Genomic DNA, 144,179 nt, shown 5'->3' on the forward strand with positions numbered 1-144,179 from the left:
CCCCTTCTGAAAAATGGGTAGACTCGGCCTTGCCTCCCAGGGTTGATAGACCCAAATAAAAAATATATATAAATATATATTATATAAAATATTAATATATAAATATTAACATATAAATATTTAGATTTTGATATAAATCTAAAGTGGCTAATTGGGTGCAGAGCTGAGAGTGCTGAATGTAAGCTCCATTTAGACATGAATTTTTAAATATTTTGTTTACTGCTTTGTACCTCAGTGCCGAGTAGGTGCTCCATATTTATAAACTGAATCTACAGATATTGAGTGCCTGTAATGTACTAGGCACCGTTTTTGTTCTAAATTGTTGGGGAAAGAGCGGTGAACAAGACAGTCTCTACCTTAGTTGAGGTTCTGTGCCTCGTCAAATCGTATGGGTGACTGTGCAAATAACACTTTCTTGTGTCTCTTGTTCTCATCTGTAATATGGGAAGAACCGTAGTTGAAGGATTCACTGAGGTTAGACAGTTAAAGCACTTAGAATAGGACAGGGCCTTGCACACATTAAATGTTAGATATTATTAAATAAATACAAAAGATCATTTTTGACAATGTAACTGTAATAGAGGAAAAGAATGAGCTAAAGAGTGCCTGGAGGTTGGGGACAGGCCACTTTTGTTAGTGTGGTCACTAAAAACTTAACTTTTTTTGGATAAAATTTCAAATTTACATATAAATTACAAGAATAGTAAAGAATCTCATATTTTTAACCATAATAATAATTTGTTATATTTTACTACATTTGCATTATCATATTCTCTTGTGTATTTGTTTGTGTATGTATTATATATAATATGTATTTGTACTTTCTTTTCCCCCAAAACCACTTTAGAGTAAATTTCAGACATCATTCCCCTTTAATCCCTAAATATTTCTGTGTGTTCTTCCTAAGAACATGGATATTCTCTTGCACAATCTCAGTACAATTATCAAAATCAAGAATTTTGACAATAATACAGTTCTTTAATATGTCTTCCATATTTAAATTTTGCTAATTGTCCCAATAATATAGCTATTCCCTATGATCCAATCAGGATCACTTTGCATTTAGTTTTCATGCCTCCAGATTTTCCTTTACTCTAGAAAGGCAGTTAATTACTCAGCTTTTCTGTGTCTTTTATGACCTTAACATTTTTGAAGAGTATTGGTGAGTTATTTTGTAGATGTCCCTAAGTTTAGGTTTGTCTGATATTTTCTCATGATTAGAATTAGGTTATGCATTTTTGGTAGGAATGGCACTGAAAGGAGTTGTGTCCTCAGTGTACCACATCAGGAGGCACATGGCATTTTTTTATTCCAATGCTGATGATGTTCACTTTGATCATTTGGTTAAGGTGGTGTCTGCCAAGGTACTCCACTGAAAAGTTACAATTTTTCCCTTTGTAATTATTAAGTGTCTTGTGGGAAGATATATTTGAGACTATCCTGTTCTTCATCAGACTCTCACCCACTGTTTTTAGCATTCATTTATGGTTCTTGCCTGAGTCAATTACTCCCATGGTTACAAAATGCTGATTGGAAGGCCTCTGTATTAGTTTGCTAGGGCTGCCATAACAAAATACCACTGACTGGATGGCTTAACAGGAATTTATTTTCTCACAGTTGTGGAGGCTAGAAGTCCAAGATCAAAGTGTTGGCAGGTTTGGTTTCTCCTGAGACCTCTGTCCTTAGTTTGCAGATGGCTGCCTTCTGGCTGTGTCCTCATAAGACATTTTCTCTGTGGGGATATCTTTTCCTCTTCTTATAAGGACACAGTCCTATTGGATTAGGGCCTACCCTAACTGGCTCATTTAACTTAATCACCCCTTTAAAGACTTTATACCCAAATGTATTAATGATACATTCTAAGGTACTGGGGGTTGTGAATTCCACATATGATTTTGGCAAGGGTGGGGAGGGGGGAATTAAGTCTATACCAGTCTATAACAATTAAATCTATAACAGTGACACGAGCTGAGACCTCAAGCCAGCCATGCTAAAACTAGTGGAAAGGCATTTCAGGCAGAGGGAGTAAGTACAGAAGCTGTGAGGAACATGATTGATGTCAAATTTAAGCCAATGGGTGAGAATGTGAAATGGTACAACCACTTTGGAAAAAAAAGGTTCGGCAGTTTCTTATAAAGTTAAATATATATCTACCCTATAGCCCAGTAATTGCATGCCTAGGTATTTACCCAAGATAAATGAAAACTTGTGTTCACGAATACACTTGCATAAGAATGTTTATAGTGGCTTTTTCTATAAGTCTCAAACTGGAAAACACTCCAGTGTTCATCAATAAATGAAGGGATAACCAAATCGTGGTATTTTTGTACCAAGAAATGCTGTTCAGTGGGGGGAAAAAAAAAAGGAATGAAGTATTGATACAACATGGATGAATCAAAATAATTATGCTAAGTGAAAGAAGTCAAGAACAAAAGGGTATATACTGGATTATTCTATATACAATTCTTGAAAATGCAAACTAATTTATGGTGACAGAAAGCAGATTAGTAGTTGGGGTGGGGAAGAGGGGATGGAATACGAAGGGACTTGAGAAACTTTTTGAGGGGATGGATATGTTTGTTATCTTGAAATTACCTTGTGATACTTTCAAGGGGGGAATGTGTTCAAAATACTTCAAATTGTACACTGTACAGTTTAAATAAGTGCAGTTTTTGTACGTCAGTTTTACAGCTTTACCTCAATAAAGTTGTAAAAAAAAAATGGGGAAAAAGAGTACATACTATTTGATTCCATTAATGTAAGGTCAAGCTACACTGATCTATGGTGGCAGAAATCTTATCAGTGGTCATCTTTGGGTGGGAATTACTGCTAAGGGGCAGTAATGCATACCAACTAGAAGAACATTCCATGTCAGGGGGAAGAGCAGGTGCAAAGGCCCTGAGATGTAGCACCCAAAGAGGCCAGTGTGACTGGAGCGCAAGGAATAGGGAAGAGTAGTGGGAAGCAGAATGGTGATGCTTCCTTCCCATCCCCGCTACTTCAGGGGGTGAGAACACCCAGGGGCAGCTGGCCCTGTGGTGGCGGGGAGGGGTTCTCTGGGAAAGCAGTAGGCTCTGGGCTGGGAAGGAAAGGTTGGGTGAGTGGAGGAGTGTGGAAGGGATGGAAGCTGGGAGAAGTCTGAGACTGCTCCAGTGGGCTGTGTCAGAGGGTAGTGGGAATGAGGAGGGGGCTTGGGAGTTGAGGGTTGGGGGCTGGAGGTGGCACAGGGCCATGGCAGAGAATCGTCTGAAATGGCGGTTGTAGCAAGGGAGCTGAGGATGGGAAGGGGTTAAGGGGAGAGAAGCTGATATGGGATATGGGAGGGGCTGTGGATGTTCTGAAGGACAGAAGCTTGAGGTGGGTGCCTCAGTGGAGGGTGTACTCTTGAGTGGGGGACGCTGGGGAGGGCTGTGGGGAGGCTATGCCATTGGCTTGAACTCCCCTCGCATGATGGAACTGGATTTCAGAGGCTCCAGGAGGGCTGTCTCCAAGAAAAACTGGAGCCTGTCATGCTTCCTAACAGCCTAAAGCTCACAACAATTACAGGGAGATACGGTTGACCCCATTTTATGAATGGGAAGATTGAACCTTGGAAGCTGTCACATTACAAGCAAGTGGAGTAGCTGGAATCTGATCCCCAGCAGCCTTGGGTTTTGGTGCCCAAACTCTTAACTTTGACACAAACCGGGGTTCTCCAGCTGAAGTGCACCTCAGCGTCACCTAGATTGCTGGATCCCACCCCAGAGCGGCTAACCAGTTAAGTCCTGGGTAGGGCTTGATTATTTTCATGTCTCACTAGGTCCCAGGTGATGCTGATGCTAATGTTGTTGGTCAGGGAAGCACACTTTGAGAACCACTGCATTACACTAAACTGCCCCTGGACTGAGCACAAAGCTGAGGCAATTATAGAGGATTGGAGTTCTGGCAAAGAGTTTGAGGATGGATTGGAGCTACTCACAGAAAACTAAGCAAGTAAGCCAAGGTGATTATTAAAGCCAAGAAAACAAAGACAATTTATAAGAAGAACATTGTAATCATCATAAACTACAACACTCAGCTGGAAATAATATTACATTGTCATTATAACGTAAGAACAGTACATTGATTTAACCAGAAATTATGATATAATTATTTTGGGAAAATTGGAGAGGGAAGGTATGTGTGTGTGTGTGTGTGTGTGTGTGTGTGTGTGTGTGTGTGTGTGTGAAAGAGAGAGAGAGAGAGAGAGAGAGAAACTAAATATTTATTCTCCATAGCTGTAAGTTAATAGAAAAGGTCTAAAATTTTAAAATCTTGAAGTGACACCATAGTCAGGTATAAAGAAGTAACCATAGAATGAGTTACTGCTTCATGGGATGGGACTTAGTGGTGAGAAAGGGGATTTTTGTTATAAGCCTTGTAATAGTATCTAACTCGTAGTAGTAATTAACTCTTAAACATTATGTATATTTATTACTTGGATTGAAATTGAAATTAAAAATAAGAGTGGGTGTGGGCTTTGGCCACCACTGAAACAGCCTGTCAGCTTGGTGGCGCTGTTCAGCTTCTGGCCATGAGGTGCTCCTCTTGTCCTTGAATCACCTAGAAGCATCTGGAGGGCTACAAGTAGTACGTACCGAAATCACACCCTGGGGACACCACACTAGAGACATTGCACCCAGTGAGACTCAACAGAGAGGGCCTCTTGTTTATTTAACAGGGGTCTGAGTCACAGAAAACAAAGATGGAAGCAGATACAGCCACCCTGTTTCCCAAACTTAATGGATTGTTCTCATTTCACATGTTCTTCCCATCAGCCACTTCAGGGCTCCGAAATTCCAACCTTTCCTCCTCTCCCTTCTGGGAATGTCATAGAAATTCTTTGTCAGGCTATCATCTGAGTATTTGCTGCAGAAGATTGGTTGCTAAGTTCTTAAGAGTTGTTTATGGTTTTTAGAAAGATAAAGGAATACAGTGAGCTAGCAGGGCAAAGTCCTTGATTCTATAACTACTGGGACATTCAAAATAAACTATTGGGGAATCTGCTTGAAATGTACACAACCATAAGGCACCAAAGTACACTCATTGATCAAAGTATGAAGCATACAGCCTTTTAGGAAGGCAATTTGAAAATTTATTGTCTATTAATATATTTAAAAATCCATACACTTTGAACCAGCAATCTCATTTCTACGATTTATCCTATAGAAATACTTACCCATTAGTGGAACAATATATGTGCTGCAAGAATTTTTATTGTGGTCATTTGTAATAATAAAATATTAGAAATACTCAAGTGCCAGAGACGGGATTAGTTACATACAGCCACATATTTGAATATAATGTAGCCATCAAAAAGGAGTTAGCTCTGTATATGCTACAGAACAAGTATTCACAACATATTGTATATGTTGTGAACAAGTATTCACAACATATTGTTATATAAAAAGGAAATGTAAACTAGGATCTATAGTATAAACTCAAATTTTGTTTAAATATGTATAAATAGTTGCTAGCCTTCATTGAGTTGTTTCTCTGTATTGGGAGCTGTCCTAAGTGCTCTGTACATATTAATTTATTTATTACAATACACTGTAGGGTAAGTTTCATTATTATCTCCATTTTCCATAGAAACTGAGACACAGAGAGGTTATGTGACTTTTTCAAGGCCATAGCACTAAGAAGTGATGGAGCTTGGTTTCAAACCAAGGCATACCTGATTCCAAAGCTCATGGTACTTACATGTTACATGTACTTACATGTTAGTTTCTACATACATAAAGGAAACATTTGGATAAATAATACTCTAGATGCCAAGAAGAATTCTCTCTAGGTGATTCTTTCAACACTTCTGTATTATTTGAACCTTTTATGTACATATTTTTGGTATTAGTTTTTAAGTACTTTTTTGTAGATATGAAAAAACAATAAAATTCAGTTTAAAAAGAATGTGCAATAATGTAGACTGCATCTCATCACTCATTTGCTCAGTGAGTACTGATTAAGTTCCTACTGTTTGCTGGATTAGGGACTGAAATGAATGAAACCCAGTTCCTGTGATGGAGGAACATAGAGTCTTGTGAGGACCAGAAAGAAGCAGCCAGTGCTCAGTCTTTTCTGGGTCTATTGCACTGTGACTTTCCTTTAGATTTTGGTTGGCCAGAGAGAAATGAGCCTGCACCATAGGTATCAACACTCAAAATTTCCTCTTTCAACTAATGGAACCAGGTGCTATGCAGGGCCTGAACATTATACACTGTCTTTCTTCCTCTATAGAACTTACTATTGGTTCAACCAACATTTAGTGGGCATTAGGCCCTGTGTGTGAGTTGGGGATCCAGAGATGAATAAGACAAGTTCTCTGCTGGTAAAATCTGGTGTTGTGAGGAAAACTGCTATGTTTCTAAATAGTTATAGTTTTCCATTGGTGAAAATAATGATTCCAACAAACATTTAAGAAGTACTTACTAGACACTGATTCATACACTTCTTACATATACTAATTTACTGAATTCTTAACCCTCTGAGATACTATTGATATTATTATCTCTGTATTACAGATGAGGAAACTGAGGCACAGAGAGTTTAGGCAACTTGCCCAAGATCACACAGGTAGGATGTGGATGATCAGGAAATTCCAATCCAGGTAAATGCTTAGAACAGCACAACCAAACAGCCCAGCTTGTGGGAGAGCAATCATGATAAAAATAGTATTAACAACTGTAACAGTACCTGTCACAAACCACACAGAGCTTTGTGGGTTTTAAGTGTTTGTACATACATGTCTCAATGTTAGGTGATCCCCAATATAAAGTGATCCTCCCATATTTCACAATGAGAAGGTTGCAAAAAAGGAAATATTTGGGGGGCCATCTTGAATATATAAATTCTTAAGGCTGTAGATGAAATAATCAAATGTCTATGTATAATATTTAATTTATTATTTTAGGTATGCACATGTTTTCAAGATTATTAATATATTATTTAAATAATGTTATTTAAATATATTATATATTAATAACTAATATATTAATTTAGAAATATTGGGTTTTTTTCCTAATCTGACACTTTACAAAACAGCTTTACTTCATCTTGTCCTGTGAATCTTTGATCTCATATCTTTATTATCACTAGGGATAGTTTCTGAATCACCCAACGCACTTTCTAGATCACATACATTTCACTCCTAATTTGTTTGTGATCCAGGACTTTCTGAGCCTTTATATAATGCTGTCATTGAAATATTTTATCCTTAAAGTCCCAGTTCACTCAATCTTAGGACAGTATTGTTTTTCTGTTTGCCCTATTGGTTTATATTTGTGATCACAACATCCTAACATTTAATGGATTACTTTTAAAGTCCTCTTTATAAGGCTTGCATCTTTACAAGGGGTATGAGATCAGCCCCTAGTATAATGACTACATCTGTGTCAAAAACTGTTTTTTTTAAACCCCTTCCTTCAGGTGACTTCTATAAATTGGTCTTTTGCAAACAATACTTTGTTGTTGAAAGTTATTGAGAGAGTCTAGGGAATATGAAAGACTGTGAGGCTTGGTAAGAACTTAAATATTAGGCAACTCCCAATTTCTTCTGAGGGATAATTTTTGGGGAAAACCATCCTGCCTTATATCCAGGTGTAGACGACACATTAACCTTATCTGTTAAACTTGGCAAACTTGCCTGTACAAATCTGTATAGTGGGCACTATCCTCACTTAACACATGAGTAACCTGAAACTCAGAGGTGAGGTGACTTGCCCGAGGCACCCCACAAGTGGCAGAACTTGAACCCGAGTCTGTCTGATCCTCTTACCCAACCTCTCCCATTAAAGCACCGGGCAAGTTTCTAAACCACTTTCCTAATTTAGATTGCTGGCCCTGATAAGAATGTGGGGCTGTGTTGACAGAATACTAACACTGATTAATTTAATGTTCTTTTATTGCCTTATGCTTGTATAGCTGTGTGCAGTATTTCATAAAGAGAATGGCAAAGCAATTTGCAAATATAAAACCCAGATGCTTAATTTTAATTTCTGGGTTTCTGTTTCAAATTTATTGTAAAACAAGGCAGGTTGTTTATACCGTAAATAAATGCCCCAGTGTCTATAAAGATCCCTGGAAGCTGCTCTTAGGTCCTGAAGTGGCATATTTGCTTACATTTGTTTTGTTCTTGAAAAACAACCCCTTCAGGTATGAGGTGGGAAGAGTCAATGGTACCTTGTTTGGGGGTGCAAGTTCCCCTACAAGGCTGTGCTGGAGCTGCTTCCTCTAGGCTCCTGAGAGCTGTTCGTGCACATCTGTCCCCAGCTCTGCTCAGTGACATCACAGCAGCAGCTGGAAATCAGCCAGGTAGGGAGTATTTACACCATGGAAACTGGCAAACCTTACAAATCAAGGTTCCTTCCATTCCCCCTCGGCCCCTCCCCCAAATAATTTAACCTCCTTGTACCTTGTGAATAGCAAAAGTACTTCCCTTCTAGGTTTTCTGAAGATTTAGTGAGATAAAGCATGTAAAGCACATGGCACTGCTTCTATGTTTACTTATTTAGATAAGTAATGCATATGCCGGGTTGAAAAAAATCAAACAAACAAAATGTTTACAGTGAAAAGTAAGTTTCCTTCTCAACCTGGACTTCCATTCCAATTCCTATCCTGAAAGGCAGACTGTTTCTCAGAATCTTTTCAAAGATGTGCTCTGCATATATAACTATGTATACATGTATACAAATGTGTATATATATATTTAATAGGTATATTTGTTTTTCGTTTTTAATTAATTAATTAATTAATCTTGGCTGTGCTGGCTCTTAGTTGTGGCGTGCGGGACCTTTAGTTGGGGCACGCATGTGGGATCTAGTTCCTTGACCAGGGATCGAACCCAGGCCCCCTGCATTGGGAGTGTGGAGTAGTCTTACCCACTGGACCACCAGGGAAGTCCCACAAATGTGTATATATATAAATATATATATATTTATTTATATATATATACACACACGCATTTTTATTTTGGCTGCGTTGGGTCTTTGTTGCTGTGTGTGGGCTTTCTCTAGTGGCAGTGAGCGGGGCGACTCTTCGTTGCGGTGCATGGGTTTATTGAGGTGGCTTCTCTTGTTGCAGAGCATGGGCTCTAGGCACATGGGCTTCAGTAGTTGTGGCACACGGGCTCAGTAGTTGTGGCTCGTGGGCTCTAGAGCGCAGGCTCAGTAGTTGTGGCACACGGGCTTAGTTGCTCCGCGGCATGTGTGATATTCCCGGACCAGGGCTCGAACCCGTGTCCCCTGCATTGGCAGGCAGATTCTTAACCACTGTGCCACCAGGGAAGTCCTATATATTTTTTTAAATGGCAACATTTTACAACAGTGTTCTGCCCCTTGACATGTGCACACACACATGCACACGCACAAGACATATATACTTCTCTATCTCTATCTATCTATGATTATTATAAACTGGCTTACATAGATCTAACTTGTTATTTTTAAGGGCTGCCCATTACTCCATTTTTGGATGCACCGTGGTTTATTTAACCAGCCCTCTGTGGGTGACATTCAGGTTTTTCCCCATCCCTTGCCAGCACAATGGGCATTGAATAATCTGTCTTTTGCACACAAACACGAGTGTATCTGTAGACTCAATTCCTGGAAATGGAACCATTGGGTCAAAGCATACAGGCATTTAGAGTTCTGGTTTGATTGTCACATTGCCTTTCAGGAGTTGTACCAATTTTCTCTCCAACCCATTGTGTAGGTGAGTCCATGAATCCCCACAGCCTTGGGACATGGTCCGACTTCTCAATCTGTGCCATCTGGCACCCTGGATAGGTAAATGGTCCTCATTATTATCATTGATGGAAAAACTCAGGTGTGGGAGTGGCCCTTGGGCACTGGAGTTCCGTGAACTCTGCTTTGCAGGCTCTTTATCATATCCGTTTTTCTTGAGTGAAATTTCTCAGGAACATTAAGGATCAAGAGGGTGAGAAGCTCTAGTGCTCTGGGAAGCTCTAGTACAGCTTGTTCCCTGTCGTCGTAACAGAATCAGCTTTTTGAAATACAGGCCTTGTCATCTTGCTCTCCTCTCTGAAACTTTCTGTGGCTCCACATTTATCAAAGTTCTTGGACTAGCAGTGCCAGCATCCCCTCGAACTGGTTAGGAATGTACATTTTCAGGCTCCTCTGCAGACCTAGTAAATCAGACACTCTGCAGGCGGGGCTAAGCTTCAACAAGCCCTCGGGTGACGCTGTTGTGCGCTCAGGTTTGAAACCACTGCCTTACCGAATGAAGTGGCCCCTTTCCACCATGTGGGTCCAACCCACCTTTCCTACTATATTTCCTTCTCTGTCCCACAACTTCTAAACACACCTAGCTACTGGCTTCTCAAACCTCCCTCCACTTTCTCACCAAACCTCTAGTTGTCCCCCAATTTCTTATAGAGCAATAGAAGCTCGTATTTTATTCTTTTTTTTTTTTTTTTTTTCTTTTTGGTTGTGCCACGCGGCATGTGGGATCTTAGTTCCCTGACCAGGGGTCAAACCCATGCCCCCTGCAGTGGAAGCGTGGAGTCTTAACCACTGGACCAGCAGGGAAGTCCCAAAGCTCGCATTTCCCAGCCTCCCTTGAAACTATGTTCTGGCAAATGGTTTGTGAAGTGTGCAACTTCCGAATTGTACCCTCTGAAGGAAGGAGCATGCCCAGCCTTCTGCTTGCCTATTTCCACTGGCTGGAAGGCAGATGTGATGGTTCTGAACCACGAAAACAGGTGAGGGCTGGGCCTCAGGTATGGTGGAGCATCAGGAGGGATGGGTCTGGGACCCTGACACTGTGGGGTAACCACAGAAGCCAGAAGACCACTTAGCCTAGACTGTGATAACAGAAAAAGATAAACTTCCATTTTATTTAGCTCATTGTTACCTGAGGTTTGCATGATCGCAATTGACTATCTTCCCTAATATGATGCCTTCAGGTGTTCTGTTCCTCCACTTGCCTGGCAACAGTCTTCTCTTTCCTTTCAAGAGACGCTTTTAGGGAGTCCGTATTATTTTAATAAGAATACTGACATTATTTGCCTCTTTTACTCTCAATTTTCCACATATGTACAGTGGAATTTTCCATAAGCTGCATGACATGTGATATCACAACATATTAATGTAGAATCAGATATGAGAATTCAATTGTCTATGAAGTCAGACATTAAAGAGATTTGTAAATTTGTAAAACATGGTTATTCTTCTATTTTTTGAAAATATACTTATTTTTCATGGGAATGTTTTGTTTATATTAACACATTTTTATTTATGTTTATTATTGTCTTAAAGATAAGTCAATAAATAAACACTGTTAAAATGTCTCCATTTTAATTTCAAATATAGTAAATACCAGTTGATATAGCCTACATAAATGAAAATCTCTTTGTGGCCCTCAGTTCTTTATTTAAACTTTTCATTTTGAGATCACTGTAGGTTCACGTGCAATTATAAGAAATGATATGGAGAGATCTGTGTACCCTTCACCCAGTCTCCCCCGGTGGTAACATCGTGCGTAACTTTAGTACAATATCACAAAGAGGAAATTGGCAGTGATACAATCCACCCATCTTATCCAGATATCACCAGTTTTACATGTATGTGTGTGTGTGTTTAATTCTGTGCATCTCTGTCGCACGTGTAGATTTGCGCGACCGCTACCAGAGTCAAGATACAGAACAGTAGTCCCCTTGCAAGGATCCCTCGTGCTGCCTTCCTTTAGCCACAGCCACCTCCTTCCCTCTCCCCTCCCTAACCCCTATTCTCCCGCTCTATAATTTTGTCAGTTCGAGAATATTATATAAATGGAATAATTCACCATGTAACCTTTTGAGGTTGGCCCTCTCACTCAGCATAGTTCCCTCGCCCTCCATCCATGTTGTTGCATGTATCACTAGTGTGTTCCCTGTGTTCCAGGCATGGATGCACCGCCGTTTGTTTAATTGTTCTCCTGTGGAAGGACATTAGGATTGTTTCTGATTTCTGGCTATTATGAATAAAGTTGTTATGAACTTTCATGGACAGGTTTTTGTATGAATGTAAGTTTTCACTTCTCTGGGATAAATGCCCCAAAGTACAATTGCTGGGTAGTATGGTAAGCACATGCTTAATTTTGTAAGAAGTCACTGTACCTTTTCCAGAGTGGCTGAACCATTTTACATTCCTACCAGCACTTTATGAGTTTCTGGTTTCTCTGCGTCCTCACCAGCATTTGGTGTTATCAGTATTTATTCTTTTACCCATTCCGATAGTTGTGTAGTGATACCTCATTGTGATTTTAATTTGCATTTCCTGATGGTAATGATGTTGAAATATTTTCATATGCTTGTTTGCCAGCTGTATATCCTTTTCAGTGCAATGTCTGTTCATGTCTTTTGCCCATTTTCTGATTGGATTGTTTGTTTTCACTCTTGAGTTTTGAGAGTTCTTTATGTATTCTAGATACCAGGCCGTTGTCAGTTATGTGGTCTGCAAACATTTTCTCCCAGTGTTTTTGTCCTCTTCACAGGCTCTTTCTCAGAACAAAAGGTTTTCATTTTAAAATGATCCAATTTATCTTTTTTTTTTTCCTTTACGGATCATGCTTTTGGTATTAAGTCTAAGAATGCTTCACCTAGCCCTAGGTCCTAAAGATTTTCTCCTATTTTTTTTTCTCTATAAGTTTTGTAGTGTAACATTTTACATCCAATCTTTAATCCATTTTGATTAATTTTTTTGTTAAGCTGTGAGGTTTAGGTCAAGGTTCGTTTGCCTATGAATGTCAATAATTTCTAATGGATCCTGGGACCAAAGATTTGAGAACTACAATAGGTGTATGAGGTACTCCAAGACAGGTATGTGCAAAGTGCTATGGAAAGGTTAACTTTGAGCAAGGTAGTTCTGGAAGACTTCCCAGAAGATGTGACGTTTGAGTTCTGCTTTGGAGAATGGATAGGATTTTACCAAGCAGAGGAGAAGTCTTGTTGCTTTCCTCTGTCTTCCATAGCCAGAGATATTCTCAGTGATGGGGTGATTTTTAAAAGAGGGAAGTATGGAAAATAAAGAGAAGGACCTAAGAAATCAGGCAGACCTTGATTGAAATCCTCCTTAACTATCTAAGTTACCTTCCCTAAGCCTCAGTTTTCTTATCTGTAAAATGGGGGAATAATTCTTTCTTTTCAAGGAAACTGAGGATTAAATGAGATGTATGTAAACTGGCAAGCAAGGTACCTGACACATGGTCATCAGTCCATGAATTACCTCCTCCCACTCTTTCATGATTCCGTTTACCTTTTCTCCATGTGATGGAGTTAGATCCTTTCTTTGATGTTCAGCCTATGCTTAATTTCATTCTTTCCCCCCCATATTGCTCTAGATGAGTGATTCTCAAATTTTAACTATATATCAACCGTCACAAAACTGATACTCAACATTTAGTTACCGAGAGCCTTTTAAAACACAGATTGCAGAATTTCTGATTTAGTAGGTCTAGGGTAGGACCTGAGAATTTGCATTTCTAACAAATTTCCAAGTGATGCTGATGCTGCTGGTCTGAAGACCACACTTTGAGAACCACAGCTTTAGATATTCCCTTTAATTGTCTCAATAAACTGTATAGAAGGAACCAAAATATCCACATTCTATATGTAAATAGATTTTCAAGGAAATGCTTGCTGTGTTTGTTTTTCAAAATTCGCAGAAAACTCAGTGGGGAGACTTCTGGTTTTAAGATGGCTGACTTTTGTTTTGTTTTTAATTTCGGCAAAAAAACACATAACATTAAATTTAGCATCTTCACCGTTCTTAAGTGTGCAGTTCAGTACTACTAATCATATTCAAGGGTGGCTGAGTCTTGTTTCTATCCTGTTCTCTTCTTATAAAAGCCACACCAGACACAAGGAGAACATGCAGACACCCTCTCTATCTTTGATGAAACCAGGAGACAGTTCCAACCCTGAGACAATAAATGGAGACAGGAACTGGGTTGGGGAGTGGCAAGTGATTTGGCAAAATGGAGGAGGGTCAAACCATCCATCCTAAGGAGCGGCATATATCAAGGAAGAGCCCGTTCACCCCGGAATCCCGGAAGGCTCAGGAGCTGGGAGAACCAGGTAGTGCAGGAGGTGGAGATGAAGCAGGAGAATTGACTCAAAGTCTCTGTCGTGGGGTATCTTGACCCCTTGCTGTCAGGCACTCACCCCTCAGAGGATACCTGGGATCGAAACTCTAGAGAAATTGAACCCGAGTGGTCCCAGGTTTAGTGGCCACAGTATAGGGAAAAGGTGGGGGCATGGTGGGGGCTGGACTAGACTTAGGGGTTGACTGAAAAGCTGCCCCCTGAATGATGACACCCCCAGTCTGTTCCCAGCCGAGCTCCAGAATATTTACACCTAGCTGATTAAGCAACAAGCCCTGCGCACCCCACCCCCCTGCAGTAAGCAGGGGATTTGAGCTTCACTTTATAAAGAAACCCAACTGCCCCAGAGAAAAGACTGGCTATTGTGATATTTGAGTCTTCTCAGAAAAATCTGGCTGGCCACTTACTTACCCTACAGTGAATCACATCAGTTTCATGCCCTCTTCATGCTTGCCAAGCTTTCAGTCAGCTTTCACCTGCTTCACTTTAAAATAAAGATCATTAGTCACTAGAGGTAAGTTTCCAGTCTGAACAAGAGAGACCAAAGAAAATATTGCCTGAGAGGCAGTGCTTTGCTGTGACTGCCACTTTGACATTCTCTTGGCCTGTTCAGGCATCTGTGAATGAAGGATTGACTTACGTAAAGGGTCTTAACTGGGATCCCTGGACAGCGGGTGTCAGTGTGTGCATATGGGCTCAAGTCTGGGGTAGAACCCACCAGATCCCCTGGGGATCTGAGATGCACTAAGAAGTGATGAGCCACTTATTGATTGGATTTCTAAGCTCTCTCACGGTGCTCATTCCTTGAGTATATTTTGCCCTCTCACACCTCGGGAACTCTGCCCACACAGGTACTTTGACTGGATCAACTTTTCCTTTATAGTGGAGTTAATTCCTACTCTTCCTTCTAGACTCATCAGAAACATTGGGTTTTCTAGGAAGTCTTCCCTGACCCCAACTTCCCATGTGGGTTGGGTGATCCCTTGGTGCTTCCTCAGACCTCTGTACAACTTCCTCATCTCCTTTAGAGGGATGTGTCTGCTGCCTCTGGATGCAAAAGCCCCTCTTCTCCCAACAGCCTAGCTGGAGAGCTGAGTAATAATATCCCGGCAGCACCTGCTTGCCCAGTCCCAGGATAGAGCACTTGTTAATTGGGCTGAGAGCTGGACTGGATGAGTGCTCAGGAGTAGATCAACTGAGGTCTTTGAGTTACACTTTAAAGCTCAGCAGAAGGCAGAGTGAGCTGGCTGGAAAAAGAAACAGGGGAAGATAGGGCAATTATTAAAACTCTTTTTGCCTCTGTCCTTAGGTTACCTACTAAGGCTCGGCTTACTGAGGCTGTTTTGAATACTGTGAACATGAACTTAAACTTGGTAAAGGGAAATCAAGGTCAAGGCAACACCTCCACCCTCTGATTCAGCACCAGATGCTAGCATCTGTCAGGAGAAGGGTGTGAAGTGTCTGAGTCAGTCCAGTCCTAAACCACATGATATGTGGAATAGACATTTTATTTTTATTTGGGGGCCACCCTGAATCTGAATCCTTTCGCTATATTTGGAGAATTTCTCATGTTTTGAGTCTTCATGGAAGGCAGAGACCACTTCATTTGTGTTACAGAGGTTTTAATCTCTACATTTCTTTTTCATTATTTCTTAGAATTTCCATCTCTCTGCTTACATTGCCCATCTGTTCTTGCATGTGGTCTACTTTTTCCATTAGAGCCCTTAGCATATTGATCAAAGTTATTTTATATTCCCAGTCTGGCCATTCCAGCATCCCTGCTCTTTCTGAGTCTGGTTCTGACATTTTGTCTGTCTCATCAAACTGTGTTTTTGCCTTTTAGTATGCCTTGTAATTTTTTTGTTGAAAGTCAGGCTGGATAAAAGGAACTCTGGTAAACAGGTTTTTAGTGAAGTGGTGGTAACGTGGTAAGAGCGGAAGCATTCTATAGTCCTACAATTATGTCTCAGTCTTCTAGTGAGCCCGTGTCTCTGGGCTGTGAGCTTCATAAGCACGTCTCAGTTTTTCCCTCCCTCCCTTAGATGGGGCAGAATGTGTAGAGAGGGCTGGAGTTGGGTATTTCCCTTCCCCCAGGTCAAGTAGGCTCTGATAAAACCCCAATAGGTTAGGCTCTGGTAAAATACTTTCTCTTGAAGGCTGGTCTTCTGTTAAGAAGAACAGAATGCTCTGGCATATTTTAAAATACAGTATATTTCCTCTCCCCCTGCCAGAATCATGAAGGGATTTCTATCCCATATTCACTGAAATTCCAATATTCACTGTGAGAACCTGGTTGAGTTCCCAGCAGTGAAACTCATAAAGTGTGGGGGCTCCTCCCCTAGAGTTTGTATCTCTCAGTCTTATGCATGCTGAGCTTCCAGCAATCTGTCAATTATGGTTCAGGTTTTCCTACCCTGGCACTGGTTCTGTGGAGGTTTCTGCTCTAGTAAGTTTGACTCTCTGTATCTACCTGTCTCTCCAACTTTGGGGGCTGAAATTTGCCCTGTGACCTCATTTCTCTTACAGACCTAAGAGTTGTTGATTTTTCAGCTTTTTACTTCCTGTTAGGACAGAGTGACAGCTTCTGAGTTCCTTACGTGCTGGACTGGAAACTGGAAGTCAGTGATTTTTTTTTTTTCATTGTGGTAAAATATACATAACATAGAATTTATCATTTGAACCATCCTTAAGTGTCCAATTCAGAGGCATTAAGTACATTCACATTGTTGTGCAACCATTACCACCATCCATCTTCAGAACTTTCTCATCATCCCAAACTGAAACTCTGTTTTCACTAAGCAATAACTCCCCATTACGTAAGCGCTAACTTTTATATTATTCTTGATGCTGTAGTGAATTACTATGTGTTATTACTATGTAGTGTAGTACTATGTAGTGATGCTGTTGTTATTACTATGTAGTGAACAACAGCAGTTGTTCTATTAGGATGTTAGGCATCATTCTGAAGAACATTTGGGGTGGGGCATCATAACATACTTTATGAAGGGAGCTGATAGGATCAACATGTGTGTTTTAGGAAGAAAGGGTCAGTGATTGGGAAAAATTGGGGACTGAGTGTGATGTTGACACTCCTTCAAGTCAGAGCTGAGCAAGCTGCCCTGAAAGTCTGTCCTAAATGGGAACATTTATCAGTGTAAATGTCCTGGGTCCACATTAACTTCATTTCACCACTTTTGTTTTATTGTTTCATCTGCCCAGGAATGGAACCTTGAAACTCCAGAGAGATGAGTGGGAAGATTCCATGTGCTAATCTCATTTCTAAATGTAATTGGCACCTGGACTATGAAGCTCTCTGCTTCCAAACGCAATGTTAACAGAGCCATCCATCCTCCTTCCCATCTAGTGGGCCAGCATGCCACTGTAATGCACGTTCATTGCTCCAGCAATGGAGACATAGTGGAGTTGGTACAACCTTTCTGGAGGGCAATTTGGCAATATGGATCAAAAAATTTTAATTTGTGGAAACTTCAGCCCAGTCATTTCATATCAAGGGTTTAATTTATCTCAAAGAAGTAACTGGACAAATGTGTAAGGATGCTTGTACAAAGATGTTCAATGCAGTTTTGTTTATAATTGTGAAAAATTGGAAACATTCTAAATGTCCAACGATAGAGAACAGTTTACATCCATTATGGCATACACAATGACATGTCTACTATGTAACTGTTGCCAAAAATGAAGTAGAGTTGTATGTAAGGGAAAACCTCCATAGTATTAAGGCATATCCTGCAGAATGTTTCCCTGGTTAATGTTTTCCCAGTAGAATGACTCTACATTTATAAAACACAAACTTGATAGTGTATATGTGTCTCAATAGCAACTTTTTTTGGGCAAATGTTTGTATAGGAAGGCATTTATATTTACATCCCTAAAACTCAATAGAACATTTTAAACCAAATTACTTGGGAGAAAAATGTCTCACATTTTATCCCAAATAAAATCGATAGCTCAGAATTACATGTAGAAGTATTGAAAAATCAAGCAAGTGACCCAGACCCTCTAGTACCGAGGAATTCTGGCTGATAAGTGCAGTAGAAGTCACTGGGTGAGACCCCCAGGAAGGCTTTTGTAGGGGAACAGACCCCACTTTCTTGACCTGTTTGGCCTTTTTGCCCCTTGTCCATTCTTCCTGTCTGGAACATTGACGTGTTGCCTGGAGGTACAGCAAACGTCAAACAATTCTGAGGCAACAAAGCTGAAGATGAAAGTCTTTGCACTGTGACAGAGAGGAAAGAAGGAAAGAGGAGGCATACCTAGGGATCCTTGCTACATGAGACATATAAGCCTTTCAGTTGTTCATGCCTCTTTTCTCATATTTTCTGCCATATGCTTCCGAACACAATCCCTATACAATTGTTTTCATTTCTCTCTTTCTAAAAGCAAATGATAAAAATTATGTACCAATGAAGCAAATGATAAAAATTATGTACCAGTAGATGAATCAAATAAAAGAAGATACAATAAAAAAATCAACTGAGTGATAACAAGGTGTTTGTGCACCTTGGCTGTTGGTAGCAGAGGGAAAGGCCATGTCACTATACCCTAAGCAAATGTTTAGCAACTAATTTAATTGGTTGGATGATCTGGAAGTAATGCTAAGCATCTTACAGCCTAACATATATAGTTTTAAAAAACGTGTGTGTGGGGCTTCCCTGGTGGCGCAGTGGTTGAGAATCTGCCTGCCAATGCAGGGAACACAGGTTCGAGCCCTGGTCTGGGAAGATCCCACATGCCGCGGAGCAGCTAGGCCCGTGAGCCACAATTACTGAGCCTGCGCGTCTGGAGCCTGTGCTCCGCAACAAGAGAGGCCGCGATAGTGAGAGGCCCGCGCACCGCGATGAAGAGTGGCCCCCGCTTGCCACAACTAGAGAAAGCCCTCGCACAGAAACGAAGACCCAACACAGCCATAAATAAATAAATAAATAAACCCAAAAGTTTAAAAAAAAAAAAAAAAGACTCTTGAGGTTGTTGATGGAGAGCAATTAAAAAAAAAAAGTGTGTGTGTGTGTGTGTGTGTGGTATGTATACATTTTCCTGAGTTTTACTAACATTTCAGGAAATTGGTTGAGGGTTTTGAGCTAATGTGTGTATAATTTTTCCTATTTAATGTAATGGGAATAGGTTTCCTTTTGGCATTTTCATAAAGAATATCTGTTTTTTAGGACCCAATTACTGATATTAAGTGGGATATGCCAGGACTGGGAGGGGACCCTGCTGCCCTGAAGCCAATTCCTATCTTCATGGGCTCTCTGGTCCTCAGTTCCAGTTTCACCCTTTCCCTCCCCCAGGGCCCTGGATTTGCCCACCTGCTGACCCTTGCAGGGGCTCTCTAGACCCTGACCTCATCTGGCACAACCACTGGACCCCTTGCTCCTGCAGCTGAGCTGGGCCTTCCCCCTTTTAGGATCTCCCCCTTCTGGCCCCCAGAACCCCCAATCTGGGGAGAGTAGCTAATTTCCAGATTCCCAGCTGGAGCCCGCAACTGCCTGACCAGTTCTTAATCCTCCCTTCTAATGGATGATCCCCAGAATGGGGGGCTGGGAACAAATTAGCAAGAAATGCAAAACTGCAATAAAAGTTTTTTAAAAATCTAAGTTAAAAAGCAGGTTATAAACAGTTTTATACTGTACTAGTCAGGAAGCTTTTGGCTGTATGTAACTCAAAATGGTGGAAACATTAATGAAATCTTATTATCTCACTCAGGAAGTTGACAAGTAGAGTATTTCCCAAGTTGGCTGATTCAGCAGCATGATGACATCATCAAGAACTCAAGTCCTTTCCATAGTCCTGCTCTGCTATCTCCAGGTCATTGGCTCATCCTCTTAGTCTCATTCCCCTCATGGTCCCAAGATGACAGCCATTGTTCCAGGAAAGGCACTCTGCTGTCAATGTAGAGGCAGAAAAGGCCTTATGTATGTCCTTCTCTGAGACTGAGGAAAACTCTCCCAGAACCTCCATCAAATTTCCCCTCATTGCTCATGACAAGAACTGGGCCATGTGCCCCATTCTTAAGCCAGTCAGTGGCAAGGGGAATGGGAGCATCACCAAGAGTTGAGCCCAGTAGATCTCAGCCCCCGCTGCATGTTAGCAATACCTGCAAAGTCTTGATGCCTGAGCTCACAACAGACCAGTTGTGAGTAGTATCTCTGGGGGTGGGACCTGGGGCTTAGTATATATTTTTGATTCCCTAGGTATTTTTAAAAATATTTAATTAATTTGTTTGTTTACTCATTCATTCATTCCTTTGGTTGCACCAGGTCCCAGCTGTGGCAGGCAGGCTCCCTAGCTGCAGCTCGCGGGCTCCCTAGTTGCGGCTCGCCGGCTCCTTAGTTGTGGCATGTGAACTCTTAGCTGCAGCATGCATGTGGAATCTAGTTCCCTCACCAGGGATCGAACTTGGGTCCCCTGCATTGGGAGCACAGAATCTTAACTACTGCGCCACCAGGGAGTCCCCCCTAGGTATTTTTGATGGGCAGCAGAGGTCAGAACCACTATTTTACACTAATCATAGTTCATCTTCTGGGGCTAGGGAAGGGGCTATTTTCCCTGAAGTATCTGGTCACTAGACACCTGAAGAATATTAAGGTTGTTAGCAGAGAAAATGATGGAAAGTGTTTGTTGTGTAGGCAAATGATAGTGTTTGACATATATGGTGTGGTCTTGTTTTAGGTTAAAAATTATGTAAATATATAATACAACATATATGCCAAGAAAAAATTGTGGAAGACCATGAATCAAACTTTTAATAGTTACTATCATGGTGTGGTGAGGGGGAGAATTAGTTATAGCTGATTTCCACTTATTAATTGAAATTTTACCATGAACATTAATCACATAATCAGAAAAACAATGAAGATACATGCATTTTGAGAAAAAAGATATATATTTTTTAAAGAATAAAAGCAGTTGTAAGGGATGAAATGCTGCTTTATCCCTGTGGGGTAACCTCTGTGGGGCAAGCCCAGTTCCTTGTTCAGGAACTCACTGCTATGAGCGTAGAATTTATTACTGACCCAGCAAGAGTTTCCTCTCTTTCCCACCTGACCAGGAGAAAAGTAAACACTCATCTGGACAGTTCCATTTTCCTCACCAGTGATTGGGTTAAGCCAGGACATGTGATGCAATTGTGGCCAATAAGAGGCTTCTGCTGGGGGTGTGGTGTGTGTTTCTGGGAAATGTTTCTTTACTTTTCAAAGAGACTCAGGAGAAGAGGGTCTCCTCTTCCCCCAGACATATTCTTGACTATGTGTGTTGCCTGGATATTGCAGCCATTATTTTATGATTATATGGGGAAAATGTCCACATGCTGAGGATGACAGGGTTAAAATCCTTGATAACATGTTTTTAAACCTAAAGTATAATTTCCATACAATAAAGTATGAAAATCTTAAGTGTACAGCATGGCTAAATTTTATGTATGTACACACTCATGTAACCACTACCAGATCAAGATACAGAACATTTCCAGCACTCTAGAGGGCTCTCTCCTGCCCCTTCCCAGTCAACAGCCAATACCCACTCTTCTGATTCCTATCTCCATAAATTATTTAACTGCCCTTGAACTTCACATGAATGGATTCATACAGTACATACTGTTCTGTGTTGGGCTTCTTTGTCCAACATGTTTTCTTTGAGATTCATTCGTGTTTTTATGTATATCAATAGTTTATCAAACCAATGTATAGTGTTCCATTGGTACCACAATTTATTTATCCATTTCCTGTTGATAGACATTTGAGTTATTTCCAGTTTTTGGCTGTTATAAAAAGAAAAGGTACTATGAACATTCTATGTACCTATCTTTGGGTGGTTATATGTCCTCATTTCTCCTGTGCATATACCTAGTAGTGAAATCACTGACATAGGGTGAATAGCTATTTATTTAGCTTTAGTCAGATACTGCCAAACAGCTTACCAAAGTGGTTTAACCAATTTACACTCCCACCAGAAGTGTGATATATTTTTTTTAATTTTTATTTATTTATTTACTTTTTATTTATTTATGACTGTGTTGGGTCTTCATTTCTGTGCGAGGGCCTTCTCCAGCTGTGGCAAGTGGGGACCACTCTTCATCGCGGTGCGCAGGCCTCCCACCATCGCAGCCTCTCCCGTTGTGGAGCACAGGCTCCAGACGCACAGGCTCAGCAATTGTGGCTCACGGGCCTAGTTGCTCCGTGGCATGTGGGATCTTCCCAGACCAGGGCTCGAACCCGTGTCCCCTGCATTGGCAGGCAGATTCTCAACCACTGCGCCACCAGGGAAGCCCAAGTGTGATATTTTTGATTGTTCTATATTCTCACCAACACTTGGTATTGTCAGCCTTTAATTCTGGTGGGTTAGTAGTGGTATCTGATTGTAGTTTTAGTTTGCATTTCTCTGATGACCTTTTCAAGTGCTTTTTGGTCATTTCCTCTTCTAAGAGGAGTCTGTTTAAGTCTTTTTCCGTTTCTTAAAAGTGGGTTGTTTTGTCTTCTGTTATTGATTTGTAGGAGTTTGTTTACGTTTTGGATATAAGTCCTTGGTCAGATATACGAAATGCAAGTATCTCCTCTCAGTCTGTAGATTACTTCTTCACTTGCTTAATAACGTGTTTTTTTTTAAATTTTATTTATCTATCTATCTATCTATCTATCTATCTATCTATCTATCTATTTATTTATGGCTGTGTTGGGTCTTCATTTCTGTGCGAGGGCTTTCTCTAGTTGCGGCAAGTGGGGGCCACTCTTCATCGCGGTGCGCGGGCCTCTCACTATCGCGGTCTTTCTTGTTGCGGAGCACAGGCTTCAGACGCGCAGGCTCAGTAGTTGTGGCTCACGGGCCTAGTCGCTCCGTGGCATGTGGGATCTTCCCAGACCAGGGCTCGAACCCGTGTCTGCTGCATTGGCAGGCAGATTCTCAACCACTGCGCCACCAGGGAAGCCCAATAACGTGTTCTGATGAGCATATTATATTTAATGATGTTCAAGTTATCAACGTGTTCAGTATGGTGTTTTTTGTGCTCTGTTTCGGAGATATTTGCTTACCCTCAAGATCATGGGGATATTTTCCTATCTTTTCCTTTACAAGCCTGATTCTTCTTAACATTTACATATAGGTCTGTCATCCATACCACATTAATTTTTTTTTTTTTAATAAATTCATTTATTTATTTATTTTATTTATCTTTGGCTTCATTGGGTCTTCGTTGCTGCGCATGGGCTTTCCCTAGTTGCGGCGAGCGGGGGCTACTCTTCATTGCAGTGCGTGGGCTTCTCATTGCGGTGGCCTCTTATTGCGTAGCAGGGGCTCCAGGCGCACAGGCCTCAGTAGTTGTGCCATGCAGGCTCAGTAGTTGTGGCTCGCAGGCTCTAGAGCGCAGGCTCAGTAGCTGTGGCACCCGGGCTTAGTTGCTCCACGGCATGTGGGATCTTCCCGGACCAGGGCTTGAACCCGTGTCCCCTGCACTGGCAGGCCGGTTCCCGACCACTGCACCACCAGGGAAGCCCCAACACGTTAATTTTTATGCATAGTGTTGGGTAAAGATTTTTTCCCATACAGATTATTTTCTGTATGGATATCCAGTTTTTCCAGCACCACTGAATTGCAGTGGCACCCTTGTTGTAAATCAAGTGAACATACATGTTTCAGTTCATTTCTGGATTCCCAGTTCTGCTTCATTGGTCTATTTGTCTATCCTTGTATCAATACCACCCTGGCTTAATTACTATAGCTTGATGTTAAGCATTGATATCTGGTGGTGTATGTTCTTCTTCAAGATTGTCTAGGCTGCTCTAGGTCCATTGTATTTCCATATAAATTTTAGAATTGACTTGAAAATTTCAATACATAAACTTAGGAATTTGATTGTGATTGTATTAAATCTATAAGTCAATGTAGAGAGGATTGACTTAGCAATATCCTCTTCCAATCCACTTATTTAGATCTTCTTGATGGCTTGGTTGAACATCTGATTTTATTTAATCAACCATGGAGTTACCTTACATTTGTCTTATTTTATAAACAAGTTTATATAAATGTATTACATATTTTCCTTACTGCTTAAGGCATTTTTTTCTGGTTACTTTCAGCTAAAAACATCTCAACTGATATAACAAACTTGCCCTGTAGGGTGATGGATTAAGCAGAAGGCTTGAATCTATGCTACTCCCTGTGTGGCCATGGTAAGTCACCCAGCTTCTCTGGGCCTATTTCCTTATCCATGGAAACCTCATAGGTTGGAAAGTTCTTCTCTTTTTCATAAACTAGTGAACACTGACTCACTTTTTTTGTCTCAATTGAAGTATCATTCTCTTTGGGACGTCTCCTCTGATTCTTCCAGTAAAACCTAGATATTCTTTTTCTATTCATGCCTTTGAAAGCAATCAGTGCACTGTAATGTCGTTGTTTGCATGTTTGTCTCCATCAGTGCCTTACTAATCAGGGAACAGAGGGTGCACTTAAAGGGCTTAATTGAAGAGAGTTTAATGAAGAGACAATTACAGAGGAATAGACAGGATTAAGGGATGATGAGGTACCCCAGGGACTAGCCATGGAGGCAAGCCATTACCATTCTTGGGTCTGAAGGATAGAGATGAAGGAGGTGTTACTGGAACACAGTGAGACCTGTAGCTGTGGAGGAGGGGTTGTCCAACAGATACTATGGGCTATCGGGGAACATAGCCATCGGGAGAACCATGGGCAGGTAGGGAGGGGAGAATAAATACCCTACCCTCTTTCTTACCCTCTGATTTCCTTCAGCTCCCATTGGATCAACCCAACCAGAAGACAGAAGGCAAAGGATTCCAGGTGATACAGTCTGTAGAGGTCAGCCTCCTGGGGAACAAAGTAGGTCAGCAAGAGGCAGCAAATGGACATAGGAGAAGAAATAGGTAATGGTCAGTATGCTCACCTTCAGTGCAAGCTTCTTGAGAATGGACACTAAGTCTTTGAAAAACAATGTTGCCATAGTTTTTTTACACACCTGTTACAAAAATTTAAATGTTATAGAAAATAAAAGACCCTCTATTATCCCCGGAAATAATGATAGCTTTTTGTTATATATCACTTCAGATTTTACATACATGTACACCAAATATGTGGGTCTGTGGAAGACTGTATTTCCAAAAATGACCACAGCAATATTTCTGGTCTTCTATGGTCTTTCTGATATTGGCACTTCCCATCACTAGGTAAATCTATATCCTCTCCCTTTGAACCTGGGGAGGGCCTTGTGACTGCCTTGACAGATAGGATGTGGCAGAAGTGATGCTGCGTGGCTTCCAAGGCCAGGTCATAAAAGGCAAAATGGATTCTCCTGGAAATCTCTTTCTTTTGGGGTGCTTACCATGGGAACCCAGCCACCACATTGTGAGGAACCCCAGCGCACATGAAGAGACACATGCAAGTGTTCTGGCTGGTTGCCAGCTGAGGTCCCAGCTGACAGTCAGCATTAATTGCCGGATAGGGGAAAGAATGAGCCTCCAGACGATCCCAGCTTCCGGGCTTCGAGCCACCTCAGCTGACGCTGCATGGAGCCGAGGCACGTATCCCCCCAGGCCCTGCCCAAATGGAGGGTTCATGAGCACAGTAATGTTGTGTTTGCTTTTTGAGCCACTGAGATTTTGAGTGCTTTGTTACATAGTCATAATAACTAGAACAGAGGCAGTATTAGAGGGTTATGATCTCAGGCTGTGGGACCAGACTTCTTGGTTTCAGTGTGATCTCTGTCACTTATTCCCTGTGTAATATTTGTCAAGTTGCTCAAATTCAAATCCTCAATTTCTTCATCTGTAAAATGGGAATAATATTAAAAATCTCAGAGTAGGATTGGTCTATAAAACAATCAGCTTGGTTCTCAGCACATATTAAATTATTATAATTATTGATCGCTGATTCCCTCAAAGACCACCAGAAAAAACTTGATGATCAAACAAAACGAAGTATATTAAATTTACTGCAGAAAGGGAGAATAACACCTTGAAAAAGTCTTAGTAGTACCTCCAAGTGAAGACATTAAGGAAGGATACTTACAGGGTTTTAAAGGCTGCACTGGATGGTTTTAAGATGGGTCACATAAAGCAGGTAGCTGGTTGGAATTGGGCAGAATTTATAAGAACTTTGGATTAGTGAACGCAGAGGGGCAAGGGCATTGAAGTGAGTCTAGATGAGCAAGTTTTCTGTTTTGATAAGTACGGTGTTTAGTTTTTATCTGTCTTATCTTCAAAGAGTGGGTACTTCCTGGAGCAAACCCCTAAACTATTACTTGGTCCCAGTATTATTTAACACAGGAACAGAAAAGTGTGTTGTTTTCAGTTCTCATTAATATAAATTTCTTTTCATGGAAAAGGGCTCATAGCCTACCCCACCTATTATATTGAAACTTTCCTTTTCATTGAACAACATATCTTGGATAGCTTTCCTTATAGAACATATCAATTAATTTAATTCTTTTTAACATCTGCTTGATATTCACTGGTATAGCTGCAAAGTGACTTGTCTGCCCTTTCACATATCAACAGACACCTGGTGTGTATACGTAGTCAGGTGGGGGGCCCAGACCCTCAGAACAGTGTCTGACACAGAGTAGGCACTCAGAAAGGGTTTGCTATTGAAAGGAGAGTGTACCTGAAGTCTGTAAAATGCCATATACATGTAAGGTAAGGATGGATGGTTGGGCTTCCTCATTACCGCATCTTATCCCATCCCACTTTTGTCATCTATGTTAGGAATCACCTCAGGATGCACGCGTCATGAAAGAGGTCCAGAAGTCCTTATGTGCTCACAGTGAGGAACAGAAGAGATGGCTGAGATGCAGGAAAAACAGTGAGTGTGAGGAGCGGTAGGGTGGCCAGCCAAGGCGGGGCTGGGTGGAGGATGCAGCTGAGATTCAGAGGTGCTCAAGTGCCCAGGAGAGAGGGGGTGGCATTGAGTCAATGCCAGTGAGAACGGATCACGAGTTTCAGTGGCTGTGGACTTTAGCAACTTGTGCCATCAGGCCCCCACTGAGCAGGCAGGGCAAGGGGTACCTCATGAAACCAGCAAGGACTCAAAACACAACAGGAGGGCCACCTCTCCCCATTGCCACGAGGACATTTCCCCTACATCCAGATATCATCTTCAGGAGAAGGAAGCCAAAGAGGAAACATTTGAAGAAGAAATGGCAGCCCCAGAGGGGTTTTAAATTGAAAATCAGACACAACATTTATGAAAATGAAGCTGATACAAAATGAAAATATAGGTTTTCAACTAGGGGTGGTAGCACACCAATAGGAGTCATTCAGAAATAGGTGGGGCATTTCCCCCCACTTTTTTATCATGAAAATTTTCAAACAGAAACGTAAAAAAAAAAATTGAACAAATACACATACATCATCACTTAGATCTTTCAATTGTCATGGGGAATTTTTTGGCCATAATTGTTTTATCTATTTTTTCTGAAGTAGTTTAAAGTAAATTACAAACAGTCTGACATTTCACCCCAAATGCATCTCTGAAAAATAAGAACATTTTTCTGCATAATGCGGGGGTGTTCTTTGTTGGCAGTGGGGAGTGCTCCTGGCAGGTACGTAGGCGAGGGGCAATGCAGGGCTCACTTCAGCTCAGGGAAGAATCGTCTGGCCCAAACTCTGACAGCATCAGAGCATCAGAAGTGAAATTGTGCCTGTTTGTGGGCCAAGACCTTAAGAGACTGGAAGCTCTATATTCTGTCTTTTGCACTTGCTCTTAGAAGGCAGCTGCCATGCTGTGAGGAAGCCCAAGCAGCCCTGTGGAGAGGTCCATGTAGAGATAATGTAGGCCACTGGTCTACAGCCCCAGTTGAACTCCTAGCTATCAGTTAGCACCAACCTGCTACCCATGGGAGTGGGCCATCTTGGAAGTGAATCCTCCAGCTCTACTCTAACCTCCCCAGCTCATGCATCATGGAGCAGAGATAAGCCAACTCTGTTAATCCCTGCCCAAATCACAGATTTGTGAGCAAAGTAATTGACTATTGTTATTTTAAGTCACTACATTTTGGAATGGTTTATTATGCAGTATTAGATAACCAGAATACCACTGTTTTCTGAGCTGATCTAATAAGCCGAATTATATGTGGACCCTTTCACACATGCTGTGTCCTTTAGTCCTCATATTTCCCTCTAAGGTAAGAAAAACAATAGCTAACATTTACTGAGTGCTTGCTATATGCCTACTGCAGTTCAAAATCCTTTTCCAATTCACTTAATTTAATTGTTCCAGGAGCCCTGTTTCATAGGTACTCTTATCCTCCTTTTACAGATTTGGAAAACAGGCACAGAGAAATTGGAGAACTTGCCCCAAACCATGCAGGAGGAGGCAGAACCAAGGACTCAGTTGTCTGATTTGAAAGCCAGCAATCCTAAACACTATAATTTTCTGCCTCTCAGACAGAGGGTTGATGAGAAGGGTCTCAGAGAGGTGAAGTGACTTCCCCAATGTTGCACAGCTAATGGGTGACTTTAGACCACTTATCCTCTGGGTTCCTCCATTGACGCTGCCATGGCCCTGACAGCACTGCCTGCCTTTTGGGTTTATTTCTGTGTGAGCCATGGCTGGCTCTCAATCTGCAATGGTATTCCCTAGCTTGATCTGCTTCCTTACTCTGCAGCTGTGGTACCCAGTGACCTTTGGCTGTTCCCACACTTTCAATTCCATCCTCAAAGCACAGGATTTTTCCAATCAAGAAAGTTCTTTAGAAGAATGTGCCTCAGGCTCAGAAGGACTTTCCAACAGAAATTTCCAACATTCCAAGGATAGTTTGTGCTTTGAGCATTGCCTGGCTACAGACCTCTCGCCCTTCCTGCTGGTCTCTGCCCTCTCCTACACCTTCCTCTGTCTGCTTTGCAAATGAGGGGTAGGGATGAGCTGGGCAGGATGTCAGGGATAAGAGAAAGTGAACATGAGCTCTACTGTCACACAGACCTGTGACCTAGGGCAACTGTTAAACCTCTCTGAACCCCTACTTACTTACCTGTAAAATGGGATTTTGAATAACCTCTTCCTCGTAGGGTTGTTGTGAGGATTAAATGAGGCAGTATATGTGTTTCCCAGAGCTCCTTTCAATGTAGGCCTTGTTGCCTGTAGCTCCACGATTGACTGTAATTCCCACACTTATGAAAGAATATCTAGAGGCTGCTGCAGGACCCCATGTGGCCGTCACTGGAGCCCATGTGTCTGTCCACTAGTGCAGAGGAGCACAATGGGCCTTCTGCTTCTCTTCTGCTTCCCAGATCTGATGTGAGTGCCTTTCATTGGCAGATCCCACGTGCAAACCTGTTGGCAAGGGATTCCTGGGAATGTCCCTTCCATGATTCCAGTCCCTGCTACGGGGGAGAGTGTAGACAGGGAGGAATGGTGCTGAGTTGCCAACAAGAAATCTAGCATATTTTCATTTCTAAAGAACCAATGGGCAAGGGCAATGCTTAACCCAGACAGGGACCAACAGTCCTCATCAGATGAAGGTGCAAGAGGCATGTTGATGTGTGGAAGAGAGTGAAGGGGAGTGGGGCTTACCTTGTGAGAAGCAGAGAAAGCCGCAAAGGTTGGTGTCTGGGTCTCAGGCTCTTTGGAGCTGGGTTTGAACATGTGACCTGGCTCAGCCAATAAGATGTGTCCTATGCTTCAAATCAGAGGCTGGGAAAACAGAGATGAGGGAGGGGTGGAGAACTTGTGGCAGAGGCAGCAATGACTACAGTACCCCATTTCCGGGGAGCAGTGGTACATTCCAAGCCTTCAGGGTGTCCAGTGAGCAGTTCTGGCGGGGCGGTGGTGTGCAGGACCGGGGCCTGGAACCACATGGAAGCAGTGTTCTCATTAGACTAGCTCTGTGGCACAGTTCAGGCTGTGTTTTTGGTTGCAGAGTTTCCAAGCCTAGTTCTCTAGGCTTCCCCTTCCCAGTGATTCACTGGGTTAACTAATAGCTTTTCAGTGAGCTCATTTTCTGCTTAAATTAGTCAAGGTTGGATCTGTTGCTTGCCACCAAGTAAATGACTATAGTGAACTCAGAAAGCCATTGTGAAGATTAAATGTAAAGAACTTAGCACAGGTCCTGGTACATCACAAGCACCCAGTATTAGTCAGGTTCTGCTGCAGATAACCAGACCAGGTTAAACTGAAAGAGACTTAATACAGGGGATCAGGTGCTTGCAGGATTGTTGGATGTGCTGGACAAGCAGGTTCTGGATAGAACTTCCAGGAATGTCTCCCAGAATATATCAACAAGATCGGTGCACCAAGGGAGCTTCTAAATCCTCTGTGGTTGGGAGGATGGAGCTTCAGGAAGTCCCTGTCCCAATTGCTGGCTCCAGGACCATGTTCCCTCAGCTGAGAGGTACAGATCAGGAAACGGTGCTACTACTGTTGGTTCTAGGACCACGCTGCCTCTGCCTTGATTGATGGCAAGAGAACAGATGTCCATAACCTTCCTCTCAGTAATACAGAGCAAGGCACCCATCGCTGGACCTCTGCTATCACTGCTGCAGGAAAAAACAAATGCTCCCAGCATATGCTTACCAGTGCAGAGAGTGGAAATACATTCTCCACCTCACTTCTGGCTTCCAAACAGTGCATCCATTTTTGGAAGATAGGTGTCTCAAGGACCCAATCTGTAGACTTGAGTTTGCCAACTTTTGATCTGCAATAAAGCATGCACAAATGGAGCTGAGTGAGCCAACCCATGATGTCAGAAACACACCCCAAATATAAGAATCACTTTTCCTGCTTAGTGCATTGCTTGCACTTACCTGCTCTCGCTTTTGGTGCCCTGCTTTGCTGGTACCCTAAGCACATGCTCAGTCTGCCCCTGCTGGACTAAGAACCCAATGAGGAAAAGGTGAGCAGCCACAGCTTGTCTCTTCCAAGGCAGAGAGACAGAAAGTGGGAAGAATGTCCATTTCTTCTGTGCTCAGATAAACTAGTTTGATAGAACAAAGAGCCTTGCCATGTCGCTTGTCTCTTCAAGCCTTGAGGCCTAGACTCAAAATTAATTCCCCCAAGGAGGTGCTCAAGAGGTGATGCTTCATGATGCCTCTGGGACATGTGTGGGCCGAAGAAACCAAAGCCTGGGGCAGGTGGAAAAAGACTTCTCCCACCCATCTGAGCTATCTTGGTGGGACACCAATTAAGAAGGCAGAGGTGAAGTAGAAGACCTGCCAGTTCCTGGCAGCAGCTTCTCCCACAGCAAATCTGGGTCATGTCCGAGGGAGGATGCTGATTGAGGCATCTGGCACCCAAGCTCTGAAATAAGCACAACTGGGCAGCGTGTCAGAATCAGCCCTTGGCAGCGCAGGGCAGCGTAGAGGTTAAGAGCAAGGGCCCTGGAGTCAGACAGACACAGTGCTTATGTGCTCAGGGAGTGGACGAAGTGACTTAAGCCCTCTGAGCCTTTGTTTCCTCTTCTGTATAAGGAGGTTAATACCTGTATCGTGGGTGTGGGTAGCACTGAGTGTAGTGTCTGACACTGAGTAAGTCCTCCATATGGTGAAGCAATTATTAAAATGAAAAAAGGGAAGGGAATGGACGCATACTGAGGGCCTGCTGCGTGTCAGGCACTTGCTTTATACCACCTCCTTTCATCTTCATAGCAGCTCAGGACCTCCAAGTTACCAATAGTAACCCCTGGAGTGTGCAGTTCAGCAGCACAGAGGCAGCCCTGTGAGGTGGAAATTCTCCTTCCCATGTTGTAGAGAAAGAAACGTCGGCATAGCAGACACTTTCGGGGCCTCACCTGTATCCTTTTGCCCTCACCACCTCAGCAAATTCCGATGGCTGACACCTGCATTTCTTTGCCCAAGGATTTCCTGTTGCTGTCAGGCTGTCAGGCTGGGAGGACTGGGACATTAACAATCCCCTTCCCAGCAGCTTTCAACCACTGACGACTGATGGGCATTTGTGCAGAAATACCCTGTCTGCCTTGACCCAGGGGGATAACCCTGAGGTGTCAGTGCTGCACTGTCTCTCAAAAATCCCCAATGGGATTAAGCTTCCTATCTCATAAGACATATTTATCCTTGTTACAAGGGAAGAAGTTCTCACCCTTTCCCCAAAGTGAGGAGAAGCATGATCCCCATGGTCATGGTATCCATTGCTAGTTTGTTTTTTTTAAACTTTATATTGGAGTATAGTTGACTAAAAATGTTGTGTTAGTTTCAGGTGTACAGCAAAGTAATTCAGTTATACATATACATGTATCAATTCTTTTCCCATTTAGGTTATTACAGAATATTGAGCAGAGTTCCCTGTGTCCATTGCTAGTTATATTAATTGTTCTTCACAATCCCACGGAAAAGTCTGTTACCTAAATACCGAATTGTAAAATGAAGGTTAAAATTTTACATAAGACAAAAATAAGAAGAATAAAGTAGCATATAAAAATAAGCACAGGGACTTCCCTGGTGGCACAGTGGTTAAGAATCCGCCTGCCAATGCAGGGGACATGGATTCGACCCCTGGTCCGGGAAGATCCCACATGCCATGGAGCAGCTAAGCCCATGAACCACAACTACTGAGCCTGCACTCTAGAGCCCATGAGCCACAACTACTGAGCCTGCATGACACAACTACTGAAGCCCGTGCGCCTAGAGCTTGTGCTCCGCAACAAGGGAAGCCACCACAATGAGAAGCCCACACACCACAACGAAGAATAGTCCCCGCTGGCCGCAACTAGAGAAAACCTGTGTGCAACAACAAAGACCCAAAACAGCCAAAAATAAATGAAAGAATAAATAAATAAATAAATAAAATAAATTTTAAAAATAAAAAAAGCACATATATATAACAAGCAAAGAGAATATATGCAGAGTTCCATATATTACAGTCTTTGACTGTAATTGGTCGTGAGCTCACAGTTGATGTCTATGGCTTCCTTCTTTGCTACATATTCTTCATTTTCCTTGCTCTCAGACAGAACCTGAGCTAATTAAAATTCTTCATTTGATGGAGGGACCTAAACCATCCTTCTCAAAGGGTCTGAGTCCCCGATTATTCTACGTTTTGTTTGTTCATTTGCTATAGTTTTACTTTAACATTGATGAGCTAGAAAATCCACTGCATTCTAGACATAGTTCTTCTTGTCCCCATTTTTTAGGAGCAATCCAATTTCCTCTTGGTTATCAAGATCAATCATTCCATCCTGTAAATAACCCCCTTTCTGCTGATTGCTTCAGTGGCATAAGGAGCTCAAAACTGCCAGGTTAACAGTATCATCTTCCAATTCAATGGAACTGTTCTTGTGTCCTCTGGTTGAAGTATTCCCACCCTGGAGACTAAGACCTCCAAACCACCAGAGTTCAAGGTTCCTGAGTTGCGAAGTAGGTTATTGGGTATAATAGTGAGAGGAGACACTTCTACTTCTATCTCTTTATTATTTATGGTTCTTCATAACCAAGATCAGTGGTCTCTGATTCAAAGCACATACAGTATCCTGTAAGACAGAACCCATTCCTTTCAGGATGTCGACTCACAACTGGTGCAGTAACTGAGTCTTCGGCAAGCTATTCCACCTTCCAATTAGTCCAGCCACTTCCATGTGATAGGGTGTGTGGCAAGAGCAATTAATTCCATGGGCATGATTCCATTTCTGCACTTTCTTTGCTATGAAATGAGTTCCTTGATCAGAATTAACACTACAGGGAATGCCAAGATGATAGCTAAAGCATTCAGTGAGTCCACAGATGATGATTCTGGCGGATGCATTATGGTCAGAGAAGGCAAATCGATATCCAGAACATGTACCTTTTCCCAGGAGGATGGATCTCAGCTCCTTCCAAGATGGAAGAGATCCAATGTAGTCAACCTGCTACCAGGTGTTTGGCTAGTTTCCCCAAGGAATGGTGTCTATTGGGAACTCAGTTTGATCTCTTCTCTTGATAGATTAGGCGCTCAGCAGTAGCTTTAGCCAAGTTGACCTTATGGGGAAATTCATGTTGTTGATCCTATGCATAGCTTCCACTTCTGTCTCCATGGCAACTTTGTTAATGGACTCATTAAGCATGCACTGGGTTGGCTTGGGAAAAGGAATGACTGACATTCACTGAATGCATCATTTGGTCTACCTGATTATTAAGAACCTCCTCTGCAGTGGATACCCTTTGTGGAGGCATTCATATGGGCACAAATATCCTCATGGTGTGCACCCATTCTGAGGGGGTCCATTCATATGCTTCTTCCCCAGACTTCTTTTTCACCAATCTTCCAATTACGTTTCTTCTAAGTTCATGACCATATGGCCAAAATATATGGTCTGTCCATGGATTAATATAGATCCTTCTGGCCTTCTCTCACTCTAGACATAGTAGACAGCCAGATGTATTACTTGAAATTTTGCCCATTGGGAGGATTTTCCTTTATTATTGCCCTTCAGGATCACCCATGAATAGGGCTGTTGTGCAGCGGTTGTCCACATTGAGGTGGCACCAGAATTTTTTGCATACTCATCTGTAAAAGAGATTTGAGTTTTCTCTTACTTAGTCAACTGGTTATAAAAAAACACCGCAGGAAGCCAAAGGCATTGATTAAGAGAGGGGAGGTGATGCAATAGAAGTTGATGTCAAAGGAGTCTGAGCCATCTGCTTGTGCAACCTACTTGTAGCTTCTGGACCTGTGCAAGCTTGGCTTCTTATACACTGTTTCCATTTTATGACAGATTTACATTGCATATGTGCAAGCTTATGTTTAGATGGGTCAGGCAACACCCAGTTCATGATGAGAAGCTCAGGCCATATGTCCTGTGATTAGGTGTTCAGTCTCTACTAAGGCCCAGTGGCAAGTCAGAAGCTGTTTCTAAAAAGGAGAATAGAACAGAACAGATGTGAAAGAGGTCATAGATTTGCTCCAAAATCCTAGGGGTCTGTGCTGTGATTCTCCTATTGGTACTTTTCAGAGGCTCCACAGAGCATCCCTATTTGCCAGAAGCACTTCAAATATCATTAGATATGCTAGATCATAAGGCCAAACTGGTAGAGTGGCTTCTATTGCAGCCCAAACTTGCTGTAGAGCCTTCTCTTGCTCTGGTTTTCACTTGAAACTGACTTACAGATAACTCTTAGATGGGTCCAATCTCACACTTAAATGTGATATATATATCATCTCCAAAGTCCAAAAAAGGCCTACTAAGTATTGTATCTATTTTCATTGTAAGTGGTGCAAGGTGGAGTAACCTATTTTTCACCTTAGAGGAGATAATCTTGACATACTTCAGACCATTGAATCCCTAACACTTTATCTCTCACCCTTTGTTCATATATGTCCTTCTAAGGTGTCTAAAATACTTGTTACTTTCTGTTCATCAGATCCAGCGAGCAAAATGTCATCAATGCAGTGGCCCAGTGTGATGCTTTGCAGACTCTCAAGACAATCAAGATCTCTGTGGATTATGTTATGGCAGAGAACAGGAGAATTGATGTATTCTTGAGGCATGGCTGGGAAGGTAGACTGTTGTCCCTGATAGGTAAAAGCAAGCTGCTTCTGATTGTCCTTATACATTGGTATGGGGTGCAGGGAGGCATTAGGCAATTTAATAGCTGCTTACTAAGTGCCGGGGCCGTGTTGATTGTTCCAGTAAAGATACTACACCTGAAACAGCAACTTTGGTGGGAATCACCACCTGATGAAGTTTATAATAGTTAGGATCTCATTTTTCAAGATCCATCTGACTTCTGCATAGGAGAAACTGGAAAGCTAAATGGGAGATATAATAAGTAACAGTATTCCTACTTTTTTCAAGATTTCAAAGGCATTAATCTTTGCAATTTCCCCAGTGATGTGGTATTGCTTCAGGTTCACCACAGCAGTAAGAGGGGAAGTTCCAAGTGTTTCTACTTAGTCTTTCCTACCATAATGATCCTCATCCCATTGCTCAGAGAGCCAATATGGGGATTCTGCAAGTTGTCAAGTGTGTCTATTTAAATGACAAATTTAGAGACTGAGAACATAACCCACAGAGTAGATTTGTGGACAGACTGGGTCTACCATGAGTCTGACTTGAGCTGAAATGCTATCACTTGACACTACAACCCCCATTTTGGGCCACAGTAGCATTTTGGGTCCCCAGGAATTAGCATCAGTTCAGAGCCCGTGGATAGTAATCTCTGAAAATTTCTTTTTCCTCCTAACACAGTCACTCTAGCAAATGGCTGCAGGTCCTTTGGGGGAATGCTTAGAGGAAGATTCACTGTGTGTACCTGAGACAATAGTGCAGAGCCATTCTTCAGTAATACCCCACATCCCCTACAATAGAAGGGTTCTTTGCGTGTGAATTGACTTAGGTTTCAAAACTAAGTGAGAGCCATGACTCTTCACAGTCGAGACTGCCGGATTTTTGGCTACCAGATCTAGAATGTTTCCTGTTACAGAAGTCAAACAGTTCTCTAGTAGGGTGCCCATCTATTTCATTCCTAGGACTCCATGATCAATTAAACATTATCAAAGACCTCTGTGGACCAAGACATTCTAATTACTGGGACATTCCCTACTGCCCTTTAAGATAGATGTGCCCACCTGGTCTTAGTTAAGTGCTGCCATTTGTCTTCTGCTACTTCAGGATCCCATCATTTTCATTGGAATCAGGGAGCCTGTATCAATGGTGACATTCCCTGTGGTTGAATCTGTCATTCAAAGAGATCAACCACAGAGCTTTCAGGGACACATATACTCCCCTCTTGAGGCCTTAGTCAAGGCAGTGTCTCCTGGGCCTTCTCATGGAACGCAGTTGGTGGGCGGGTGTGCAGGCTGCACATGATAAATCCAGTCAAAACTTCTCATGTCCCTACGCCTTTGAATTTCCTACTCCATATAATTCAGGTATATAAAATCCAGGCTCTGGCATCCCAGTCTCATTAGATGACACTCACTGTTGGTTCAAGTTTTAGTCAGTCACCAAGTAAGCAGTTAGAGACATCTCCAGGGGCATGAGATGACACATTAGATCTGGAGTCTCTATTAAGATCAACAGTGTCAATGAATTTGCTCACTATGGTGCTCTTGGTCTCCTTATTCATGAACAGGGGCTGGTTGTCCTTCTGCAGCCATCACTCAGGACCCTGTTCAAACCTTAGGTGTGTCTTTTAAAAAACAGTAATTAGGGACTTCCCTGGTGGTCCAGTGGTAAAGAATCTGCCTTCCAACGCAGGGGACGTGGGTTCAATCCCTGGTCGGGGAACTAAGATCCCACATGCCGTGGGGCAACTAAGCCTGTGTGCCCCAACTACTGAGCTCACATGCCTCAAAGAGAGAGCCTGCATGCCACAAACTACAGAGCTCACACGCCCTGGAGCCCGCGCTCCGCAACTGGAGAGAGAAAACCCGCACGCCACAAATGGAGAGAAACACGAGCAGACAGCACGCCGTAACGATAAAATCCCGCATGCCTAAGATCCCGTGTGTCGTAACTAAAACCCGACGCAGCCAAAAAAAAAAAAAAAAAAAAGAAAGAAGGAAAGAAAATGTTTTTATTGAGGTATAACTGACATACAACATTATATTGTGTACAACATAATCATTCGCTATTTGTATGTATTGCGAAATGATCACCATTTCGATTCCACATATAAGTGAGATCATGTGTGAATTTCTGTTCCACTGGGTCCCCAATGATGCCTCTGCCCACTCACCTGACTGTCCCTGTCTCCTTCCCCGTATGAATCTATGAGGCCATAAAATGTTCTAACTGGCAGGAATTGTAGGTATACATTTGGAAGTTGTCTGTGTATACTTATGGCTCATATAAATGATACAAAGAGAGCAACGAGAATGATCCTGTAAGATGCCACCCTTCTGCTGCCTCCGCTTCTAACTAGCTCTTGAATATGCCCACTTCTCTATCCTCACTTCCACACGCCAGCCCAGGCACCTTCATCTCTTTTCTCTTACCTGTAAAGGCGTTCTAATTGTCCTCCAGCATAATCTATTCTCTCTCTGTAGCAAATGCGTTGTTTTTAAAAGTTTTTATTCATAAACAATAAAATTCACTGAACACTATATAGTGTTCAGTTCTGTGAATTTTGACAAACACACACAGTCAGGTAACCACCACTATAATCAAGATATAAAACAATTCTGTCACGCTAAAATATTCCCCCATGACCCTTTGCAGTCAACCCCACTAACTCCCCTTACCCCCTGGCAGCCACTGATCTGTTTTCTATCCACGTAGTTATAGCTTTTCTGAAGTATCCTATAAATAAGATAATATAGTGGGTACTCTTTTGAGTCTGTTTCACTCAGCAACATTCTTACGAGATTCATCCATGTTGTTACGTGTATCAGTGACGTGTTTCTTTTTGCTGCTGAGGAGCATTGAAGGGATGTACATGGTTTATTTATCCCCTGACCAGTCAATGGGCATCTGGATTGTTTCATGATTATATATAAAACCACTGCAAACGCTCATCTCCATTATTTTTTTGGTGTGTGTGAACATGTGTTTAATTTCACATGGGTAAGTACCTAGAGGGATTGCTGGGCTGCATAGTAAGAGTATTTTTAACTTCATAACAAAGCTGCCAAACTGCTTTTCTTATTTGTTCGTTTGTTTATTTATTTATATTGAGGCACAATTGACATCCACCATTATATTAGTTTCAGGTGTACAACATAATGATTTTCAAAATAGTTGTAACCATTTGCACAGAGCTGTATGAGAGTTCCTGTTGCTCCACATCCTTACCAGCACTTGGTATGGTCTATTTTTTTGTTTTTTTTAGTAAGAGGGTTCTTTTAAACATTCAGATTTGATCACTTCACACTCCTCCTTCACACTCCTGCTGATCCTTTATTGCTTCTTATTGCTCAGAATTCTCAAGGTGGCCTTAAAGATTCTGTACTTTTGCTACAGTTTTGCCCACTAAGTTCAGACCTGCTCTCAGACCAGGTCCTCACTTGCCCTTAACCCCACACATCAGACTGGGTCCCTCTTATGTCATCATGTATCCATAACAGTTGTAATAAGGTAATTAACTTTGTAACTAGACATGGAATATCTGTCTCCCGCTTTAAAGTATTAACTACATGAGGGCAGGTCATGGTCTTGGTCATCACTGTATCTGCAGAGCCAGAACAGAGCCTGCACATAGTAGGTGCTTAATATGAATCTCTTGGGCAAGAGATCTCATTTAGTTGTCTCAACAACCTTGAATGGGGAAGATGATGACTTTCATTTTACAGAAAGGCTCAGAGAGGGGCGGTAAACTGCCCATGTCACTTGGCTGGAGCCCAGATTTGAGTCCTGGTCATTCTGCAGCTATTCCTCTCCTCTTAGTCATCTGGTCTGGAGGCTCTCTGCTCCCAGGTTTACAAATGGCTGGGAGGAACTGGAGCCTAGAGAGGAGGAAGCCACCTGCCGGGAGTCACCCAGAGCCTCGCCTATCTGTTGGTTTTCTCTTTACTGTAAATATATGTATGTTTCCAAAGCCAGTGAACTAAACTGTTAAATCAGCAGGGGACTGCCTTATGTCCCAGGGATATTTTCCTTAGGTCTTCCAGGAAGACAAAACAGGTAGGATGGGCCATAAGGTCTTGTCATTTCCCTAATTTCATGTGCTCTGCACGACAACCCTGTATTTTCACCCATTTCATCCATTTTACAATGGGGAAAAGTGAGGCTCAAGCAAAGGGAAAGACCTGCCCAAGTCATAGCCACTCCGCCATGTTTATCCATCTTAGAGGAGTTACCATGAGGGGTGTTTTAGGAGGAAGGAGGGATGCTTATGGTTCTCAGATTTCATCATGCATCAATGTCACCAGAGTGTTTGTAAAGCCCAGATCCATGGCCTCCACCCCCAGAGAGTCTGATTAGTGGGTCAGTGTGGGGCCTGAGAATCTGCATTTCTAACAAGTTGCTGGTAAAGCTGGGATGGGAGCACACTTTGAGGATCACAGCCTTATGGCATACTTGTTTCTTTAGGCTAGTGGGGCCTCTGATGGCCCCTGGAACCCTAATAATAATAATATCCAACATTTGGTTGAGCAATTACTACATGCTCAACACTGTTCTTATGACCTCACACACAATGACTCACTTAAACCCACAATATCCACATTTTCCACATGGGGAAACTGAGGCACAACCATGTTAGGTAACTTGCTCAAGTTTGTATCACCTGTAAGAACTGGAGCGGGGTTTTGAACGCAGGCAGTCCGGCTCCAAAGCCCACACCCATGAGCACCACACTCTTGTCCCACACTCATGAGTACCTGCCCATCCACTAAGACTGAGGGGCTAGTCCTACTCAAGTACTCTTCAGGGCACAAGCCAGAGGCCATGTTCACCATTTGGTTTACAGCTAACCTCCCTGCCCCCAATTTAGTTCCTGGACTACATTTAAATGGAATGCAAACTTTCCTCAGTTCTCAAGGAAGTGACAGTTGACACCTCTGTGGGCATTTGGGGAGCCAATTTCCGGTCTAATGCTACTTGCTGACAACTCCTCAGCTAGATGCAGTCAGCAATTATACACTGTCAGAGGCTTATAAATAGCTTCCCCCTTGGAGTTAGTGGCTCTGGAAGGCAAAGGTGTCTTAAAGAGGATTCTGTAGAGACAAACTGGCGATGACACCAGAGGGTCAGGAGAACAAAGCTTTATGTTGAATAGTGGCCAAAAACAACACTTTTATACTGGGAGGAAGAGCCATTGGCACTCCATGATAGTGCAAAAAAAAAAAAAAAATGCAGATGTCAACTTTCTTGAGGCTGTCATGAATGGCTAAAAGTGGCACATTTAGCTACATAATCCCAGAGAACATCAGAGGGAAGAATAATGTCAGAACCGGAGAGAGCCCTAAGAATCTGAGTAGCCCCTTCCTCTCCTGTAAGGAATATGAGGCCCAGTGAGGTCAGGTCCTGCTTAAGGTCACACAACAAATCAGTTGTCTTGGCTTCGCATCCAGTAAATGGGCTCAGGGACATGGGAGGTAAGATGCAGGTCTAGGCAAAGGCAGGCACACAGAAAAGGTGGACTTACAGAAGAGACCGGTTTTGTCTTACTCTGTCCAACTTGCATAGTCATCAGAGGGGATATTTCTTTCTTTTTTTTTTCTTTTAATTAATTTATTTTATTTATTTTTGCCTGTGTTGGGTCTTCATTGCTGCGCACGGGCTTTCTCTAGTTGCGGCGAGCAGGGTCTACTCTTCGTTGCAGTACGCGGGCTTCTCATTGCAGTGGCTTCTCTTGTTGTGGAGCATGGGCTCTAGGCGTGCAAGCTCAGTAGTTGTGGTGCATGGGCTCTAGAGCGCAGGCTCAGTAGTTGTGGCCCACGGGCTTAGTTGCTCCACGGCATGTGGGATCTTCCTGGACCAGGGGTTGAACCCGTGTTCCCTGCATTGGCAGACGGATTCTTAACCACTGTGCCACCAGGCAAGTCCCAGAGGGGATATTTCTAATACACACATTTTTCAGGTTGTTTCCCTGTTTAAAAGCTTTCAGTGCCTTCCTATTGGACAGGATGAAGTCCAAACCCTTGTGGAATGGATAAAGTTCAAGCTCACACAGGGCAGTGCAGGGCATGAACTTTGGAGTCAGAGAGACCTAGGTTCAAGTCTTGACTTTGCCACTTATTAGCTGTATAACCCTCAGTAAGTTACTAAATCACATGCTCAGCTTTCTCAGCTGCAAATCAGGATAACTATAGCAACTAGTTTCACATATTGGAGAGGATGAGATAAGAGAATACAAGTAAAAGTACTTAGCAGAGAGCTTGACTCATAGCATTCATTGCTACTAATATTACCATTAATTATTCTATCTATGGCATTCAAGACCCTCCATGATTTGGTCCTAGCCTACCTTTCCAGTCTTATGTTTTTTCCTGCTTCCCTCTCACGTTGTAGGAAGGGCTGTTACACCTCTTCAGCGTTAGGCTCTCTGTGCTTTCCATCTCGAAAGCCCTTTATTCTTCTGGCCTTTAAGACTCAGCTCAGGTGTGTCCTCCCCTGGGAAATATTTCCTGACTCCTAGTTGGTGTTATGAGCTTTTTTTGTGAAGAAAAAGTCAATCACAGAACTGACCCCAGAGGTTAAGAACAGGAGCTTGGAGTTTTCAGCAGCCTGAATCTGAGTCTCGATTCTGCCAGTTACTTGCTCTGTGCCTTGCAGCAGGCCTCTCTAAGCTCTGGTTCCTTATGGGTATAATTACAATGATCTCAGGACTTTTGTGAGATGATCTCTGTAAAGGGCCTAGCACAGGCTCTGGTGCATAGTAAGTACTGAACTATAGTACTTACCAGCTATCATTAAGTAGCTGTTATTTTAACAAAGAGTGAGCTGTTAAGTAACTAACTGTACTTGGTTGCACTTCACCCTGGGCTACTGCTTAACCTATAGGTTATATCTCATGAACTTTTAAGTATAAAGCAAGTCTGTGCCTCTGTCCATTTATCTGCCATCCATCCATCTCCTCACCATCCATTCATCTTTCAACTATCCAACTATTCATTCACCTACCATTCTTCCAGCCCCCATCTACCCATCCATTCACTCTACATCTATCTAGCCACCATCGGTCCTTTCATCTACCTACCGTCCCTCCATCTCTCCTCTACTTTCCATTCATGCACCACCCATCCATCTCTCCACAATCTACCCACCATACACCATCTACCCACCCTTCCATCCTCTCCACCAGTATAGGATGAGCAGCTATTATGCTTCAGAACTTGTGAAGAGGTAGAGAGAAATCAATGAAGACAGTGGGATGTCATAGAAACATTAGGAGCTTTGGCATCAGGTAGACCTGAATTCTACACCAGGCCAACTCCATGACCTCTAACATTATTTTCCTGTGAGAGTGTAGCAGGACACTTCTCAAAACACATTTGTCTGTAACAAACGTCCTTATGTTCACCTGAGCATCTCCTTGGGCTTGATTCTAGGCTGATTCCCAGCCAGAGCTGAATTAGTTTCCATTCTTGCTCTGTGGAGCTCACTCCAATGCCTGTACTGTGTGTATGAGCATCAGTGCTACCTTGAAACATATTTTATAGGGGACTCCTTTTTAATTGTTTGCATTATTGTTTCGCTTCCCACTGCACTTTTCCCTCTCTCCCCCAATCTAGTGGTGGGATCCTTGAGAGCAGGGACAATTTTCTTGGCCCTTTGAATCTACCTCCATATCTAACACCACATGCATCTCTCCCTGATTGCTTGTCTACCTCTGTCACCCCGAACAGTCGGTAATTACAATAATAATGATAGCTGTCATTTACTGAGGCCTTACTATGTACCAGGTTTTCCTCTTGCATTCATTATTTCATTTGAGCTTTACCACAATGTTATTAAGCAGGTACTTTTTCACTCCATTTTATTGATGAGGGAACTGAGGCTCAAAGAAGCAGAGTCACTGGCCCAAGATTACAAAGCTGCTAACTGGCAGAGGCAAGAGTGAATGCAGGCAGTCTGATGCCAGAGCCCATGCTTTTTCCCGTGACATTGCACCACCCCCTCTGCTATCAGAGGAACGGATATGACTATATTTATCCCACTTGCGTCAAAGGATGGTCTGAACACAATAAAATGAAATAGCTGGAGAGTGCTTTAAAAAAAAAAAGAAGAAGTTAGGAGTTCAAAGGAAAACATTGCCATTAAACCTTGGGAATTTTCAGAAGTTATTTAATAGTGCAGGTTCCCTGACATTATCATCCGGTACCATCTCCCCTCTATTAATACCTCCCAGGGGAATGGTGTTGACGAGAAACTAGTGGTAATTGGGAGGAAATTACCTTCAAGATCTTCTGGAGAGAACCTTAAATCTCTGCCTTGCAGATAAAGCCAGTTTCTGAGAAGTTCAGTTCTGATGCCTCATTTGATGAAATGACAGAGAAGTGAAAAACATCGATCTTTTGGGGATCTGGGATTCTGGAGACCTGGATCTGCAGCTTGTCAGTCTCCCCTTCTAGACCCAAGGGTCTCCTGGGGCCAGGGCTGGGCTCTGTCCACTTCTGTAATTCTGGTTCATTGTAGGTATTCCAGATCGTGGTGGCAAAGGTTTCCCAGGAAGCACCCTGTGTAAGATGATGCTTATCCTTAAAGTAACCACTGTTGCTTGGAGGAAAGAGCTTTATCTGAACCTGGGTGGGTGGCTACCCCAGTGGCAATGGGGGAAGCAGAGTTAACCCAACTCAAACCACATTGAATGGGTTCCCAGATGAAAAGGGCTTTCTATTAATCGAGGGAGGTGAGGGAAGGGGCTCTACAATTACAGGTGTCCACCAGTCAGGCACCCAAATTCAACAGTTGGAGCAAGACCTCCTTCTGCTCCACCACACAGCAGACAGCACAAACTGTGCCCACCTTATCTTGTGCTAACAGGAAAATAGCAGCACTCATTAGCTGGATGATGACTTTCCTGTCAAATCAAGAGAAACTTAAGACAATGGAATTATGTATCCATTAAAGAGAACAAGGCAGATGATAATGACAGTTAACATTTACTATGTCAGCAACTCTGATACGCACTTTGCAGGCATCATCTCATTTAATTCAACAGGCTCATGAGGTAGGTTCTATTATTATCACCATTTGACAGAGAAGGTGCTTGGAAAAGTTGAGTCACCTTCCCAAATGGATTGTGTAGATCAGACTCCAGAGCCAACTCCCTTAAGAACCAGCTTTTTATTTTGAAAAATTTCAAGGCTACTGAAGACTGGCAAGAAAAGTACAATGAACCCCCATACGTCCTTTACCCAGTTTCACCAATTGCTAACATTTTGCCATATTTGCACTACATTCAGGAAATTCGACATTAATACATTCATTAATACATTCTATACATTATATATTCAAATTTACATTCTATATTCAAATTTCTCCAACTGTCCCCCAAAGTTCCTTTTTAGCTAGTGTCTTTCCAATCTAGAATTCCCCTACATTTAGTTGTCAAATCTCTTTAGTTGCCTTCAATCTAGAACAGTTCATTTCCCCCCTCCCATAATATTGATCCTTTTGAAGAGTCTAGGAGACTATCTCACATTATGGATTTGTCTGTTTCCTTCTGGTTAGATTCAAGATGTATGTTTTTAGTGGGAATGACTTGGAAGTAATGTTGCGTCCTTGTTAGTGCATCACATAAAAAGACGTGGTATCAGAATGGCCCTCATTCATGATGTCAAATTTGACCTTTTGGTTAAAGCAATGTTCATCAGATTAATCATTGTACAGGAACCCCCTCCCTCTGTAAATAACTAACCTGTGCAGTGATACTTGGAGACTCTGTGACTAACCTACTCTTCATATACATGAAAACTTCATATATAAGTCTATTGCACATAAAGACTTATGTGTACAGACATGGGCTGTGTCCATAATACATTATTAGATTAAGAAAGCAAGTGGCAGAACAGTGTGGGTAATTACAACCTTCCCTCCTTTGTAAGTGATTATACGTGTAAATAATGCATAGGAGAAAGGTGTTGATTGGGAAGGGCCTGATTGGTTGGGCTGTTTACTTGTGAGACGCCTCAGCTGTGAGTACCTGTGGGCCTTTTCTCTTGGGTTCCTCATTTTTCCCAGAGTAGAAACCTTCCAGTTGCCTGCCTGGTGGAGTAAAATCCTGACTCTCAGAGTAGAGAGGAGAATGAGGCCTCGGCCTTCAGATTATACCTCTTTCTTAACTCAGCCTCTTCCTGATTTCTGGATGGAACCCCCCAAGGCCAGAGTCTCTTGCTTCAAGCCTGAAAGATACCCTCTAATCTGCCTGACTAGGGGTCCTCACCAAGAGGTCTAATCACTTCTTTTACAGACTTTTTACAAACTTGCCATTTCCTGCCCTATCTGTACCCTATTTTAAGAGGCCCATGACGCCTCCAATTCCTGAGCCTTTGGGGGAATCCAGAGCATAAATTTGATGGCTTTTCTGCTTCTCCACTGCCTTGCACAGGGTTCAGCTTTCTTAGGTTGGCTGAGTCAGTCACCATTTGCCCATTTGTTGCATAACGTCTATGTTTTATTGCTGTTCTCTTCTCCCTCATTCTCTCCACCCTGTGGGCTGCCTCTTTTATCTCTTTACCTTAATTGTAGTGGGAATTTGGAAGGGTGCAGAGGAAGCGCATGTGCTTCATTGTTTATGCTTAACCCCAAGTCTATACCTTATATAGTTCTGTATGGTTTCAATTTTTTATTTTTTTCTTTTGCTTTTTTTTGTTTCAATTTTTTAAAATGAGACTTTATTTTGTAAAACAAACTAAAATGTTATATACATAATATTAACATTTAGTGTGTATGTGTGTGTGTGTATATATATATATATATATATATATATATATATATACACTTTTTTTTAAAAGACACATACGAGAGGCATAATAGTCAGAAGACTTGTGATTTCAAGTGAGAGAAATTCAACTCTAATCATTTTAAGTAAAAGGGAGGATTTATTGGCTAACATAACTGAAATCTCCAAGGTGAGGGCCTGGGAACTCTACAAGCACTGATGATGTTGTCAGGAAGCTTTCTTTCCATCTTTGAATTTCTCTTCTGTCTTTGATTTCTTGTTACAGCCTTTCTCCACTGCTCTCCATCTGCATATTTTTCCACCTGCAAAACGGGGCTGTCAGGAAACATGAGTGATGGAAAGGGCTGCAAATTAATGCATTCAGCAAACATAGAAGGTTTCTGAAATCCTAACCAGTAATAAGCATAATTGCTTTTCAGAAATCTACACAAAGCCCCCGCCCCCAAGAACAGTCACACAATAAGGCAGTGGAGAATTTTCAGCTCTGCATCAGGAACTGCCTGCCCTGAGAAAATGGGAAGGATCTGGGTGGATGAGTCAGTCGTCAGCCTTGGTACAGGCTGATCCCTGCCCAGGCCCCAGGGAGCTGTGCCCCACTTGAGGGCTGCTCCAGGCTCCTTGTTCTCAAGGCTGGGCGTTGGGAGTGCTGGAGGAACCGGTCTCAAGGTCACGTTTTCCTACCTTTCATGCTGACGTGGCTGTGTGTCTGTGCCGGAACTCTCCAGCTTTTACAGGCTGAGTGCTGTTCTGCAGGTTGAAGGATGGGATAGGGTCTATTTGTGCAGCAGATACTGGGAGAATGGGAGAATGTGGTACCGTCAGTGAGAAGCACAGGGAGCAGCAGGAGGGAAGGCACTGGAGCAGGAAGACGTGCTGCAAGTTCAGGGTCAGTAGGTAGTTCGTGTTGCCGTGGCAGCATCTTTTAGAGTTTCTGAGAGGGTGTGAGGGTAGGACAGCAAACAAATTATTGTATTTCTTTTAGCCTCGGTTTTCTCACCTATAAAATGAGGCAGCATTAGCCCCTGTCCTTATAGATGTTAAAAGCCTGGAAGAATATTTTTCTTTTCATTTTTTCTCCTGTTTTTTGTATGGAAATAAATACTTCGATAAGTCTGTGGAGGATGACAGACACATACTTGCCCTTATCAAGGCATGTTTAAACCACCTAAGGAGGTTCCTATATGCTGCTGTACAGACAGGGAGAGGAATGTATTCTGCTCCTGAGAGGGACAGAGAAAACAAGAACCCATGAGGTTGCCCAGAAGGTGCGCAGTAAGCCTCTTGCCTGCTTCCTGCGGCTCCCAAGTCTTTATTCATGTTGACAAAACTTAAAAGTGCCCTGTGTGAGTAAAGCTCTTGGACAAACAAGTGAAGAAGCAGAGTAGATAAGGGGATGAAACAAAGACTTTCCTGCAGGGGCTTCCCTGGTGGCGCTGTGGTTAAGAATTTGCCCGCCAATGCAAGGGACATGGGTTCCAGCCCTGGTCCCGGAAGATCCCATATGCCGCGGAGCAACTAAACCCGTGCACCATAGACCCTAATGGATGTGGTTATATACAATGTCTGAGGAGGCTAGACATGATGGTCACTGGAGAGTGTTGGGCACAAGGCTTGATCCTAGTAAATGCTCTATGACAGAAGCTGTGATTATTTCAATTATCATTACAATCAGTGGTCTTGTTACTCCCCACTGCCTCTCAGGGATTGGGGGGCTCTGACTCTGATAGGCATTTTGCTTCTCTACCAGGAAATGCAATTTATACAGGAGGAATTGAAATTCATTGAGCCTCACTAGCAATAAAAGAAATGCACATACACACTAATATGTGTAAAATGGATAACTAATAAGAACCTGCTGTATAAAAAAATAAATAAAATAAAATTCAAAAATTCAAAAAAAATAAAATAAATGCAAATTAAAACCACAAAATACCATTTTGTCTGTTTGGCAAAGATTTTGTTGCTAAGGTGTTAGTACCCAGCAGGGGTATGGGTGGGTGGGGGGGTGGAAATCAGCAATCTTAAATCTTGTAGGTGGGAGTATAAGTTGTTACAACATTTCGTGAAGACAATTTGATGAAAAAGCATCAGGAGCATTAAAAACATGCATGTCCTTTGACAGCAATTCCTCATCTAGAAATAATATTTAGTGGATGTTTGCAAAGATTTAGTTAAAAGGCATATTGTGTTGATTGTTGCAGTGAAAAATTGGAAATATCTAAATGTTCAACAACAGGGAACTTAATTAAATAATGGTGCATCCACTCATAGGGCTACAAAGCAATCATTCTAAATGATGTTATTGGAAGCACATTCATAGGCCTGAATATAAAGTGAATCAGAAAAAAAGCAGGGAACAAAACTGCATATGGGTTATAATGCCTGTGGTGGACACGAGCTTTTTGTCTCCCCAGGATATTCTTAGGCAGGACACTCATTAGAGGGTGCCCTGGGCTCATGACTCAAGCTGGGCCAAGGAAGGTCATCCCCAGGATGATGATAAATCTCTCAGGAGAGAAGCAACTCTCTTTCTACAGACATAAAGACTGAGGACCATTCACGCCAACAGCTATAGCGTTGCTTTTGCCACCATGTGGGAGAATCAAGAAGAACCTGAGAAGTAACCAACTAAGAGAAAGTATAACCAAGAGGTGTAGTAAAACTGATCCTGGTTACACTCATCAAGCCTCTGGAACCACCTTCTCCTGAAGTTAGCTCTATGGGATTTTCAACTCTATAAGCCATACATTCCTTTTATTGCTTACATGTGTTTAAAGTGGATTTCTCTCACTTTTAAAGAAAAGAGTCTTGACTTAAAACTAATCCAGGACTTCCCTGGTGGCACAGTAGTTAAGAATCCGCCTGCCAATGCAGGGACACAGGTTCGAGCCCTTTTCCGGGAAGATCCCACATGCCGCGGAGCAACTAAGCCCGTGTGCCACAACTACTGAGCCTGCGCTCTAGAGCCCACAAGCCACAACTACTGAGCCTGCGTGCCACAACTACTGAAGCCCATGCCCCTAGAACCCATGCTCCACAACAAAAGAAGCCACCGCAATGAGAAGCCCGAGCACCACAAGGAAAAGTAGCCCCTGCTCGCCGCAGCTAGAGAAAGCCTGTGCATAGCAATGAAGACCCAGTGCAGCCAAATAAATAAATAAAATAAAATTATTTTAAAAAAAACGAATCCAGTGTTATAAAATCAATTAAAAAAAAATATCCGCAAAGGTAACCACCAAGATGTTGATTGTGATCTTCTCTGGGTGAGCAGGGTTGTGTTTTTGCTTATTGTCTTCTTTTTACTTGAATATTGTGGTAGTTTTTAGATATGCCTGCAAATTCTTTGATACCCTTGCCAGCAAAAGACGGGGTCTGTGTCCGCTCCCATTGAATCCGGAGTGACCCTAGTGACTGAATGCCCATTGGAGTGTGGTGGAAGTGATGCTATGTGACTTCCAATGCTGGGTCAGAAAAGGCCATAAAGTTTTGGTCTAGTTTTTTAGGACACAAGCCTTGGTGCCTTGAGCTTCCATGTAAAAATTCTGAGGCAGCCATGCTATGAGGAAGCCCAGGCCGCGTGGACAGTCCATATATATGTGTTCCAGCCCCAGCTGAGGTTCCAGCTTACAGCCAGCATCAAAGGCCAGACATGTAAGTCCAGTTGCCTCTAGATAATTCTGCCCCAGCAATCAAGTCAATCCCAACATTTGGTCTTCCCAGTTGAGGGTCCATGGTGGAGCAAATACATGCCATCCCCACTGTGCCTTTTCCAAATTCTTGACCCACAGAATGTGGGAGCTTAATAAAATTGTTATTTTAAGCTACTAAATTTTGGAATGGTTCATTACACAGCAATAGATAGTTGAAATATAGATATTTTCTGATTTTCTGTAATGATCAAGGGTTGTTTTATGTTAAAAAAAAGATGGAAAAGGTTACCCTTAAAATTTGCAGGCATAGAAAAAAATTCACAGCACCATCTGGGAACAGAAATTTGTCTTTCATCTACCTGTTCCTCCAGGTTAAGGGTGACAGACATCACTTGACTCCATATTCTACTGCTCGCTATGGTGGTGGAAGGGGTGGCAATATGACTGAATCAATCCTGGAGTCTTCGTGACCCCTGATACCCTGAATTATTGAATTCTTAGGAGCAGCTGTCTTATCTAATAAGTTAAAAACAATTTCAGCCTAGTTGCAAATGTTGACAACTCTTTGAAAAACAGTTTGGATGCAGTGTAGTACATGAGTTAAGATGCTTTTAAAAGTAAGCTTGAAAATAAAAACAAACAACAAAAAGTCCAATTTAAAGTGGCTTAGACAAAAAAGGGAATTTATTGACTTACATAGCTCAAAACCTGAGTGGTAAGTTTCAGGTGAGGCTTAATCCAGCAGCAATGTGACCACCTCAGTTCCTTTTTCTGAATTTCTAAAATTCAGTGGATCTGAGTCTGGTTGGTCTTGATGGGCCTGGCTTTCATCACGTGATCATCCCTGAATCCATCACTGTGTGTGGCAGTTGGTGGGTGGAGGCAGTAGGTTATCCTGATTGGATTAAACTAGAGATTTACTCAAGGGATTGAGGGTTGGGTCAATCCCATCTAAACTCTATGAGTGACACATTCTGGGTCTTATTAGGAAGGGGGAAGAGAAAAGTGTGAAGTGAGACACATATGCCTATAACAAGAGACACATGACTCTTTATGCCCCTGTTCCAGTAGCCCTACTTCTAGGGAAATATTCTAAAACACAAGAAAAGGCATATTTATAGAGATGTTCACTGTTATTTTTAAGAGTAGAAAGCCAGAAGCATCCTCAATGTTCGGTCACTCATTTCTGCCACAGGTACTATAGCTCTTTTACAATGGGTAGGCCTTTGTACTAGACTCGAGAGACACATGCCTATAATAAGACACAATATGGATGTAACACTCAAGGTTCAGAGAGGAAGAGATAGTAAATGCGCAACTTCACCAAGGTAATAAGTGTGAATACTGTAGACACAAAGTGTGCTGTGGGAGTTCAGAGGAGATGCACCCAACTAAGAGTTATGGAATGACAGCAGGAAGTCTTCCTGGAGGAAGTGAGACTGAAAAGACCAGTGAGAGTTAACCACTCAAGGGGAGTGGAAATGGTTATGGGTAGTGGCAGGGGTGGAGGTGGGGTGGGGATTAAGAAAAATACCAATGCCTGGGTCCTACCCCCACAGGTTTGGTTTCTGTTGGACTGGGGAGGGACCTGGAGAGCCCTGTCATTGTGGAAAAGAATAAGCTGGGACTTCCCTGGTGGCACAGTGGTTAAGAATCCTCTTGCCAATGCAGGGGACATGGGTTCGAGCCCTGGTCCAGGAAGATCCCACATGCCGCGGAGCAACTAAGCCCATGCACCACAACTGCTGAGCCTGTGCTCTAGAGCCTGCGAGCCACAACTACTGAGCCCATGTGCCACAACTACTGAAGCCCGCGTGTCTAGAGCCCGTGTTCCACAACAAGAGAAGCCACCGCAATGAGAAGCTCGCGCACCACAAAGAAGAGTAGTCCCCACTCGCTGCAAGTAGAGAAAAGCCTGCACGCAGCAACGAAGACCCAACGCAGCCAAAAATAAATAAATTTATTAAAAAAAAAAAAAAAAGAAGAAGCTGATAAGCTCCTTGGGTTGGATGGAACATGAGACCCTCCAGACCATGGCTTAGTGTCAGGAGGTGAGTGCTATGGTGTGGACAGTGAGACAAGGAGAGGAGTACATTCTGGTTCTGAAGTGAATTAGGCATGGTGATGGGGTGGGGTGCTGCCGGCTGTTCGTGCATCCTCCCTCCCTCTCTCCCTCCTTCCTCCTGGAGTGCCTATGCGGTCAGGCAGTTCCCAGCTACCGCCCAGCCCTTCAGGACCCCTCCCCTCCCTGTAAACTCAAGTTAGATTGTTCATCTGATTACTATTGTTACGAATCTTTTCTTCAACATAAGAGAAGAGCATGGATTCAATCCATAAACACTATGCAGCACTGTACCTCTTATATACAAAATACCTGGCACTCAACAGTAACTAAGGATCAAAGAAGCAGTTTCCCTCTGTCCTTAAGGTTGGGCCAGGGGGATCATCACAGTTAAGAAAAGGGCACCAGGAGGGTGCTAAAGGAATTCTGGGGTGGATCTGTGACCCTCTGGATCTGGGTTTGTTTTCTGAGTTCAAGGCCTGATTCCACCAGTTAGTAGAAGTGTGACCTTGGGCAAGTCTTTATGTCACACTTTTTTTCATCTGAAAAATGGGGGGAGTGTGGGAAGGGGAATAATAATATCTCTCTGTAGTAGTAGTAGTAGTAGTAGTAGTAGTAGTAGTAGTAGTGGTAGTAGTTGTGAGTTACTACATATAAGTGCTTTTTGTCCCTGGCACATAATGAACACTGAAAAAGCTTTAGTTATGACGATAATGACGATGATTCTTGAGTGTTTACTCTGTGCCAGGCTTTACATTCATTGTCTTATTCCAGACTCACACAAACTCCAGAAGACAGAATATATATATATATATATATATATATATATACCCACAGAGGTGAGAGCTTGGGCTCAGAAACTTTAAATAACTTGCCAAGGTCACGCAGCAAGTACATGATGAGGCTGGTATTTGAATCTCCATCTATTTGATTTCAGAATCTAAATCCTTAACCACCCACTATCCTTCTTCCTGTCAGTCAGCAGCCCCACCAGACTTTGAATAACATGGGGGCGAAAAGCACGTCTTATTAACTTTCATACCCTCCAACACCCCACTCCCATTCCCAAGTGCTCCTCCCAGAGTCAGTATCAGGAAATGTTTGCTGAATGAATTGTTGCTCTCTCCTCCCACTCCTGGCACTCCCAGTCCTTCAAGGGCCTTCATCTCCACATCCTTGAACCAGCTTTGAATAAACACAAAAGAAGGAGTGATGAAAAAAAGTCTTTCTCACCAAGGATACAATTAATCAGAATGCTTCAGTTGCGCACATATCTCTGTATAATTACATATACTTGTATCTATATAAAGAGTAGCACTCACAAAGTTTGCTGGCTCAGTGATGCGGTTGAATGGGAGACTGAGAGTATGATTCATGGCTCAGGTCAAATTTAACTCTAACCTGTTTGTGCAAGACAGATTTACTTCCAGAGCCCTTTCTGCTGCATAATTGCCTTGAGTCCACCTTCTCCCCAGGGAGAGGATATATTCACATCAGCCCACAGCCTCTTGCTGCCGCACACCCAAGTCAGATCTGGATTCTTTTGGCTACTTTCCCAGCAGTGTGGGCCCAGGTAAGATCCAACCAGGCAGTCTTTGCCAGCAAAGGAAGGAGGAGTAATCAAAAGCTGTAGCAGGAGGCAGCCTGCCAGGAAACCTGGGAATATGAGATGAGAAGCCTCAGGGATAGTGGTCTAGAGAATGCATCTCATCCGTCCATCCATCCATCCATCCATCCATCCATCCATCCATCCATCGCATCTGGCTACTCATCTATAAGATCTACCCATCTATCTGTTTATTCATTCATCCATCCATTACATTCATCCATCCATTATATCCACCTATCCATCACAATCATTTATCTATCCCTTCAGGCATAAAATGCTTACTGAGCACCTACTCTGTGCCAGACACTGTGCTGAAGACTGGGGATAAATAGAGTGAACGAGTCAGATACTTTGCCTTCATGGAGCTTACATTCTAGCATGAGTTCAGACAATAAACAGATAATCATGCCAATATCTTTTTAGTCATAGGCTCCAAGAAGTGCTATAGAAAAGGGGTAGGTGGTGTTAAGAGATCCTGGGGGATCTTGGAAACTTGACCTGGGAGCCGCTGAATGGAGCAAAGTGACCTGAGTGCAACAAGGTGGGGAGAGTGACAGGAGACTGGATTAGGGAGGCATTGAGAAGCTGGATCACGCAGTGTCTTGGAAAGATTCCAGTTTTCCCAGTGGTTCCATTTTCTCTGAAGAAATGGGAGTTTCATAGCTTTTCTTAACAGAAAGATTGTGAACTGTGGTAGAAAAGCACAGAGCTAAGCTGAACTCTTGGCTTTTCCATTCTACAGATGTATGACCTCAGGTTAGGCAAGCCATTTAACTTCTCTGAACCTCAGATTTTTCTCCTCTTTCTTCCTTTGTTCAATATTTTTAGAGCACCTATTATGTGTCAGGTGATTTTCTGGACACTGGTGGTATTCCAATGACCCAAACAGAACAAACTCACTGAGTTGTTATAAAGATTAAATGAGATAATGCATATAAAACATTTGGTACCATGCCTAGTCTATTGTATGTGCTTATTAGATGGTGGATGTTTGATTTTTATTTAAAATTAATCAAGGAACACTTTCTTAATGTTGTTCAGTATATCGGGAACCCCAAGTAAATAGCAGAATTTTCCCCTTCAGTCCAAGCATCCCCATTCTCCTTTTCTACCAACTCAGAAACCTGAGAGGCGTCCTTCATTCCTCTCTCTTTCTCATAACTGAGAGCCAGTCAGTCACCAAGTTCTACCCTTCCTGTCTTCTATATAGCTCAGATGTATCTGCTCACCTCCAGGCCCCATTCACTGACATAGTTTGGGGATCTTAAACTCATACCTGTCTGACAGACATTGTTAATTGCTTATCCAACATATACGTTTCTTCCTTCTTCCATTCGAAAAACATCATGATTTTGTTTGCATCTATAATGTGTATAATCTCAGATTGCTCACTTTCTGAGCCTCTTTTGCACTTAGAAGGCACAGTTCTGACCAAGGAGATGAAAGCAAAAGTCTCCTGGAGGTAAAAGAAATAGAAGTAGAGCCTTATATCTGTCCTGAGTTTTTCTTTTTTTGAACATGGATGTGATGTTTGGAGCTGTGGGAGCCATCTTGGACCATGAAGTGACAACCATGAAGATAAAAGCCAATGTAATAGAACAAAAAGACAAATAAACAAAAACCCCCTGGATCCTTGGTGAAATATTTAACAGCAGTAACTGCTGACCTTTGATTTTCTTGTGAGAAGAATAAACCCTTCTTTTGTGTAAGCCACCATTATTTGGATTTTCTGTTACTTAGAGTCAAATGGATTCCTAATTGTCTACCTGTTTTATTATAACAGCCTCCCAACTCGCCTCCTCCAGGTTTAGCTCTCTAATTAATCTTCTGCATGGCAGCCACAGGTATGTTGTGAAATATAAAAAATCTGATCACTCCTGTGCTGAAAACTCTTCAGAGTTTTCCCATCACCTACAATAGTCCCTGGGCATTGTGCTATTTTCTGGCTAATAAGGATTTTCAGAGAGCATCTCAGCATCTTGATCAGCTTTTTTTTTTTTTTTCCTGATGAATATTGAGATATTAATCATTCAACTCATGTGACACTGGTGTTATTGCAATAGTGTTTCAAATAAAAGTATAATTTAACTTTACCTGAATTTAAAGAAAAAAAAGAAACTGAAGTGACATTGAAGTAACTGCTGATTTTAGAGTAATTTTTCTTCACCCAAGGGATATTATTTCTTAATGATCACTCTAAGGGAATTATTAGGGAGATATAACAATTATATTTATTTATTTATTTAGGCTGCATTCGGTCTTCATTGCTGCGTGCAGGCTTTCTCTAGTGTGGCAATCGGGGGCTACTCTTTGTTGTGGTGCGCGGGCTTCTCATTGCGGTGACTTCTCGTTGAGGAGTGTGGGCTGTACGCACACGGGCTTCAGTAGTTGTGGCACACGGGCTCAGCAGTTGTGGCTTGTGGGCTCTAGAGCGCAGGCTCAGTAGTTGTGGTGCATGGGTTTAGTTGCTCTGCGGCATGTGGGATCTTCCCAGACCAGGGCTTGAACCTGTGTCCCCCTGCATTGGCAGGCAGATTCTTAACCACTGCACCGCCAGGGAAGTCCAGATGTAACAATTAAATGCAATGTGGGATCCTGGATTGGATTCTGAACCAGAAAAAGGACATCAGTGGGAAAATTGGTGATATTTTAATAAAGTCTGTAGTTCCATTAGTAGTGTTATATCAGTGCTGATTTAATGGTTTTGATCATTGTACTGTGGTCATGTAAACTAATGAAGGGCATACCACATTCTCTGTATTATTGTTTTCAACATTTCTGTAATTCTAAAATTGTTTCAAAATAAAAAGCTTTAAAAAATCACTTTAATGTTAAGAAAAAAAATATAAAACACAAGAGATTAGTTTTTAGTTATGTTTTTATTCTAGAGAGTATGGAATTACTCCCTGTTATGAAACATGATGGCATTAGCACCCTTATAATTCTTTTTATTTTCTCTTTCCAAACTTGCAAATTTTTGTTATTTTTATATTGTCAAGATTTAGAACGTTGATATCTTTTTTGGCAATCAATCATAATTATTACTGGAGCTGTTTAATCTTAATTACATGTTTAAATAATTCTGTGCTCACCACTTGTTCTTTTGTTTCCTGAATTTTTTATTTTGATTTATCTCTTTGTTGGCTGGATTTCATAAATAAGTACTATTTTCAAGAATGTCTTATTGCTCCTGTGTTTCCTGGACTCACATTGATAATGTCCGTGTGTTGCCATTTCATTCATACAAATGAACACGGCTGGGTATAAAATTATGGGGTTTTGGTTTGGAATTTTGTAGGCATTGCTCTACAGTTTTCTGTCATTGAGGTTTTAACAAATTTAGATAGAATGGCAATGACTTTTTTGATATACTGTTTTATGACATTTAATACATGTAATTTTTATATAACCACAACCAGATTCGGAATACAGAACAGTTCCATCATCCCTCCCAAGTTTCCTCATGCTGCACCTTTATAGACAAACCTTCCCTCAAAACCAGAAACCCCTGACAACCACGGATCTCTTCTTTGTCCCTGTAATTTTGCCACATAGATGTCACATAAATGAGATGATACAGTATGTAACCTTCTGATGCTGACTTTTTTCATTCAGCATAATGCTTCTGAAATACATCCGTATTGTTATGTGTATCAACAGTTCCGTCCTTTTTATTGCTTAGTGGTAGTATGATCCACAGTTTGCTTATCAGTCACTGAGGGACAGAGTGGCTGTATCATTTCCTTCCCACCAATAATGTATGAGAGTTCCAGTTGCTCTGAATCTTCGTCAGTAGTTAGTATTGTTGGGTTTTTCCTTCCTTCATTGTAGCTATTCTAATAGGTGTATAATGGTATCTCAATACAGTTTTTTTTTTGTTGTTTTTTTTTTTAAAGCTGAATTCTTTTTTTTTTTTTTAATTAATTTAATTTATTTATTTATGGCTGTGTTGGGTCTTCGTTTCTGTGCGAGGGCTTTCTCCAGTTGTGGCAAGTGGGGCCACTCTTCATCGCGGTGCGCGGGCCTCTCACTATCGCGGCCTCTCTTGTTGCAGAGCACAGGCTCCAGACGCGCAGGCTCAGTAATTGCGGCCCACAGGCCCAGTTGCTCCGCGGCTTGTGGGATCTTCCCAGACCAGGGCACGAACCCATGTCCGCTGCATCGGCAGGCAGACTCTCAACCACTGCGCCACCAGGGAAGCCCTCAATACAGTTTTAATTTGAATTTCCATAGGGGCTATTGATGTTGGGCATCTTTTCATATGCTTATTTACTATTCATAGATCTTTTCTGGTAAAGTAGCTGTTAAAATATCTGGCCTATGTTTTTGTCTTCTTATTGTTGAATTTTGAGAGTTCTTTGTACATTTTGAATACAAGTCCTTTACAAAATATATGTTTTGCAATATTTTCTCCCCATATGTAGTTTGTTTTTTCATTCTCTTGCCAGAGCAAACATTTAAAATTTTCATTAAGTACAATTTATCAGTAATTTTTTTTAACATCTTTATTGGAGTATAATTGTTTTACAATGGTGTGCTAGTTTCTGCTTTTTAACAAACTGAATCAGCTATACATATACATATGTCCCCATATCCACTCCCTCTTGCATCTCCCTCCCAACCTCCCTATCCCACCCCTCTGGGTGGTCACAAAGCACCGACCTGGTCTCCCTGAGCTATGCGGCTGCTTCCCACTAGCTATTTTACATTTGGTAGTGTATATATGTCCATGCCACTCTCTCACTTTGTCCCAGCTTACCCTTCTCACTCCCAGTGTCCTCAAGTCCTTTCTCTACATCTATGTCTTTATTCCTGTCCTGCCCTTAGGTTTTTCAGAACCTTTTTTTTTTTTTTTTAGATTCCATATATATATGTTAGCATATGGTATTTGTTTTTCTCTTTCTGACTTACTTCACCCTGTATGACAGACTCTAGGTCCATCCACCTCACTACAAATAACTCAATTTCGTTTCTCTTTATGGCTGAGTAATATTCCATTGTATATATGTGCCACATCTTCTTTATCCATTCATCTGTCAATGGACACTTAGGTTGCTTCCATGTCCTGGCTATTGTAAATAGAGCTGCAATGAACATTGTGGTACATGACTCTTTTTGAATTATGGTTTTCTCAGGGTATATGCCCAGTAGTGGGATTGCTGGGTCATATGGTAGTTCTATTTTTAGTTTTTTAAAGAACCTCCATACTGTTCTCCATAGTGGCTGTATCAATTTACATTCCCACCGAGAGTGCAAGAGGGTTCCCTTTTCTCCGCACCCTCTCCAGTATTTATTGTTGGTAGATTTTTTGATGATGGCCATTCTGACCGGTGTGAGGTGATACATCACGGTAGTTTTGATTTGCATTTCTCTAGTGATTAGTGATGTTGAGCATTCTTTCATGTGTTTGTTGATAATCTGTATATCTTCTTTGGAGAAATGTCTGTTAGGGTCTTCTGCCCATTTTTGGATTGGGTTGTTTGTTTTTTTGATATTGAGCTGCATGAGCTGCTTGTAAATTTTGGAGATTAATCCTTTGTCAGTTGCTTCATTTGCGAATATTTTCTCCCATTCTGAGAGCTGTCTTTTCGCCTTGTTTATGTTTTCCTTTGCTGTGCAAAAGCTTTTAAGTTTCATTAGGTCCCATTTGTTTATTTTTGTTTTTATTTCCATTTCCCTAGGAGGTGGGTCAAAAAGGATCTTGCTGTGATTTATGTCATAGAGTGTTCTGCCTATGTTTTCCTCTAAGAGTTTTATAGTGTCTGACCTTACATTTAGGTCTTTAATCCATTTTGAGTTTATTTTTGTGTATGGTGTTGGTATTAGGGAGTGTTCTAATTTCATTCTTTTACATGTAGCTGTCCAGTTTTACCAGCACCATTTATTGAAGAGGCTGTCTTTTCTCCACTGTATATTCTTGCCTCCTTTATCAAAAATTAGGTGACTATATGTGCATGGGTTTATCTCTGGGCTTTCTATCCTTATCAGTAATTTTTAATGGATCATGCTTTTGGTGTCATATAAATGAACTCTTTGCTTAACTGAAGATCATGAACATTTCTCTTATGTTTTCTTTTCTTTTTCTTTTTAATAAATTTATTTATTATTTTTGGCTGTGTTGGGTCTTTGTTGCTGGGCATGGGCTTTTTCCAGTTGCGGCGAGCGAGGGCTACTCTTCATTGCAGTGCACGGGCTTCTCATCACAGTGACTTCTCTTGTTGCAGAGCATGCACTCTAGGCATGCAGGCTTCAGTAGTTGTGGCATGCAGGTTCAGAGGTTGTGGCTCATAGGCTCTAGAGTACAGGCTCCGTAGTTGTGGTGCATGGGCCTAGTTGTTCCGCAGTATGTGGGATGTTCCTGGACCAGGGCTCAAACCCGTGTCCCCTGCATTGGCAAGCTGACTCTTAACCACTGTGCCACCAGGGAAACCCCTCTTATGTTTTCTTTTAAATGTTTTTATGTTTTACATTCTTCTGTGATCATTTTGAGTTAATTTTTGTATAAGATGTGAGGTACAAGTTGAGGTTTATTTATTTTTATTTATGTATTTATTTATTATTATTTATTTTTGGCTGCGTTGGGTCTTCATTGCTGTATGCAGGCTTTCTCTAGTTGCGTATTTATTTATTTTTGCATGTGAATGTCCAATTGTTCCAACACTATTTGTTGAAAAGACTATCTGTTCTCCACTGAACTGCTTTTGTAATGTTGAAAAGCAATTGACCATATTTATGTGGCTCCCTCTTCTATACTCTCTATTCTGTTCTATTGATCTATGTGTCTGTGCTTTTGTTAATACCACTATATCTTTATTACTGTAGCTTTATAATAAATGTTAAAATTGGGTGACGTGAGCCCTCCAACATGGTCTTCTTCATCAAAATTGTTTTTACTATTCTAGTTCTTTTGCATACTCATATAAATTTTAGAATCATCTTGTCTTTATCTACAGAAAAATTCCTGCTGCAGTTAGTTTGGGGATAATTGATAACTATGTTGTCTTTTAATCAGTGAACATGGTATATCTTTCCATTTATTTAGGTCTTCAGTGTTTTGGAATTTTCAGCATACAGATCCCATACATGTTTTGTTAGGTTTATGCCTAAATATTTTACTTTTTAAGGATTTATTGTAAATAGTACTATTTTTAAAACTTCAGTTTCTAGTCGTTTATTGGTAGTATATAGAAATATGATTAATAATAATCTACATATTGACCTTATATTTTGTGACCTTGCCAAACTCACCCATTAGTTCTAGAAGCTTTTTCTTTTTGTATATTCTTTGGAATTTTCTATATAGATAATCCTATTGTCTGTGAATAGTAATAGTTTTATTGCTTCCTTTCCAATTTATATGCCTTTTATTTCTTTTACTTGCTTTTTTTCAAAGGCTAGGACTTACAGTACAATGTTGAATAGGAATAGTGATAATGGACCTTCTTGCCTTGTTCCCAGTCTCAGGGAAAGCATTTAATCTTTCACCATTATGACATTTGCTGTAGTTTTTTGTAGGTACCCTTTATCAAGTTAAGGAAGCTCCCTTCTAATCTTAGTTTGCTGAGAGCCTTAAAAAAGTCACAAGTGGATTTTGGGTGTGGCTTAAGTACTTTTTCTGCATTAGTTAATATGATCGGGTGGTTTTCTTCTTTACTATGTTAATATTGTGGATTACATTGATTTTCAAATGTTGAATGAACATTGTTCTCCCAAGATAAACCTCACTTGGTGAAGATCTACTATGTGGTTGCGTGCCTGTGTGTGTGTACACATATATTATATATAGATGTATATATGTGATTTGCTAATAGTTTTTGAAACCATATGAGCCTGGAGTCATATTGTTCAGAATGTTTTTAACTACTTATTTGATTTCTTAGACATAAGAGTATTAAGGTCATCTATTTCTTCTTGGGTGAGTTTTGGTAGTTTGTGGCTTTCAAGAAATTGGTCCATTTCCACTAAGTTGTTGAATTTAAGTGTATAGAGTTGTTCATAGTATTTTCTTATTATCCATTTACGCCTGTGGGGTTGGTAGTGCTATTCTCCGCTTCACTCTGGATATTGTTAATTGTCTCCTCCCTTTTATTCTTTGTTAGTCTGGCTAGAGATTTATCAATTTTATTGCTATTTTTACAGAAGCATCTTTTGGTTTGATCAATTTTCTCTATTTTTCTTATTTTCAATTTCATTGATTTCTGGCCTTAATTATTATATTATTATATCCATCTTTATTTTTTATTATTCTTTATTTTTATTTCTATCTTTATTATTTCCTCCCTCTGATTGCTTTGGGTTTATTTTGCTCCTCTTTTTTTCTCTAGTTTCTTAAGGTGGAATCTTAGATTGTTGGCTTGACACCTTTTTTTTTCACATATATGTATTTAATAATATACAGTTTCCCCCTAAACACTGTTTTAGTTATATCTCATAAATTTTGAGATGTATTTTCATTTTCCTTCATTTCAAAATTTTCTAATTTCCCTTGAGACTTCCTCTTTGACCAATGGATTATTTAGCAGTTATTTTTGTTTGTTTTTTTTTGGTCGTGCCACACGGCTTGTGATTGAACCTGGGTGGTGAGAGCACAGAGTCCTAACCACTGTGAAACAGCAGGGAAGGGGGCAGGGCACAACCTTTGAAAGAATGACATAGCCCGAGGACATGACATAAACTGATTAGAACCAAATGGGTCCAAGATGGCGGACAATTCGACTTCCACCAGACCTTGAGCCTCAGTATACACCCCCCCTCACTTTAACACATCAGCAAGCTAAATGCCACACCCACAGGCACCATAACAGTTCCAAGGCCAACCATAAGGATCAAAGAGTGGGTGGTGGCCCAATTCCTGGAAATCCCCACCCCTTCCTGAAATAGCTGGAATACTCCTCCCACTCATTAGCCTATGAAATTACACACCCCTATAAAAACTGACAACCCCATACGCTGGTGCCTTTCTCACCTTCTGAGATGGCCCACACTCTGTCTGTGGAGTGTGTTTCTCTCTATATAAATCCACTTCTTACCCATCACTTTGTCTCTCACTGAATTCTTTCTGTGATGAGACATCAAGAAACTGAGCTTCATTAAGTCCTGAAACCAGGTGTGTGAGCTTTTGAATACTTTTTAGTGTTCCATTTAAATTTTTCCATTTTTATTTTACTATGTCTCTTTGTATTGGGTTTTTAGTGGTTGTTCTAGGGATTACAATATACATACAAACTTTTAACAGTTTGCTAGAATCAAGACGATGTGGTGATTGATTCAATGTGGGGGTGGGGAAAGGAAGGAGTTAAGTATGACACTGAAGTTTCTGGATTAGGTAACTTGGTATAAGGTGATGTCATTCACTACCAGGGTGAATTTAAACGGAGGAGAAGATCTAGGGGAAGTGAGTATTGTTTGGAACATGTAGAGTTTGGGATACTTGTGAAACATTCAAGTGGAGATGTCAGAAGGCAATTTGTCACATGGGTCTAAAGTTAAGAGAAGGGTCTTGGGCTTAAGGATAGATTTGGAAGTCTTCAGTTGTACTTGGCATCTGTTGTTTTTGCCACTCAACATTTGTTTACTTCTGGCAACCCATCCCCAACTCTGGACCTCATGAGAGGCATTAACCCACTTTCAACTCTACAAGTGGGCCTTGGGTAAACTCAACTAATTATCGTTCCATTCCTCCTGGCCACAGGGATTGGTTCAGGGTTAGATTTGTAACTGAATTTAGCCAATGAGAATGAGGTCCATCCAATACTTCTGTCCCATCATCTTGGGGAGACAAACTTTCTTTCTAATTGGAGTCTATCTAATAGGAAGTAAGATCTGAAGATGTTGCTGCCATCTTCCTTCCCTGAAGAAAGCAACCTGAAAATATGTCAGCAAGGGAGGAAGCAGAACTGAGGGATGTTGGGAATGAGTGGGTCCAGGGGAAATTAAGCCCCTGGGCAATCTGTTCTCAGTCTCTGGACTTTTCAATTGTGTGAACCAATACTTTCCATAGTTCCTAGATTATGTTTGATCAGGCTTTCTACATCTTTCAAATGAGAGTTCTGACTGATGCATAAGCGTCTAGTGGGTATAGAAGCCATGGTGGTGAATGAGAGTGTGTCAAGAGAGAGAAGAAAAGAGGGAGCCCATTTAAGGAAAAGGGGCCCATGAAGGAGCATGAGAGGAGTGCTCAGAGAGACAGAGGAGAGTCCTTTGTCTTGGAAGGTCCAGAAAGTGAGTGAGTGAAGAAATAGAGAGTAATTAGTAGTGTAAAATACTTATGGGGTATCAGTCAAGATAAGGACTGAAAAGGGCCCTTTGGATCTATCAACAAGGAGGCTGTTGACAAAACAGTTGCAGTTACCAAGCAGGAAGGATCCTCTGAAATCATTACTTTATACCCTCTTCTGAAGATGAGGAAATTGAGGCAATAAGATACTTAGATTTTTTTTTTTTAAATACAAGATTACAAGTAGCGATCAGGGCTTTAAGGGTCCTTAAAGATCACATTATCCAGTACTTAAATCTCTTGCACAACATCTCTCTGAAGCCTGTGCTTAAATATAACTATTGAGAAAGAACTCATTACTTCACAGGTCTAATGAGAACCCTTAAATCTGTTTTCTTTATACCACAGAGCAGACACATGACAGGAGAATGTATGCATCCTGAGTTGATCCCTGGAAAAGCTGGTTTTATTTGGGGAACTCAAAAGACTAAGCCAGATTTTGAGTTTTTAGGAGGCCTCTACCCCATTGAATAATCCAGTCACTGTTCCAGATGAGCCCAGCCTTTGAGTCATCTCAGCCCAGAACTATGTGAGTGAATAATAACTTCCAGGTTATTCCAACCTCCAGCCATTTAGGTTTTCCCATTTGAGGCCCCAGATTTCAGGCAGCAGGAACAGGTCACATGTGCTATGTCCTGTCTGAATTCCAGACCTAAGAATCTGTGCGTATAATAAAATGGTTGTTTTATTACGCCACAAAGTGTTAACATGTTTTTTTCGTTATACAGGAGCAGATAGCTGGAAGAGTAAGTATTGTTATTATTATCCCATTTTACAGATGAGGTAACTGAGTTTCAGAAAGATTAAACAACTTGATCCAGGTCCCATAGGCAGCCAATGGCAGAGCCAGTATCTGAACCCAGGTCTGGCTAATTGCATAGCTTGTTGTCTTCCAATTATCCTATATACCTCTTACTGAGTTAGACCCCTTGACAAAACCTCCCAAGCCTCCCATTACTGTTCTTCAATCTGGAGACCATCCTTGGCAAATCTAGAGTTCAGTGACTAAGATGTGGTTAGAAAAACAGCCTTTATGAAACATCTGATTCACATTCTTTTCAAATAATTGAAAAATATTCACTCTGCAATCAGTTCTTTCCTTATTTTATTTTCTCCTCCACACCCCCAGGCAGGAGCCGGATACTTCTGCCAAGCCTGACAGATCTCCTCCTCTCCCCACACCACCCAGTGCACAAATACCCACTGGCCCCCATTAAATCCCAATCAGGCTTGGAGAGAGCTGATTCATCCCCCTCCCCTGCCTCCCAGGAAGCTTTAGGGATGAGCAAGTCACTTATTGGAGTAATTCTGGGAGCTGAGGCAGAGCCGTGGCTGGAAGCCACCCACTAACTAGAAACCCAGGACATCAATCAACCAAACTGATTTTTCCGCTGCCGCAGCCATTTAAACAGTTATCTTTGCTTGGGGCTTTGTCCAAAGTTACTCAGCTAGTGGGTTCCTGGGTGATAAGTCACCGCAGCCTCATTCCACTGTCTCTGTGTCCTGGGGCTGCCTCTTTACTGACTTCTCAAGAGGGGTTGAAGTTCATTTGTTGCACTCTAAAAAGAATAGAACCTGCACGGCTTGCGCACAAGTTCTGGTTATAGCAGGAAGATGAAAAAGGAGCCAGAAGTCTGTTGGGATATTAATACAGTACTTCTTATTTGACGCCCTGCTGAGGCACGGGGAGGACGTTTCAAATTCATTTCATAACGCCCCCTGCTGGTATCCTTTCCCAACTGCTGCAGATGCCTGATCCAGTTTGGGGGTGGGGGGTGCAGGGAGAGGGGAGCCCTTAGTCCACACCAACCTCCTTTCCTCATTTTACATATGGGGAAACTAATGCCAGAAAGAAAAACGGGATTTACTCAAGGTTGGGATTTACTCAAAGTCTATGTTAAGGTAAGAACTAGTCTCTCTGTGGCTAGAACTTTTTTGTAGGACTCAAGAATGCCCAGCACATAGTAAGTGCTTCTGATTGGCAGTATAGCATGAAATCTGGAAGCCCTGGTTTCGAATCCAAGCTCTGCCACTTAATAGCTGTCACGAGAAGGTAGTTTTCTGAGCCTCAGATTTCTCATCTGTAAAATAAGGGTAAAAAGACAAAGAGTAAAATAGGATTTTATAAGAATTCCTTCACACATCCATTCAAAAACTACTGAGTATCTGCCATATACCTTACTGGGCACTTGGAATGTAACAATGCGTAGGACATTGCAGTAACTGTTCTCTTTGAGGGTGGTAGTCTAGTGAGAAAATTAGATGACATATGTGAACGCACAGCAGAAATTCAATTGTTGGAAAACAAAAGATTTTCCCTTTGATTCTTCCCACTTTTCAAGTATCAGAAGGCTTGGGGCCTTGCCCCAGCTGTATCAGTCTAGGAATGTTGATGACTTGAAGAGATTAAGTTATTTGAAGGTCAAGACCACATAAATCTTTGTATTCTCCAGTGTGCCTGGCCTCAGGATGTGCTCAGTCAATATTTGTTTGGCTCCATGTTCTGGCTCACTGTGCCTCCCGGCTGCCAGCAGATTGCTGTCCGTGGTGCTGAAAAGCAAATTCCTGCTTCTCAGTATGAGACAGCGCAGGTGCTGAGGCAGAAAATGGAGCCCAGGGGAAGTGAGTAGAGAGGGGAAGAATGAGCCAACTTTTCACTAGCTAATAGTGACATCTTCATTTTGCCAAATCTTGTAATTCAAAGCTGATGTTTCTTTTTCCAGCTGTCCCCACTTGCATTTCTTGCTAGCTGGAAACACTGCAGGGATAGGTGTTCTTAATAACCACACAGGGTGATAATCTCTACAATGCTGGGAGGTACTGGGAGTCCATAACCCTATAAAGTCCTATTTGAAAGTGTTGTTGAAAATTGGTGGACCCCTTTTCCAGCTTATTCCTGGGCTAGGAAAAAGCATCAGTCATATATGCCTCCTCCAGCTGATTTCATCCATGTCTATCACCCAAGAATTTGGGCAGATCTGAGTCAGAACTGGCTATGGGGAAACCAGAGAGGTAGGGTCTGAGATTCACAGTCTGGAGTTGGGTGAGTTCCAAGAATTCATTTTGACCAGTATTTCATGCGATAATATGTTTGTTCATTCATTCATTCTATAAATATTTATTGAGTGCCTACCATGGTCTGGCACCATTATAGGAACTCCAGATACAGTCAAGTACAAGAAAGACAAGGTATCTGACTTTCTAGAACTTACATTCCAGTGGGGGAGACATAAAATAAACAAATATACAAATGAGTATGTGGTATAATTCAAGGCAAGAGGATAGATAATAATAGGAAATGCTCTCTTAGATAAGATGATTATGAGAGACCTCTTTAAGGAGTGACATTTGAGCATAAATGTGAACTAATTGAAATAATGAGACTTATAAATATTGGGGAAAGGCAGTGTTCCAGGCAGAGGGCACAAGAAGACCAAAAAGATGTGGGAAGAAGATAGCATGTTCAAGGAACAGCAAAGAGGCCAATGCAGATGGAGCAGATTTATCAAAGAGGACATTAGAAAAGGATGTGTAAATACACAGAGACCAGGTCTGTGTCTTGAGGAGGACAAAACAAGATGCTCAGAATAGAAGAAACACTTACAAAATGACAGTGACTGCTGCACCTGCCATGGATAAACCACAATAGTCTGGATGCCACCAGGGACACAAGGATAATTAGAGCTCCTGTCTTTATAGATCTCACCATGTCTAAAGATCTAATTAATGGAGGCTAGTGGGAGTTAGTGATGTACTACTTATTCAGCCAACATTTTCTGGGTACCTACTATATACCCAAAGATCATTGTTTTTTTTTTTTGTTTTTTTTGTTTTTTTTGTTTTTCACAGAACGTCCAGACTGAGTTTATCACAGAGTTGGTTATGTAAGAAAAAAAATTTTAATAAGGAAAAACATGACATTTTGTTCTTCTTAAAATAACAAGGACTTCTAATATCACAGCTTTGGTTTTGCTTCAATAATACGATTCCTTGTATTTTATCGTTACTGCTTGGGAATTTTTTTTTTAACATCTTTATTGGAGTATAATTGCTTTACAACGGTGTGTTAGTTTCTGCTTTATAACAAAGTGAATCAGTTATACATATACATATGTCCCCATATCTCTTCCCTCTTGCGTCTCCCTCCCTCCCACCCTCCCTATCCCACCCCTCTAGGTGGTCACAAAGCACCGAGCTGATCTCCCCAAAGATCATTGTTTAATACTAGTCTTTGCTCTAGGAGCTGAGGAGAAGAGGGAAGGAGTCAATTGATGGAACCACCAGAATGTTTAAAGGCAAGTAAGAAGCTCCAGATAGCAGAAACTCAGGCAAAGCCACTTGCCTCTGATTTCTATCTGCTCTCCAATAGGGCCTCTTGAGAGACAGGAACAACACTGGTCTAGAGTAGGCTGCACCTTAGAAATAGGTACTTTAGAAAAGCACACCCACCACTGAGGTTCAGTAACAGGAGTGAAGCAGCGTGGCTACTTTCTGCCAGACGGCATAGGGAAAGGAATGCACATTCCAGGCAACTTTGCTAAGAATATGAAGTAGTTGGAATTTCCGTATCATCCCCATAAGAAGACTACCAAGTCCCCAGCAAAATCCTGCCAAACGAGAAGAGTCCCTCCCTCACTGGTCCTAGGTTGCAAGGGATTTTATACCCCTGGCCTTGTTGCTGCACGATCATCAGTATCTTTGAGATTTTGGCAGAATAATGTTTATTCATCTGACAAATGAGAAACTAAAGCTTGGAAAGTTTAAACAACTTACACAGGGTCACAGAGTGCTTAAGAGATAAAATAGGACTCAGTCCCAAATCTGTCTGACCCCAAAACCACTTGCAGTACAATTTTTTCTTGGATCTCAAACATAAAGTTCATGTTTGGCTTTTTAAAAAATGATCAATCCCCTGCAGAGCTAACTTTGATAATGGTAGCGCCTGATATCTCTGCTTCTTCCACGGCACAGTCTTATTTTTAATCTCTCTTAATCCTCCCAACAATGTTGGAAGGTAGCAGTGATAAGAATACTAGCAGGCACTTATTGAACACTGAGTATGTAATAGGCGCTGCCCTAAGCATTTTACATGTATTAATTTATACTCGCAAAAACCCTTTGAGGTAAGTGTCATTATTATTCCTATTTCAAAGGTAAGAAAATTAAATCCCGGAGAGATTAAGTAATTTGCCAAAGATCACACAGCTAGTCAGGGACCGAGCCAGGCAGTCTGACTCTGGAGCCCTTGCTCTTAATCACTGTACTTTGTTGACAAAGTAGCTGTTACTCAGAGAGGTAAGCTACATAGTCCAGAAATGATGATCAGACTCCAGCCCAGGATCAAACCCCAGCATGTTTCCACTACTTCACACTGTTTTTCTCAATGGTAAAGCAGAAGAAAGGAGAGAAGCTGTTCTGAGATACCTCCATAGAGGCACAGAGTGATTTAACACTGCCAAGGAGCCCTGTGGGGATTTTACTTAAATGATGATCTGCACTGCACTGTTGTCTGATATTCCCTCCCACTTACTTTTCTCAAATGTGGAAACTGCATTGCTCCATGCACCCTCCCTGGCACGTAAATACTTCACCAAGGGAGCTGAACTTTTCTGTATGGATTTGGGGTGTTCAGAAAGCTCCGTTCTTTTTTTTTTTTTTTATAAATTTGTTTACTTATTTATTTATTTTTGGCCGCACTGGGTCTTCGTTGCTGCACGCGGGCTTTCTCCAGTTGCGGCAAGCAGGGGCTACTCTTCCTTGCGGTGCGAGAGCTTCTCACTGCGGTGGCTTCTCTTGTTGCAAAGCACAGGCTCTAGGCGTGCAGGCTTCAGTAGTTGTGGCTCGTGAGCTCTAGAGCGCAGGCTCAGTAGTTGTGGTGCAAGGGCTTAGTTGCTCCGTGACATGTGGGATCTTCCCGGACCAGGGCTCAAACCTGTGTCCCCTGCACTGGCAGGAGGATTCTTAACCACTGTGCCATCAGGGAAGCCCGAAAGCTCCGTTCTTAAATGCCATTATTCCAGAGACTTGTAAGGATGACTCAGAGAGGGAGAGGCTATAATGGAAAATTAATTATTTTATCTGAGCTGGATCCCAGGCTGAAGACTAGGAATTAGACTGATAAAGCCCTTCTACAAGGGCTGTGGGGAGCCCTGAGCTGTTGCTGACCAGTTATTCAAAGGGAAGTCAGGAACAGGGCCTCCCAGCTGCCCTTCCTGCAACTTTCAATATTCCTGAGTGTGCCACAGAACTGGGGGAGTGAGGTGTGCATCAGAGGGTTTATTTGCATGTGTGCTGCTGTGGTTACTCTGTGTGTGTGTCTGTGTGTGTATGAGAGAGAGAGAGAGAGAGAGAGTGTCTGGAAGTGCTGGCTGGTGAAAACAGCCTGTGTATGTGATTATGTTAGTTTGTGTGTCTAACTATCTGTCCGTTCCTATCCGTGTGTGTGTGTACATCAGTGTGTGTTTGGTGTGACTCTGCGTGTGGGCCTGAGGATACTTGTGGGTCTCTGGGTGTATATTTCTGAGGACCTTTCTGAGGGGAGGAATCTCGATGTTTAGTTGGAAAATGATAAGTGTCGGTGGGCTAGGATGACGGAAGCAGTTACAGGGCAGGTATTTTGATGCTGCTGTGATGTAGGAGAAGAAAAAGAAATGAAGGTTAAACTACTTCAAACCTTTAAAATTTTTTCCTCTTGAACTGGGGAAGATTATCTACTATTAATAATAATAATAGCAGTTTATAAATGAACAATAGTATTGTAGAACTAGTCATACCAGCTCCATTTAGAGAGTACTTACTCTGTGTCCTCTTACATATATTAGCTGGGTTCTCATCACAACTCCGTGCTACCATTAGGCCCTGGTTCACAGAGGAGGTAGCTGGGCTCAAGTAACTTGCCTGGGGCCATGCAGCTGGGGGGAGCAGAGCCAGGAAGAGAACTCCGGTCTGTCTGACTCCAGAGACTGCATTTTTCCCACCTGCCTCAGCCACCTCCCCCAGCTCCAGCCAAGCCCCAGCACTGGCAGGGTGAGCCCCCGAATGTGAAGCAGAGTGGGCTGAGCTGGCAGGCAGAACACAGCGACATGGTGGGAACAGCTGAGTTCTGGGCCCAGCTGGCCCTTCAGTGGTTGAGCAGCCTTAAGACAGCAGCGCCTCCTCTCTGGACCTCCATATCCCCATCACTAAAATCACAGTTTGGATTCATTAGTCTGGTGGGTTCTTCCCGCTCTGGCTGTGTGGGCCACGGGGCAGCGGTTTTGTGGGCGGCTCCCACGCCACCTGGGGAGTGTTGACCTGGAAAAAGGCTCAAGGCGGGGGGTGTGGGGCGGGGGAAGTGGGGGCAGAGGGCAGAAGAGACGTGTGTCCGCCCGGCCTATGGCACTTTTCTTCTTTCCTTCCTCTATGGGGCGGGTGTGCCTGCTTGGTCCTCAGCCCCCAAACCCACCTACTTCTGCTTCTTTATCGTGTACCTTCCTGGACTGCAGAGGTGAAAACTATTTTCCCTAGACTCCTGTGCAGCTAGGGTTCTGGGTGCAAATTAACGTTCTGCCAATAGCTAGACTTGTGTGCGACCGACGTGATGGAATGAACTGGAGGCCGTCTTGCCGCTGCTTTGGCCGCTTTGTCCAGCCAGAGTAGTCATGGGGGTGTGGGGGTCCTGTAGCAGCATCTCAGGGCCCAGTGCCGACCCCCGGGAGTGCTGAGAGGCTGTAGTGGTGGCTCCCTGGCCCCAGCTTCCAGACCGCTGGATCATAAGGTGGTGGTGGGTTCCTGAACGCACGACAGGCAGGGATTGCGTCCTGTTGGCCTGCTTTCTGGTTGTGTGGCTGGAGGCCATGCAGTGCTCTGGAAGCGTTCCCAGAGGCCCAGTCTACTCCTCCAGCAGTTCCATACCCACCTCCCCCCGCCCCAGCCAACACCTATTAAAGTTTCCCAATTCCCTATGTTAAATCTCTTTTTGCCTATAAAAGCCAGGGATGTCTCCTGCTTCTCCACTGAACCTGACCCATCACCACAGCACACTCCTACTCAGTCTCCCAAACCCAGCCTCGGTCTCCAGCTCCAGGATGATTTCCCTCATCCACCAGGCTGACTTGGGTACCTGTCCTCTGTGATTCCACAGTCACCCTTATCTCAGACTTTCCTACGTGCTGCTGAAATTACCTGTTTACTTTCTGTCATCCCCTCCAGACTGCGACCCCCGGAGGCAGGGACTGGGTCTTCTCAGCCGTGCATCTGAGTGTTGAGCAGAGAACCTGGCCTCTGGCAGCTACTCTGGGAGTGTTTTGTGGAATGAATGCAGAAAAGGTAGCAACTTGTCAGTTCAAGAGGATTTAGGAGAAACTGTGAGATTCATAGATTGAGAAGAAAAGCAATTTAACCTTCCCTTTTGGCAAAAAGAAACTCACTTCTTAAGAGCTGTTATTAGGAATGATGTGTCTGTTGGAGCTTGTGGGTGATGAGGGGCAGCTCTCAGATCAAGGGTCTCATTTCAGGTCTAATATCTGGGATCCCCTGGTGGACCTCTCCTCCTGCTGGTGCCCAGGCTTCTCTGGAGGAATTTCAGAACTGGTGGTTTTGCGGAGGCAGCTTGATGAGGGAAAACAGCTCTGGCTTCTGAGGCAGACAGTCCTGGCTCTACCACTTACTGGCTGTGCGACCTCAGGCAAGTGACTGCACTGCCCTGAGCTCAGTTCCCCATTTGCAAAGTGGAGTTAATGACATCTACGTCATAGGGTTGTCGTGAGGGATAAATGAGGTGGTTTAGGAAAAGTACAATACCTAGCACCCAGCAGGCACCTGATACACGGTGGCTGTGATAAGATTTCAGTGATTTGAGATTTAAGGCTTTTCCCTTTTTCATTTGGGCAGAAACATTTCCCACCACTGACCTCTTGTTGCACTGTGGCTGAGGTCAAGAGGGGGCCCCGTGTGTGGTCGTGAACGTGAGGCCTGTAGTTCAGGACTCAGAACACAGTAAACAGGTGTCCATTCTTGCCAAATGCTGGTTGGATTCTGGTTCAGGACCTATTCCCAGGTGGCTGGAAGTGACAGGGGAGCATCATGGGAGACGTGACACAGCAGAGAGGGGCTCACACTTTGGAGTGAGACAGACCTCGGTGCAAGTCCTGGCTTCACCCCTAACCTGCTGTGCTACGTGGGAGCTCACTTCAGATCGCAGGGCCTCAGTTTCTTCACCTGCAAAGTGGAACTTACAGTGCTTCCCTCAGAGGGCTGCTGAGAGCCCATTAAAGACCATTTGTACCTGTTCCTGGCATCGTGCCTGGCACAGTGAATAATGGCATTTACGCATGTGCTGCTCGTGGGCATCAGTGAGGTAGGAGTTCACAGCGTGGGCTCTGGCATCAGATTAACTTGAGCTTGGGTTCTTTTCCACTTGAGAGCCGTGTGCCCTTAGCTGAGTCACTGCATCTCTGAGTGCAGTGTCTTCCTCTGACGGAAGAAGGCAATAACACACCCACCATGGGGGTTTGCTGTAAGGATGAGATGACGTAACACATGGAGGCGACTCAGCAGGGTGAGGGGCGCCAAGCAGGTGCGCGACAGCTATTAGCCAGAGTGACGAAGTTCTGCTGCCAGCTGAGGCGAAACAGGAGAGAACGGGAGGTTTGGCCCATTGGGAAGGGGAAGTTCTCTCCAATTCCAGTTCATCAGCTCAGCTGTTGGCATCTGTCTGCACTCTTGGCTGAGAGAAGAAAACACAGCTTTCCCTCTGCCTTCTCATTGCTACTGGAGAGCTTTTCTCCACCAGGAAAACAGGCACCTGCTTCCCCAAGGCCTTTCCTGGCCCCTCCATCGTCACCATTTTTAAGTGTAAAATTTAGTATCATTAAGTACATTCAAACTGCTGTGCAGCCATCATCGGTCTCCATTTCCAGAACTTTTTCATCATCCCAAACAAAAACTCTGCGCCGTTTAAGCAATAACTCACTATTTCCACTTCCTCCCAGCCCGTAGTAACTTCTTTTCTACTTTCTGTCACTATGAATTTGACGTAATGTTTCGAGGTTCATCCAGGTTGCAGCAAGTGTCAGAACTTTATTCCTTTTTATGGCTGAATAATAGTCCATTGTATGTAGAGTACATTTTGTTTATCTGTTTATCTGTTGACAGACGCTGGTTTGTTTTACTCTTTTGGCTATTGTGAATAATGCTGCTATGAACATTGGTGGACAAATATCTGCTTGAGTCCCTATTTTCAATTCTTTTGGGTATACACCTAGGTGCAGAATTGTTGGGCCATATGGTGGTTCTGTATTTAACATTTTGAGGAACCACCCAACATTTTTTCCACAGCAGCTGTACCATTTTACATCCCCCATCACAATGTGCCTGCCCTCATAGTTTACACTCCACCAGGGCGTACAGGTGATAATCAGACAAACTGAGATTGGGACTGACATATATACACTAATATGTATAAAATAGATAACTAATAAGAACTTGCTGTACAAAAAATAAATAAAATAAAATTCAAAAATTCAAAAAAAAAAAAAAAGAAAGAAATAATCAGACAAACTGCTGTATCATATCAGCCAGGGACAAATGCTGTGAAGATAAATAGAGCTGGGCAAGGGATCAGGACTGCTGGGGCAAAGGGTGGGCAGGGGGTCTGCTTGAGGAAGTGACATCTAAGCCAAAGCCTAAATGAAGTGATGGACTGAACAGGAAGGCAAGGGGTGTTCCAGATGGAAGGCACAGCACGTGCAAAGTCTCTGCAGTAGGAACGTGTTCGGTGTGACTGAGGAGCAGCAGGGAGCCAGGGAGGCTGCAGAGCAGTGAGTGGGCAGGAAGCAGAGGTCGGCAGAGAACAGGGCCTGCAGGTGAGGGGTGTGGATCTTATTCCAAGCGGGATGAAAACCACTGGAGTGTTTTAAACAGGGGTGTAGTATAATCTGAGTTAACATTTTTGAAAGACGCTCTCTGGCTGCTGAGGCCACGGGGCTGGGGTAGTCATCCAGGAGAGAAGTGATGGGGGCCAGCCCCGGGCGACAGAGCCACAAACAGTGAAGGTGGGTGCTGACTTGGATGTGGGGCCAGAGAAAGAGGGCAGTCAGCGATGACTCCTCCTCAACTCTCCTTGCTTCCAGGCCTTTGCCTGAGCTGTTCCCTCTGCCCAGAATGCCCTTCCCTCCCTTTGCCTGGACAACTGCTACTCCTGCGTCAGTTCACCTGGCTCTCACCTCCCTGACTCTGCTCCTCCCCTGTCCCCCACCGGGCTGAGCTGGGAGCCCCTCTTCTGGGTTCCCACAGCGATCCCAGTCTCCTCCCAGTCCTGTACTCGTCATAACTATAGGAATGGCCTGTTACAACATCTGCCCCCCAACCTGGCCCATGAGCACAAAGAGGGCAGAATTGCATGCTGTACCTTCCACTTCTCGGGCCAAACACGTTGTTAGATTTCAATATGAGAGTATGAGAAAGAGAGAGAGGGAGAGAGAGGGAGAGAGAGAGAGAGAGACTGAGCATTGCCACATCTTAAGCACAGCTTCTGACTTTCTCTGTCCCGTGGGGGCCACACGCAGACGTGGCTCCCATAGCCAGCAGCTGGTGCAGGCCCTCTGAGCGCCGCGCTGGGCACACTGCAGCGTGAAGACTGGAAGCTGAGCAGAGGGTGCGGACTAAATTCCTCCAATCCACTGGAATCCTCCCGAGTGACCCGCATCAGCTGCCCCCACCTCCCAGTGCAACGGGTGGATAAAGGAAATACACAGGTCTTTGTGAATGAGACGGAGCCAGGGTGGGGAGAAGCTGGGAAGCAATACAGCTGAGGTTGGGGCACAGGCTGGAGTCCATGGGCTCTGCTGTTTTCTAGCTGCACGACTTCGTACCTTCACGCAGCCTCTGTCCCTTGTCTGTCAAGCGGGGTGGGAACCGCATCTAATTGCAGGGCTGTTGGGAAAATCAAGTGTGTTAATAACCGTGAATGGTTGACAACAGGGCCTGGCATGTAGGGCGGCCTTAAGAAAAGCTGGCTTTATTTTTTCACTTGTCTATCTTCTGCCAAGTTCTTCCTTATTCCTCCCCAACAGAATGGTTTGAGGGCTGGTGGTTTCAAATACCTCCTTCTCTTCAGCCTTTGCTTTTGGTTCACATCAAGATCTCAATCAGAGATGTGTGCCCTGAGGACACGGCAGAGCTCGGGTTAGTCCTGACCCTGCATGAGGCGGGTGCCGTCCCCCTGTCTCCAGATGACTCGGGGGGCTCAGGGAGGCCAGGAATCCACCAGTCACCACCAGATAGTCGGCGGGGGCATTGGGATTCGAGCCCAAGTGAGCTTGTTCCAGTTCTGTGGTTTCCTATCCCACGTGCTGCTGCCGTGGGGCCTGCGACGTGACAGAGCATCGCCAAGCCTCGAGGGTGTAAGCTTCAGGACCAGCTCCTCTAGGACTAGGGGAGAAGGCTGTTCCTGGCCTTGTCCTGCGTGTGTGTAAAGACGTTGCAGAAGGAAAGGAAAAGCAAGTGAATGAGCCATTTGCTCTTGCGGCTGACAATAGACTAGGGGGTGAAGGATATGAAACGTTAATGACTTAAAGCAGGATTTTCTGCAGCATCTCTACCCTTGCTGTTTTTACTTCTCTTTATGATGAATAATAGTCAAGAGAGGCCCTACGCCTCTATTCTTCCAGTGCCTGCTGGCTTCCAGGAATGGGTACCCCATATCTTAGGGCCTTTCTCTATTCGAGGTTATTATCAAGAGCTTATAGAGGTGGAGGGGAGGAAGAGGAGGAGGTGAACAGTAAGGAGGACAGAGGGCCACTGGGGTGAGGATTTGGCCTTGTGGGTAAAGAAGCTACCCCAGTTCCCAGATCCCCAGGTGGCAGTGAATAGTCTCTAGCCAAGCCCTCTGGGTCGCCAGGAAGGGAGGTGGCCTGAGGTACGGCCAGGTACTTGGGGTCTTTGCCTCTGCCTGTCAGACCCTACATGCTGCCTGGGAAATGGGACAAGGAAGGAAAGGGGGACAAGATCAGATCCCAAAGAGTCCTCTCTGGAAGGGAGGAGGGAGACCTCATCTCGAAGCTGGAGGGGGATGTGTGTGAGCCGAGCTTTGGGGCCCATGGGGCTGGGTTCAACTCCTCCTCCCTCTCTATGTGTCTGGGGCCTCCCTGAACTTCAGCTGCCTAATCGGTTTGAGGATGCATTGTGGTATGCACACAACCCGTTGCTTGTTGTGAGTATACAGTGAACCGTGCAGAAGTGTCTGAAACATAGTAGGTGCCCAGTGAACGGCCCTTTGCATTTTCCAGCTTGTAATGAACCAGGTGTAGAGAGAGGACGATGTCCCGGAGAACCGTGGTGCATCAGAGCGGGAACGACGTTATTGATCGTCAAGACCAATGGTCATGGAACACTCATCACGTGCTGTGTCGCACATCCTCTTGTTTCAGCCTCCCAAGATCTAGATACTGTTATCTCCATTTTACAGATAAGCAAACTGGAGCTGAGGCTGGAAACTTGTCTAGGGTCTCTCCCCTGGTGAGCGAGAGCTGGGAATCAAATCCACATCCTAAATAGCGTAGCCTCTGCTACACTGTGCAGGTGGAGGAACATTCCCAGAGAACGAAGCTCCTGCCCCCCACCCCCCAGGGTAGGCAGAGGAAGGGTGAGGGAGTGAGCAGGGTCAGATGAACCTGGATTTGGATCCTCGCTTGGTGACTTACTTGCTGTGTGTCTTTGAGCAAGTTTCTCAGCCCTCTAGCCTTTTTTTCCTCATCCGCAAAATGTGAATAATATTCTCTACCTGGCCAGGTCGTGGAGATTAAACCCAGCAATGCTGGCTAACTGCCCGATGCAGCATAGGTGCCCACGAAATGGGCAGCCCCTGCCTGACTTGTGAAACAGCCGTGCCGCTCACCGTAAACTGCTTATCTGCTGTTGATTGAGGGGAGAAGCATGTTCTCTTCCAAACTCAGAGACCCCCCTATGTTCTGGAAGGCATTTGTAGCCATGAAGAGTGCAGCCTTCAAGCTGCTGCTGGCATGGGGCCAAGGTGCACACGAGGGGGGTTTGCCTCCCCGCCTGGAGTGCGTGCAAACGCACATCGTGGCCCAGATTTTGAGGAGGATTTCATGATATTCATTCTGTGTTGCCGCCAGAGAAAAGTAAACCGCAGCTCCTGGTTGCTGGGGAAGGGCTGTGCTTTTGCCAGGGCTGGTTGTGCCTGGCACCAGCTCAGGCGTGTACCAGAGTCGACTGTCGGTTGCAGGCAAGTGTACACAAAAAAACATTCCAGCACACGCGTGCACCAGCCATGCACGGAGCTCCCACAGCACACAACACGGGGCCACGCACGCCCCTGCTGGCTTCCTCTGCCTCTTGTCTTTCTTCTCACAGGACTCTCGCAGCCTCCGTCTCTGCATCTGTTTGTCGTGTGGCTTCTGAGTTTGTCTTGTGCCCTGGCTTCCTTATCCCTCTTCCTCTGACTGTCTCTCTGTTTCTACCTGTCTCTTTGGGTTTCCTCATCTCTGAGAGCTGACACTCTCCTTGTGTCTCCGTGTTTTTCTGACTCTTTCTCCCCTGCTTTGTCTGTATCCCTCCCCGTCATCTGACACAGTCTCTCTCTGTTACTGATTCTCTCTGAACCTTTCTGTTTGGCTCTCTGTTTCTTTGACTCTCTCTCCCTCTGTCTGTGTCCATCTGTCTCTCTGTCTCTCTGTCTGTCTGTCTCTCTCTAACTCTCTCATCTCGTTCTGTCTCCATCTGTCTCTATGTCTACTTGTCTGTCTGTTTATCTCTTTCTCTGTCTCTGTATCTGTCTGTCTGTCTCTCTCTCTGAGTCTCTCTCTGTGTCTCTAACTCTTCCTCGCTCTGTCCTTCCCCACCTCTCTCTCTCTTTTTCTGTGACACTCTCCTGGAAATGCATCAAAGACTGAAGTGGCCGGATTTCAAGTGACAAACAGCACTACACCCAGAAACCACCCCCTCCCAGCGCGGCTGCCTGCCTCCTCCACATCCCCGGTCACGAAGAGAAGCCTATTGTGTTGGGCCCAGGGAGTTCGAGTTGAAGGGCCCAGGGGTCTGCGTCTCTGACTGCTCTGAGCTACTTCCCCATTGGCTCTGAGCAGCCTGTGCTGAGCAAAGGCTGAGCGACAGGGGGAGGTTCTAGTCCATAAAAGGGGGGCTGAGGCACCAGAACTGCCATTCTAAGGGGCTTTGGCGGTGCTCACAGCCACCCCTTTGGCACCTCCTTCTGGACCAGAGTCAGGACCATCCTTGGGTCTTCCAGCCACCTGCAGCCACCACCCTCCCACCTGCTCGGCCAGGAGCTGCCCAGGGACAAAGAGGAGCGCAGGTAATATCCAGAGGGTGTTGGAACCCTCTCTCTTGGTTTTATTTATTTTTCCTGATTCTCTGAACCTGGAGAGGGTGGAAGCTTGGGCTGGGGAATTTCCGGTTTGGGTCTGATTATCTGGCAGAGGTAGTAAGAGTTATGAGGCTAGTTTACAAAAGCCAGATCAGTATGAGATGGACTGCTCTTTGGAATTCCCCTCTCCGTACAGCCTTGTCTTAAACAGGTGGGCCGCTCCCTCCCAAGAGGACCACTCCTAGGTTTTGGCTGGGGGGCGTCTTCGTCCCCTGGCAGGCTGCCTCCGCATTGCGGTGCCCATGCGAGAACGGGACGCCCTGGGTGGAGGAAGTGGGAGGTTTAGCTAATCAGAGTAATTTTAAAGGTCAGTGATTCTCGCTGGACTTAAGAACAAGAGCTTGGGGACATTAATGAGACATCAAGGCTCTGGCATTTACCATGTATCATGTACATCAAGGTACAACCAGGTTCAGCCTTTTCATTCTTTTTGGATTGTGTTTAATTGCTGACAGGGTGCTGCCTTGAGTGGCTTCCTGTGATGTAATTTTACACAGAAATGAAGTTTGGGGTTGTTTTGCTGGGAGGGAATGGGGAGAGAGAGTGACAACATGCCAGGAGACCCAGGCTTAGCAGGATTTTTCTTGTCAATTTTACTTTGAGAGGACTTGTTGCTTTCATGTAAATTACAGCCAGAGGAGTCAAGGTTAGGCAGGGAGGAAACTCAGATGGGAAAGGCATTTTCTTTTTTTTTTGTTTTTTGGAAAGGCATTTTCTCACCGGTAAAGGTATCCGCATTCAAAGAATGGATTATAGAATCTCAAAGTTTGATTCGCAAAAAAGGCTGGTGAGCTTCAGGAAAAAAAGCCTGCTGATGACTCCAAGATTGAATAGTATATTCTGTGACCTCGTACTTTTTCCTGGGTATCTTTTATCTAGAATCTCTCCAAACTTTACAAACATTCCTTATTAAGCCTCCAAGCTTCCCAAGGAAATGACCTCTTCAGGTTATTGGATCTGATTTCAGTTCCCCTCCCACAAACCAAAAGTCTTCATTACCGTCTTTCTTCCAAGGGTTGGGAAAATATACCAAGGCTTGTCTTTCTAATTTGACAGGCTTTCCAGTGACGATCCGTTGCAAAACGTTTCAGAATGTCAATCTGCTTCTCTTTATTTTTTTCCCCTGCTCCCCCTCCCATCGCTGCACCTTCTATCTCTTTTCCCCTCACCTTCTCCCCGCCAGTCCCACTTCACCTTGCCTTTTGTTCTATTTTTGCAGGTCATTTATCTCCAGGCTTTGAGATCTGCGTGGGGGAGCTGCTGCAGCAGCCCAAGCCGGGCGAGCTGTGCTGCTGGGGGAGGTTGCTGAAGGGATCTCAAGCCCACGGCTTTGCCCCAGATGAGCTAGAGGGTGGCAGGCGAATCCCATGTTTCTGCTACAGCTGGAAGAGGGATACTGCAGAGTCTTCTTAGCAGTACCCAGCACGTTGTAGCGGAGTGGGCAAAGGGACCAGCTCTGGGGCTGTTCGAGAAATTTGCAATCCCCTTAAGGCACGCGGAGAGGGGTTAGGGTCTTGAGGAGCCAGGAATTTTTCATATACATCTAAATGTGTGTCTCATAACACCCGAGACAGTGCTGGGTTCAAGTCCCCGGTCCCACCACTCATTTGCTGTGTGACTGGGGACAGCAGTGCTCCCTGAGCAATAAGGACAATAATATTCACCTCCTGAGGTTGCTAGAGGTTCCCATGGGATACAGTACTATGCCTGGCATTTAGTAGGTACTCAGGAAATGCTAGTGTGACTGCTCAAGTTTTCACTGTCCAAAGTGGCAGAATTGGAGCCCCCCCTTCCCCCAACCTATTATAGCATCCTTGTTCATCCCACTCCATCATGCTGTGTGCTACGTCCAGGAAATATGATCTAATGTCCAACATTTCTGTTTGTGGGGTTGGCACTCCTCTCCCAACCCCACCCCCTTCTCTCCACACCAACAGAAGATTTTATGTCTTCAGCTGCCACCTCAGGATCTTGAAGTCTCTTCTTGATCGATCCTTCCTAACTCCCCCTCCCACGGCCCACCTCTTGGGTCATTCTTGCCCAATTGTTGTATTTATTAGATGTCTTCCATCTTCTGAATGGGATCAATAGTTGGTGGCTTGATTCCAACGCATGTCTGAGAAAGTGCAGTCAGCTAGCTGATTATCTCTCACCGTTTTCCCTCATCCCAGCCCATAAATGTTGGTTAATCTCACTGGGTCCGACAAAGGGCTAAAACGATTTCACCGAGACAGAGCTGGCCATTGTGGCAGGCAGTAAACATTGCTGGAGACACCCAGGTAAGCCCAGGATCAGGCCCTGGAGGTGGAGAGGTGTCCCTGGGTCCTATGAAGTTAGACGTCATTAATCCCTCCAGCCTGAGTTCAGATGGATGCTCCTGGCAGCAGGGTAGTGGCCTAGGGCCACGAGTCACATCTCCTGGCTCTGGAGGCCTCTCCCTGAATCCTTCCAGCCGTCCCCTTGGCCAGAGTGGTCACTGCAGGCCGCAGGCATGCTCACCAGGGGGCAATGTGCCCATCGGCATTTGGCCCCTTGGCCTATTACTGGACAGTTCGATTTAACCTGACAAGAGCTTACAGAGCAGTTATTATGTGGTTGGGCCACTGGTCCACCGGCCACTAGAAACACAGGGCAGATCAGAGGGTCGTGGGAGGAGGGAATTGGTGTTTGTGAGTCACATAGTAGGTCAACCTCCTGATCAAGATCCACTTCCTCTCTGCCTTCTCTCCATCCCTCTTCTTTTCCCCTGTTCTCCCCCTTCCCCTTCCTTATACCTTCTCCCTCTCATTTCCATTCACCCTCTCCCCATCTCTGCTTCTCATCTGTATTTTCTTTTCCCACATGGGCTGTCATCTCACTCTCCGCTTTTCTAGGCATCTTTATCTCTTTCTCTCCATATGCAACTCTCTGCCGTTCTCTTTCCTTCTCATCTTCTCTCTCTCTCTGTCTTTTCACCTCCATCTCTCTGTCCACTGCTTTTCTCCCCATCTCTTAATTGCATCCAATAACAAAGGGTGAGAGTTCCATAGGAATCTTGCTCTCAAATAACGTTCTTTCAAAAATACACTTAATGAACACCATGACCGTGAATTGCAGGGTGGTCTCCCCCGTGCCCCCAGATTGATAATCCATTCTTTGTTAATGACTCTAAGGGCCTAACAAAAACACTATTTTCCAGTTTGGGGGGACTCTGTTGGCCAGCCCACTGGAAACCCACAAAGGTGAACTTTACGTATTTTCCAGTGGGGTGTAAGTCCCGGAACAGTCTTGTCTTCAGGACCGTGAGCTGGAGTGGGGGGAACCCAGTGCCTGCAGCTCAGGCTGGTTTGTGGAGCAGAGTCTCAGGCCGACCCTAAGCCTGCTCCCTGTGGCCCGGCCTCTTGGCCCAGTCATTTTGCTTTTCCAAGTCTCTGTTTCCCCATCGAGTAAATGGCTTAGTGCTTAGCCTACCGGATCCTCCTGAGGGGAGGAGGATGCAGTCATTGAGATACAGGCCCGTCACTGTGCCCTACACAGGGGCTGTGGAGGACTCAGAATCCCATCTCTGCCACACAGGTGCTCAGGGCCCTGGGGGGCTCTGTCACGTGGTCCCCACTCTTCCACCTGGAAGCTGCCCTGGAGGGTCCATGGGAGGCCCCGGGCCTGGCACAGAGCAGCGGCGCAGCGCTTGCTGGGGTCACAGCCTGGGTGTGGGAGGTCCCAGTTCTGTCTCCATTTCCCTCCTGACTCATGATGTGACCTTAAACCAGTGATTTCATTTCTACCTTTTCCCATTTCCTCTTCTATCAAATAGGGATAATCATATGCGATAAAGTGCTCAGAGAGGTAATTGCGATGTTAAATCAAGCCATTATTATTCCACACTGGCTTTTTAAATAAAAATGCTTGCTGCTCCTCAGAGCCCTCCGACTACAATGTAGAAATATCAAGAGGAGGTAAGAGGGCCAGCAGTCCTTTCCCTTTCAAGGAACTCTGGGCCCCTGGTGAAGAAAGGGTCTACAGTGTGTTGGCCTTTAAATGGTGCCGTCCAGGGGGTTCTTACGGAACCGCTGCCGGGAGGTGATACACACCCATTGACAGGTGAGAAGACTGAGGCTAGGAGAGGGGGGTGATCCCCCTCTGATTTCCCCAAGAAAATCAGCTTCCAAACTGTTAGAATAATTAGAATGATAAAATGGTTATAAACGTAACAAAAGCAGGGGTCAGCAAACTTTTTCTGTAAAGGACCAGATAGTAAATATTTTGGGCGTTCCGGGCCCTGTGGTCCCCGTTTCAACACTCAGCTGTGCTCTTGTCGCATGAAAGCAGCCAAGACACTATGTAAACAAATGGGACGGGTGTTGTATGAATCAGCGTTCTGCAGAGAAACAGAAACAATGGGATGTGTACATATAAAGATTGGGTCCAAGGATTGGATCACATGATTATGAGAGGCACCCTCCTCCGGCACCGGCCTATCTCCCCGGGCTGTCATGCTGTGCCTCTAGGTAGTGGCTGAGGAAATGCTTCCTAAACCTGCAGGTGGGGAGGTTTTTCTCTGGGGGGGCCTTAGGAGGCTCCTTCACCATAGGCCACGCAAGCCCCCCACCCTGGCCCCTCCCCGGGGTCTGCGCACTGACTCACTGCCCCTGGAGCTCACCCAGCAGGCTCCCTTCCGCGTCCTACACAGAGATCAACAGCAAGGTTCCTTTTCTCCTGGCTCTTCCCAAGTCAGGGGCCATGAGCCAGCAGGGCTATCTCTCATGTAGAGATTCCAAGCTAATCCCCACAGCAAAGGGGAAAACTCTCCGTCCCGGGACTCATCTGATATTGCTCAATAATTTGTTTATCCTACGCAGGGAAGGAAACAGGATGGCTTAGGAAAACCTCAGGGCTGATGTGTCTCTGTTAGAGATTGGGTAGATCCATTTGGAGGCCTAACTCTCCCACTTACAAGCCAAGTGGACTTGAGCAAGCAACTTCTCCTCTCCCAGCCTCAGTCTTGTCCCTGTACAATGGGTATGAAAACATTCACCTCTGGGTGTCTGTTGTTGTGAGGGTTAGAATAATACGTGTAAAGCGGTAACACACAGCCTGGCACGGAGGAGGCTCTGTTATTGGATTGATGTGACCATGGATACAGAGCCCTCAGCCCCAGCCTGCAGTAGGCCCTCCACACAGTTAATTCATTCAATTTCTTTTGCTTCCTCTCGGTTGCAGGCCCTATATTATCACTCCTTTTTGCCTCTTTCTTTTCCCATCTCCTGTAGCCCAAGTAAGGTTGGAATGGAGCCTTCATACTCCTGTCTGTTTCCTTCTCTCTGCCCCCCCCACCCCAATGCCTTCCGTCTTTCTGTGTCTCCCCCTCTTCTTGGCCCTCCAGCTCTCGCTCTCTCTCCTCTGCCTCTGTGTCTCCACTTTAGTCTCTCTTCCTCCCTCTCTCCCTCTGTCTCTCCCTGCTCTGCCTGTCTTTGACTGGTTTTCACTTCCCCCTGTCCCTCTCCCCCCACGACCCCCTTATTTCACTCTCTTGGTCTGGTTTCCCCTTCCCTCCTGTGTCCCCTTTCCTATCTGCCTCTTCTCTTTCCTCCCCTCACCCACTCCATGGTTTCATTAACATTTGCCAATTTCTTTAGCAGGTGTTGGTTTTAGATGCCTTGCAGACCTGTGAGATTTCTCTGGGGGCACAAAAGTATGAGCCAGAAAAATTCAAATGGGCCTCCTGAGAGGTCCAGGGTTGCCTGGTTATTCACTCAACACACGCATGTGGAGCTCTTGTTCCTGTTCTAACCTTGCATTCGGCGCTAGGGACACCAGTCATTCAGTCATTCATTCATCAATCACTCAAACTTCCTTAGTTTTCCCATCACATTAGAATGAAATGCAAGCTCCACCTTGGCCTGCAAGGGCTGACACCATCCGGCCTCTGCCCACGTCTCCTCCCTTATGCTCCCTCATCCCCGTGGCCTCCTTGTCATCCTCAAACACACATACTCTTTCACCTCAGGGACTCTGCACTTACAAAGTCCGAGCTGGCAGGAGACTCAGAAAGAGGCAATTACGTGATAGACAGAGAGCTGTGAGCACTCAAAAGAGGAGCCTAATCCAGACAAGATTCCTGAAGGAGGCCACTGAGACTGAGTTTTGAAGAACAATGAGAGTTAGCCAGGTCAGAGGGAGAGCGGAGTGGATGGGCGGCATGAGAAAGGTGTTCCATGTGCAAAAGTTTGGGGCAATGGGGCACCGGGTGCATTCGTTGTAGAACTGCAGGTGGTTTGGTCAGGTCCAGGTCAGACGGAGCTCACATCCAGTCTGGGTGCTGTGCCCTTGCTGGGATTCCTTGTTCAGATGATGTAACCTCTCTGTGCCTCCATTTCCTCACTGCAGAAAGGGGAGACTATCAGTCCCAGCCTTTGGGGGTTGTTACGAGGACCCCTTACATTGAGATATGAACAGGTCTCAGCACAGGGCCGTGCACACAGTGAGCCAGGTCGATGGCAGCTCTCCTCGGCAGGAAAGCCCTGGAGGGCCAGGCTGGGGGGGATGGAGAACCCAGACGCAGGGCAGGGTGCAGTCACACTGTCATTCAGAACTGTCCTCTGGCTGCTGTGTGGAGGGTGTTTCAGGGGCAAAATTGGAGGTGGCTCTGGAGCCAGGAGGGAGGAGCTGGAGGCTGGGGAGGGGGTGCATTGAAGGGACTGGGGTTGTACCGGATGCTTAGGAAGGTGGGCTTTGGGGCGCTGGAGCCAGACTGCCTGGGGGCAAATCCCAGCTTTGTCGCTTACTAGCTCTAGAGTCTTTGCAGGTGTCTTATCTCAGTTTCCTCATCTGTGAAGTGGGCATGACAACAGTACCCACTCCACACAGTTGCCATGAGTATAAATGAGTTCATTCATGAGAATCACTCAGAAGAGCCTGAGCGCTCACCAACCATCAGATCAGCTGGAACTATCATTATTAAATATAAAGGAAATGGATGAAAAGAAAGGATGCTGACACTGTATTTGCCTGGGACAACGAGATCTCAAATCGAGCTTCCTACCGTAGCAGTCAAGCTGTGCGGGAAGCTTTCGGCCGGGAGTTAGAGGGTGGTGATGCTGCGCCTCCCCAGGGGATGAGCAAGACCTTGCTGACCTTGTACCAGCCCAGCCGTTGCTGATAGGAGAGGAAACACGAGCTGCCGGCTTTGCCTCTGCACATAAATGGCACAGCTCGCTGGCCTGGAACCCAAATCCGCTCAGCAGCTGATAGAGCGTGAGAGAAACTTGAGGAAGGAGAGGGGCATGGGATGGACACAGGCCCACCTCCCCGAGGTTTCTTCTCTGAGCTTCTCTGCTTAGGGGAGCAGACCTAGCCCAGCCTCAAGAGAGGCAGACGAGCCTTTAATTGCTGTGTGACCTCAGGAGATTCACCAGTCCTCTCTGAGCACCAGCTTTCTCATCTACCAAGTGGGGATAATGATGTCCACCTCTCACAGATGGCAGGTGGATTGAGAATAATATATAAGTAACAACTCTGTGCATGGGGCCTTCTGGGCCTCACGGAGGGTTCAGCTGCTAGTGAATCAAAGTGGTTCTAGAAATTGTAGTCATTATGGGCACATGTGTGGGGAGTCAAACAGAATGTGCCTGCACACCAGCTTCACCACTCACCGGGGGGCATGGGGAATACACTGAACCGAAAGTGCCCTCCTCAACGGGGAGGAAGGAATGAGATGACAGACGCAGGGGCTCAGTCAAGGCCTGAAGCACAGTAGGGGCTCCCTCAATGGCGGCTGGGCTCCTCGTCAGGCATGCTTTGGAGGGGAGCTTACTGTGTGCTCTGAGACTAGCTCTGGGCTATGGCATGGGGCCCTGGGGCCATGGGTGGAGTCTTCTAACCCCCCTCAACACCTGAGGAAACAGGGCAGTGTGCAGGAAGGGGAACTGGGAGAGGGGAGGGAGGACAGCCATACCTGAGAGCAGTGATGGAGGCTGCAGACTACAGGGACCAGGGTGGGAAGAGCGTGGCAGCCATGCCAGGGGTGGTGTCTCGGGGAAACTGCCCATTTCCAGTTGGGAGTTCTTCACTGTGCTCCCATTTGACAGCTTTGCATCTTGATATTTGGTTTATAAGGAGCTAACTATGAAAGGGACAGCTTTTAATAGACTCTTTGTGAAGCATTAATTCATCTGCCTAGGATTTATTGAGGGCCTACTATATGCTGGTCAGGTTTGTGGGTGCTGGTTACAGTGGGACTATGCCAGTTAGGGTCTGTGCCCACAGGGAGCTAATATTCTAGTGGGGAGACGATAATAAACAACAACAACGACAAGCATCAAACGGCAGGACAGTCTGAGGTGGTGAGTGTTCCGATGCAAACAAAGCACGGGGATGCGAGAGAGACCCAGTAAGCTGTGCTAAACTCAGGGGTCAGCAAGTGCCTCCCTGGTGATGTGACACTGAATTCATTCAGTTACAAGAAGGAGTGAGCCATGTGGAAATCTGAGGCCACAGTACCACAGACGGAGAAACAGGAAGTGCAAAGGTCCTGAGGTAGGGGCAAGCCTGGCATGTTTGAGGAACACAGAGAAAGTATTTCAGAGATGAAAACAAGACACAGCTCCTGCCTTCATGGAACCAAATTCTGAAGACTCACATAGGTAATTACCAAGTATTGGACTATTTTAATGGAGGAGGCACTAGTTTCTGGGATAATACAAAGGAGGAACATCACTTCCAGCCTAGGAGATCAGGGAAAGCTGCCTGGAGGAGATGATATCTACTCTAGGACCTAAACAATAGGTAACAGAAGAGGAGAGCAGGGTTTTCCAGGAAGAGGGACTAGCATGTGCAAAGGGCCAGAGGTGGGACAGGCGCTGATCCATTCATTAGGGGAATTACAGGTAGCTGGATGTGGTCGGAACCCAGAGCTGAAGACTTGGGTGTAGGGATGGAATTGAGAGTGTCCCTGACATTTAGGAGAAGGACCAGACCTGACCCAGCCCAGTGGGTCTGATCCCAGCATTGATACGCTGAGAAAGGCATTTCAAGGTGGGCAGGAGGGACCAGAGAAGGAGGTGGAGGCGGGGGGCCAGCATGGAGACAGGTGAAGGTGGAGCTATGGCTGGGGTAAGGAGAAGTGCTGGGGTGGGAAAGGTCCACAGCAGAAAGGACTGAGCTGGGGACAGCTTGGGGAGCAGGGGAGAAGGGAAGGGGATGGAAGCCTCAGAGAACACAGAAAAGCAGATAGCCACGTGTCTACTGGCTGTGTGCATGGTCAGAGTGGGTTTTGATGCCTCACAGATCTTTGTCCACTTCCTAGCTGTGGGAGCAATCACTTCCCCTCTCTGAGCCTCAACTTTCCCATCTGTTTAATAGCACAATCCACGTTGTGCAGATTGAATGTGAACACGTAGGAAAGCTCCTAGCACATTGCAGGCACTCAGCGCATGTTAGTTCCCTTCCTTGACCACTGGCCTTGGGTACCCACTGCTCCTCCCTGGGCCTATGTTGTCTTGACTGTCCCATTGGAACAAGAACGGTTGCCTTGCAGTGCAGCGCTGCCAGCAGGAGTTGGCTTTGCAGGCTCAGGACACACCCCACAGAGTAGGCAATCACAGATTTCATTTCCTCTTTCTCCCTCTCCAGCAGGAAGAGCCAAGACAGAATGGCGTGGCAGGGGCTGGTGCTGGCTGCTTGCCTCCTCGCGCTCCCCTCCACCACAGCAGACTGCCTGTCCCAGTGCTCCTTGTGTGTTGTGAAGACCCAGGATGGGCCCAAACCCATCAACCCCCTGGTGAGTTTCAGGCAAGGCTCCTCGATGGTCCTGGGGCCTGTGCATGGAAGGGACCATCTGTGTGTGGATCCCAGAGAGGGAAGGTAGCAGGCCTGGGCAGCTGTGAGCCTGTCCTATAGACTCATCCCACCTGTGCAAGGCATGTCCTGCCGTGGTCAGCCTGGGTGCCAGGGACTTTGTTTTCCAGCCTCCTGTCCCCACCCCAGACCTTACCACCATGGGCTCACTCAGGTTTGGGACCGAAGCTCAGGTTTCCAGGGAGCCTGTTGCCTGGTAACAAGGAGTGTCATTTATGAGGTGGTGCTGACTTTGGGAGTCAGCAGCCCTAGATGAACTTTTCAGAGCTTCTCACCACCAGGCTGATAGGCACCTCCAAATCTAGTCACTCACAGGGAAGGAGATCTTTTCACCACCCCTAGATGCCAGGATCTGGTTGTCAGGATCCAAGCCTGACTCCTCTCCTGGGGCTTTAGCAGCTCTTGGCTGGCCTTGCTGGCTTTACTTTGAGTCAAACTTCTCCCTGTGCCTCTCCCATGACAGCAGACAAGCTAGAGTAGAGGTACAAGGGTGTGGTGGACAGAATGTGAGCTTTGGTTCTGCCAATTTCTAGTTCCATGACCCTGGAAACCCCTCTCTGAGCCTTAGTTTCCTCATCTGCAAAATGGGGGTGATTCCATGAACTGAGGATGCAAAGTATTAAATATACAATTCTAGCCACTCTTTACTAGGATGCACACAGTGCCCCAGGTGCTGCCCATATATGATCTCAGAAGAGCCCAGTGGTTAAACATGATGACTCATGGCATTAGAACCTGGGTCCAAGTTCCAGTACTGTCTAGTATTATCTAGTCATTGTTATCATCGTCATCATCATCATCATCATGTTTGACTCCTCTCTACTGCTATGAAGTAGATACTATCATCCCTCTAGGTTTGATGAACCCTTAAACATCCCCTCATATGTGTTCTTTCCACCATTCTGCATTGCTTCTGTCCCTCTCTATAAAGTGTTCGCAGCATCCTTCACACCTAGGAAAGGTTGGGAGAACCAACTATTCCCTCTGGAGTCAGAAGTGGAAGATTATGAGTGAGCACAGCAGAGTGCTATGGGAAGATCTTATTTCCAATTTTGGCAATGTCACCTGTAGCCATGTGCCCTTGGGAAAGCTGTTTCACCTCTCCACGTCTGTTTCTTCATCCTCCACAGGAGCACAAAGTCACCTACCTCTAGGCACCACTGGCAGCGTTAAAGTGGGCAGCCTGGGGCTTAGTAATGGTTTTTTAATTTTCTCAGACACCGGACAGGGGACTCTCTGGGGCAGGGGCTTGTAGTTTGACAGTTTGATGGTGGTGGTATTACCACTGTGGTCTTTTGGGGTCTTTTGCAGATTTGCTCCCTGGAATGCCAGGCCACCCTGCAGCCCGCTGAGGAGTGGGAGAGGTGCCAGGGCCTTCTGTCTTTCCTCACTCCCTTCACCCTCGGGCTTAATGGCAAGGGAGACCTGGAGAGCAAGGCAGCTTTGGAAGAGCCCTATAGTGAGCTGGCAAAGCACGCGGGGCCCTTCTTGAAGGAGCTGGAGAAAAACAGATTCCTTCTCAGCACCCCAGCAGAGGAGAATGATCTGAGCAGCAGCCTGGCGGAGAAGCTCAGGGGTCTCTCTGGCAGGTTGGGGGAGGAAGCAGAGTCTGGGCTGATGGGGGGGGCCCAGCCGAATGGTGGTGACATGGAGGCTGGAACACTGGATTCCGGTGAGGAGGACCCCAAGGAGCAGGTCAAACGTTACGGCGGCTTTTTGCGCAAATACCCCAAAAGGAGCTCAGAGGTGGGCTCGGAGCTCGGAGATGGGGATGGGGATGGGGACGGGGACAAGGTGGGCCACGAGGACCTGTACAAACGCTATGGGGGATTCTTACGACGCATCCGTCCCAAGCTCAAGTGGGACAACCAGAAGCGCTATGGCGGTTTTCTCCGGCGCCAGTTCAAGGTGGTTACTCGGTCTCAGGAAGACCCCAATGCCTATTATGAAGAGCTTTTTGATGTGTAAACACCTCTCCATCGTGGAGTTGAGTCAGGAGCTTCCCGTAATGCCCTTCCAGATTGGAGTGAACGCATTCATTTGCCCCTGTAGCCCCCATCCCTACGCTCATTTCAGCATTGTCTATAAGACATCCAAACCTAGCCTGCCTCTCTTCTGCCTGGGTGCAGTGTTTGTCTGGGTCAGTGAGGAGGGAGGGTGGAGGTTCCCCTCTCCAATAGGCTTAGCACTTGGCTCCGACCCTACACCTCTAAAACTACTACCAGCAGCAGCTTTTGGTATCAATCCCGTTCATGTGACTCCCCAGTTCCAGGAATCCAGACTGACCTCTTGATCCCTCTGGATCTATGATCAGGCATTCTGATCAATGCCCCTCTCAGAAGAAAAATGAGCATTCCCCTTCTCATGCAGATATATTCATTTATATAGTATATGCATGTATCATAAAACATACAAAAGGTAGAAATTTAAAACAAGAGAGATAAATAAAAATCCTAACATTTTATTCTCAGACCTCAAAAGATCTCCCTACAATAGAGACCATGCTTTAGGTAAAAAGCTTAAACATTGCCTTTTATTGGAGCAGGTATTCCTACACTAGAGAGTTTGGGCTCCCAGTGGGTTAAATGTTCAGTCATTGTACTCTGAGTTCACATTGTTTAGAAACACACCTTTTGAAGAACCCAGTTCCTGGACTCCAGTCCATGTTGGTACCCTGGACAGCGTCCAACTTCTCACAGGAGAGGAAGGGAGTGAAAATCCCTTTCCGAAAAGGTTAATGAGAGCAGCTCGCCTTCTGAATGCTGAAATGATAAAGGGGTTGGGGGGAGCGAGGCAAACCAATTTGTTCTGTGCAACAGACTCAAAATGTGGACCAGTTCCCTCATCCGTCATTAAACAAATTAAACTGATCGGTATCACACTCCAAGCCCAGGATGAACTGACGCTGAGTCAAGTTGATGAGGTTAAGCACAACCATGTTCTTGAGTAGCTGAATCCGCCTCCAAGAGTCCAAGCCATCTGGACAATATGCATTGGGCCTTGGGTGAGGGAATCCAGAAGCAACAGCTAGAAAGAGGAAGAGGCCCTCTTTAGCTCCCATGGTGATTCTTTCCTCTTAATGCCTCATAATAAAACTAGAAAGAGGAATGAAATGATTAAGTGCTTGAGGACAAATGAGTTCCCTTGATTCAAATAACCCAGAAGCAGAGGCAGGGACTTTAATCTAAGTCCTCTTCTCTGTCTCTCTGCCCTTCTCTGTCTCTGTCTGTCTCTCAAATCTCTCAATCTCTTTCTCCCTCCTTCCCTCCCTTTCTCTCTTTCTCTCTCTCTCTCTCGTCCCCAGGCACTGTGGTTTGGTTTGTGGATCCAGGAAGATGGTCTGGATGGGGAGGAAAAGAACTCGAGTTTGGTTATTTTGTATAAGATGCTACTGAGCACACCTCTTCATGCACAACCCTCACCTCCCATGATGTTCTGAAATGTATAGATTGTTTTCGAGTTACTTTGTGTGCTTTTCAACACCCCATTTTTGCAATTTACTTGGAATTTCCTTAGTCCTTAGCAAGCCTGTGTTATTTCCAACTCCTCCAGTACAATAAATAAAAGAAAGATGCTGATGACTTGGACCGTGTTTGTGTGTGTGTGTGTGCATGCGCGCGCTCACCTTAGTCCCCAAGAGTGATAAGACCTTTTGCAGAAAAGAGTGCTGGGGAATGAAAAAATATATATATACACATACACACACACATTCAAGTTAGAAAACTAAATGTAGGATAACAGAAAGAGCACAAACTTAGAGTGCCACAGCCCTAAAGTTTGTTGAAAAGTTGAAAATCTGTTTGACCTTGGGTAAGTCATTTGACCTCTCTGAGCCTTTGTTCCCTCCTCTGTAGAATAAAGATGAACAATGCCAATTTTGTAAGGTGGCTGTGAGGGTTAGGTGTGATCAAATATGCAAAGCTCCTAGGACATAGTGGGCACTCAGTAAATGAGAGTTTTCTTTTTTACATTGTCTTAAGGAACAGTGACAAAGCTCAAGCATCCAGCAACACAGTTGGGAAAGGAAGGAGGGGTGCTGTCTCCTATGCTGGCTGACCAGGCAGGAGGGAGAAATGTTTCCAGACAAGGGGGAGTGTGCTAGAGATGAAGAATACTCTAGAGAATGGGTGGCACAGTGTCCTTTACTAAAATGACATCTTTCTTTAAATGGCATAGATGTCTTTAAGTAGGGCTAGAAGATTCAGTGGCTACAGACCTCATGGCTTCCACTTGGACACTGGCTTTCTTAGTGACTTCATAGAAAATACGGAGTCAGGGAGATCTCATTCATTCCCTCATTCATTCAACAAAGTAATTGAAAGCCTTTTGCCAGGTGCTGGAGGTACAGGAAAATAAGATGGATAAGGTCTCAGCACTTATGGAATTTATAGCCTAGTGGGGGAGACAGAAAAAAACAAGTAAACAAATATAAATATACAATTAAAAATAAATTGAAATTTAAATGAAATTTAAAATATTGGTAATTGTTGTAAAGGAAACAATTGGGATTTGGTAATAATGGATAACAGGGGTAGGGAAGGAATCTCCCTAAGGTATTCAGGAAATCCTTCTCAAGGAATATTCCATTCTTGATAGTCATAGGATCATCAAGTTGGAAGGAACCTAAGGTTAGGATTATCTCCTCCAACCACCTACCCTGTGCCAAAATCGACACATTGATAAGAAATTTCAGTCTGCTCGAACACTTTCATTGATTTGGACTTTACTACATATTGCTACTCCTTAATGATTCCATACTGGAAAGTTCCATCTTTATCTTGGGTTAAAATTTAGGTTTCTGTCACTTTTACCCATTGGGTCCTGATCCTGCTGTCTGCTAGCCCAGGAGATTCTCTAAGGAAGACTTTTCTATTACTTGCAAACAAATGGCTCCTAACCATCTCAAATAGGTTAAAGGAGCAAAGGAAAACAAAAAAACTAAAAAGGGGAATTTGTTGGCTCACACAAAAGAAAGAGACAGGATCTTTAGCTTCAGGTAGAGCTTGATCCAGAGGCTCAATAAGGACACCAGCACCTCTATTCTCCTCTGTGTTGGACATGCTTTTAAGATGGCTGACAGCAGCTCCAGGCTACACCAGGCAGGTTCAAGTCTAGCATGCTATTCTCACAGCAAATCCCAACCAGAGTTTCACTGTACCTCATGGGCTCTAAATGGGTCAAATGTCCAATTCTGAGCTAACGCCCATCATCACACACAGATTACTATGATGCTCTGATTGGTCAGAAATGAACCACATGATCACCACCTGAGCCAGAGTTGGATTCAACCCAACTCAAAGGAGCTGGAAGAGGAGTGGGAAAGGGGGTGCTTCTTGAGAGGAAAATTGGAGCATGGTTCCTAGTAGGAGAGCGAATGAATGCCAGCCCACCAAGCAAGATGGTCACCACCCTATTGAGTGAGGGTGGCTGGGTGGGGGCTAGGGCAAACTGGAGGGTGTGTACCAGGGGAATGTGGGCCTAGAGTAGCCAGATTTGATTTTTAAGACTGTAGAAATTTAAGTTGCAGTTTTTTTTTTCAATGTAGGCAAGTAATATTTTTTTAAAGTACTGAGCAGACCAAACAATAATGTGTTCAGGATGAGACACATTACTCTCACCACTACTTTGTGACCTTTTTTTCTTTTTTTTAACAAGAAACACTCCTCTTTTTGGTTTTAAAATTTTCTCCATATGCTATGGATTCTAGAATGCTATTGCTCTGGACTCCCTTTTTTGGACGAATTTCTCTTTGTCAAGGAGGGTTGTCCACATAAGGTGGAAAGAGTGTGGCCAGGGAGGGGTCACAGAGACCTGGGCTCAGATCCCACTTCCCTGGGTGGCTCTGGGCAGGCGACTGTGCTTCACTGGGCCTCAGTTTCCAATCTGTCAAATGGGGAGAAAAATATGGACTTCTCTGAACAGAGGTGAGGAGTTAGTAATGTAAAGTCTGTGACGCACCTCATGCACGGGGGTGTGTGACACTTGTTGCTGCCCCCTCTTGAGGGGCGGTGCCTCTGATTATGTTATTCCAGATGTCACCTGAGCAAGGCGCACACCTTGCTCAGAAAGGACAAAATTCTCCTGGTGGACATTAAAAATTAAAAAAAAAAAAATCAAGTTATAGCCTACCTGCTGTAAAGTGTACTTAATCTTAAGTGTGCAGCTCAGTGGATTCTTACATATGTACACACTCGTGTGACCACCATTCAGATCACAATATAGAACATTTCTAGCATCCCAAAGGGCTGATCTTTTTTTATGAGCTGTTTGTGACGATGGAGAGCAAGCCAGAGGAAGAATTGGAATAAAGACATCACAGGCCCTGTGGAGTTCTTGTTCTTTGTCCATGTCACCAGGGCCACTAGGCAGTGATCACAGAACAGACGTTGGTTAAGTGATGCCAACATCCCGGTAACCTTAAACGAGCATGTTACTAATAAGCACCCAGTCTCCACGACAACGCCGTACACCATCTCCAGTGAGGAAAGTCTTGTCATAATGATCATGACAATCCTCATGATCCCTCGCATTTGGATCACCCCTCCCCCACCCCAACTCCAAGCCCTTCACACAACGAGCCCAGCGATGAGGCTTGTCTATTAATTAAAGGCCGAAAAGCTGAAGACAACAAAATCCCCACGACAGTGTCAGGAACAATGGTGCCCTAATAGATATCATTTCGGCATTTCTGATTCATGTGCGGGGTCCCTGTCGTCTCCCATTATAGCAGTGGAGATTGATAACAAAGATTTGTAATTACTCTTACAATATGTAAGTTTGCGCATGAGTTGCACTCCCACCCTATTTGTCTTGTAAGCCAAGCCCCATTATTCTTTGTCCCCGGGGCTCCCCTCCTCCTTAATCACCTTTGAGTTTTGCCATCTGAAAATACCCTCCTGTCTCACTCTTAACTCCCCACTACCCCCGGGTGGCTCCTGAGGGACCTGCCATGGTGCTGGGAGACTCAGGAGTGCTCTCCTGTCACTGGTAATATCCACGTGGCGTTTGAATTTGGAGAAGGGGCACTGGCCTGAGAGTCTGGGGACCTGGGGCCTGAGTGTGGTCCCGGCTGTGCTAACTGGCTGTGGGAGATGGGTTTTGAATTCTCCAGGACACAGACTTCTCATCTGTAAAACCATGTGGATGGTATCATCAGGGCTTTTGTCCTCTCGAGAACTGACACGTAATACCTGCCCTGCTTCAGGCACTGAGTCAATAACTGATGAGCAAAGCAAAGGACCCTCAGCTTCCTTGTCTGAAAATGGGGGTGATGAGTCCTACCCTGGCAGGTAGTGGGCGGGATCACATGAGAAGATGCAGGGACCATGTCCCAAAGTTGTTGCGTAATTAGTGCTAAAATGCCCTCCCCACTCGAATGCATCCCATAACCTGATGAGTGTTTATTGAACACCTGCTGTATACCCTGCCCTGGGGTAAAGGCAGGGGATTCAGTGGTGAATAGGCAGAGTCCCTACTTCATGGGGCTCACTTTCTACTGGGGAAGACCAATTGCCTATAAACGAAGGAATGTGTCAATGTTTCTGGTGGGTATGGGGGCTTTGCAGGAAAATAAAAGGGTAGGGGGATGCCAGTGATGATAGGCAGGAGGTGTTACTCAGAGGGGTCACAAAGGCCTGTCTGAAGTGGGGACAGTTAACCAGAGATGTGTGGGAGGTAAGGGGAGTGTTGCGGGTATGAGTGGTCAGGGCAGCATTCCAGGCAGGGGAACAGCAAGTGCAAAGGCCCAAGGGAGGGTCTGTGGTTGTGTAAAGAACAGTCAGGAAGTGAAGGGGACAAGTGAATGCAAAGCGTAGGAAACAGGCTGCAGAAGCAGACAGGCACCAATCGTGTAGGGCCTCCCGGATCTCAGCACAGGGTCCTGTCTTACACCGTTACCCTGTGGGATTAGCAGAGCCCCCTTTGTTCTCAGAGTGCCCGGGTTTGGGCAGTATGTGATATTCTTGCCCACTCATGGGCCATGGGAAGGACCCTGACTGTTTGCCTGGGATGAGGGGAAACACTGGAGGGTTATAAGTGCAAGACAGACATTATCTGACATGGATTTAGAGGGATCAGCCCGGCTACCACGTGGAGAGCAGGCTGCAGGGAGCGTGAGGGAATTTTCCGTGATCCTGTTGGCAAATGGTACCTTCCAAAGTGAACGTGAGGGATGCATGGTATCAGGAATGACATGGGAGCTTTTCTTTCTTGGAATCAAGGCCCCAGGCACAGCATTCTCTCCTTAACAGACAGAGATGGGCCTCAAGCCCACAGTCAGGCAGCAGCAAGCTCTCAGGACTCTCAGTGGTGGTGGGTTGCACTTAAGAAATCAGTCTGCAGAAGCCAGCTCACAGCAAACACTCCCCAACTCTCCAACCCATCTCAACCTTTAAAAATGTAGGCTTGGGCTTCCCTGGTGGCGCAGTGGTTGAGAATCTGCCTGCCAATGCAGGGGACACGGGTTCGAGCCCTGGTCTGGGAAGATCCCACATGCCGCGGAGCAACTGGGCCTGTGAGCCACGATTACTGAGCCTGCGCGTCTGGAGCCTGTGCTCCGCAACAAGAGAGGCCGCGACAGTGAGAGGCCCGCGCACCGTGATGAAGAGTGGCCCCCTGCTTGCCACAACTAGAGAAAGCCCTCACACAGAAACGAAGACCCAACACAGCCATAAATAAATTAATTAATTTAAAAAAAATGTAGGCTCAGGAGTTTGAGCTTTGAACTTTAGGGGAGAAAAGTCCTTGAACTTGCTTTACATAAAAGATGGGTCATTGGAAAGTGTATAAATCAAATTTTTGCAAATCGAATTATATTTTAATGCACTAGGGAGTACTGCCATTCAATTGTCTTATTGACTTTACAGATTACAACAGTGTCTCTTGCCCACTTAGGAACATTTGAAAAACTCAGAAAAGCATCAGTGTTCAGATATCAAGTGTTTACTGAGCCCCAGGGCAAAGGCCCGGTGGGGATCCAAACATGGAGAATCTTTGCCCTCAGCAGGGAAGACCTTGTAGAGCAAGTAACTATGAAAAATAAATGAAGAGTTACTCTGGGGATGAGTGGGTAACAAAGGGAGCTGCAGGGCTGGAGAACAGGGGCCTGAAGATACCACTTTGAAACTGAGATCTGGAAGAGCAGAGGTGGCCAGGTGGGAATGTGGGTGGGTGCAGGGAGGGTTTTCAGTGGAAGGAGCAGCTTGGGCAGAGGTGAAAGGAGCACTGTCCACAGGAGAGTCTAGGGGAAAGCCAGGGTGCTGAGCAGGGACATGGAGAGGAAGCTTGATCATGCAAGACCTGAAGGTCATGCCGTGATGGGTAGGCTTTATTTTAAGAACAAGTGAGTAAGTAGAGGATTTTAAGCAAAGGAGTGACATGTTCAGATGTGCTGAATCAGAGTTTTCTGGAACAAGGTCAGGAATATGTATTTCTACATAAACCTCCAACAACGAAAAAAATATCACCTTTGATTCCATCTCTTAGGGATAGCTGTGATCACTTATAGCATATTTCCTCCCAGGCTGGGTTCTCTGCTTGTCTCTGAACACTGAATGATATGCTTTTCTCATTTAGCATTGTATGTCTTAAGCATTTTTTACACATTCTTCATAAGTGTCATTTATAAAACTATATAATCATAATAGCTCACAAATTGGATACACTATAATTTACTCAAGTATTTCCTGATGGGAGAGGGACTGAACATCATGTCTGGGATATTCCTGAGGTTGTGTCTTTGCTCTGTTGTTATTAATAGTACCTCTTTCACTTTTTTAAAAAAATATTTATTTATTTATTTATTTTTGGCTGTGTTGGGTCTTCGTTGCTGCGCGTGGGCTTTCTCTAGTTGCAGCGAGTGGGGGCTACTCTTCGTTGCGGTGTGAGAGCTTCTCATTGCAGTGGCTTCTCTTGTTGTGGAGCATGGGCTCTAGGCACGCGGGCTCAGTAGTTGTGGCACGTGGGGTCAGTAGTCGTGGCTCGCGGGCTCTAGAGCACAGGCTCAGTAGGTGTGGTGCATGGGCTTAGTTGCTCCGCGGCATGTGGGATCTTCCTGGACCAGGGCTCGAACCTGTGTCCACTGCATTGTCAGGCAGATTCTTAACCACTGCACCACCAGGGAGGTCTCACCTCTTTCACTTTTAAAAGAGTCCTGGATGAACAATTATATGGCCGCCCTTCCTATGGGATGAACATTTGAGTTGCTTACATTATTATTAATATTATTGTTATTACTGTTGTGAATAACCCAGTGATGGATATATTTCAGCAAATCAGCTTAAACAAACCATATAATCACAATCAGTCCTTGTTAAAAGGATGCTCAGAATTTACCTGGTTGTGTTTCTCAAACTTCAGATATCCATATGCCGTCTGCCCAGCTACTCACTGCCAACACTGTCCTGTACTTAACATTTTCCTTCAGTTCAACTTAGTTTTTAAAAACTTCTGTGAATGAATTGATTAAAGAAGGAAATGTTATATTACTACCATGAGTGGAAAGCCAGTATTGTATTCTATTAATAGAAATGGTATAGCAATGGTTCAAAGAACAATATTGTGAGGGACCAGCTCCGGGCCAAGACTGGTAGAGAAAAGGAAGATTTGCAAGCATGGAGGGATGTTAAAGACTAGCATCCAAAGGAGCCTTTCCCTTTAATAGAATCAGAAGGTTTCAAAGAGTGTGATAAAGTTTCTCCTTTGGGTTCCTGGTGGCAAAGCTGGGGCCATCATCGCTGAGGGAGTGGTTTTCGTTGAGGGCTGAGGTAGCCTGAGATCATGGCTTTGTGTGCTTGGCAGTGAGTTTGGAATTTACTCTGAGGGTTTTTTTTTTTTTTTTTAAAGGATTTTCTTATTTATTTATTTATTTATTTATTTATTTATTTATTTATTTATTTTTGGCTGTGTTGGGTCTTCGGTTCGTGCGAGGGCTTTCTCCAGTTGCGGCAAGCGGGGGCCACTCTTCATCGCGGTGCGGGGACCGCTCTTCATCGCGGTGCGCGGGCCTTTCTCTATCGCGGCCCCTCCCGTCGCGGGGCACAGGCTCCAGACGTGCAGGCTCAGCAATTGTGGCTCACGGGCCCAGCTGCTCCGTGGCATGTGGGATCTTCCCAGACCAGGGCTCGAACCCGTGTCCCCTGCATTAGCAGGCAGATTCTCAACCACTGCGCCACCAGGGAAGCCCTACTCTGAGGGTTTTAAGTGTTGGAGCAGTGCTGCTATGCCTTTCCATGGGACGGATGCTGCCTTGTGCTGTCAGTTGACTCGCTCAGTCATTGCTCTTCATGGGGACTAAAGGCCAGCTTCCTGTTCTTCTGGGGTTCATGCTCTAGAGGATGAGACCATGACAGTAAAACCCCATTTTAACTATACGAGTACTGTCAATGCTTTAATTTTTAAAAAATTAATACATTTTATTTTTTTAGTTTTAGGTTTACAGAGGAAAATGAATGAAAGTACAGAGTTCCCATATACCCCTTCATCTCTCCCAATACACACAGTTTTCTGTTATTAACATCTTGCAATAGTGTGATACATTTGTTACAACTGATGAGCTCATATTGATACATTATTATTTGGGTTCACTCCTTGCGCTGTATTTTCTATGGGTTTTTACAAATGTATAATAACGTGTATCTACTACTCCAGTATCATATAGAATAATATTGATAGTTTCACTCCCTAACCACCTCTGATCTTTTATTGTCTCCACAGTTTTACCTTTTCCAGAATGTTATGTAGTTGTACTTACACAGTGTGTAGTCTTTTCAGACTGGCTTTTTTCACTTAATCATATGCATTTAAGATTCCTTCCTGTCTTTTCATGGCTTGATAGCTCATTTCCTTTTAGTGTTGAATAATATTCCATTGTCAGATGTACCGCAGTTTATTTTTTCATTCACCTACCAAGGGACATCTTGGTTTTAGCAATTATGAATAAAGCTGCTATAAATATCTGTGTGCAGGTTTTTGTGTGCACATGTTTTCAACTAAGAGCTTTAATTTTTAGTAAAGTTATAATTTAATTATTAAGGTTATTTTTCTTACCTCTGATGGGTTGGGATAAGATGGGACGGGCTGGCTCTTTTGACAACACGATCAGGGAAGGCCTAAAATAAGGCCTGAAGGGTGGGGAAGGAGCCAGTCATGGAAGAGCTGAGGGGAGAATATCCCTGGCAGAGGGAACAGCAAGGGCAAAAGCCCTGAGGTAGGAACACACAGGGGCTTGAAGAAGAGTGCGAGCCCAGTGTGGGGTGTGTGCAGTGGCGGAGGTGAAGAGCCAGCCAGGCCTCCAGGCCGCAGCGAGCACTGAGACTTTATTGCCAGGGCTCAGGAATGTCATTCGGGGACTTAAAGCACAGAGCGAAGGGGCTGAGAACTGCAAGGTGTTTGCAGACGTTTTCTCAGGGATCTCCCAGCAACCCCATGAGGTCTGATCCAGTCTCTGTTTACAGATCAGGAAACTGAGGCACAGTGCAGGAGAAGGCACACCGTCTCTGTCTAACTCAACTTCAGGGATGATGTAGCAGAGAGCACGGAAAGAGAGAGATGCAGAATCCAAAAGGCAGCCTCTGAATATCTATCTGAGCTAAGCCTGGGCAGACAGCAAGGGTAAGAATTTAATTAGGCTGTAAGGAGATTATTGGAGGAAGTCAGCTTTGATCTCCTGGGCAAGGCGGGGAGTTTTGTTGGGGGGGGGGGTGGGGGGCGTGTTGTAGTTTCAGATCAGTCAGAATTAGGTACTGGGTATGGCCAGAATCTAATTGTCCAGGAGACCAACCTCTTCGGAGGAAATGGAGTCCCTTGTTGTCATGGCAACCAATTCAAAAAAGGCTCAGCCTGTCGGTCAGCAGCCAGAGGGAATTACCCTGGACACTGTGGTGTCACATCCCAGCGTAAACCTCTAGTCCACAGGTGCATCAGGACCCAGCTCACCTGAGACCCATGACAAGAATGGTTTCAACAAGAACAAAGTTTCTTTCTCATGAAAAGGTCAGAGGTGGGCAGCCTAGGGCTGTTTTATTCAGCCTTTTCTGCATAAACAAACTGCCCTAAAAGTTAGTGGCTGAAAACAATGCCAGTTTATTTCTTCCATTCTGGGCACTGGAGGAGCTCCTCCCCCGGGCTTCTCCTGGGCTCAGCTGGAGGGCAGCCTGGGCTGGGAGGTCCCACTCAGCCTTACTCTCGTCCCTGCAGCTTGGAGATCCCGGCTGGGACCCTCATCCTCTCGTGGGGTCTTGGGTCAGCACTTCAACAGGGCAAATGTGGAAGCTGTATGTGGCCCCTATGGCCTCACCTTAGAAGTCACCCAATGCCAATTCTACCACATGTTACTGATCAAAGCAAGTCCCAGGACCAGTCCAGATTCAGGGGAGGGAAATAGACTTTGTCTCTTGATGGGAAGGGGGCAAAGTCACATTGCCCAGAGGCACTGGGACAGCAGGGATCTTCCTAACAATCTACCACAGGCTGAAATGGGCGTTCTGCTCCATGAAGTCCTCCTACCCCAGGATACTTCCAGCTCACCACTCCACCATCCTTAGGGGGGTCCTGGTCCTCTGGGTCCAAGAGTAGCTGGACTCCAGCCATCACACCCACCGTCCAGGTGGCAAGATTCAGGAATGGACAAAAGAGAGGGGGAAAGGACACACACATCAGTTGCCTTTTCAGAAAGGTTTCTTGAAGTTGGCAATTAACATTTCTGCTTCTCTCACTGGCCAGATCTTAGTCACATGGTTACACTTAGGTGCAAGGGAGGCTGGGAAATACTGTTCTTATTTCAGGTGGCCAAATGCCGGTTTGGAAACTGAAGTTCTGTTTCTAAGGAGGAAGGAGCGCATGGATATTGGGACCCAGCAGTTTCTGCCACAATATGAAACCTTTGCTCCTGAGACGGCACAACACACTGAAGGAAGTCACCCCAATTCACTGAGGAGGGAGACTGTCCCTTCACTGAGCAAATGCCTGTAACCCAGCAAAGGTTTAGAAGTCTAACCCATATCATTATGTATTTGGTATTCAAAGTGTTCATAACATTGAAGAGACTTCTTTTGGCATATATGAGTATGAACAAATTAGCCTTTGACTTCAATTTAAAAATGTGTAATTGATTTTAGACTCGTGACTCTTCTGTGGAGAAGCATACAAATCTTCTTACACTAAATTTATAAATGATATCAGAATGTGTAAGAGATCTTGAGATTCACTGTATGTATAAGTTTTTAAATTAGATTTTCCAAAGTTGCTTAAGTACTCTGGAAATTTATGCTTGTCAGGTCAGGCAATGGAAGTGTTTAAAAAAGGAAATTGAATGTGTTAAATTAGTAAGTCCTATGTAAAGTGTTGAAGATAATTTAATTAACCAAGTTTGCAAATGGGATGGATCATTTAACTGAGTATGAGTGGATTGGTCATTAATCAAAAGCCCCTTAAAAGTGACTGCATAGAAATAGAATAATGGTTTGTAAATTGAACTTAAATGCTTAAGAATGACTAGGTTTTTTTTTTTTAAAGCTACTGTAATACAATGAATATTAATTAAATAACAAGTACTCACAGGGAACATTTTCTGTATACAAAAAATCTCCACAACACTGAAATTCCCAAGCTTACTCAGGAGCTCAGTTGACGTTTCTCAGGTAACACCAAAGTCCCTGCTGGCTACCCAGTGATGCCGTCTGGGTGCAGAGCATTAAGAGGATGGAATGGGTAGGACATGGCAACTGACTGGATGGGGAGAGAGCAAGAGCAAAGGAATCAACTGCCTACAGGTCAGCACAGGTGCGTGAACTCAAAGAGTGTATGCAGGCTGCAGGAGCCCCGGACAGATCCCCACCGTCCCATCTCACTCATCTCAACCTCCCAAGGTTACCCTTTTTTTTTTTTTTAACATCTTTATTGGAGTATAATTACTTTACAATGGTATGTTAGTTTCTGCTTCATAACAAAGTGAATCAACTATACATATGCATATATCCCCATATCTCCTCTCTCTATGTCTCCCTCCCACCCTCCCTATCCCACCCCTCTAGGTGGTCACAAAGCACGGAGCTGATCTCCCTGTGCTATGCGGCTGCTTCCCACTAGCTATCTATTTTACATTTGGTAGTATATATTAGTCCATGCCACTCTCTCACTTCATCCCAGCTTACCCTTCCCCCTCCCTGTGTCCTCAAGTCCATTCTCTACATCTGCGTCATCTTTATTCCTGTCCTGCCCCTAGGTTCTTCAGAACCGTTTTGTTTTTCCTTAGATTCCATATATATGTGTTAGCATATGGTATTTGTTTTTCTCTTTCTGACTTATTTCACTCTGTATGACAGATTCTAGGTCCATCCACCTCACTACAAATAACTCAATTTCATTTCCTTTTATGGCTGAGTAATATTCCGTTGTATATATGTGCCACATCTTCTTTATCCATTCATCTGTCAATGGACACTTAAGTTGCTTCCATGTCCTGGCTATTGTAAACAGAGCTGCAATGAACATTGTGGTACATGACTCTTTTTGAATTATGGTTTTCTCAGGGTATATGCCCAGCAGTGGGATTGCTGGGTCATATGGTAGTTTTATTTTTAGTTTTTTAAGGAACCTCCATACTGTTCTCCATAGTGGCTGTATCAATTTACTTCAGACGATACTACAAACCTACAGTAATCAAGACAGTATGGTACTGGCACAAAAACAGAAATATAGATCAATGGAACAGGATAGAAAACCCAGAGATAAACCCACACATGTATGGTCACCTTATCTTTGATAAAGGAGGCAAGAATATACAATGGAGAAAAGACAGCCTCTTCAATAAGTGCTGGGAAAACTGGACAGCTACATGTAAAAGAATGAAATTAGAACACTCCCTAACACCATACACAAAAATAAACTCAAAATGGATAAAAGACCTAAATGTAAGGCTAGACACTAGAAAACTCTTAGAGGAAAACAGGCAGAACACTCTATGACATCAATCACAGCAAGATCCTTTTTGACCCACCTCCTAGAGAAATGGAAATTAAAAACAAAAATAAACAAATGGGACCTAATGAAACTTAAAAGCTTTTGCACAGCAAAGGAAACCATAAACAAGATGAAAAGACAACCCTCAGAATGGGAGAACATATATGAAAATGAAGCAACTGACAAAGGATTAATCTCCAAAATTTACAAGCAGCTCATGCAGCTCAGTATCAAAAAAACAAACAACCCAATCCAAAAATGGGCAGAAGACCTAAACAGACATTTCTCCAAAGGTTACACATTGATCTTCACAGAAGGCTTTCCTTTGGAGAGAGGAAAAGGTCTTGGGAGATACTCGTGCAAGAGCCGGGCTGCCACCGAGCCCCTCAGAGGAGGTCTGGAAGAGAGGGCATCTCCGAGAGCCACCTCCTCACTCTGTACCTGGGAAGGGATGAATCCTGGACGTAATAATAATCTGAAAACCATCACCAATGACTTTGGTAGTCAGTGCTGTGGGCGCCACACCCAGATCCCCGTTTTGGGCTGCCGCACCCCTCCCCCAGTGCTTTGAGTTCAGGCACTCACCGCTGCCGCCTTCTTCTCCAGAAAATTGGCCTCTTCCCAGCAAGTCTACCCTCCCCCACCCTGGCCTGGGTGCAAAAGACCAGTCCCTCACCTTGCGTGGGTGCAATTCACGCTCCAGAGCCACTTGGGATCAGCTGGGGCCACTTTCTTCCTTAGTAACATGTGGAAAGTGGTGCTGGCTGCCAACGAAACTCATCCGAGGGTCAAGTTTCCACCTCTATCCTCAGCTTCCACCCATGCTGGATAGCCACCACCAAAGGCCCTCAGTGTTTGCAGAGTGAATGACTTGAGTTATGTAAAGCCCCTGCACATAGTAGGCCCTCAATTTAGTTCCCATTGCCTCCTCTGTAGCCCGATATCTTTTGCAGTGATCCAGGGAAGTCTCAAGGAACATCCGGTTCCTCTGTAGTGACCTTGTTCCAGCCTTCAAAGCTGCATCTGGTCTTCACTGAGATCTTCACGTGTCAGGAGCTACCTGTTCCATCTCTTCTGGGTAGATCTGCAAAGGTGCTACATCCATGGAAGGTGGCAGCAGAGAGGCAAGTGGCCGGCAGCCACCTGTGTCTGATGTGGGAGCGCCCCCTCGTGGTGAGACAGAGCAATACATGTTGAGGGAGGGGTTTTTTTTCCCCACCATCCAGGTGGTCTCGAGGTTCAAACTCCAGGAGACAAGAAAATGAGGGTTTAAGACTGGAGCTCAGGGGCCTATTTAATATAAATGGGCGGTCGTTAGCATTAAGATGAGACGGTTCTGTGCTTCCTATTAAAATAGGCTGTTCTTCAGTGCCGTCTTTTCTCTTTGGCTGCAAATGATTAAGCAATTTCCTCACTGCAAAGCAAAGGAAATAAGGCCTGCCACAGCTCTCATCTGCGCCAGTGGAGACTGAGCTTGAGCAATTGGCTTCAGAAATTTAAGCCTCACTCGAGAACAAAACACTTTTCTTTCTCCACTCATTCCATCTTTTCTCCACTAAAAATTTAAAATAAGATAAAAACAGGCCCAATTTATTTTGTCCACCTATCCTTGCCTGAAGCTCTGGGGGAAATTTTAGATAATAATGATGATGATAAAAGCAACAATAATAAACTATAAATGCTGAGGGCTCTCAACTGAGATTGAAATGCCTGAGTGGATGAGCATTTCATGAGTACAGACCAGAATCCTGGAAGGTGCTATGGGTTAAATTCAGCTACTCAGATGTATTAATGAGAAAAGCATGCTTCTGTGAGAGAGGAGCTTTGTAATATTAAAAAAAATATCCAGTAGATATTTCAAGTAGTACAAAAAAGTGGGGGGACTGGAGTGACCTAGTCTTTGTTAAGCCCCTATTATTGCCAGATGGCTTTTATTATTGCATCTTTATAATAGCCTTGACAAAGACAATCACCCCATTTTACAGATGGGGAGACAGAGGCTCAGAGAAGGAAAAGGATGAATTCAAAGTGACATAATTGTAAAATGAAGAGCTGGGATTAGAATCCAAGTCCTTTAAATCAGCCTCAGCGTTTGCCACAGCACTGGGTCAACTGGTCTACCAACATCCATTTTTTTTTTTTTTTTCACTCATTTATTTAACAGATGCTTATTGAGTACCTACTATGCACCAGACACAGTTCCAAGGTATGACTGCTTGGGTGGCCCAGACTACCCACGGCATTCCCTCATTCACCACTTTTGTTCATCAACTCATTCATCCATCTACTTGTTTTTGATTTTATTCAAGCAAAGAGTTTACTTATTTATTTATTCATTCATTCTCTCACTTATTTCCTCATTTACTTATTCGTTCACCCACTCACTCATCAATTCACTCGCTCATTCATTTTTATGATTATTCACTTATTTATTTGCCTACTCATCATTTTCTCTTTCTCTTACTCCATTAATCATTCACTCATTTACTCAGCTCTTCACTAATCCATACATTCACTTAACTGTATAGCTCTCCGTCTGACCATCCATTGCTCCACCGATTCCTCACATATCCATTTATCCTTCCCTCCATCCATATCTCCACTTATCCATCCACCCATCCATCCAACTACTTTTTCATCCATTGATTCCTCCCTCCCTTCATCCATGCCTCCCTCTACCTCCGTCCTTTCAGGCCTCATATTGACCCTGAAAATCAAGAAGTGAATAAAACCCAATTTCATCCAGTGGTGGTGAATAAAAAGAAAGGCCACCACTTTACTGTGATTAGAATTATGACAAGGAGATGGCAGAGCACAGAGGGAATCCTAAGTCATCTGGTGGCAGGGGGATCCTGGAGACAGTAGAAAATTCAGGCAGAGGGAACAGCATGTACACATGCTTGGAGGCAGAGCAGGTCTGGTGAATGCAGACCGGCAAGTGTGGCTGGCACTTAGAAATAAACGGAGGAGAAGATAGGGAGGCAGTGAAGGGGGGATCTGACTGCCTGGATTCACACACATCTCTCCCAGGTATTGACTCTTAAGACTTTTGGCTTTTAACGTTGTGAGGATGGCCACGTTTGGAGCTCTGTCGGCCCTAATCCCCTTCTGGTCTCTGTCATCTCTGAGAGGCCAGCCCTGCAGGACTAAAAGAAACCCAGGCTCCCCAGAGTGTCCTTGGTGACAGAGCCCACATGTCAGTGTCAGAGCCAGTGGTGGAGAGTCATGTTTAGCCCTTCCCTCTGCCTATGGTCATACTCTGGGCAGGGTTGCCTCTGCAGAAATATCTTCTAGATCAACTCCAGCATAGCCCCCCACTCTCACCAGCTTCCGCTTCTCCCCCCACATCTGATAAGCCTCTAGTCCCTGCCTGTTCCACCTCTTCACTCCATCCACACCCTCTCCTTGTTAGCCGGACTGACACTGCCTGAATCAGACCTCTGTTTTCTCTTGCCAGCATCTCCTTACCAGCCCTGTCTCTCCTCTCTCTGCCTCTAGTGTCTTCCCTTAGCCCCTGTATGGCCATTCCTCTGCCTCCAGAGTGGCTTCTATGAACTGCCAATAGCCTCATGTCATCCACCTGCATAAAACCCTTCAAGGCACCTTGTTCCAGACCATGGGGTTGAGTCCAAACTCCCTGGCCAGGCTTTCAAAGTCGTTTCTCATCTGGCGTGTTCCATTTCTCCAGGCTTGCCTGGCTACCTCTCCTCACACGTACCCTCCATGCTTACCAAAGCCCCAGAAGCCCCCCAACATGTCCCACTCCTACATCTCTGCCTCTGCGGCTGCCAGCTCTCTGTCTTTGATGGCTTTCCCTGCCCTGTCTCCCCAAAAGACTCCTGCTCACCCTTCAAACTCTGACTGGGTGTGCTCATTGTACCTTGTCATGATGGCTATTTCACCAGTCATCATGCTTTATTGCAAGTATTTATCTTCCATCTATCTGTCTGCCTCCACTAGACTGTGAGGCTCTGGCAGGCAAAACCTCTTCACAGTTCTCACTGCATTGTAGAGCCTAGAACGATGCCTGGCACACAGAAGATGTTCAATAAATTTCCTATGGAAGAATGAAAGAATGAACAAAATATCTTTATGGATGCCTGGGTCTGTGTCAGACCAATAACTCTTCTGGGTCCTCTGAGGACCATTTATCCTGCCATTGGAGCAGCTCTGCTGACCTTTGATAAAGGCCCACCTTGAGTCACCTGGGGATGCTTGGATAATCTGGTTGCCTGTGGCATTTGGAACCAGTTTCCAAGGGCTTGTCTTCCCAGAGAGCTCTTGTCTCTAGTACTGATGGCAGAATAACAACCTGAGGGTGGGGCAGGCCACCCAGAGATTACCCAGATGCTGAGCTGTCAGTCAGATGAACTCTGGAATCAGAGCCAAGGCCTTGTGCGGAGAAGGTGGTGGCAGATGAAGTTTCATTCAGAAGTGCCAGCAGCTGCTTCCCAAGGCTAACTCATCGCTACTCTATACTGACATTCCTGTAGCACATGCTGAAAAGTCTTCTCCGTTCTCAGCCTTGCACAGATGGTCCTGCCTTCTGTTTTGGCCCCACAGGGAGGGGACCACACATCCAACAGGTGGCAGAGTGTGGTGTTAGAGCAGCTGCTGGGGCTGCCAGGCTCCACCTCTGACTAGGAGGTGACCTTAACACATTCCTTCACTTCTTTGGGCCTCAGTTTATAACCTCAGCCATATCACGGGGGTGACATTAATACCTGCCTTGTGGGGCTCTTGTGAGGATTAGATGAGATAATACATCTCAAGCCCTTAAAATGCTACCAGGTACATAGGAGCTGTTCAGTAAGAGTTAGCTTTTATCATTTCCTGAGTCTTTACTACAAGGGGAGTAAACTCAAGTGCCTTAAGGGGCCAAGCATATTATGGGGTCTTGATTTTTAATCTGACAATTTCTGGCCCCCTTAAATTGGGGCATTTAGACCATTTACATTTAATGTGATAATTAATATGATTGGGTTTAAATCCACCATCTTTCTATTTGTCACATTTGTTGTTTGTTTCCTTTCTCCTTTTTGCCCCTGTTTTCTTATTATTCCATTTTATCTATTTTGTTGGCTTTTTAGCTATAACCTCATTTTTTCATATTTAAAATCTTAATTTTTTAAGAGCAGTTCACCGCAAAATTGTGAGGAAGGTACAAAGATTTCCCATAGACCCCCTACACCTGCACATGCATGGGCCTCCTCCATTATTAACATCTCCCACCAGAGTGATACATTTGCTGCAATTGATAAACCTACACTGACACATTATTATCACCCAAAGTCCATAGTTTGTAGTTACTTGGAATCAGTTTAATCTTTGTTTTTAAGCTTTGTAAGATGGGACCAGAGCGATGTTTAGCTTATAAATTTATTTATTTATTTATTTTTGGCTGCACTGGGTCTTCGTTGCTGCACGCGGGCTTTCTCTAGTTGCAGTGAGTGGGGGCTACTCTTCATTGTGGTGCGTGGGCTTCTCACTGTGGTGACTGCTTTTGTTGCGGAGCACGGGCTCTAGGCACGCGGACTTCAGTAGTTGTAGCATGTGGGCTCAGTAGTTGTGGCTTGTAGGTTCTAGAGCGCAGGCTCAGTAGTTGCGGCACGCGGGCTTAGTTGCTCTGCGGCATGTGGGATCTTCCCGGACCAGGGATTGAACCTGTGTCCCCTGCATTGGCAGGAGGATTCTTAACCACTGCGCCACCAGGGAACCCCCCTATAATCTTTTAAAGTGGTTCTTTGCTGGTTTCAGGTAGTTTCTATACATGCGTGTTGTGATGATTAATTTTATGTGTCAATTTGACTGGCTAAGGGATGCCCGGAAAACTGGTAAAACATTATTTCTGTGTGTGTCTGTGAGGGTGTTTTTGGAAGAAATTAACATTTGAATCAGTAGGTAGACTGAGTAAAGAAGAGCACTCTCACCAACATGGGTGGACATCATCCAACTCCTTGAGGGGCTGAATAGACCAAAAGGCAGAGGAAGGGCAAATTCTCTCTTTGCTTTAGCTGAGAGCATCTTCTCCTGCCCTCAGAAATTGGTGCTCCTGTTTCTCGGGCCTTTGGACTCAGACTGAATTACATCACCAGCTTTCCTATTTCTCTAGCTTGTTGACAAGAGTGTGGGACTACTTGGCCTCCATAATTGCATGAGCTAATTCTTATAATAGATCTCACAAATATATCTATATATTCTACTGGTCCTGTTTCTCTGGAAAACCCTGACTAATACAGATTTTAGTACCAAGAGTGGTTCTAGAGGAACAGAATTTTAAGGACCAGTTTTCTGAATTGGTCCTGAGGTTTCTGGAATTGATTCTCTAATATGATTGGATTTATATATACTAATGACTCTATCTCATAGTAAAGAGAGCACTGATAGTCCATGGTATGACCTGATTATAGAGATACACAAAGTATCTACACTGGATACTCCTAATCAACCACTTACAAGAAGCAAAAAGCTGGGTGACTCCCAATATGATACTTTCAAATGTTTTTGTAAAACTAAGAATATAATAATGCTGGTTGGTTGCTTCTAATGTTTCTGGTCAAGGTGGTGAAGGAAAAGGATGAGCTCAGGGATTCAAATTCTCAGCTCAAGCATTGCATAAATGACCTAAGAGCATCTATGTGTGCCCCGAAGGAGAGCCTTATTTCCTGTAGCCAATGGACTGAAATTGCTGAAAATCAAATGCAGAACATCATCTTATGGTTGGATGAATTACAATGCAAGTTGAACTAAGCCTCATCTGGTAACTGCTATTAATATAAAGGCATTGACTGGGAAAGAATGGGATCCTATAAATTGGGTTGGGGAGTGTGGGAAGAGCCTGATAAGGGGGGGACATTAAACCCCTAAATTCTTTTTTTTTTTAAGCATTATTCATTTTAATTAATTAATTAATTAATTAATTTTTGGCTGTGTTGGGTCTTCGTTTTTGTGCAAGGGCTCTCTCTAGTTGTGGCAAGCGGGGGCCACTCTTCATCGCGGTGCGCGGGCCTCTCACTATCGCAGCCTCTCTTGTTGCGGAGCACAGACTCCAGACGTGCAGGCTCAGCAGTTGTGGCTCATGGGTCCAGTTGCTCCGTGGCATGTGGGATCTTCCCAGACCAGGACTTGAACCTGTGTCCCCTGCATTGGCAGGCAGATTCTCAACCACTGCACCACCAGGGAAGCCCCGATGCTTTGTATTTCTGCAGTGTCTGTTGTACCTTCTCCCTTTCCATTTCTAATTTTATTGATTTGAGTCCTCCCCCTCTTTTTCTTGATGAGTCTGGCTAAAGTTATCAATTTTGTTCATCTTCTCAAGGAACCAGCTTTTAGTTTTATTGATCTTTGCTATTGCTTTCTTTGTTTCTATTTCATTTATTTCTGCTCTGATCTTTATGATTTCTTTCCTTCTGCTAACTTTGGGTTTTGTTTTTTCTTCTTTCTCTAGTTCCTTTAGGTGTAAGGTTAGATTGTTTATTTGAGATTTTTCTTGTTTCTTGCAGTAAGATTGTAGTGCTATAAACTTCCTTCTTAGAACTGCTTTTGCTGCATCCTGTAGGTTTTGGATCATCTTGCTTTTGCTGTCATTTGTCTCTAGGTACTTTTTTATTTCCTCTTTGATTTCTTCAGTGACCTCTTGGTTATTTAGTAATGTATTGTTTTTCCTCCATGTGTTTGTGTTTTTTATGTTTTTTGCCCTGTAATTTATTTCTAATCTCATAGCTTTGTGGTCAGAAAAGATGCTTGATATGATTTCAATTTTCTTAAATTTACTGAGGCTTGATATGTGAGCCAAGATGTGATCTATTCTGGAGAATGCTCTGTGTGCACTTGAGAAGAAAGTGTAATCTGCTGTTTTCAGATGGAATGTCCTATAAATATCAATTAAATCTATCTGGTCTATTGTGTCATTTAAAGCTTGTGTTTCCATATTAATTTTCTGTCTGGATGATCTGTCCACTGGTGTAAGTGAAGTGTTAAAGTTCTCCACTATTATTGTGTTACCGTCGATTTCGTCTTTTAGAGCTGTTAGCAGTTGCCTTATGTGTTGAGGTGCTCCTATGCTGTGTTCTGCTTGCAGAACCCCCACATGGGTTCCCTGACCTGTGGAGTGAGGGCTGTTATGGTAGGAAAGGCCAAGTGGAAGCCACTGGAACTGCCTCTACTTAGGAAAATAGTGAATCAAAAGCAGTACCACATCCCTGGAGGGATTGCAGAGATTAGTGCCACCATCAAGGACTTGAAAGATGCAGGGGTGGTGATTCCCACCGTGTCCTCCTTCAACTCTCCTATTTGGCTTGTGCAGAAGACAGATGGTTCTTGGAGAATGACAGTGGATTATCATCAGCTTAACCAAGTGGTGACTCCAATTGCAGCCGCTGTACCAGATGTGGTTTCATTTCTTGAGCAAATTAACACACCCCCTGGTACCTGGCAGGCAGCTATTGATTTGGCAAAGGTTTTTCTTCATACATGCCTAGAAAGCCCACTAGAAGCAGTTTGCTTTCAGCTAGCACGGCTAGCAATACACCTTCACTGTCCTACCTCAGGGGTAAATTAACTCTCCAGCCCTATGTCATAGTTTAGTTTGCAGGGACCTTGATTGCCTTTCTCTTCCACAAGATATCACACTGATCCATTACATTGATGACATTATACCAATAGGGCCTAGTGAGCCAGAAGTAGGAACTACTCTAGATTTAATGGTAAGACATTTGTGTGTCAGAGGGTAGGAAGTAAATTTGACAAAAATTTAGGGCCTTCGACCTCAGTGAAATTTCTAGGGGTCCAGTGGTGTGGGGCATGTCAAGATATCTCTTCTAAGGTGAAGGATAAGTTGTTGCATCTGGCCCCTCTTACTGCCAAGAAAGAGGCACAATGCCTACCTGGCCTCTTTGGATTTTGGAGGCAACATATTTCTCTTTGGGGGCTGTTACTCCAGCTCATTTACTGAGTGACCTGAAAAGCTGCTAGTTTTGAATGAGGCCCAGAACAAGAGAACACTCTGCTATGGGTCCAGGCTGTTGTGCAACCTGCCTTGCCATTCGGGCCATGTGGTCCAGCAGATTCAGTTACAGAAATGAGGACTCCACTTGTCATATTTCCTCCTTATTTTATTATGAATATGTTTGTGTGTATATGTACATGTATTAAGTAAATACCTTTTTTCTCTTTTCTTATTACCTTATCATGTGACGTAAGATGTATTGACTTTACATAGTATTTAAGTATTGCCAGTTTTATATCACAGTAATATTTAAGTTATGGGATATCAGGAGAAGAGTAAAAATCACACAAGAACTTTATTTCCTCTTCTGTGGAAGGGATTAATGCATTTTTGGTTCTATACAGGGTGATTTTATGTTAGACAGAATTACACCTTTTATTGTCTTAATTTGGGGATTAACTGTATGTGTGCCAAATTGACAAGGGGTAAACCTATGATGGTCACAACCTCAGGTAGTTTCCACACGTGCATGTTGTGATGGTTAATTTTTTGTATAAACTTGACTTGGCTGAGCGATGCCCAGAGAGCTGTTAAAACATTATTTTTTGGTGTGTCTGTGAGGCTGTTTCTGGAAGAGGTTAACATTTGAATTGATGAACTAAGTAAAGAAGACGGCCCTCACAATGCAGGTAGGCCTCATCCAATCCCCTAAGGACTCGACTAGGACGAAAGAGTGAAAGAAGGGTGAATTTGCTCTTTGCTTAAGCCGAGATTCCATCTTCTTCTGCCCTCAGACATCAGACATTAGCACTCCTGGTTTTCTTCTTGGCTTTTTTTTTTCCTGTCTTTTTTTTTTCCCTAGCTTTTGGACTTGGGTTGAGATTTACACTATCAGCTCCCCTGCTTCTCAGGTATTCAGACTCTGACTGAATTACTCCTTGGCTCTCCTGGTTCCATAGCTCACAGATGGCAGATCGTGAGACTTCTCGGCCTCCATAACCACATGAAGCAATTCCTATACAAATCTCTCATCTTATGTATACAGTTGACCTTTGAACAACGCAATAGTTAGGGGTGCCAACCCTTCACACAGTTGAAAATTTGTGTATAAGTGGAACTGTGCATTTCAAACCCATGTTATTCAGGGGTCAACTGTATCTCTATATATATCCTATTGTTTCTGTTTCTCTGGAAAACCCTGGCTAATACAGATGTGCTCATCGATTCTCACAAGACTCGAGGGCTCCTCTGCAGATCTCCAGAGCTGACTCTTTCTCTTCCTTTCTTTCCTCTCAGTCCTTCCCACTTCCTCTTTCTCTTTCTGTACAGCTCTATCCTCAGTGACACTCTGCCCTGTGAACTGTAGCCACCTTGGCCTCCCAGCTTCATCTTCTCCCTCAAGGAGACCACGGGGCTCCACCTAGATCCCCTTCCCTGCATGGTGGTCTGAAAGCTCTCTCCAGATAGTAGGCTGGGGGCTCCCCTCTTTTGTTTTCTATCTCTCAGTGATCACTGCCTTTGTTGTCTGATGTCCAAGGTCTTGAAAACTGATATATTTTGCCCAGGTTTTGGTTTCAGGTGAGAGGACAAACTCCACTCGTTATTCCATCTTGACCAGAAAGAAAGTCAATGAATGAGCCCAGATCACTTCTCAAGGAATCAGTATAGCTCCAAATGTTTCTACTGGGCAACTAGGATGGAGAAATTCTTTAAATTTTTTAAAAAAAACACTGGATGGAGCAAACAACATGTTCCACAGGCTATATTTGACCCCTGGCGTCATTTTGAGACTCATAACCTAGGTGTTTCTAGGTTTTATACTTCTTCTTTTAACTAATTTAAGCCTCAAAATAGTCTTCACATTTTACAAGTGTAAGAAATTAAGACTCAGAGAGGTTAGGCCAACTGCCCAACGTGAGGAGTTGGACGAAACAGCATTTGAACCCAGGTCCTCTCTGACTTCAAAGCCAGTGCCATTTCTCATGTGAAATTCCTACCCTTTTGTCCCTTTCTGCACTATTACATTTTGCGGTGTTTTCTGTGTATTTCCCGTATGCTTCTTCCCTTCCCCCTCCGACTTTGAAACTCCTGTATTTTCATCCCCACCCCTTCGTGTTCAGCAGAGGGCCTGACCTATGGGAGATGACGAGGAAATTTTTGTGGAACAAATGACTTTTCTCCTTCTGCTTGCTTTCTTAATGTTTCATGCCTTCTCTAGTCCACATCTGTCTATTAAGTGGGAGGTATGTTACCAGCGGCTCCGGTGGGATTTAAATCAGGCGGCTGTTAACTGTGAGATGAGACCTCTGCTACCACAGGGGGCAGGAGCGTGGAGTGGTGCCGACATGGAGTCGGTTCATTAGAGGGGAAAAGGGCTGGCTGACGTCATGTAAACACAATCTTTGAGGGATTAAAAATTTTTTCAAGTCCTAGGATATTGGAGGGGGGCTATTCAAGTTCAATAGTCATCAAAAAAATTCAAATTAACAAACAAAATATTAGCATAATTAAAAAAAAACACAGGCACTGATGAAAGTATAAGGAAAAGATACTCTCATATGCTGCTGCTGACATTATAGATCAGTATTATTTTTCAGAAAGGCCATTTAGCAAAGTTTATCAGAAGTCTTAAATATGTTCATCCCATTTGACTAAGTAATTTCACAACTAGGACATACTATCCTAAGGAGATAATCGGACAGGGGCACCACGATTTATCCAGGAGAATGCTCATTGCAGCACCATTTATATTATAAAGTTGAAAACTGGGGACTTGATAAATGCATCCATTCAAACAACAATCCCACAGCCTTTAAAAACAAATACGCAGAAGAATGACTTGAAAATGTTTATGAACAATTGCTGAGTTAAGAAAACTCAGTTATAAAAGTATATGCATATTAATCATGATTAATTCTTCCCATGTGCTTTACTTTAACCCATTTAGTCCTTACAATAATCTTCTGAGGCAGGTGCTGTCCTTGTGGATGGTAGAAGCTGGAGCATGGAGAGGCCGACTGACTTCCCCTCAGGCTGGTGGCCGGTGAAGGGGTCCAATCCCTGACACCAGATCCCAGAGTCAATTCCCAAAATGTGGTCCTTGGGCCAGGAGCTTCGTATCACCTGGAACTTGTTAGGAATGCTAATTCCCAGGCCTTCTGATCAGAAGTTCTGGGGGTGGGGCCCAGCAATGTGTGTCTGAGCAAAGCCTTCCAGGTTCTACCCTATTCCACTTTTCCTTGCAGTTTGGATTTAAAAAATGTATGTGGATGGATAAAAAAATGTCTGATGAATTAGTTCCTAAAATATCAACAACGTCATATCTAGATGGTGACATTCTGGGTGATCTGATTTTCTTGTTTGTGGGTTTTTTTTGTTGTTGTTGTTATTTCCAGAAGTTTCACAATGAACATTTGTGACCAGGCAAAAGAGGTGTTCTTATAAAAAAGAAAAAATGTCTCCAGGGAGAAGGAACTCTTCTTTAAAGCTCAGTGAGTGGTTATATATTTGCAGGGTAGGGGGAGATACAGAAGGAAATAGTTTTCCTAAATCATGTAGAAATTCAAGCAGTGCTTCCTGAGTACGTATGAATCACCAGGAGGTCTTGTTAAAATGCAGACTCTGATTCATCAGGTCAAGGTGGCTGAAGTTCTGGATTTCCAAACAGCTCCCAGATCAGCTCCCAGATCCAGGGACCACAATTTGAGAAACTTTGAGATGTAAGCTCTCAACTCCTGGAATGCAGCTCCGGAAGCCTTTTCTGGGTCGATGATATATTCCCAGTGTTCTGAGAACAGAAAAAAGAATAGTTACCAAATAAATGCATAGAGAAATCGCAAGCCCAAGGGTCCTTCTGGGGACCCAAGAAACTGGGTTTTGACCATGGTTCTGCACCTGCTGCCGGCACCCTCCTGGGCAAGTGGTGGCCTCCTAGTGTTCAGTGGGCAGGGTGACAGCCCTGGGCCTCCTTCTCTATGACCTAATGTGTAAATCCCACTCAGCCTGGTCCAGGGCTGCCTGAGATTTCAGCCCCACTCAAAACAGAGAGTCCCAGGAACTTGGCTACTCCCAGCCAGGAGTAGTTCTGAGAAACCAAGGAAAGCAGTTAGAAATGAAGGAATCTTTAAGCTGAAGTTTCCTTAGAAACATTAACTCATCCACAGAGGCTGTGTGCTGCATTTGGATTACAGGTTAGGCTCATAAGCCTGAGATAAATTACATACTCTTCGTATTATTCAACACTGTACTGTATAATAATAAATTACACAGTTATAGGCCTTAGCCCAAGTTATAACAAATTATACCACAGCATATAATTACCCTGCACTGAACCATATAATAATAAATTAGGCAGCTACGAACCTAAGTTGTGATTCCAGAAAGAGATATGAGAATGAACGGGGCCTGTTGATCCATTCTGGGGCTGAAGGAGAAAGGGGACGATCTTTTCTTCCCTCTCTTCTTCCCTCCCTTCCTCCCTTCCTTCCCTCTTTCCTTCCACATATGTGGATGCCTCCTTGATTCTGAGTACACACTTGACCTTCGAAACCTGGGCTAATTGAAACTAATGCTTGTCCCCAAAGGCTCCCAGGTTGTCAGGGGTGATGGTGGGGGAAGGTGAGGAACCACGTGTAAACTGAAAATGCAACCCCGTGTGATAACAGCCATTTACTACTCATAGTAAAATAACAAAGCAGCAAGGTATTTAATGTATTAGCCTAGGTGTTGACTCCTCACAGTCCTGCAAGGTGGGCATCAGCGTCTATTGACAGGTGAAATGAACAAGGCTGACATGACTTGTTCAAGGTTACACACCCTAGGAACGGCAGAATGAGGTTTCTAGCCCAGGGCTATCCACTGGTTATACTCTGAGGGTGCTCTTCAATGGAGTCAGCTTGGAAAGCAAAGATCAAGCACCATAAACATGACACTTGACATGTCCTTAGGAGACAACAGGTTGGAGCCCAACACATCATCCCACACTGGGTCCAGCATGGTCGGGTTATTCCTACAGCCCCAGAGAGGGTGCTCTTCCTTCCCAGGAGTTCACGGGCCTGGTGTAATGTGAGGTTGTAATGCTGTGAGCACATCATATGTTGTAAGCTTGTTTTATTCTCTCAACCACCTTATGAAGTTGGTGCTCTTCTTACACTCATTTTATAGATGAGGAGCCTGAGGCACAGAGGGGTCAGCAAGTTGCTCAAGGTTAGTAAGTGGCAGAGCTGGAGTCTGAATTTGGGCAAGTCTGGTCTGCCAGATTCCTCATTCTACACTGCTAGTTTAAAAAGAAACAAAATACACTTATCTTTAAAGTCTAAAACTTATCCTCAGATAGTTGTAGGATGGGAGGCTCTGGGGGACTAAAGCCCAGAGAGCAGTTTCCTGCCTGTATCTCCCATCCACCCGGGACATACACGAACCCACTGAGCCACTGGTGCCTTACTTAATTATTCATCTTTTCTTTTGTCTTAAGACCATATTAAACACAAATAAGCAGTGACTCCATTGGACTCAAGGTGTGAAAGAAGCCAAAGGGACAGAGAAGTGACGTGCTGTGGTCAGGGAAGGCTTCTGGGAGGAGGCGGTAAAGGGCCAATAGGAGTTTAAATGGCATTCAAGGGAGGGAGAGACATTCCAGGCAGGGAGAAGAGTAGAGGTAAAGAATGACAGGTGAGAAGAGATCGTCTTTGGGGAATATCAGGTCCTAGGTGGTTGTGTAAGCTGGGCAGGAGGTGAGGTGGGGTGAGAGCCCAGGCCCTTGGATGCGCAATTAAGGTACCGGGACTTTATCCTGTAGGTGGCGATGATCAATGTATGGACTTGAGGTTCTGTGGGGACATCCCAGCTTCACACTGTAGCCTAAGAGGGGGAAACTGAGCCCTGCCAGGACTAACCTCGGCCTGCCCTACGCCATCCTCCAGGGCTCTCACATGCTGATAGAGTGCTTAAAGGAATGTTCTTCTTGTCGTGTCAGGCAAGTGGAAGAGACTCAGTTATGTGGGTCTCCCTGGAAAGGCATCTATTGGGGGATGAAGATAGGGTGGCCAGATAAAATACAAGATGCCCATGCCCTGTATTTAAATTTAAATTTCAGATAAACAACAAACAAGTTTTTAGTAAAAGTGTGTCCCTAGATTGGTTCAAGAAGGCAGAGTAGAAAAACATGCTCTCACTCCCTCTTTTGAGAACACCAGAATCACAACTAACTGCTGAACAATCATCCACAGGAAGACACTGGAACTCACCAAAAATGATACCCCACATGCAAAGACAAAGGAGAAGCCACAATGAGATGGTAGGAGGGGTGCTATCACAATAAAATCAAATCCCATAACTGCTGGGTGGGTGACTCACAAGCTGGAGAACACTTATACCACAGAAGGCCACCCACTGGAGTGAAGGTTCTGAGCCACAGGTCAGGTTTCCCAACCTGGGGGCCAGGCAACGGGCAGAGGAATTCCTAGTGAATCAGACTTTGAAGGCTAGTGGGATTTGACTGCAGGACTTCACCAGGACTGGGGGAAACAGAGACTCCACTCTTGGAGGGCACACACAAAGTAGTGTGCGCATTGGGACCATGGGGAAAGAGCAGTGACCCCATAGGAGACTGAACCAGACCTACCTGCTAGTGTTGGAGGGTCTGCTGCAGAGGTGGGGGGCAGCTGTGGCTCACCACAGGGAGAGAGACATTGGCAGCAGAAGTTCTAAGACGAACTCCTTGGCGTGAGCCCTCCCAGAGTCCAGCATTAGCCCCATCAAAGAGCCTGGGTAGGCTCCAGCATTGGGTCACCTCAGGACAAACAACCAACAGGGAGGGAACCCAGCCCCACCCATCAGCAGACAAGCGGATTAAAGTTTTATTGAGATCTGCCTATCAGAGCAACAGCCAGCTCTACCTACCACCAGTGCCTCCCATCAGGAAACTTGCACAAGCCTCTTAGATAGCCTCATCCACCAGAGGGCAGACAGCAGAAGCAAGAAGAACTACAATCCTGCAGCCTGTGGAACAAAAACCACATTCACAGAAAGATGGACAAGATGAAAAGGCAGAGGGCTATGTACCAGATGAAGGAACAAGATAAAACCCCAGAAAAACAACTAAATGAAATGGAGATAGGCAATCTTCCAGAAAAAGAATTCAGAATAATGATAGTGAAGATGATTCCAGACCTCAGAAAAAGAATGGAGGCAAAGATCGAGAAGATGCAAGAAATGTTTAACAAAGATCTAGAAGAATTAAAGAATAGACAAACAGGGCTTCCCTGGTGGCGCAGTGGTTAAGAATCTGCCTGCCAATGCAGGGGACATGGGTTCGAGCCCTGGTCTGGGAAGATCCCACATGTCACGGAGCAACTAAGCCCGTGAGCCACAACTACTGAGCCTGCGCGTCTGGAGCTTGTGCTCCGCAACGGGAGAGGCTGCGACAGTAAGAGGCCCGCGCACCGCGATGAAGAGTGGCCCCCGCTCTCCTCAACTGCAGAAAGCCCTCGCACAGAAATGAAGACCCAACAGAGCCAAAAATAAATAAATTAATTAATTAATAAAAAAAAAAAGCAAGTTCTTTAAAAAAAAAAAAAAAAAAAAAGAATAGACAAACAGAGATGAACAATACAATAACTGAAATGAAAACTACACTAGAAGGAATCAATAGCAGAATAACTGAGGCAGAAGAACGGATAAGTGACCTGGAAGACAGAATGGTGGAATTCACTGCTGCGGAACAGACTAAAGAAAAAAGAATGAAAAGAAATGAAGACAGCCTAAGAGACCTCTGGGACAGCATTAAACGCAACAACATTTGCATTATAGGGGTCCCAGAAGGAGAAGAGAGAGAGAAAGGACCAGAGAAAATATTTGAAGAGATTATAGTTGAAAACTTCCCTAACATGGGAAAAGAAATAGCTACTCAAGTCCAGGAAGCACAGAGAGTCCCATGCAGGATAAACTGAAGGAGAAACACACCGAGACACATAGTAATCAAATTGGCAAAAACTAAAGACAAAGAAAAATTATTGAAAGCAGTAAGGGAAAAATGACAAATAACATACAAGGGAACTCCCATAAGGTTAACAGCTGATTTCTCAACAGAAGCTCTACAAGCCAGAAGGGAGTGGCATGATATACTTAAAGTGATGAAAGGGAAGAACCTACAACCAAGATTACTCTACCCAGTATGGATCTCATTCAGATTCGATGGAGAAATCAAAAGCTTTACAGACAAGCAAAAGCTAAGAGAATTCAGCACCACCAAACCAGCTCTACAACAAATGCTAAAGGAACTTCTCTAAGTGGGAAAAACAAGAGAAGAAAAGGACCTACAAAAACAAACCTCAGGAAATTCAGAAAATGGCAATAGGAACATACATATCGATAATTACCTTAAATGTGAATGGATTAAATGCTCCAACCAAAAGACACAGGCTTGCTGAATGGATACAAAAACAAGACCCATATATATGCTGTCGACAAGAGACCCACTTCAGACCTAGGAAACATACAGACTGAAAGTGAGGGGATGGAAAAAGATATTCCATGCAAATGGAAATCAAAAGAAAGCTGGAGTAGCAATACTCATATCAGATAAAATAGACTTTAAAATAAAGAATGTTACAAGAGACAAGGAAGGACACTACATAATGATCAAGGGATCAATCCAAGAAGAAGATATAGCAATTATAAACATATATGCACACAACATAGGAGCACCTCAATACATAAGGCAACTGCTAACAGCTATAAAAGAGGAAATCAACAGTAACACAATAATAGTGGGGGACTTGAACACCTCACTTACACCAATCGACAGATCATCCAAACAGAAAATTAATAAGGAAACACAATGTTTAAATGACACAATAGACCAGATAGATTTAATTGATATTTATAGGACATTCCATCCAAAAACAGCAGATTACACTTTCTTCTCAAGTGCACACAGAACATTCTCTAGATACATCACATCTTGGGCCACAAATCAAGCCTCGGTAAATTTGAGAAAATTGAAACCATATCAAGCACCTTTTCCGACCACAATGCTATGAAATTAGAAATCGATTACAGGGAAAAAAACGTAAAACACACAAACACATGGAGGCTAAACAACACATTACTAAATAACCAAGAGATCACTGAAGAAATCAAAGAGGAAATCAAAAAATACCTAGAGACAAATGACAATGAAAACATGACGAACCAAAACCTATGGGATGCAGTAAAAGCAGTAAAAGGAAGTTTATAGCTATACAAGCCTACCTCAAGAAACAAGAAAAAATCTCAAGTAAACAATCTAACCTTACACCTAAAGGAACTAGAGAAAGAAGAACAAAAAAACCCAAAGTTAACAGAAGGAAAGAAATCATAAAGATCAGAGCAGAAATAAATGAAACAGAAAGAAAGAAAACAATAGCAAAGATCAATAAAACTAAAAGCTGGTTCTTTGAGAAGATAAACAAAATTGATAAGCCATTAGCCAGACTCATCAAGAGAAAGAGGGAGAGGACTCAAATCAATAAAATTAGAAATGAAAAATGAGAAGGTACAACAGACACTGCTGAAATACAAAGCATCCTAAGAGACTACTGCAAGCAACTCTATGCCAATAAAATGGACAACCTGGAAGAAATGGACAAATTCTTAGAAAGGTATAACCTTCCAAGACTGAACCAGGAAGAAACAGAAAATATGAACAGACCAATCACAAGTAATGAAATTGAAACTGTGATTAAAAATCTTCCAACAAACAAAAGTCTAGGACCAGATGGCTTCACAGGTGAATTCTATCAAACGTTTAGTGAGGAGCTAACACCCCTCCTTCTTAAACTCTTCCAAAAAATTGCAGAGGAACGAAAACTCCCAAACTCATTTTATGAGGCCACCATCACCCTGATACCAAAACCAGACAAAGATACTGCAAAAAAAGAAAATTACAGACCAATATCACTGATGAATATAGATGCAAAACTCCTCAACAAAATACTAGCAAACAGAATCCAACAACACATTAAAAGGATCATGCACCATGATCCAATGAGATTTATCCCAGAGATGCAAGGATTCTTCAATATACACAAATCAATCAATGTGATATACCATATTAACAAATTGAAGAATAAAAACCATATGATCATCTCAATAGATGCAGAAAAAGCTTTTGACAAAATTCAACACCCATTTATGATAAAAACTCTCCAGAAAGTGGGCATAGAGGGAACCTACTTCAACATAATAAAAGTCATATACGACAAACCCACAGCAAACATCATTCTCAACGGTGAAAAACTGACAGCACTTCCTCTAAGATCAGGAACAAGACAAGGATGTCCACTCTCACCACTCTTATTCAACATAGTTTTGGAAGTCCTAGCCATGGCAATCAGAGAAGAAAAAGAAATAAAAGGAATACAAATTGGAAAAGAAGAAGTAAAACTGTCACTGTTTGCAGAGGACATGATACTATACATAGAGAATCCTAAAGATGCTACCAGAAAACTACTAGAGCTAATCAATGAATTTGGTAAAGTTGCAGTATACAAAATTAATGCACAGAAATCTCTTGCATTCCTATACACTAATGATGAAAAATCTGAAAGAGAAATTAAGGAAACACTCCCATTTACCATGGTAACAAAAAGAATAAAATACCTAGGAATAAACCTACCTAAGGAGACAAAAGACCTGTATGCAGGAAACTATAAGACACTGATGAAAGAAATTAAAGATGATACCAACAGATGGAGAGATATACCATGTTCTTGGATTGGAAGAATCAATATTGTGAAAATGACTATACTACCCAAAGCAATCTACAGATTCAATGCAATCCCTATCAAATTACCAAAGGCATTTTTTACAGAACTAGAACAAGAAATCTTAAAATTTGTCTGGAGACACAAAGGACCCTGAATAGCGAAGCAGTCTTGAGGGAAAAAAACGGAGCTGGAGGAATCAGACTCCCTGACTTCAGACTATAGTACAAAGCTACAGTAATCAAGACAGTATGGTACTAGCACAGAAACAGAAATATAGATCAATGGAACAGGATAGAAAGCCCAGAGATAAACCCATGCACCTATGGTCAACTAATCTATGACAAAAGAGGCAAGGATATACAATGGAGAAAAGACAGTCTCTTCAATAAGTGGTGCTGGGTAACCTGGACAGCTACATGTAAAAGAATGAAATTAGAACACTCCCTAACACCATACACAAAAATAAACTCAAAATAGATTAGAGACCTAAATGTAAGACCGGGCACTATAAAACTCTTAGAGGAAAATACAGGAAGAACACTCTCTGACATAAATCACAGCAAGATCTTTTTTGATCCACCTCCTAGAGTAATGGAAATAAAAACAAAAATAAACAAATGGGGCCTAATGAAACTTGAAAGCTTTTGCACAGCAAAGGAAACCATAAACAAGACGAAAAGACAGCCCTCAGAATGGGAGAAAATATTTGCAAATGAATCATCAGACAAAGGATTAATCTCCAAAATATATAAACAGCTCATGCAGCTCAATATTAAAAATACAAACAACCCAATCCAAAAATGAGCAGAAGACCTAAATAGACATTTCTCCAAAGAAGACATACAGATGGCCAAGAAGCACATGAAAAGCTGCTCAACATTACTAATTATTAGAGAAATGCAAGTCAAAACTACAATGAGGTATCACCTCACACCAGTTAGAATGGGCATCATCAGAAAATCTACAAACAGCAAATGCTGGAGAGGGTGTGGAGAAAAGGGAACCCTCTTGCACTGTTGGTGGAAATGTAAATTGATACAGCCACTACAGAGAACAGTATGGAGGTTCTTTAAAGATCTAAAAATAGAATTACCATATGACCCAGCAATCCCACTACTGGGCATATACCCAGAGAAAACCATAATTCAAAAAGAGACATGCACCCTAATGTTCATTGCAGCACTGTTTACAATAGCCAGGTCATGGAAGCAACCTAAATGCCCATCAACAGACAAATGGATAAAGAAGTTGTGGTACATATATACAATGGAATATTGCTCAGCCATAAAAAGGAATGAACTTGGGTTATTTTTAGCGATGTGGATGCATCTAGAGAGTGTCATACAGAGTGAAGTAAGTCAGAAAGAGAAAAACAAATATCGTATATTAACGCATATATGTGGAACATAGAAAATGGTACAGATGAACTGGTTTGCAGAGCAGAAATTGAGACACAGAAGTAGAGAACAAACGTATGGACACCAAGGGGGGAAAGCGGCGGGGGCTGGGGGTGGTGATGGTGTGATGAATTGGGACATTGGGTTTGACATGTATACACTGATTTGTATAAAATGGATGACTAATAAGAAAATAAATAAATAAATAGATAAATAAACATAAAAAAGAAAAGCATGTCCCAAATATTGCATGAGATATATTTACACTAATAATGGTATTCATTTTTGTGTGTGAAATTCAAATTTAATTGGGATTTCTGTATTTTTATTTGCTCAATTTGTGAAATTAAGGGGGAAGGGAGCAAGCCACTTTCCAAATAAAATTCAACCCCCTGTGCATCAGTCAGGGTCTCATCAGAGAAGAGCCTTTACAAGTGATCCAGAAGGAGGGAACCATCACAGGGCTGTGACCTCATGCAGTGTAGGAGCTGGCAGGGCGTCTGTGCAGCCTGCCGCCTCTGCATCTAGTGGGAGCTGAAGTTTCTCTGGACCAGCAGGCAGGAAGGAGAGCTGCTGTGGAGAGGAGAGCGGGCATAAACTGGAACCTGCTTCTCTCTGTCCCCACCCCAACCTCAATGCCGCAGTGACCTGCAGGGAGAGCCGGTGCCCTTGCCCACGGGGCTGCATGCACACCGCGCCCAGGGCTCCGGACGCTCAGCGAGGTCTGTTGGGAGCTGCAGGGTCTGCGGTTCTGAGCGCTGCCCCCGACCCCCCTACAGCAAAAGATGAGCAGCAGGTCATCAACAACATGTGGGGCGGCCACTCTCCCCGGCACCGTGCACTGACTCCAGAGTGCCACATGATGGTGGCTTCTTCACATGTGCCTTTGAAACCTTGAACAGAATGTCTTCTGTGGCCAACGTCAACCCAGAACCATACGGGAGAGGAATTCTGGGACACACAGATCCAGCTTTGTTAGGATGACACAGTTCAAGGCCCTGGGGCTGGCGAAAACCACAATTAGGAAGGAAGGGAGTACTGGGTTTGCATCCCAGTTCTGCCCTTGACTAGCTCTGTAACTTTGGGCAAGTTAAATTCTTGATGCCTCAGTTTCCTCACCTGTAAAATGTATACAAAACTCTTACCTCCCTTATAGAGCTGCTGAGAAGATAAAGTGAGACAATGAGTCCAGTCTGACAGCTGACACCTCCTAATTAGTTGGTGAATAATAATGACTGCCTGTGTCAAAGAGTTTACTGTCCGTCTATTTTGCTATGAAAAAAAAAATCCCTTGTCTTAAAATATTAAGAAACATTCTGTTGCAAAATCCTCTCTTAATTAAGTAACTCACTAGGTCAGCCTTGGAAAGATAACATCTTCAAAAGCATCTCCAAATGTCAAGGTTAAAATCAGACGCAGCATGCGCACTAGCTATGAATCTTTCAGATCTTAGCAGCCCTTCCCCTTCCCCCAAATAAACAACACAGGTAAGCCCTAAGTGATGAGAAGAGAGTAAAATTATGCTTCAACGCTACTGCAGATGCTGTGACTGCTTATGAAAAGAAAACACTTTCTTTAAAAAGGTCACTTATGAAAAGGAAAGTTTGGCAGTGGAGCTGGAGTGGAACGGAAGCCAGGAGTCCGGCCAGCAGGTGGTGACCGCCACCAGGGCACATGGATAAGGTGTGAGTTGGGGAAGGCTGGTGGGGGCTGGGAAGGGTGGGAGGCAGAGGGCTCAGAGGATAGCAGCTCTCTCCATTCTTGGTGCCCAGAGAGTGGTAGGGAGAAAGGTTTTCCAACTGGCCCTTCATCATTTGTAACCTCAGGGCCTGCTTCCACTGCCATCACGGTGCCGTGCCTTATTTTCACAGCTGAGCAGAAAAAAAAAAAAAAAAGGCAAATTCCTGTGGTTGAAAGAATAGGGGTAAATTGGTCCTCTTTGTGGGGGTGGGGGGAGCGGTGTAAAGACCTCTCTCTGTCTCCCACTGGAAAAGGCAGCCCCCTGGCAGTCTTTTTAGCCACTTAGCCTGATTCTGAGATTTTCTTCTTAGCAACTTGTAATTCCAGATTGCAACAAGAAATATAAACGCATGAGACTGGTGGGTTTTGTGCCAGGGCTGGAGAGGTTGGGGGAAGTGTTTCCAGGAGCAAAGCAGGTGGAGAAAGTTTCCAGTGGAAACTGGGACTCCTGTGTGTCTGAAAGGAGTGACATGGAGGGCGATGTGGCAATCTGGATACGATAACAGTGTCCATGTGTCAGATCTGGCCATCCCACTTCTAGGAATTTCTGTGCAATGATGTTTATTGCAAAATTGTTTGCAAGTAGGGAAAAAATAGAAACAGGCCAAGCCTCCATCAGTGAGGAATTTGTGACCTTCCTCCTTCTTCTGTTAGTGCCCCTCCTATTCATTTCCTTTCCAGCAGCCAGAGTGGTTTGTAAAAATGCATATTAGAGCAGGCTGCTCCTCTGCTCTACTCACTGGCTTCTTGTTTCCCTCAGGATAAAATCCTAGCTCCCCACCAGGGTCTACAGTCCCTACTTCCTGGGTGCCAGCCTCGCTTTCCACCATTATTTCAACATGCTCATTTTCTCCAGCCAGACCACACGGAGCTCAACCCTCACTGCTTTTGCCCTTGTTGATCCCTCTGCCTGGAATATTTTAGCCTAGGGTTTTACTTACCTTCCCCCTTCTTTTTCTGCTGGTGGCAGTATAAATGCCATATACTTAGGAAGTTAGAGCACTGTGTCTAGTTTTCCGTTCTCCATACAGTGTCTCTCCACCACTTTGCCCCATCTTACTTTCTTCATAGCACTCGGCATAAGGTGAAATGATCTCGATTATTCATTTGTATGCTTGTTAATTGTCTCTCCCACTAGAACTGAGAGCAAGGACTTAATGCGTTGTGTGCCCTTGCCTGGTGCATAGAAGCTGCTGCGATACATATGTTTGACAAGTGAATGAATGAATGAACAAATGTATGAGTATAAGAACACTATGAAGGCAAGAAGAAGATGGTGGAGTAGAAGGATGTGCACTCACTCCCTCTTGCGAGAGCACTGGAATCACAACTAACTGCTGAACAATCATCGACAGGAAGACACTGGAACTCACCAAAAAAGATACCCCACATCCAAAGACAAAGAAGACGCTGCAATGAGATGGTAGGAGGGGCACAATCACAATAAAATCAAATGCTATAACTGCTGGGTCGGTGACTCACAAACTGAAGAACAATTATACCACAGAAGGCCACCTACTGGAGTGAAGGTTCTGAGCCCCACATCAGGCTTTCCAACCTGGGGGTCTGGCAACAGGAGGAAAAATTCCCAGAGAATCGGATTTTGAAGGCTAGCGGGATTTCATTGCAGGACATCAACAGGACTGGGGGAAACAGAGACTCCACTCTTGGAGGGCACACACAAAATAGTGTGTGCATAAGGACCCAGGGGGAAGGAGCAGTGACCCCATAGGAGACTGAACCAGACCTACCTGCTAGTGTTGGAGGGTCTCCTGCAGAGGCCGGGGGCAGCTGTGGCTCACCACGGGGACAGAGACACTGGCAGCAGAAGTTCTGGGAAGTACTCCTTGGCATGAGCCCTCCCGGAGTCTGCCATTAGCCACACCAAAGAGCCTCTAGGCTCCAGTGCCGGGTTACCTCAGGCCAAACAAGCAACAGGGAGGGAACTCAGCCCCACCCATCAGCAGAGAAATGGATTAAAGATTTACTGAGCTCTGCCCACCAGAGCAACAGCCAGCTCTACCCACCACCAGTCCCTCCCATCAGGAAACTTGCACAAGCCTCTTAGATAGCCTCAACCACCAGTGGACAAACAGCGGAAGCAAGAAGCACTACAATCCTGCAGCCTGTGGAACAAAAACCACATTCACAGAAAGATGGACAAGATGAAAAGGCAGAGGGCTATGTACCAGATGAAGGAACAAGATAAAACCCCAGAAAAACAACTAAATGTAGTGGAGATAAACAACCTTCCAGAAAAAGAATTCAGAATAATGATAGTGAAGATGATCCAGGACCTCGGAAAAAGAATGGAGGCAAAGATCGAGAAGATGCAAGAAATGATTAATAAAGATCTAGAAGAATTAAAGAACAGACAAACAGAGATGAACAATACAATAACTGAAATGAAAACTACACTAGAAGGAATCAATAGCAGAATAACTGAGGCAGAAGAACAGATAAGTGACCTGGAAGACAGAATGGTGGAATTCACTGCCATGGAACAGAATAAAGAAAAAAGAATGAAAAGAAATGAAGACAGCCTAAGAGACCTCTGGGACACATTAAATGCAACAACATTCGCATTATAAAGGAGAAGAGAGGGAGAAAGGACCCGAGAAAATATTTGAAGAGATTATAGTTGAAAACTTCCCTAACATGGGAAAGGAAATAGCCACCCAAGTCCAGGATGCACAGAGAGTCCCAGGCAAGATAAACCCAAGGAGAAACATGCTGAGACACAAAGTGGTCAAATTGACAAAAATTAAAGACAAAGAAAAATTATTAAAAACAACAAGGGAAAAACGACAAGTAACATACAAGGGAACCCCCATAAGATTAACAGCTGATTTCTCAGCAGAAACTCTACAAGCCAGAAGGGAGTGGTGTGATATACTTAAAGTGATGAAAACGAAGAACCTACAACCAAGATTACTCTACCCAGCAAGGGTTTCATTCAGGTTCGATGGAGAAATCAAAAGCTTTACAGACAAGCAAAAGCTAAGATAATTCAGCACCACCAAACCAGCTCTACAACAAATGCTAAAGGAACTTCTCTAAGTGGGAAACACAAGAGAAGAAAAGGACCTACAAAAACAAACCCAAAACAATTAAGAAAATGGTAATAGGAACATACATATCGATAATTACCTTAAATGTGCATGCATTAAATGCTCCAACCAAAAGACACAGGCTTGCTGAATGGACACAAAAACAAGACCCATATAAATGCTGTCTAAAAGTGACCCACTTCAGACCTAGGGACACATACAGACTGGAAGTGAGGGGATGGAAAAAGATATTCCATGCAAATGGAAATCAAAAGAAAGCTGGAGTAGCAATACTCATATCAGATAAAATAGACTTTAAAATAAAGAATGTTACAAGAGACAAGGAAGGACACTACATAATGATCAAGGGATCAATCTAAGAAGAAGGTATAACAATTATAAATACATATGCGTCCAACATAGGAGCACCTCAATACATAAGGCAACTGCTAACAGTTCTAAAAGAGGAAATCGACAGTAACACAATAATAGTGGGGGACTTTAACACCTCACTTACACCAATGGACAGATCATCCAGAGAGAAAATTAATAAGGAAACACAATGTTTAAATGACACAATAGACCAGATAGATTTAATTGATATTTATTGGACATTCCACCCCAAAACAGCAGATTACAATTTCTTCTGAAGTGCACATGGAACATTCTCCAGGATAGATCACATCCTGGGTCACAAATCAAGCCTTGGTAAACTTAAGAAAAATGAAATCATATCAAGCATCTTTTCCGACCACAATGCTATGAGATTAGAAATAAATTACAGAGAAAAAACCGTCAAAGACATGGAGGCTAATAATACATTACTAAATAACCAAGAGATCACTGAAGAAATCAAAGAGGAAATAAAAAAATACCTAGAGAAAAATGACAATGAAAACACGACGATCCAAAACCTATGGGATGCAGTAAAAGCAGTTCTAAGAGGGAAGTTTATAGCAATACAATCCTACCTCAAGAAATAAGAGGGGCTTGCCTGGTGGCACAGTGTTTAAGAATCTGCCTGCCAATGCAGAGGACATGGGTTCAAGCCCTGGTCTGGGAAGATCCCACATGCTATGGAGCAACTAAGCCCATGTGCCACAACTACTGAGCCTGGGCTCCAGAGCCTGCATGCCACAACTACTGAAGCCTCTGTGCCTAGAGCCCATGCTCTGCAACAAGAGAAACTACCACAATGAGAAACCTATACACCGCAACGAAGAGTAGCCTCTGCTCGCCGCAACTAGAGAAAAGCCTGCGCATGGCAACAAAGACCCAATGCAGCCAAAAATAAATTAATTTATATAAAAAAAAGAAACAAGAAAAATCTCAAATAAACAATCTAACCTTACACCTAAAGGAGCTAGAGAAAGAAGAACAAACAAAACACAAAGTTAACAGAAGGAAAGAAATCATAAAGATCAGAGCGGAAATAAATGAAATAGAAACAAAGAAAACAATAGTAAAGATCAATAAAACTAAAAGCTGGTTCTTTGAGAAGATAAACAAAATTGATAAATCTTTTAGCTGTCAAGAAAATGAGGGAGAGGATTCAAGTCAATAAAATTAGAAATGAAAAAGGAGAAGTTACAATGGACACTGCAGAAATACAAAGCACCATAAGAGACTACTGCAAGCAACTCTATATCAGTAAAATGGACAACCTGGAAGAAATGGACAAATTCTTAGAAAGGTATAAACTTCCAAGACTGAACCAGGAACAATTAGAAAATATGAACAGACCAATCACAAGTAATGAAATTGAAACTGTGATCAAAAATCTTCCAACAAACAAAAGTCCAGGACCAGATGGCTTCACAGGTGAATTCTATCAAACATTTAGAGAAGAGCTAACACCCATCCTTCTCAAAGTCTTCCAAAAATCTGCAGAGTAAGGAACACTCCCAAACTCATTCTATGAGGCCACCATCACCCTAATACCAAAACCAGACAAAGATACTACAAAAAAAGAAAATTACAGACCAATATCACTGATGAATATAGATGCAAAACTCCTCAACAAAATACTAGCAAACAGAATCCAAGAGCACATTAAAAGGATCATGCACCATAATCAAGTGGAATTTATCCCAGGGATGCAAGGATTCTTCAATATACACAAATCAATCAATGTGGTACACCATATTAACAAATTAAAGAATAAAAACCATATGATCATCTCAATAGATGCAGAAAAAGCTTTTGACAAAATTCAACACCCATCTATGATAAAAACTCTCCAGAGAGTGAGCATAGAGGGAACCTACCTCAATAATAAAGGCCATATATGACAAACCCACAGCAAACATCATTCTCAATGGTGAAAAACTGAAAGCATTTCCTTTAAGATCAGGAATAAGACAAGGATGTCCACTCTTGCCACTGTTATTCAACATAGTTTTGGAAGTCCTAGCCACATCAATCAGAGAAGAAAAAGAAATAAAAGGAATAGAAATTGGAAAAGAAAAAGGAAAACTGTCACTGTTTGCTGATGACATGATACTATACACATATAATCCTAAAGATGCCACCAGAAAACTACTAGAGCTAATCAATGAATTTGGTAAAGTTGCAGGATACAAAATTAATGCACAGAAATCTCTTGCATTCCTATACACTAACAACGAAAAATCAGAAAGAGAAATTAAGGGAACAATCCCATTCACCATTACAAGAAACAGAATAAAATACCTAGGAATAAACCTACCTAAGGAGGTAAAAGACCGGTACTCAGAAGACTATACGACACTGATGAAAGAAATCAAAGATGACAGAAACAGTTGGAGAGATATACCATGTGTTTGGATTGAAAGAATCAATATTGCAAAAATGATTATACTACCCAAAGCAATCTACAGGTTCAATGCAATCCCTTACAAGTTACCAATGGTAATTTTCACAGAACTAGAACAAAAAATCTTAAAATTTGTATGGAGACACAAAAGACCCCAAATAGCCAAAGCAATCTTGAGGGAAAAAAACGGAGCAGGAGGAATCAGACTCCCTGACTTCAGACTATACAATAAAGCTACAGTAATTAAGACAGTATGATACTTGCAGAAGAAGAGAAATGTAGATCAATGGAACAGGATAGAAAGCCCAGAGATAAACCCATGCACCTATGCTCAGCTATCCAACTATAATTAGTTGTATATTCTTGCCAAAGGAGGCAAGGATATACAATGGAGGAAAGACAGCCTCTTCAATAAGTGGTGCTGGGAAAATTGGACAGCTACATGTAAAAGAATGAAATTAGAACACTCCCTAACAGCATAAACAAAAATAAACTCAAAATGGATTAGAGACCTAAACGTAAGACCAGACACTATAGAACTCTTAGAGAAAAATATAGGAGGAACACTCTTTGACATAAATCACAGCAAGATCTATTTTGATCCACCTCCTAGAGTAATGGAAATATGAACAAATGGGACCTAATGAAACTTAAAAGCTTTTGCACAGCAAAGGAAACTATAAACAAGATGAAAAGACAACCCTCAGAATGGGAGAAAACATTTGCAAGCAAATCAGTGGACAAAGGATTAACCTCCAAGATATACAAACAACTCATGCAGCTCAATATTAAAAAAAAAAAAAACACAGTCCAAAAATGGGCAGAAGACCTAAATAGACATTTCTCCAAAGAAGACAGACAGATGGCCAAGAGGCACATGAAAAGATGTTCAACATCACTAATTATTAAAGAAATGCAAATCAAAACTACAATGAGATATCACCTCACACCAGTCAGAATGGCCATCATCAAAAAATCTACAAACAATAAATGCTGGAGAGGGTGTGGAGGAAACGAACCCTCTTGCCCTGTTGGTGGGAATGTAAATTGATACAGCCACTATGGAGAACAGTATGGAGGTTCCTTAAAAACACCTAAAAATAGAACTACCATATGACCCAGCAATCCCACTACTGGGCATATACCCTGAGAAAACCATAATTCAAAAAGGGACATGTACCACAATGTTCACTGCAGCACTATTTACAATAGCCAGGACATTGAAGCAACCTAAGTGTCCATTGACAGATGAATGGATAAAGAAGATGTGGTACATATATACAATGGAATATTACTCAGCCATAAAAAGAAACGAAATTGAGTTATTTGTAGTGAGGTGGATAGACCTAGAGTCTGCCATACAGAGTGAAGTAAGTCAGAAAGAGAAAAAGATTGATTCCTTGAAAAAAAAAGAGAGAGAAAAACAAATACCATATGGTAACACATATATATGGAATCTAAAAAAACAAAAAGAAAATGGTTCTGATGAACCTAGTTGCAGGACAGGAATAAAGACACAGACCTAGAGAATGGACTTGAGGATACGGGGAGGGGGAAGGGTAAGCTGGGAAGAAGTGAGAGAGTGAGGGCTTGCCTAGTGGCGCAGTGGTTAAGAATCCGCCTGCCAATGCAGGGGATACGGGTTCGAGCCCTGGTCCAGAGAGATCCCACATGCCACGGAGCAACTAAGCCCGTGCACCACAGCTACTGAGCCTGCACTCTAGAGCCCACGAGCCACAACTACTGAGCCTGTGTGCTACAACTACTGAAGCCCATGTGCCTAGAGCCCGTGCTCTACAACAAGAGAAGCCACTGTAATGAGAAGCCTGCACACTGCAATGAAGAGTAGCCCACGCTCGCCGCAACTAGAGAAAGCCCGCGTGCAGCAATGAAGACCCAACACAGGCAAAAATGAATAAATAAATAAAATAATTAAAAAAAAAACAAAGAAGTGAGAGAGTGGCATGGACATATATACACTACCAAATGTAAAATAGATAGCTAGTGGGAAGCAGCTGCATACCACAGGGAGATCAACTCAGTGCTTTGTGACCACCTTAGAGAGGTGGGATAAGGAGGGTGGGAGGGAGATGCAAGAGGGAGGGGTTATGGAGATATATGTATATATATAGCTGATTCACTTTGTTATACAGCAGAAACTAACACAACATTGTAAAGCAATTATACTCCAATAAAGATGTTAAAAAAAATAGACACATGCACCCCAATGTTCATTGCAGCACTATTTACAATAGCCATGTCATGGAAGCAACCTAAATGCCCATCGACAGATGAATGGATAAAGAAGATGTGGTATGTATATACAATGGAATATTACTCAGCCATAAAAAGGAATGAAATTGGGTCATTTATAGAGACGTGGATGGACTTAGAGACTGTCATACAGAGTGAAGTAAGTCAGAAAGAGAAAAACAAATATCGTACATTAACGCATATATGTGGAATCTAGAAAAATGGTACAGATGAACAAGTTTGCAGGGCAGAAATAGAGACACAGATGTAGAGAACAAACGTATGGACACCAAGGAGAGAAAGTGGGGTGGGTGGTTGGTGGTGGTGGGATGAATTAGGAGATTGGGATTGACATGTATTCACTAATATGTATAAAATAGATAAGTAATAAGAACCTGCTGTATAAAAAATAAATAAAATTCAAAAAAAAAAAAAAGAACACTATGAAGTTTTTACAATAAGGAAGTAGATCTCTATGTGTTACCTGGAAAGGTGCCTGCCCCAAGTGTATAAAGTAGTTGGATATGAACCCATTTATGTAAAAAATAAAAAGTAGCCTATACAATAAGAATAGCTCCCAGTTTTTGAGGGCTAATGATCATCTGGGCCCGTTATACCCACTTTTACATTGTCTTGTCTCATATGATCATCACAGCAACACTTTGGGGTAGGCACAGTTTTAGGCACCGTTCTATAGAGGAGGAAACTTTCACAGAGAGGTCAGGAAACTTGCCCAAGATCACACAGCTGGAAAGTCGAGAGCCAGAAAATGAATCCAGAGTCTGACTTCCAAAAATATATTCACTAAATGGGTGTAGAGTGATTATTTCAGGGGGTGGAGAGGGGTGAGTTGAGGTTCAGGAGGCCCTGGGATGTCAGGCGAAGGGTCCAGACGTCAATGCTTTTCTTAGGGCACTGTGTGATCTCAGGCAAGTCAGCTCCCTTCTTGGTGCTCACCTGGGAACCCAGGGTGGTGGGCCAGAGCTACTGAGAAGGATAAATTGGATAATGTCGCTAGAGTGCCCAGCTCGGGGCCTCAAGATATGGTAGCTCACAGCAAAGGTTATGAATGTTTGGGGAAGCAGACCTGACCTTGGCTGCCTGAAAGCTTTGTTCCATTTCCTGCATCCAAGGCCACCCAGGGTCTCCCCAGGGCCTGGGTACTTGGTTCAAGGCCATTGTCCACATGGGGCCCCAGGGCTCTCAGCTGTCGCCCACTGTGCAGGAATGTGACTCCCTGGGTGGCCCAGCCAGGGGAATGCTCAGGGGTCATTCTTGACATAGCTGAGCTGTGGGCACAGGGTGCTAAGAGCAGGGCAGGCAATTTCAAAGGGCCTTTGCCGCATCTCTTGAAAGATGTGACTCTAAATCTTGTCCTGCCTCGGCGGAATACACAGCTTGGAAGGGAAGTCAAGTTAGGAGCAGGTGGCTCAGGCCTTTGGTGCCTGCCAGGCAGAGCTGCTTCTGCACAAATGGGTGAGGGAGTGCTCGTGGGCAGCTCCCAGTCTGGACCGTGCATTTGGTTTCCTGCACCTCCCCTCTGAGCTGCAAATTCACGTCTATTTTTGTGATTATTTGGTGATTCCCCCATGCCTCCCTCCATTTCCCGCAAAGGCCTGGGACCTTGTCAGTTGCTCTCTCTGTGTACACAGTATGACTTGCAGTAGGTCCTGAGTAAATATTTCTCGAATGAATGGATTGCCCCCTTCCGCCAGTTTTGTCATGTTGGAAAGGCCCTGGGATTTATTTATTTATTTATTTTTAACAGATTTATTGAAGTCTAATTGATATACAAAGAAATGCACCTATTTAATGTGTGCAATTTGATGAGTTTGGACATGTGCGAACACCCGTGATACCATCACCACGATCAAAATAATAGACATATGCAACACCTTCCAAAGTTCCCTTGTGTCCTTTTGTTTTTGTTTTTTTGGAGCGCACAATACCATACTGTTAACAATTGGCACTACGTTGTACAGCAGATCTTTAAAACTTATTCACCTAGCATAACTGAACTTTATAAAAGATAGTTATTTTTAATTGCTTAAACTACAATACAGAGTTTAATTTTTCCTTTCACTTTCCAAAAATGCATATACAACATAATACCTAAAAAAATGTTGTCATCAATAGATAAATTTTCGGGAGGTCTTTACATGTTTTGGCATCTGTCAAAGAATAAAGGTCTTTCTGATATAGCGACATTTGGACACAGACTGGGAGGAAATAATGAGCGTTCCAGACAGAAGGAACACTAAGGGCAACAACCCTGAAGTAGAAGCACGTGTGGCAAATTCAGGGAAGACCAAGGACACCAGTATGGTGGGTGCCAGTGTACAAGCTGAAGGCCCTGGGATTTAATCCTGCTTCTAGGACTAGTTGGGTAACTTTGAACTTTGCTTTCAAGGCGATAAGGCTCCGGAGCCAGCTTTTCTGGGTTTGAACCCAGTCTCTGCCTTTTCTTACTAGCCACATCAACTGAGGAAAGTTTCTGAACATCTCTGTGCCTCAGTTTCCTCATCTGGGAAATGGGGCCCTTGCTGTGCTTACATCACAGATCAGTGTGAAGGATAAATGGCTCAGCACGTGGCAAGCACTTACAATAAGGCGAAAGGCACAGGGTAAGGTCTAGATAAATATTAACAAGTATTATTTTATTATTATTATTAAATCAACTTTATTAAGGTGTAACTTACAAACAATAAAAGGCATTCATCTTAAGAATACGATTTGATGAGTTTTGATGGATATATATACACCTATGTAAGCACAACCTCAATCAAAGGACAATCCCACCTCCGCAAATATTCCCTCTGCCCATTCGGTCAGCCCCCTCTCCCCTGGCCCCTACTTGTCTGCTCTCTGTCTCCATAGCTCAGTTTTGATGGTTCTGGAACTTTATATAAATGAAGTCTTACAGTGTGTGCTCCAGCCTCTGGCTCCTTTTTCTCAATGTGTTTTTTTTTTTTTTTTTAAACATATGCAAGTTTTATTTACCCACAGTAGTTCAATTTTTACTCTTTTTTTTTTTTTTTGGTAGCGCCAGCTCTTTAGTTGAGGCAGGCAGGCTCCTTAGTTGCGACTAGCCGGCTCCTTAGTTGTGGCATGTGAACTCTTAGTTGCAGCATGCATGTGGGATCTAGTTCCCTGGCCAGGGATTGAACCCGGGCCCCCTGCATTGGGAGCGTGAGTCTTAACCACTGCGCCACCAGGGAAGTCCCTCAATGTGTTTTCATCCATGCTATTGTGTATATCGGTAGTTTGTTCCTTTTTATTGCTGTAACTCATGTTATTACCAGTGATTTTCTCAGTCTCAGTTTCCTCTTCTGTGAAATGAGGTTAATAATTTCCACCTCATAAAATGCAGTGAAGGAGAAACAGGACCCTGAGTAGTGTGGCCGCCATCACCGATCCCCGCACAGAGGACCCTGCATCCTGCACTCAAGCCATGCCTCCCACCATCTCCCCCTGGTCCCCAGAGAGGGGGCCCTTCCAACGTCACCGGGAGCCTGGAGCCCAGAGGGTCAAGGGCTTTGCGGGGTCGACTGGGGAGGACCCTCTGAATAGATGCACAGCCGTGAGATGATGGCTGTGTTTATAAAGCAGACTGTTATTTTTTAATTCTTCTCCTTGTGTCCTTTCCCCTACTTCTCTCTTTCAAGGATAATTAAAATGCAAGCTGGCACTCCCTGCGAGGAGACAGCTGAAGATTTAATTGCCCCAAGAAAAATTTTCCAGTGAAAGGTCTTGTGGTAATGGCAGCTCCCGGCCGGGCTGCCCAAGAGCCTTTGCATCTCGCACATAATATTAGCGGTAATGCCTTCATCTGCATGTGCATGGGTTCCATTTACTGGCACGGAAGGAGCCAGGGCAGGACGGAGCCGACAGCCGCAGTCGGGCCATCGCCTTCTCACCATTAAACTCTCACCCGGCCTCACTCTGGAGACAGGTCTGTGGCCCAGATCCACGCGGCCGGCTGCCACACCAGCTGACCCTGCCCCGAGCGGGCCTGCGGGGGCAGGAGGCCCGGGCGCCTGGGAACAGCCCCTTCCACCACGAAGGTTTGGCCTGTTGTCCTTGAAGTGGGGCCAGGAGGACACGCCTGCAGAGCGGCCAAGCCCCACCAGCTCTCCAAGTCGGGCCATTTGCCAGCTGTGCTTGGGTTGCGCAATTTCAGGGTAGAGAAAGATCTTGCAATCTCTCATTCTGTTTTCTAAGTGTGGTACCAGTTTCCCCAGAGGAGGCATCAAAGGCTCAGACAAGGGTCACTGGCTCCTTGCCTGTTGGGGAGAGTGCATCAATTTTTTAAGAAGAGATTGCTCTGAACCCAGGATCATGATGAGAGGCAGAGTGACTCATTGGGAAAGTCAGACGGACTGGGGTTTGAGTCCTAGTTCCAAACCTGCCAGCTGGGGCACTTTTAGTTCTCCTAAGATGCCGTGCAGTTTCCAATTTCGGGTCCTTTGTGCATGCTCTTCTTTCCCCACCTTTCTTCCCTCCCTCCATCCCTTCCTTCCATCCTTCTTTCCTTCCTATCCAGACATCCATCCTCCCATGCATCTATCCATCCATCCATTCATCTTCCCTCCATCCTCCCATCCTTCCATCCCTCCTCCCATCCATCCAACAAATATTTATTGGACACAGCCTGTGAGCTGAGCACAGGAGTTACATTAGTAAGCAAAGCTGACACCCCCTTGCCCTGAGGCAGCTCCCAGTGCAGTGGAGGAGAGGGGTGTTAAGTCATCACAAGGTCAATGTATACTTACAAATTGTGACCAGGGCTGCAACGGAGAAATTCTGGACAGGTTGTTACCATGGTGTTCAACAAAGGAACTCAGCCCACCTTTGATTCGGAGGACAAGCCGGAAAGACATAGCAAGTGTTCCCGGCAGGGGGAACAGCATGTGCAAAGGCCCCGTGGTTCCTGCCAGGAAGTGTCGGGAGGCTGGAGTTGCCAGTGGAGGGAGTGATGGGGAGAGTAACACAGGGCCAGCCCCCACAGGGAAGGCAGAGCCTGCACTGGCGCCTCCACACCCTCTTTCTCTGGCTCATTCTTATTCATCCTTTAGGGCTCAGCTCAGGAATTACCCCTCCAGGAAGCCTCTCTGCCCTATGCAGGTTGAGTGAGGCCTGTGTACTTTCTCCTAATAGGAAAAAGTGTCCAAAACTCAGAAATAAGGCAAAGAAGGTGGCACTTCCTTTCGTTGCCATACTGGGGCATTGTTTAAAAGGCCCACTAAAGGATTAGTTAGTTTTGTGGGGTGTATACTCGAGCTTGACTTTACTATTCTGTACTTGTCATGTTTTATCATTTACTGAAATGTCAAGTTGACACCACCTTGTTCTAGTGGTGCTCATGCAGTGTTGGGATTATTACTAGGAGCTCTGGCTCCCTCACCCTTCGTGGGCTCACATGGGTGTGGTCATCTTTTGTCAACATTGTATCCTCAGAATTTTGCACAGGGCCAGGTTCACAGCCTGAGAAATAATTATTGGCTGAATGAGTGATCTTGACCTTATCTCTTCACTTCTCTGAGCCTCAATTTTCTTATCTGTGAAATGGGCATCATAGCACCCATCTGCAAAGGAAGTAAAGTTTCAGTGAAATACAGAATTCAGTTCCCTGTAATCCTGTGGGCTTCAGTCCCCCTTCTCCCACGGGCTGGATCCCAAAGGTAGGAAATGAAGATCTGGTGTGGGGAGCTCATGGTCTGGTTGGGGGTGGTACTTAGTCACTGGAGGAAGAGAAGGTGACTCTCTGTGGGGCCAGGGCAGCCAGAGGCAGCTCCATCTGGTATTTGTTGGGACAGGGAGACAAGCCTGGCCACAGAGTCCAGTCTGGGCTGGGGAGGAGCAGGAAGTGTCCTTAAATAGACCAGGTAGGGTGTAAGGAAGAGACCCTGGAAACCAGGCTGGGGTGTTGGATTCCCCGAAGTTGGTAAGAGGGAGCCATCCTAGGCTAATGAGGGAGGGAGGGACTTGATAAAATCATTTCAGCCAGGAGAGGAGAGCCACCATTGTTGAGCTCCTCTGAGAACCTGGCCTTGGTGTGTGTGTGTGTGTCTATGTGTGTGTGTGTGTTAGTGTGTGTGAGATTGTGTGTATAAATGTGTGTGAATCTGTGTGTGGGGGGGGGCATGTGAGAGTGGGGGTGTGAATGTGTGTGTGGGTGTGAATGTGTGTGAAGGTATATGTGTGTGAGTGTGCGTGTGAGCGTGTGTGAATATGTGTGTGTGTTGACTGCCATCTGCACCACCCTGTTGCAAGGGGCTGATCTATTCTCTAACCTTCACTAGAGCCCCCTGAGCTGAAGACTACTACTCCCCCATCTCACAGGTGACCAAATGGAGGCTCAGAGGCGAAGCCATTTGCCCAAGGTCACAGGGTGAGGACTGCACAGCTGTCTTGACACCCCTGGGTGGAGAGAGGAGGGGTTTGGGCTCAGGGTGAGGAGGGAAGGAGAGAGGTTATTAAGGGAGTCTCAGTAGACGAAGTGATGACAGATAAATGGTTCGTCACTGTTTCATGTGCTGCTGCGGTCACCTGGATGTTATCTTTCAAGGGAATTCAGCAACGTTCCCTAATCCCTCACCTGGGCCAGGCCCTGGGCGGAGCTCCTGGACAAAAGATAAGGCGTGGACTCCATCTTAAGAAAGTGTCAGCTTGGGGCAGGCAACAAAGTTGGGGGTGGGGTTGAATCCCCAGGGGGCCAGGGCACCAGTCTTCTTAAAACTCTGAGGTATAACTTGTATGCAGAGAAATGCAGACATTGAGTATGTACTTGATGGATTTTTATACCTGCAAGTCCCCACATAACCACCACTTGGGTGGGGAAGCAACATCCCATCACCCCAGAGGGCCCCTAGGCCTTCTCCCCTTCACTACTTCCTCCAAGGATAGCCCCCCTCTGACCTCTGTCACCAAGCTGTTGCCTGTTTTTGAACATCTGGGGCGCATGTCTCTTTGGAAAGCATTTAAAATTTTATAATCCTGTATTCAGAAAACAGACCCAGATCCCAGTCAAACACAGTGCCATGGTTAAGGGGGGGACAGAGGGGGCCACAGTGGTGGCAGGCTGAACCCCGGGGAGGCCCAAGGGTACATGGGCTGGCTGGTGACCGGACAGGGGAGCGAGACCACCCCGACGCTTTGGGATGAGACCGCATGATGTTTCCTGGCTCCCAATAGAGCCCAGTGCACCCCAACCGTGTATGTGGCCACTGCTGTCTCCCCAGCAGCCCCCAGTCCCCATCATGCCCGCCCAGTGCCCACCCATACCCACGGTGGCACCACTGTCTAGATGGACAGAGGCTCTTGAACAAAATTCATAATCTCTGTGCTTCAGTTTCTCTGTTAAACCGGGGGTAATCTTAGGATCTACCTTACAGGTGTGTTAAGAGGCTGGAGTGAACTGATACTAAATAAGTCTATATTTGTACAGAGTTTAGGAGACTTTCTGATATGTATAAGGGCTTATGTTAAAACTAAATAAAATAAACTAATGTGGATTGAATCTTGGCTGGTGTGAATATGCTAGAAGACGCAGGCGCTTTTACAGTTGGGCATTAGAACCTTGAGAAGGAGCAGAGATTTTCGTGATTATAATGTAAAGTGGGCAGGGGCTGCAGAAGGCGAGAGCACGGGTCCTCAGGGATGGGGGCAGGGTGCGGGGGTCCTATCACTCTCCTTTGCACAAGGAACACGGAGGAGGTGCCTGATAAATGCCGAATGCTTAACTTATTTCCCGGCAGGAGGGAGAGGGTCACTTGGGTCCCATGAACTTAGATTTCGCCTGCCAACCTCAGCCCTAGAGCTGAGGGCTGTGGAGAAGCGAGGCCAGGCGCTGCGTGAATTACATCCCCAGGTCTCCTCGCCTGGATGTGCAGTCTGCGCCCCCACTCCCGCCTTCCCAGAGAACGAAGGCATTTCCCCACCTGCTCAGCCTGTATGCATGCCTGGAACACCTCATCCTGTAAGCAGCACACGTATTTCACAAGTTGGGGCCAAGGGAGGAGAGCTGAGTTCTCTGTCACAGCCAAGGTCCCGGCGGGTGAGGCAGGTGACCTCTCTGAGCCCGGCAGGAAGCTCCTTGCCTCCTGTGTGGTCACATGGACCAGGCCAA

At 44.1% G+C, this 144,179-nt stretch overlaps 1 protein-coding gene across 1 annotated transcript; it reads left to right on the forward strand.

Moving 5' to 3' along the window:
* The first annotated feature begins 24,206 nt into the window (after positions 1-24,206).
* On the forward strand, positions 24,207-91,593 carry PDYN (prodynorphin). The gene is made up of 5 exons (XM_007184210.2): positions 24,207-24,296; positions 24,874-25,004; positions 26,841-26,937; positions 88,941-89,088; positions 90,477-91,593. The coding sequence occupies exons 3-5, from the start codon at positions 26,915-26,917 to the stop codon at positions 91,131-91,133; spliced, it is 828 nt and encodes a 275-aa protein (XP_007184272.1). The 5' UTR covers positions 24,207-24,296; positions 24,874-25,004; positions 26,841-26,914; the 3' UTR covers positions 91,134-91,593.
* The last annotated feature ends 52,586 nt before the right edge of the window (positions 91,594-144,179 follow it).

The sequence above is a fragment of the Balaenoptera acutorostrata genome, chromosome 15, assembly GCF_949987535.1.
Source record: "Balaenoptera acutorostrata chromosome 15, mBalAcu1.1, whole genome shotgun sequence".
NCBI classification, from domain to species: domain Eukaryota; kingdom Metazoa; phylum Chordata; class Mammalia; order Artiodactyla; family Balaenopteridae; genus Balaenoptera; species Balaenoptera acutorostrata.

What these genes read in the sequence shown, in the direction of transcription:
- PDYN (XM_007184210.2), top strand. Translation starts at nt 26,915, where the DNA reads ATGGCTGAGATGCAGGAAAAACA. An exon ending in GCTGAGATGCAGGAAAAACA is followed by an intron (nt 26,938 to 88,940) that starts GTGAGTGTGAGG and finishes CTCCCTCTCCAG; the next exon opens with CAGGAAGAGCCAAGACAGAA. An exon ending in CCAAACCCATCAACCCCCTG is followed by an intron (nt 89,089 to 90,476) that starts GTGAGTTTCAGG and finishes GGTCTTTTGCAG; the next exon opens with ATTTGCTCCCTGGAATGCCA.